Source organism: Chrysoperla carnea, chromosome 5, assembly GCF_905475395.1.
Source record: "Chrysoperla carnea chromosome 5, inChrCarn1.1, whole genome shotgun sequence".
Taxonomy (NCBI): domain Eukaryota; kingdom Metazoa; phylum Arthropoda; class Insecta; order Neuroptera; family Chrysopidae; genus Chrysoperla; species Chrysoperla carnea.
Window position 1 is genome coordinate 9,429,810 of NC_058341.1, and position 134,425 is coordinate 9,564,234.

Consider the following 134,425-nt stretch of genomic DNA (forward strand, 5'->3'; position numbering starts at 1 on the left):
ATGATTTTGGCATATGACTTTTGTTTTTTTTAGTTCTCTGGTTAATAATTTAATAATAATTATGCAGTGAAAGAGTATTAAAATTCAGTTTTAATAATAATTTCTTAAAATTTGTAATTTTTTTTAATGGTTTTTTTGATTTTTGTTTCTTTTTTGTAATTTTTTTGTTTTTACTTAAAGCGTAATTTTATTATGTTGTTGTTATTTGTTTATTTTTTGTATATTTTTTTTCGATGATTTTTTTAAATATATTTTTATATATATATTTATTTTCACCAAAATGTATAGCCGCCATCTGAGCCACCAGTTAAAAATGAATTTTTCTTTTGTCCCAATGCAATTCCATGTCCAGCCATTGCAGCTAACTGTGCTGCAGATGGGGGCACACCTGGTGGATTTGGTGGTAAGACTTGTTGTGCAATTCCATCAAATCGAGCACCAGCATCAAATCCATTCTAAAATAAAAACATATTAAGTCAGATATTGATTCCCCGTATCTATAGTGAGCAGTATTTTGACGATAAATACACATATTTAAATTTATTACAAATAATTACCGGTATCATAATGGTAGGACGAAGATGTGTAGGTTGAACTGGTGGATATGTGTAAGCTAATGATGGATAATATTGCATTGGTGCATATGCAGCTGGATAACTGAGATATCCTGGATAACCAGCAGCATACATGGCAGTTGCAGTTGGTGGATACATCTAGAATATTTAAATATTTATATTAGAATATATCGCTCCGGGTTCTTAATAAAAATGAATCATTTTGTTTTACCTGTTGTCCTAGCATTGCTGGATGTGCTAGGGCTTGTTCATATGGAGGCGGTGGCCCTTGTGTGGCATATAGTTGACCAGCTTGTCCAGGGAACATTCCATAAGCTGCGGCTGCAGCTGCACTCGGCATTACTATTTATTTATATTATGAATTATTGATAATTTTCTAAATTTTATATTCTGAAATTACTTATTATTTTATTGATCAAGTAATAAGTGTTGTTACCAATTTTTAAGTTATTAGTTCTTAGAATCATAAACGGGCGATTAAAATGGAGGAAAAACTACCAATCGAATTTTCTCATAAAAAAAAAAAAACATGGGTACTCTATTTGCTTTGTCAATTTTAAATAGACTGCTATTTTGATGTCCTGTATTTTGATATGTGGCAATAACTTTGACATTCGCCAGGAACGAATAAATAATTAGAAACTGCCAACTAATAACTAAAAAATTGGTTTCTAATTTGTGTGAAAATAATTTACTAGGTTCTGTATTGTCTAATTCAACTCTACTTAGAATGAAATTGACGGAAAACCATTACAGTAATTGAAACATAAAAAATTTATGGAAAATGTTATTTACAATATAATATTAATTGTATTGATTTTCTGCCAAATCTACATTTAACATCTAACGTTAAATAACATTTAGGATATTTTTTACTACAAATTATTTTCTATTTTCTTTTTCACAACATACAGGTTGGACTAAAAATCACCACTCATCGTGTTTTTTAAGAAAACAAGATCAATGGATAACGACTTTAAGTCCACGGTGAATAAAAAATAAAACTAATACTAAAACTTACGATTTCGGAAAACAATCGAATTGTATAGCCGATTAAATAATGTAATTAATCTGATTCAAAATTTTGAAAGGGTTCAATCGAAATGAACAGGTAATTGAAGTTTCCTTTGATTCATTTCGATTGGTTTTCGACCCATTTTCAAAACACCAAAATTTTTCGAACTTTCAAGATTAATATTAGTTTTATTTTTTTTGTTTCAGGGATAATTTAAGGTTTCGTCAGACGATGAACAAACGATATACAGATTGAATACAGGATGGTCGGCAATAACAACTTTCGGAGAACTTTCAGAGATTAAACTTCTCTGCTTACTTTTCCGATTTGGCATACACTGGGTGTGGCTTACTTACATTGATTAAGTCCTAAATCTCAATTTCGGCATATCGGATCGAAAAATTTTCTGCTAATAAATTTTATCTCTGAGTTGCTCAAATGATGTCACTACTGTACACTCTATAAGGGATTTTAATGCTAAGAAAGACTCATTCAATCATTCAATGAAAAAATCAGCTGAGTTTAACAGGTATAGTTTAAACTTTTTTTTACTCGTGGCACTGATATCTTAGCGTTAAAATCCCATAAATTCGAATACTTGTATGCCATCTATCTGACTAAAATTTGGTGAACACATAAATTACAAGAGCATAACGTTAAATCTTATAATATCAATGAAATATTTAAAATACATTGAATAATAAGAATAAATTGTACTTTCTTTTAAACCAACCTCCATATGTAGGCGGTGCACCAGGGTTTGATTGAGCTGGCTGAGGTGGCCCAGGTACAAATGTTGGTGGTTGTGGTGGAGCACCAGGATATGCAGGTCCCACAGCTGTAACATAACATTGCATATTTAGTCAATAAATTTTCTAATTCGAAAACTTTTTTCAAACATTATCTAATTATAAATTTCAGATAATGTTTTCTTTTTTTTTTTTTTTTTTTTATTTAAATTTTTCAAACAAATTCAATAAATATATATAAAATTTTCAAAAAAATTATTAAAAATTAACTAAATTAATTAGTAGTAAAAAAAAAAGAAAAATTGGTTCTGGATAAATATTTTAAATTTTGTTTTAATTAGTTGTTGAGTAAAATCAATTTTAAACGCGATTTTTTATTGACGAAAGTGTTTTTAGCTACTTTTCAAGAAAATCGGTTCAGTTTGGAGAGAGCTAAAATGAAAAAACCGCATTTGACAGTTTTTTTTTTTTTTTCATTTTGTAAATTTAAATAGAAGAGCAAAGTTTTAACTTAGATCTCGGGTTAGTGACTAGCATAAAGGTTACGCCTATCAGTTTCCTTGCACAGCAGTCATTTTGAGATTCTTTTGAAGAGGAAAAAGTTGTTAAACCTTTTTTTTACAGAAACCCCTTAATTTTTTTTTCCTTGTTAAAATAAGTTGCCAAGTTATTTGTCTCAAAATAGACCCTTTTATTTAAATGATGATTTTTTTTGGGCAGATGTCAGAAAACTAAGTAAAGACATATTAATATCTTCTATCTTTGTCAAAAAGCGCTGTTTGATAAAGGAAAAAGATATTTATTTTCTTTACTTGAATAGTTTTTCGACAATTGCATGCCGTAACTTTGTTGGCGAGTATAAAAAACTTTAATGATTCACTTGTTTTAAGAAATATTTATCCAGAATTAAAATTAAAATGAAGAATGGCACTTAAAAAATAAATCAAAAACATAAAATTTTGATTGAAAAATAAAAAGTAAAAATAAAAAATTGTTGAACGAATAAAGGGTATTTTCCCAAATAAAGAGGAGACAAAGCTACTAAATACATTGAAATTTTAAACATGGTTTTATAAACAGGTCTTTTCACTAGTCTGGTTTTGGATGTTAATCTCATTGTAGCAAATTATGGATTACAACACACACGTAGCTATTCAAAATTTTTTTATATTCCAAAATTTCGTTTTATCTGACTTTCAAATTTATTTTATGTCCCGTAAAAGACCCGACAATATTATTAAAGTGAACTTTTCTAGAGACGATTTTCACATAAAACTGAGTTTATTTTATACTTCAAGCGCTAAACTTCCAAAGAATCACCGTAAACATCAACATAGTAAAAAACGCTACTTATTATTCGATAGTTACAAAATTGATATCACTAATAAGTCACGGTCAATCATATTTCCGGATAATTCCCAATTTTTGCGGTTTACGGACATTCTCTTGTCCATCCTAAAGATGATAAGATTGCTTATTTTTAATCCAGTATCAGTATCTAGTACAGATTAAAAACGATCTAATAGCATTGTCGAGAATCGAACCCCAGACCTCCAGCATTTTAACAGATTAAGGTAGTTGTTTGTTGATTTTTTATAAACCTTCGATTTCTGGAGTTACTGAACAAGGATACTCATGAGACCAGTTTTAAATAACTTTAATCCATTTAAGGATAATAGAAAAAATGTGGGATTCAGTTAAAAGTGAGGTTAAATGATTTGGGTAAAAAACTATCTTACAATTAAATTAATCAAATTTACGGCCAAAAGAATTTCGGCTACCTATTCATTCGATATTGAAGCAACTATAAACCTTTGTATTATGTGGAAATGGTCTCTAAGAACGATAAAGTAACTATATGTTTCCGTATCAAAATTGTCAATATTTTGATGACCGAACTGCTACTTCGTGTGCGAAGATTGCTTTTTTTACGTGGTACTGCAAAATGATATGAAACTGGACATGCTGTCCCAGCCCAGGCAATATTCTTTAGTAACAACACATTTCAGGATTACAATGTTACATAAAAATAAATATCAATGAGTATCCTACGTTTTGTGTCAAAACCTGTTTATAAAAACCGCGAAATTTAAAAAAAAATAAAAACAAATGTTTTATTTCTGTGTGCCACCTATAGCAAGTGAAAAAATGTAACAATATATTCTTTTTATTTAAAAAAAAGTTCACAATTTTTATGTTGAAAAAAAATGAAAACAATACAATTTAGAAACGGACATTAAATTAATCCTATTTTTTTTATTAAATATGACGAAATGGCAAGTTTCATTTTAAAATGAAAAATTGTTTTCTAGACTTTTTGATTTCGTATTCAAGGGAGAAGACTTTACTTTTAAACCCCTTGAAATAGGAAAAACCCTAAATTATAAAATAGTAAGAATTAAATTGGGCATTAATGAATTTTGAAAAAATAATAAATTGAAAAATTAAAGAACAAAATGAAAATTAGTAACAATTTTTATAAAAAACGTATTTTTGTATAATTAAAAAATTCGAACAACCACTTTGAAAATGTGACATCCAGAAAACACATTTTTAAATATATTAAAAAATCAGCTTTGAATAATAATAAATATAATAATTATAATTAATAATTAATACATTAGGTTTAAACTGCCATTCGACATTCAAATAGAAATTTCTTAGCACATCTAAAAGACAAGACAAATTGATTCTCATTTTATATTATTCTTATTTTTCTAAAGAGAAAATTTACTTGATTTAAAAATTGATCATAATTGAAAAAAGAAAATTATTTTTGTGAAAATAAGAATCAATTTTTATTTTTCAAACATATAAACAAACTTTAAATATAATATTCATTTTTATACGCAGGAGCAAATGTGTTGATTGATTTTAGACGTGTATTGATTGTATTGGTAATTTCTAAGGGTCCTTGGAGGAAAGAGAAAATTTTGTTATCGATTTCGATGAAACTCAGTTTATAAGCTAATTTTGACCCAAAAAATACGAAAATCGGGTGTACTTGTCGATAAAACAAGTAATTTCAGGCATATCTCAACGGTAACGGATATCACGGAGCGATATTAGGCTATATTACGGAAACTGGCCACCCAACGATTAAATAAACCCGATTTTTGTATTTTTTGGGTCAAAATTACCCTAGAAATATGTTCTGATCCAAATCGAAGACATAAAAAATTTCTCGATTTTTAGCGATTTTCTTAAGGGGTACCCCTTCATAAAAATCGAAAAAATCAGAAAAAAGTTTTTGTTATTGATTTCGCTGAAACTTAGATTATAAGCTAATTTTGACCCAAAAAATACGAAAATCGGGTTTTTTTGTCGATAAAACAAGTAATTTCTGAGATATCTTATCGGTGTATTCTAGAATTTTTTACCATCAACCCTAGAAATTACAGACATACGAATTTTTCATGACTTAAGCAACATTAGAAAAATTAAAATTTGTTACAAAATTTAAAAAATATTGAGCGATATAAAAAAAAAATTAAAAACAACTCCCTAGTCTTGCTCATGCGCATTAGTTTCATCGTATTCATACTTGTTTATTTAAAGTTTGCATTATACTTTTTACTACAATAATATATTCTTATATAGTAATGAAAATATATTAGTTTTTCCAATAATTTTCCGTTCAGAAGAAAAATTAATATATTTTTTGTTGTTGTATACAGATAGATTAATTAATTTAAACTATTAATTGATTAACATGCAAATAAAATAATAAATCAATAAATGGATGAAATCTCATCGATTCGAAATTGGTATCTTGCAAAATTTTGCATTCTATTAAAAAAAAATTGCTTTTCATCGATTTATTGATCTTTTAAAAAATAAAAACATGCATTACGTATTTATTTAATAATAATAATAGCAAGCAGAAAAACAAAACTTGTAAAAAATATTTTGAGTACTGTTTCAAAAATTTTCAAGTAATCAAAATATTTTATTTTTAGAAAACACAAAAAAAAAAACTCTAATTAACTACGAAAAAAAATAAATTTTTTTAATAAAATTTAAATGGCATCAATTCACATTACAAAAAAGGAGCAATTATTGCATTTTTACGATTCGTAAGAGGGAAGTTAAAAATTCATGGTGGCCACAGTTTTACAAAATACAGAATTTCCAGTTCCATAATTTAATTTTTTTAGAATTTTATTACGAAACTACTAAAATTCCCTGATTTGTTTCTCTATTATTGGATTCCTTGACATTTTCAGGTTTTCCAGTAATGTGCCCGCCATGAAACCGTGGATAGCCCATAAGCTAGTAACGCTTTACGAGTTTTCTCTGATTTCTAATCCCCCAGAGAGTGTAGAGGTCTCTAGTCCCCCCTCAAAGTTTGTAGATTAGCTCAAAAAACACACTTTTCCAATTCCCCGAGTGGAACTGAAAGTGAATATCTCCTGATAAAGTTACACGATCTAAGACGTGACCGAATCGAGCAATAGTAAATAGATTAGCCTCTACACTTTTCCTGGGGTGCGGGATTTCGCCATCATTCTACCTCGGGGGTCGTCATCTTCCGCCAAAGTTGCATACTTTTACTGATATGATCTACTGACGAGCTGCCAAAAACCTAAAACCAGTGTGGAGCTTTTTGATTCGCAAAATCTATTTCGTATGGAATTTTGAACAATATTTCAAAAACTATGCGCCCGATTTTTCTAATGAGCCCGATTTTTTTTGGGTTAAAGTTACTATGTGCACCGAGTTTTATCGAAATTGGAGACGATTTCTGTAATTTTAAGCCCCATGCCCAAAAATAGACTCGCTTAGACCAACCCCCATATCTACCAGCCTCCCTTAAAACCGTAAAAAATATAATTGCTCTATAATCTCAAGAAAATTTTTTAAAGAATTTAAATACAGCCATTTAAATTATTCCAAAAATAATTGCGGCAATAGAAATAAAATCCAAACTACTTAAAAAAAATCGAAAAAAAACAAAAAAAAAATATTTACATAACAAAATAAAGCCTAAAAAATGATAAAATAATTTGCTTTTCATCTAATTAGTAAAAATTTGTTAATTCAAAAAAATAAAATTAAAATTAACGAAACCATGCAGATATATTTAATTTTAATTATTTAAGCATGCATTAATAGAATTATAATTCTTTATTAATTCCAATATTTTAAATTATAATTCATTTTTTTTAATTCCGATCTTTTGAATTATAATTCTATTAATTGTAATTAATTAAAAATTAAAAATGAAAAATTAATAAATAAATAAATAAATAAAAAAACAAACAAACTAAACAAATTTTACACTAAACTTAATTTAATTAATAATTATTCAAATTTTGTATCATCAAATATTTAATTAAATGATGAGCAGCAATTCAATCAGCACACTCTCGTGATCAAAAATTGAAACTTCGAAATTTTTTTGAAATTAAAAATTTCATTCAAACATTGAACACAAATAAAAACTTTTTTTTTGTTATTTATTTCCAGAATTGTTTGAACATGTAAATAAATTTTTTTATTTGAAATGTGACTGTTTTTTAATTTAAAAAATTTTTAAGGTTAAACATTTTTTTTTTTAATTCAAGTGAAAATTCGTTAAGAAAAATGGTAAGTGAAAATTTAAATTTCTTTGATATATTCGATAATACATGTTATTTACAATATAAAATTCATTTATAAAATTACCATTTTTTAAGAAAAAAAAAAGTACTTTGAAACCCTACACTGTTTTTTAAAACCATATAAATTAAGATTTCAACTGCGAAAAAATTCTCAGTTAGCTAATTTTTATGAAAACGTCTTTGTTTAGGTGTTTTAATAATCGGGGTAAAAAGTTTCTATCGATATTGTATCGGTGTTGCGAAATATTAACGGTCATATGTCACGAAAAACTGTGTTTTCTGATTATTTTACTTCCTGCGACACGGAGGTCAATTAGGGTCTCTTATAAATCTTGTAGATCATAAAATTATCCACAAAAATAAGGTTTTTTACTTTTTTCTGGTCAAATCAGTAGTTTTTACATTTATCCACAATTTTTTGCAATTTACTCGAAAACTATGCATTTTACAGAAAAAATAGATCAGTCCAAAGTTATCGGGCGTAAAATTTCCAATCGATTTGTATGTATATACTTTTTTATATTTTTCTTATTTTCTGGAAAATTTACATCAATGTATAATTTTCCGTGTATTTGGTAGTTTTTTAAAATTTTCTTAAATACTTTGCATTTTAGGGAAAAAATACTTCTAATCGAGGACTACCATACTTGTGATTTGTACTATTATTCGAGAATATTTTTAAGATCTCAGCGCCGCTGTAGGTGACATTGCTGCCTCCGAAGCTTCAGTAAATTTCATCTTATTTGATCGGATTACACTGTGATAATACAGAGTGTAACAAAATAAGGAGAACTGTAAATAAATTTTTGAATTTTACGACTTAAAAATTGTATACATAGGTTCCTTTATTTTGTTATACTCGGTATTATTACAAGCCTTTAAATTTAGCGTGATAAAATACTGGTCTGGCAGAAAAATAGGTCCAGAACCTTTTTGTAGAGAATTTAATGGTCTCTAATTTTTATAATAACCCCTTCATTAACCTTCAAAAGTCACAGAAAGCGAGATTAACCGGAAAAGTAGTTCTTTTGTGATAATTAATCGTATATATTTCGACACGATATCGATAGCAACTTTTATACCCGTTTTTTATAAAATTTAAGCGTTTTTACAAAAATTTACCAACTGGAAATTACTTCGTATTTTGACTTGTGTTTTATACATTTAAAATGATCAGGCTAAAAAATAAGTTTTGATATTTTGTTTTGGTTTATTGTACCTTGAATAATTAATTTTTAAAAACTATACTTAATCAAAAACAAAACTGTCCCCACAATATTTATAATAATTATGAATATTAATTTTAGAAAATTAACGCCTTATATATGTTTTAAAAAATCGCAACCCATGCATACATTTACACTCACTTTTTTATACAACTTTTGTATATACATTTTTTTTGAAAGTTTTTTAAGTTTTGAATTTAACTCTATAAAAAAAAAGTTAGACATTGACTTGGACTAAAGTCCCGGTACATCAACCTGTTTGAACCAAACACTTTTGATGGTTGTCATTTTTACTGTAATTATTTTGAGAATTAAAAGCAGATAAAAAATGTATGTACAAATTTTGTACTAAACTTTCAAATTCTATTTTGTGTGTAGTGTATTTATAATATAAATAAATATAATATATATTTATTTGAGGCAAGATGTATTCGCATCAAATCTGCAGCTCTAGTACCTTGTGAAATCATTTTACTTCGTTACATATTTTTACAAACGAAATTTTATTTTTAAATCGATCAAGAAGAATTTTTGTAATAGATTTTTCATTTCTAAAAAATTAGTCTATTGGAGAGTAATGTCAAGTTTATTTTGACATCTAACATAATAAAATCGAACTAAATTATGTTGAAATTTAGACAGGGAGTTCTAAGGTGTGACTAACTCACATATTTTTTAATTAATCCTTCTTTCTAATCCAAAGCCTTCTAAAATTCTTAAACTAAGATCACTAAGATCATATTTTTTCCTCGACGCGTCCGTCCGACATGCGGGTAGACAATCGGAAATGGACTTTATGAGCACCCATACCAAAATTTTGTTTGTAACATCAATATTTGTATGCGTTAAAAACTTGGGATTAAATTTAGTATACCTTGATATATATTTCATATATACAGGGTATAAAAAGAATGGGAAAAGAGTTTGCGAAGTTGACACTACCACCCCTTCTTCCCAAAAGGCACTTTCTTGACATTAACTCAACTTATATACAAATTTTCAACCCTCTAACTCAATTTGGAAGTGCGCAAACCCTTAGAAATCGAGAAAAAACCATGATAATTTAACATGAAAGAGAAAAGGCACTTCCTTAACACTTAACTCAAGGAAGATACAAATTTTAAACTCCAAAGAGTGTCTGTAGAGACGTGCAAAACCTAAAAGGGAAATTCTACCTTCCCTTGGGAATCCTTTTCAAATTACAACCAACATACCGAATTTTTGCTCATTTGAATGAACTTAAAGTTAGATTTAATGTCATGTTAAAAAAGTGCCATCCATCTGTTGTTGAATCAAAACTTTAATATTTTAAACTATTGAAAACTTATAAAAAGAAGAAAAGGATTGAAAATTAAATTCGTTGGTCGTGATTAAATGATCGTGAAAGAAAATTTTTCCGAAAAATATGTAACGAAGGAAAAATTTAAATAAAAATAAAATAATAAAAACAGTTGTTAAACCCAACCATATATTAAGTAGTAGAATAAATATATAAATCTAATAAAATTCGGAAATATAGTAATAAAAAAACTCCACAGGTACATATTAAGGTGAGTAAATTTTAGGCAGGGCAGGGATTTATCAACAAGCATTGCAGCCACTGTCAACAAAAGTAAATAAATATTATTGCACAAAATACATATTTCCAAAATTCAAATAGAAATATATATATCTCACAAATATTATATTAAAAAATTTTCCAAAAAAAAATTAAATAAAAAAATAAAAACACTTACAACTTTCTTCCCTTTTTTATAAAAATTTTTGAAAATCACACACATGATGATAAATCCTTACCAACAAAAAAAAAAAAAAAAACACAAAACAAAACGAGAGCGTAAAGGGTTCCGTTGTGTCGTGAAACCCCTCTAAAAAAACAAAAAAAACTCCAAGCATAAAAAATGAAATTGTTTTGATTTTTGAAAATATTATTTTAAAGTGCAATATTATATTTAAGTATACAATAATTATATATATATATATAAACACATTTATATAGTGAATATGTACTGTTTGATAGTTGTAATACGGTTTGTAGGAGGCACCACTTGAACCTTGGAACTCGACAGGCTTAAGCCTCTTTAACAACGCCTTATTCACTGCTGTAAGGAATACAATGTTATGATGATGATGTTTGCTTACGCTCTAAAAATTTATTTTTTTGAACTGTAAAGTGTATTTTTATTAAGTGTTACACACGTTCATTAAAAATTATAATCAATATCTAACCCACAATAATTGCCAATTTGTAAAATGGAATGTTCCCCCACCCCTCTCTTATGAAATTAAGGAGCTATTCGAGCTATCGTGGCATTCAAATATTTCAAAATAATTTCAATACAATTGATTTTGTCGTATGTCAGCCGCGCATGTGCGTACCGACGGGGTGGAAGATCAAAGAAGTTGCACCCCCCTTTAAGTTGGGCGTACCATAGATCGCATAGATTTCTTTTGAGTTAAAATAGTTGAATTAAAAAAAATTTTAGAACAAAAATTTCTGTTTCGCTTTTCTAAGCCAACCCCCCCCCCTTGAGCCAAAATCGAGAGGCCACAATTCATGAAAAATTGCCAGTGTAAATAAATTCGATTTATTACGCATTAAAGACGTTCAGGCAATGTAAGAACGGGTGCTCGAGTTATAATTTGGTACGGGGAAGGCGAACTTTCTTGTGTAATCACGAATCTTTGTATTCTCACAGGCCGAAAGTCTGACAAATTTCAGGTGATGCTAGTCAAATTACAGCTTCATAGACTGTCAGCTCGTGTCAGAAAAAAATACTCAATTTTTTACAGTCTGCCAATGATAGAGGACATACTATGCAGCCACAAGCAACACCAAATGCATAAAATAACATGCATAGCGAGTTAATGCATAGTTAAAACTAATATTTTTGATTGTAAAACAAAGAGAAAAACTTTTTAAAGTCTCCCATTTATTTGAATAAATGGCAAGACTATTCAATACACTAAAAATCAATTGGCAGACGTTTTTACTTGAAAAAAAAAATGTCTGCCAATAGATTTTTAGTGTATTGAACTTTTACCGTTTTATTCAAACGAATGGTAGACTGTAAAAAGTTTTTATCTTTGTGCATTAATTCGTTATACATGTTTGTTTATACATTTTTCTTTTCCTCTGTAGTTGGCAGACTGTAAAAAATTGATTACATTTTTCTGTCACGATTTGATAGTCCACAGACAATGGAAACAAGCTTTACATTTATTTCAAACAACCCAATATGTGCATGAGCGTCAGTTTGATATTTTTATTTCCTTCCATACCAAAAATTTTCCGGTTAACTAACTGCGTACATCATTTCAACCGATTGCTTGTTCGATACGTTTCTTGTATTTGAAAAGATAGAAAATTGACTCTTCCTTATTTACTGTCCAAAAAACCCGTTCATTATGCAATTCCGGTCTCTTTCTCACGGTAATTAAATATTTTAAAATGAAAATATAAGAGGGTGGGGGTTTTAAATTATCCATTTTTCATCCTAATAACCTTTTTTTTTTTTAGCAAATTTGGCAAAAATTGTTGATAAAACACAATAAAAAAAACCCCCCATATTTTCTAATGACCTTTCAAATTCTATTTAAAAAAAAACTGAAAAATCAATACAAAAATTTCCCTGGGAAAAAACTAAATTATTCGAAACAAATAAAATAAATAAATGAGATCGATTAAAAATAATTGGTGTAAAAAATTATAATCTATTTCATTTTTTTTAATTAGTCAATTAATTAATAATTGCATCAATTTTTTAATTAATACATTTGGGTGATGCTCTTTTATTTAATTATTTTAGTTGAAATAATTTTCACGGGAAATTGGACCCGTTCAGACAAAGATAGGTAATACACAATATTTGCAAATTTAATATGAAATAACAATATACGAATATATAGTTAAAAAAAGATGGCTGTTTAAGAGGATGGTTATTGATTTTTCTGAATATCCTAAAATACCATATCAAATTCTATATGATTATTCTTTTGTTTCCAAAAAATTACAAAATTTGCAAATCTCATTTTTTCTGTCATCAATATTAGTCAATTGGGATTGAATTTTATATCTTTTTTTGGTATTAAAATTTTTTTAGCAAAGAATTAATCACTCTTTCAATTGTTTTTTTTATCGTATACTTAAACGAGAATTAATGATTGAATTATTGTAACAAGAATCTTACCTTTCTTATCAGACATTATTAAAATATTTGAAAAAATATCACACACAGAAAATTCAACTAAGTTTTAATAAAATTTAATTTTTCTTTAATAATATAATATTTTAACCAGATCTGTCAAAATGTCACTTTAGTTAGTGGCGCTTTGAGAAATCAACGAGTCACTTGTGCAGATACAATTACATGTAACTGTAATATAATAAATATCCCTAGAATTTGATTTGAGTTCTTTTTTCTTTTGTGTACTTTGGGAGAATCACGTTTTTATTTAAACTTTATATTTAATTTTTGGCTTGGTTTAACTTTAATCACTGCACTAAAATTTGTTAATTTTTAATGTTTTTTAAATTCCTGTTGGATTTTTCCGAGAAAACTGTATTTGTACTAGTATGCTCTTATTTAACCAGTTTACCCGTTTAGTTCAATACTTCGTATATTCCAGGTCATCCATAAAACTCAATATGTGTATATCATGTTAAATTGGACTTGATTTTCGGAATTAGCAAAAAAATTCCTAATTTTACATTCTTCCAATCATGCCAAGAGCTAGGTATGACCATAAATATCACGTTATAGCATTAAAATTGATTTGCAACTTACTTATTTCAAAATAGGGATCATTATGATGATCCCCCTTGTAGGGCTTGTATGTAGGACGATGAAACCTCCATACATATTACTTGCACCTGCAGAAATCTGCAGGTCGTCAGATTCAGAATGTTCGGGTCCAAAATCTTGGATCCATCAACCCTGGGAAATTTTAATAGCAACGAAGACGTCTCGTCTAGGGGTGACAGGTGGTTCTCAAGGAAGCCGAAGGGAACCCCTTTGTCTAGCTAGATGATAGGGACCAACAATTGCGATACCATTCTAATTATATTTTGTTATTATTACTTATTTCAACATAAGGCCGTTACAAGACTCAAACTGGAAAATGAACGTTCAGAATATTTTTGAAAATCAGTCTTTCCGATCTGTTTATTTTCGAAATTACTGATGAAATTTATTTAGAAAATATTTAAACTTTAATTCCATTTTGAAAAAGTTTCAACAATCATTTTAAAATATTTTAAACCGTTACTATAGAAAACAAAAATTCCGAATCATTTCAAATTCAATATGGATAAGGTATGATAAAGTAAATATTTTAAATACATATTTAGAATTTTAATTATGGGATAAATTATTATTATAAAATTATAATTTAGAATTAAATTAAAGAAAATGTTGATTACAAAATTGATTAATTAACAATGGCAGGTAAGCCTGGTAAATGAATATCAAACTTCGCACAACAAAAATAGTATTCTTGTAACTTCGAACAGAAAGTTAATAACGGGATACAACTAAACTGGTGTCATACCAACATTACAGTATCTAAAAAAATTAGTTTTTTTCTTAAGTATAATAAATTATTTTTAATTTGTAAATAGTGTGGAAAAATCAATGGTTTTTTAAAAAAAATTCATGTAAAAAATAGTATTTCAATTGTAAATAATTATGTGGAATAATTAAATGTTTTCATAATAATTCAAATAAGGTGTGAATATTAATATTTTGGTTGTCATTTTTTTGTCTTATCTTACTACCTAGTGTCTCTTTCTGTCATTGGAAAATTGAAGCTATTTGGAACAAAATTTACAATTATATTTTTAACCACATATCAAATGAACAAATTTTCATCTTATTATTTTTATTAAATATTTTGTGTTATCTTTTTTCCTGTTAAAATTATGTTAGTGAAAAAATACGGTAAGTTTTCCAAGTAATTTCGTAATCCTTTTTTTTTGCGTAAGATTTTCAAGAACAAAAGATTTCATTGAAAACCTTTTTTTTATGATTAAAATATATTATTTACGCACTGTCTGGTATTGAAAATTTATTTTCAATATACGTTATAAGTTTTGTAATAATTTCAAAAACTTTCTAATTACGACATATGGGAAAATTTGAGAAAATTTTTGTCATAATAAATAATTATCTTCAAATTTTTGAAATTTTATTATTTTTTCTTGAAAATTGATATTCATATTTTTAATAATTAAGTTATTCATAAATTGAAAGTGAAATTCAATAAAAAAAAACTTTCTCTAAATTTCACGCATTATGATTTGCAATGATGCTGTTTGTATTAAGAAATTTGTGAAATTTCTTAATATTTTTTATTTGTAATCGAAAAATTTGATTAATTGATTTCTATGAAAATTCAAAAACGTTATTAATTAAATATCTTATCATATATATATTTTTTTAAATGACGTGGGTAGCTCATAGCATTTAAAAGTCATTGAAGTTACTTTCACAGTTGCGTGAAAATTTTGTAATTAATCTTGTAATAATCTTTAATGTACTTAGTAATAATTTTTTCCCGAAAAATAAGGATCTGCAGATTTTGATGGTACTTTTATGGAGATTTTGAAATATAAATGGCTATGCTTTTTAAATCATAGAGCATTCAGTAAAAAAACTGAGATAATTCACATCCCCAAATATATACCTGGAGTGCTAAAATTTTGGAAATCACAAAATTTGTTTTTCCGACCGTACTATCGACGAAAATCCCACCTACTGTTTTGCGGACGTCCATTATTTAATAATCAAAACCTAAAAATTCTTTGTTTCCTTTCCACTTAAGAATATGTATAAATGTTCTCATAGAAATCCAAAATTTGAATTATGGGTCTAAAATCTCACAAGCTTTTCGAAGTCAATCTTAACGGATTATATCCGTTTTTCAAAATAATGATAAAACGAAATTTGAATATCAAAATTAATCTTTTTTTAGCCTAAGAAAAAAGGCGGGCGAAATTCAGTCGCACCAGCATTAGAAAAACAATTAAACTTGTCTGCCGAACGATCCGAAGATATTGTACGTGTTACTCGTAGTCAAAGTGGTGTTAGCAGAAGAAATAGTTCGTCAAACGTGTTTGAAGAATATAATACAAATCGACCATCTTCATCAGGATCTCAAAAATCAAATGTAAGGATACACTAATTTTAATGCGACTTTAATTCTAATCGATTGAGATCAGGTCTAGGTGGTTCATTTTTTCTCTTCATTCATACACAGTCGAAATTTTAAGACTTTGTGTCCGTGGAGACATATCTACTCATCAAGAACTATTTAAATTTTGAGGTCATTTGCCGCAGTCCTTAGTTCAATTTTTGTAGGATAAGTACATAAGTCTACAGAGTTGCCTTATCTGGGAAATAAACCAGAAAGTCACGAGGTAGTAAATTAGAAATAAAGATCTGAATATAAAACAATTAATCAAAAAATTCCATTATTTACCTAACTTTGAAGAATTTATATTGATATCGGAAATTGGGAGACGATTTCTGGATTCTCCCGTTCAAATTTGAAGAGGTGGCAACTCGATAAGTCTACCTAGGATTTTTGCACCATTTAAAAGTCATTTAAGAAGAGCTAGAAATTAGAGAGACTGTTGTCATTTTTATAGCAGGAGAGTTTCAGTTTTAATTCCTCCCTGAAGTTGTTCCCAGTTTCCTCTTGCGTAGAGGAAAGGTTCAGCCATTCTGAAATGTCAAGTACTACGTGAGTCTTTAGATTTATTGAAGAAAATTACAATTTTATTTTAATTATCTACAAAGTTCTAATTATTTTTAATATTAATTCTAGAGTGCAATTTCAAAAAAATCAAATAAATATAGAACAATGTCATCAGCGGGTGGGCATAAAGGGCACCACCATGGAGGAGGCAGTGGAGGTGGTGGCAACATGATGAATAATATGAGTGGATCTGGAGGTGCTGGATTAAAACAAATTGATTTGGATGAAATTTGGGGTGATTTAAAAGATGGCATTGAAACAGTTTATATTTTACAATCAATGTCAAAATCTAGATATATGCAATTGTATACGTATCCTTTTTAAATATCATATTCATAAGTTAGAAAGAGATATAATCAAAAATGTCAAGAAAATCGGGAATTATTATCAGTCTTAGTAACCGAGAAAGACTGAACTTTGTTGCTGCTTATACATTTTCTAGTACAGGCGATCTACGATTGAAGAGAGGGGGGACACTATCAAATAAAAATGAAATTATATTTTATGAATAACGCTGCCTCTGTCTTTGAAAATTGATTTGGGAATGTTGGACACAAATAAAAACCTTGGAACCAATGTGTAAACAATCTTTTTAGAGCTTTGAAAAAGACCCAAGTCGAAACGTTGGAAAATTAAAAACCAAGTTCACATTATTTGTGGTCCTACATTCCCAAAAAAACCAAAAATTATATTTTATCTTTAAAAATTTTGTTCATAATTTTTCTTAACTATATATTTTATAGTCACGTATATAATTATTGTACATCGGTTCATCAACAAGTTGTAAATCGATCGGTATGTCATAGCAATAGTTCAATAAGTAATTCATCAAAAACCGGAAGCAAAAATAAAGCGCAAGTAACTGGCGGTGCTCAACTTGTTGGATTAGAATTATACAAAAGACTAAGAGATTTTATAAGAAATTATTTAATAGATTTACTTAAAGTAAGTTACCTATGGTTTTTTTTTTTAACTTTAACATTCCAACGTAGAAATTATTGAAAGAATTATACAGGGTGTCCCCCATAAATATTGTAAGAGGATAAAATTATAATAAAAGATTGCAAAGCAACTTTCTATTTGAAATAGGGAGCTTTGAGGCACCCCATATAATAATTTCAGTGAAATTCATGAGCAATGAGTAATGTATTTAAAAAAATTTCAGGACGGTATCGATTTAATGGATGAAACAGTTTTACAATTTTATACAAGACAATGGGAAGGTTATCAATTTAGTAGCAAAGTATTACATGGTATATGTGCATATTTAAATCGTCATTGGGTACGAAGAGAGTGTGAAGAAGGACGTAAAGGGATTTATGAAGTATATCAATTAGCTCTTGTTACATGGCGTGATAATTTGTTTAAACATTTAAATAAGCAGGTAAGCATCTTTAATCAATATTCAGTATTTCATGTCCACAAATCAGAAATTGGGAATAGGATAGGTCGACCTCCTTCTCTTGGCAAGAGCTGGGCAGTGACAAAGAAGATCGTTTCTACCTCTTCCTCCTCATTGATGCATCTAACAATTTAAACATTTCTTTAACATTTTCTAGGTTACAAATGCCGTTTTAAAATTAATAGAACGTGAACGATCTGGTGAACCAATCAACACACGTCTAGTATCAGGTGTAATAAACTGTTACGTCGAATTAGGTTTAAACGAAGATGATTCAGGACCAGGACCAGCCCGTGGACCAAATCTAGTTGTGTATAAAGATTCATTTGAGAATGTATTCTTAGAAGATACAGAACGTTTTTATACACGTGAAAGTACAGAATTCTTACGACAGAATCCAGTTACTGAATATATGAAAAAAGCTGAACAACGTTTACTCGAAGAATCAAAACGTGTTCAAGTTTATTTACATGAGACAACGCTAGAACGTTTAGCGAAAACATGTGAACGTGTTTTAATTGAAAAACATTTAGAAATGTTCCATTCAGAATTTCAACATTTGTTGGACACAGATAAACATGATGATTTAGGACGAATGTATCAATTGGCTGCACGGATACCAGATGGTCTTGGTGAATTACGTACATTATTAGAATCTCATATTGCTTATCAAGGTTTAGCTGCTATTGATAAATGTGGCGATAGTGCTGCTAATGTAAGTATATTGATCGTACAAGGTATTTCGATAATTTTGAAGGGGAAATGAATCCCATATAATGTTTTTTAAAACCTCTTTCTGTGAATAGAAATTTGAATTCAACCTTCAATGTTTTTAGAAACCTCTTTCTGTGAATATAATCCCAAAAATTCTATTTTTGCTTTGTTTTTAGGATCCAAAAATCTATGTGAACACAATATTGGAAGTTCATAAAAAATATAATGCATTAGTATTAACGGCATTTAATAACGATAGTGGTTTTGTAGCGGCGTTGGATAAAGCATGTGGACGTTTTATAAATAATAATACTGTTACAAGAGTGGCGAATTCGTCTAGTAAGAGTCCCGAATTATTAGCCAAATATTGTGATTTATTATTGAAAAAATCTAGTAAAAACCCTGAAGAAGCTGAATTAGAAGATACGTTAAATCAAGTGGTATGTATTATTTCAAGTTTGTAATGAAACTGTTGAACCCTCAGGAGTACGATCGGAATGTGTGAGTGAATTTTAAACAATATTTGCGACTTTGTTTCAGATGGTTGTTTTTAAATATATCGAAGACAAAGATGTCTTCCAGAAATTCTATAGTAAAATGTTAGCGAAACGGCTAGTTCAACATATGTCGGCTAGTGATGATGCCGAAGCTTCAATGATCTCAAAATTAAAACAAGCTTGTGGTTTTGAATATACATCTAAATTACAACGAATGTTTCAGGTAAATTTTATACTTTTTTTTTTTTAAATACAGGACCCTAGCACTTAGACTAAAGAGTTCTATGTGTCCTTCTGAAGAACTCCGGGTAAGAGATTGTATTTTAAGCACATGAAGCTATAGAACTCTCCGTCTGGCTTTCTCCCATAATTGATGGATCTAAGATTTCGGAACTAAACATTCTAAACCTGACGCTCCGCAGGTTTCTCCAAGTGCAAAGCTGCAGGTGAAAGGGACGTTTGAAACGACTCTTTTCATGCCAACTTAATCCTCTGCTTTATTTCCTTTAACTCTAAAGTGGCCCAGTATCTAGATCAGCCTGATTGTGTTGTTCAGTTCCTCGAATCATTCATAGGTTATCCTCGATTAGAATTTTGACGCCTCAAGGGCCCGAATTTCGACTTGACTATCTGAGAAGATGCTGATATGTGCCCCACTGTAATGACGATGATTTCTAATTGAAAAACTGTCGTATAACGACCAAGAAAAATCGATTCCGTTATTCTAGGTCCATAAACTCCATCTTTTAATATAATTTTTTATTAATTTTAGGATATTGGTGTATCGAAGGATCTCAATGAACAATTTAGAAAACATTTAGTAAATTCAAATGAACTTTTAGATATAGATTTTAGTATTCAAGTTTTATCATCTGGTTCATGGCCATTCCAACAATCATTTGCATTTTCTTTACCATCAGAGGTAAGTGTTTAAATATCTGGTATTAATTTTTGTTTGGGGTTTTTAACTAAATTTTATTTTTTAGTTGGAACGAAGTGTTCATAGATTTGGAACATTTTATTCATCACAACACTCAGGTCGAAAATTAAATTGGCTTTATAATATGAGTAAAGGCGAACTTTTAACAAATTGTTTTAAAAACAGGTAATATTTCAAAATTGTTGTTATTTCGTGTTTTGATACGTTGTTTCAGAGAGTATTTGTCTAATAGTCAAATGAACTGTGGATTTCCGTAACTAGGGCGAAGCCCCAGGATCGAAACCATCAGGACTTGGCATAAAAACGCATGTTTCTTACTGAAAATTATAAATTATAAAAGGGGTAAAATTTCTGATTGAAAAACCGTCACGTAATGACCAAGAGGAATCGATTCCTTTATTCTAGGTCCATAAACCTCTGCACTAGATAGATCTCCGGCCCTTGATTCATCCATATAAGATATAGATTGGGAGGGAGTGAAAAGTTGAGTACATCTCGATCGCATTCTTCATGGGAAGGGACGATTATCCTAAATTTGCAATCAAAACTTTAAATCGGAACTTTAAGTGGAATTACGGAGACTACACAAGAAGCTTTAACTCAAGCCGGAGAATTTGAAAATTTATCAATCAAATGGCAGAAGTTATAACGTCACTAGTGTTCTATTTGCACGAACAATAAATAAATAAATTATTATTTGCACGAACAAATAAATACGAACACATAAGAATGAAATACTACATAAATGCGTCTTATTTTTAAAATTATACTCCTGCCTTACACTCCCGGTATAGTGGACCGATACCGGTGCAAAATAAGCATTACTGACATCTTATTTTTGACAGAAATTTGGTTACATGAAATTAAATACCTACCTCCATGAGTGGAATCCTGCACCATTACCACAAGTGGGATGGTAGTCTCCACCCGTTCATAACACACACCCCCTTACAAAGTAGGCGTGAAAATCTATTTTGATTTCATTTGATGATTTTAATTATTTTAGATATACATTACAAGCGAGTACGTATCAGATGGCAGTTTTATTACAATTTAATGTATCAACTAGTTGGACAGTAGCACAATTACAAGAAAATACACAAATCAAAGCAGATTTTCTTTCACAAGTTTTACAAATATTACTTAAAGCAAAATTATTGACCACGCCACCGACTGCTAACGATACAGACGAACAAGAATTAGAAAAAAATTCGGTGATATCACTTTATACATCTTATAAAAAGTAAGTTAATCATAATTTTTAATATTTAGGATTCCGTAGCACTAATAGAGTTATTTTTAGTAAAAAATTACGAGTAAATATTAATATACCAATGAAGACTGAATTGAAATTAGAACAAGAGACAACACATAAACATATTGAAGAGGATCGTAAGTTATTAATACAGGCCGCTATTGTACGTATTATGAAAATGAGAAAAATGATTAAACATCAGCAACTTGTTGCTGAAGTACTCAATCAATTATCACCACGTTTTAAACCACGTGTTCATGTTATTAAAGTAAGTCGACATTTTTTTTATTATTATTTTCAAATAACCAACATCTCCCCCCCCCCGTACAGTATTTATTTATTTTTGTCAAATGGCCCCCCTATTGTATGGATGGCTTAAGCATTATCCAACCAGTTCATTAAATATTGTGTTAAAAACTATGGCTGAATATCATTCAGGCCGCAAGTAGTTAAACGGTAACAAATCCACTAATCCATGATGAACGATGAATTGTCCTAAATGAAAAGAACAATTTCCCCAATTAATGATATAAATGGGATCGAACAGTACTGCTATTTCTTAAATATTGGGAACTTCATAAGTTCCCTCGTAAAAGCTAACAGCAGAAATGTTTAATACTAACAGAAAAACAAATTTCTAATAAAAATTAATTATGTAAGCAATTTAAATTAATAAAAAATAATTTTCTTTACAGAAATGTATAGACATACTAATCGAAAAAGAATATTTAGAACGAACAGAAGGACAAAAAGATACATATAGTTATTTGGCATGATTAAAAATGTAAAGCGACGCTAAATTGACCGTCCATAAAAATATTTAAATTAAATAAAAACTAAAAATAATTTTTGTTTGTCTCGATCGATAATTCAATTCCCCCCCGATTTACATACATACACCAAAAAACATAATTTTATCTTTTCACTCAAAACACTTAATTAAATTCTTATCCAATCATCTTTAATTATTAAAAAAAAATTAATTTTAAATCATTCATCAACATTCAATCATCACATTTAATTACAAAATAAATACATTAAATAAAAATCAATAAAATAAACGGACAAAGCGCTCGGCTAAAAAAAACAACCAAAACTCAACAAATTTGATAAAAAAAATGGAGGTATAAAATATTTTTGTGGTGGGTGCGAGTAGGAGTAAGTGGTGTCCAAAATATATAAAAAATTTAAAAAAAAAAACAAACATGTGTGCGCGTGTGCTTTACAATTATTAGTAGTGTCTTCAATTTCGATATAAATGTATTTACATGTATATATATTTTTTTTAAGATAAATTCGATAAATATAATTCGATTTATAAATATATATACATGTATATATATTATATAATAAATATAAATAATAAAATAATAATTAACATATTATATATATTGTGATTTCACTTTTCTCCGCTTTAAAGTATAAAGTATATAATTATTATTCTTCATTTATAAAAACAAAATCAAATTTGATAACATAATCGTTTTTATTTGATTAAATAAAATTTATTGTATATTTTTTTTGTTTATTTTTTTTTTTTATAATTATTAACAAAAAAAAAATTTATTCGTTTTTGTTTGGAAAGATAGTTTGTAAATATTCGAAAGTTATCTATCTTGCTTCATGTAAAATCCTTGTTCACGATTGAAGGGTATTCTTTTTCTAACATGAATTAGTTTGTTGCGTACAGTCGAGAAAGGCATAATTTTGGGAGAAATGGAATCAAACTTTTCGTTTATAATTTTTATAAATGTTCTGTAAAGGTGCGTTTATACAGATCCGAAGTTGGGTGACAATAAAAAAAGAGTCGGTAATGTAATGTAATTAGGAAAAAATGAAGTTTTAGAAAAAATATACTTAGAAGATTTTCTATCTAAACCATAGAGCTAATTCCACAGAGATTGACATAGGAAACGCAATAAGTGAATTATTGACCGTAGTGAACGAAATAGTAAGAGACAAGAATTGTAGGCATATAAGAGAGACGAAAAAAGCTATAAGCGCCTACTTTATTTGGCTTTACCTGTCTCTTTACATTTATACGCACATGCTTTATCTATTTCTACTGCGGTCATCCGTTGGGTGCGACTTAGCAGCTCTCGATTTAAAGTGAAAGGGAAGCATAAGTAGGGTTTATAAAGGCGGGATAGTTAACACCCGGTCGATTTGGAAAATGCCAATGGAATTGTCTTTTCATTTCTGTTAGATTTTAACCCCCGATGCAGTAAGAGAAGTGTTATAAGTTTGATCGCTATATGCGTCCGTATGCCTGTGTCACCGTAGCTCCGATTTGAATGCGGTTTTTTTTTTGTTTGAAAGGTTTATTGATCGAAAGTGTTTTTTGGGAAGATTTACACCAGTTGTAGAGAACCAGTAAATAATGTAATAAAAAAATCGTGCGTTTAATTTTCCGAAAATTGGTCAAATTCCTTTCTTTTTTAAGAAATCCAACAAAAACACTGGAAAAGTTTGTTCATTTCTCTTTAAAATGCGCTTGAATGTATTATCATACGAGCTTTTTTAATCGAATTATTCACTATTGATGCATTTGAATATTTATATTTGTTTCTGATATAAATTATTATAATTTTGTTTTGGTACTAATTGAAAAAGGAAATTTTTATCGAAATATTTAATGAGAATAATTCATAACAAAATTTTGAGAATAAAACTTCTTATTAAAAAAAAAAAACATTAATTCAAGAAAACACGCTAATTAGGGAATCTCTTATCGAACACGTAAAAAGTCAGATAAGTTCGAAAATATGCCTAATTCCATATGTTGCCTTAAACGTATCTTGTAGTCAGTCATTCATAACAAATTTTGTAGTAATTTGTCTGGAAAAATGATCAAACCAGTCATCAATTATTCTATCCGCAATGATTTATATGTGGCGAAAAGATTGCCCACTTTGTTTTGAATTTAAAAATTGTTAGGAATTCGGTTTACATAGAACTTAGTTAATGTCTCGCCTTAAAATATGTAAAATCTGTAAGCCATTTATCAATTTTGTTTCAGTTTTACATTATTCATCTACACTATTTATATAAAGAGAAAATTATATTTTCTAGAGTTGAAATTTCCCAGCGAAGCGGGTGGGAAACTGATAGTTGTTAATATAAACAGTCGAAATAAGCAAAGTAAACTCGAATAGTTTTAACACCAATCATTATCGAAGATCCAATTTTTATTTTAATATAAATTTGAAAGGTTTTAGAATTGAAAAGTCTAACCTAAGTAAAATATTTTGAGGTAAAAGTTTTTTGAAATTTAAGAGTTTGATAAGAGTTGCCTAATCGTGGGTCCTTGTATCTGACCATACTCCAAAAAACAATTTTTGGAATAAAACATGTAAATAAATAATAATTGTACAGTGTTTACGTTAAGGAAGATTCGTTTTAATTTGAAAAAATATATATTCACACCAAAAAAAAATTTTAATGAATCGTAAAAAAATTAGTTTTTAAAATTTTCTTTTAACTATTCTAATTCGAATTTTCTTTTATCAGCAAATATTATTATTGAGCCGTAGTATAAAAAAATAAAAATTTACATTGGTAGAATTTAAAAAACTCATTTCTATCATTGCAAATTAGTATTTTTTTGATTTTTTTATTCATTTCTTTTTATTTAAAAGTGTTTATTTACACGCTAACGCGTATATTGTTTAAAAACAATTATTGATACGTAAAAATTATATTAAAATCATGAAGATTAGATGTTTTCCAGATTTTAACGTGCAATTAATTTTTGAAATTTCAAATTAGCGTGTAAATAGACACAGCTCGTTTCTCATATTGCAAATGTATACTCTTCTAGTATGTATTATTATTTAAAAATAAATTTTAAATAATTTATAAGATCTGTAAATCAAATTTTAAAAATAAACTTTTGTTTAAAGATCAGCATGATATGATGGTCTTTTATTAGCATTCCGTAGAATAAGACTTTCAAATTTTAAAAAGTTTTGGTATAGGATATCTATTGGGCTTTTTTAGTTGGAGAAAAAGTTAATAATAAGTTAGTTAATATCGAAAAAAATAAACCAGAGAAATGTTTTTGAATCAGAGATAGCTAACACTTCTTATAGTACCCTTCAAACTTTGGCACTTTTAGAGCTTTTTGTACACAATCACAGTGGCCTGTTCCATCTGTAAGCAATAGGTAATATCTTAGATGCGAAATGGAACTTAAATGATTATTTAGGCTGGGAATCTATCATCGTTGTTGGGATAATCATTTAACACAAAGGGTTGCTGTCCCGCGGACTAAATCAGCTTATTTTGATGAATTTTAAACTGGGATGTATTAAAACGAAAAACCAAATTTAAAGTAATAAATTTCCATGAAATAAACACTTAAGTTTTAGCTAAGACAATCCTTAACTGTTCCATAGATATAAATATGAAAATTTTATTGAAATAATAAACTACGCTAGTGATTTCTTGTGAAAGGTCAATCTAAATGAAAATATAGCGAAGGTTTTTCATATGAATAATTAAATAAAACGTTGACCTACTTTTGATTTTCTTATGATCTATATATGCCAATTTCAAATATCATTTTTGATTAGATTTTCATTATTAATGAGAATTATTCACTGATACATGAAATGATTTTTTTTTTTCGAGAAACGGAAACAAAATAATTACAAAAATTTATGATATCATATAAATTTATGAGAATTATTATTTTTCTGTTTTAATTAATTTCATAATTTATAATTTCGTTAATTAATATTTCTTTTAATTTTCTGGTGTATTTTTTACGTTAAAAAAAGCAATGCCACGCAGTATATGCAAACATGTTGCGTTTGATTATATCGAAATTAATTTATATATACCTTTTGCGAGGTGTTTATTGTGATAGTTTTCCATCGTTATTAGCGTCGAATGCCACTTTAGGTAAGTAACATTTTTTGATACATTTCATCATATTCAAAATTTTATGTGGATCATAATTTGAATTTAAAATCTATGAAATTCGTGTATAAAGATTTTTAAAGTCTTGAAAAATAAATCGGTCAAAATATGGGATGTTTTTGTAATTTTTAAAAAAACTTCTGGAAATTTAAAAAAACCATGTACAACGAAAGATTACAAGTAAATTAAGTACCAATGTGTAAAATTTCATGTAATAAATGCTTGTGTAAAGGCGGTTTATTTAGGAAGCCAAAACACAGTTTTTCTTAAACAATCAAGCAAAATGTTCAGAGAAGCAAATTTTTTTATTCATAGTTGTAGAAAACACAATACGATCGCTTCCACTCAACAGATTCGAGTTTCAAAACACTTCGAAACCTTTTAATGTGCAAAACTCGTCACTCTTAAAAAGATTGCGATTCGTTACAGTTTTATTTTATTCGACCCGAGGTTGTGTTTTATTTTGTTTTGTTTTGTCCGTTTAGTGGAAAACCGGAACAACAGCAAGTTAATATTATTACTTTTATAGCTATTGTAATTGACAGAGAATATACCCTTACCGAATATGATAAACTTCGAGAAACAATTGAAACTTTTATGGTATATGCAAAACGGGAAATTTTAAAACATGGTGGCGTTAATATTCGATATTATTCATGGGCAAATATTAATATTCGAAGGGGTAATTAATAATAATTCCAATTTTAAACGATTTTTCCCTCATTTGGCATTTTATTGTAGAATTTTCTGCTATTTTAAGTATAGCATCATGTGTCGATACTTGGAATTTATTTCGTATGATAAAAGATGAAAATATTTTATTGATGGCGATTACAGGTAATTTCATGAACGATAAATAAAAATTATCGAAAATTTATCCAAAATTGAAATATTTCAGAATCGAATTGTGAACGTTTACCATTAGATGAAGCTATTTCAATACCACTTGTTAAAAATGGCGAGGAATTGCCACAAATACTTTTGGATTTAAGAATTCGAAAAGCTTTTAGTTGGCGCTCAGTGGTTTTAATACACGATGAATCTTTAGGTAAGATACACTAATCAGAAAACTATTCAATTAAAAATAAAATGTTACATTCGGGCAATAGATTAACGTTCGTAAGTAACGTAAAAACTGTTTATATGTTGGAGGGACGGGAAAGTGTTTTTTTTTTCTTTGGGAGCTTCTATCTTACGCAATATTTATCTGACGGGTATTTTTAATTTATTTTTCAAAGGCCATAATATACATGAAGCACTACGTTTAAAAAATTGGCACTTAAAATCTTTAGCTAAATCTCCCTTCAGCTTGATTGTGATTTCTGCTTATAATTTCCAGGCCGAGATCTTGTTACAAGAGTAATTACAGCATTATATGGTGAATTACACGACAAATCAATTTTAGCATCGGCTATATCCGTTTTAAAATTATCAAATCATACGCTAAAAGGCAATCGACGTAATGAGATAATAATGCAAATTCGTGGATTACCATTAAAGCAAGTCGGGCGTAATTTTTTAGTAATTGTACAATTAGATATAATGGCAACTATTTTAGAAATTGCAAAAACATTACAAATGACTACACCAAAAAGTCAATGGTTGTATATTATTTGTGATATGGATAGTAATCAAAATGTTACAACGTACTCGAATTTACTTGGGGAAGGTGAAAATATCGCATTTATATACAATTCAACAATTACGAGTAACGAATGTGTGGTAATTACTTCAAATAAAGGAATCCCTTTTGATCTTTATGGAAATTGACGATCGGAATAATCATTTATTTGTCTAAAATAACATCTTCGTACGTTCTCGAAAGCGCGGAATCATTAGACAAAAAAGCAACGACGAAAGAAGTTGCCTAGATCGGATGATGAATGAGAGTTTCTTCTCATTATAAAAAATATGTTTAAATTAACTGAAATTGAATTTCCATAAATTTTGAAAGGGTTTCTTTAATAATTTGTTGAAAGTACCGTGTACATTCTTTTAGCAAGGAATCGAAAATCAAACTGTGGATGTTTTACGTGGGTTTATGACAGCTTTAGATTCAGCTGTTCGTGAAGAAGAAGAAACTTCATCACAAATACCAGATGAAGAATGGGAAGCTGTTCGTCCAACAAAAGAACAAAGACGTGATTTTTTATTAAAAACTCTAAGAGTAAGGGGAAAAAAAATATTTTTAACCCCCGATGAAAAAAGAGGGATATTATAAGTCCGTCTGTTTGTGGTATCGTAGCTCCTAAACAGATAAACCGATTTTGATTTTTGTTTGATTGAAAGATAATTTAATTGATAGTATTTTTAGCTATATTCCAAGAAAATCGGTTCAGTTTGGAGAGAGCAACAAGAAAAAAAACCGCATTATAATAATTTTCATTTTCACAGCAACATTTGTCTCAATATGGTGTGAACGGGAATTGTACTCGATGGAAATTGCAATCAGGAGAAACTTGGGGGTTACAATATGAACAAAAAAATGAATCGACTGATATACAATTACTGGATGTTGGATATTGGCGTCCAAGCGATGGCTTAAATTTAAATGATGTTTTATTTCCACATGTTGAACACGGATTCCGTGGCCGTACTTTACCATTAGTTTCATTTCATGTAATTTGGTCAACCGCCCGATTTAACAGAATTTAACCTTCACAGATAACATTTTAATTTTAGAATCCACCGTGGCAAGTTTTAAAATTAAATGAAACTGGTTCCGTAGTCGAATATAGTGGTGTTATATTTCATATTATTGAAGAAATATCAAAAAAATTAAATTTTACTTTCACCATTGTATTTCCAGATGGCCATAGAATTGGATTAGCTGCAAATGAAACGTATAACCCATCTACAATTAAGGGTATAAACATAGTTATTGGAATAAATACCACGATACTCGAAATAAAATTGTACAATACAATTTTACTTCGAGTAACGTGTTATTTATTTCAATCACCTCGAAGTCAACAAATATTCATGCTTATAGGTATAAACATTGATAATGCTCGACGTATTGTGAATGAGTCAAATCGAATTATAGAGGTTCTACGTAAAAGATCTGTATTAATGGCTGCTTGTGCGGTTACAGTCAATAATCAACGTAAACATATTATAAATTACACGATGCCAATAAGTACTGAAACATATACTTTTCTAGTATCACGACCAAAAGAATTGAGTAGGGCATTGTTATTTTTGTCACCATTTGCACTTGATGTAAGTGTCATACCAAAATAATTCATTAACTACCTTTTTTGGACATAAAATTTAGATTATTTTATATCCCCTTCCCATTAAATTATAAATCTATGAAGACCTGCAAGATTCGAGTCCGTGTGCAGGAATTATCTAAGGGGGGTTTCATAGTTGCTAGCTCACTCCCCAGGTTATTTAAGATACCAAAATAAATATCATACAGCATTCGAAATACTAAAATTTAACAAATTTATTTACCAAGTAGAATTTTGTGTTTCGTACTTAATAAATGTTCCACAATTCATGATTTTTCGAATGGAATCGAGAGGTCTGTAAAATCACTTTTTCGAGGCCCGATTCACGACTACGGAAATGAATTGTTGTTTAATACACCAAATAAAATTTTTTTAGACTTGGTTATGTTTAGGCATTGCTGTTGCCTCAATGGGACCAATTTTATATTTTATTCACAAATTTAGCCCGGTGTATGAATACACCGGGCTTACTCAAAGCGGTGGATTGTCGACAATTCATAATTGTCTTTGGTATATGTATGGGGCATTAATGCAACAAGGTATTATAATTATGTGCCTTATTTTTTTATTAGAAGTATGATTTTTTTTCCGATTATTCTAGGTGGAATGTATCTGCCTTCCGCTGATAGCGGTAGATTAATTGTGGGAACATGGTGGTTAGTTGTTTTAGTGGTTGTAACTACTTATAGTGGTAATTTAGTGGCATTTTTAACCTTTCCAAAAATTGATAGTCCTATAAATACGATTAACGATTTATTGACTCATCGGGATACTGTCACATGGAGTATTTTACATGGAACTTCTCTTGAAGAGTTTCTAAAAGTAAGCAAAAAGTAATTCTTATCAAATACCAACGAAAGGGTGGCAAGTAACTTGAAAATGTACGGGTTTGACCTTGATAATGATAAGAATTTTAGTCGGGAGACACCGAAAAACCTAAATAATACAAGAAAAAGTTTTAAACGTCCTGGAATTCAACAGGATGTATACCAATCAGATCATATTTATGAAATAGAGTGCAATCTTTACCTTTGTCGCAAGTAGCACAGATCTTCTTTCTATTTCATTTGATTTTTCTTTTAATAGACTACAGATGAACCAAAATTAGAGGCCTTACATAAAGGAGTGCTCTTGAAAGATGAAGTTGACACTAAAATGCTGGATGAAATTACCGCGGGTCGGCATGTTTTCATTGATTGGAAAATTAATCTACAATTTGTCATGAAAAAGGAATTCTTACGAACAAATCGATGCGATCTTACATTAAGTAATAAAATTCTTCGAAGCTTGTTTTTCCATATTGTTACAAGATAATTTAAATTTCTAGGTTCTGATGAATTTTTGGAGGAACAAGTTGCGATGATTGTTTCAAAAGGAAATCCATATCTTCCAATGATCAATGAACAGTAACTGCATACCTAATATACCATAACCTAAATATTGATTTAAAGGAAAAACTATTTATGCTTTTTTTCTCTGGTTTTTAGAATTAAACGTTTACATCAAGTAGGATTAATTGAAAAATGGTTAACAGATTATTTACCGAAAAAAGATCGATGTTCGAATATTGCAACCACCACCGAAGTGAAAAATCACACTGTCAATATGAATGATATGCAAGGATCTTTTTTTGTTTTATTTTTAGGTAAGGTTTATATTAAGGTATGAATTTTTAGGTGAGGTTTATTTTAAGGTATGATACAGGAAAAAATTAAATCAAATTTTTAATAATGTACCCTTTATTCAATGTTTGAGACAGACAATTTTATTTACAATTTACATCATGTAAAATATATCCAAATGTTTAAAAATATGATATCCCAAATGTTTGGTTTAATAAATTATTCAATTATAATTAATAAATCATTTTAATTACGTGTAATTAAAAAAAAAAAAAACTACAGAGATCATACTCCTTCCATATAGGCAATATGCATGATAATAAAATTGCATTATTTTCAAGTGTTTTTTTGAAGATTTAGCATTAGGAGAACATGATAATTACAAAAAATTATAAGAACAAACACATGTTTTGAGCTTCTCCAATTTTATAAGATTGTGTATTAGGAAAACAGAAATAACCAACATTTAAATATGCTCGGTCGGTATATTAGTTATAATTAATATGCTTGTGTTGGTAGCATTGATATTATTTATATATATGTTTCTTTTTATTCAGTGCAATTATATATACACCTCTTTCTCTTACTATTTTATATATTTGTCTCTTTTGAATCAATTATATTACCTATATACCTCACTCTTAGTTATAATATGCGTGTGTTGGTACAATTGTTTTTATTTATATATTCGTTTCTTTTTATTCAATGCAATTACATATATATCTCACTCTCTTACTATTGTTTATATATTTGTCTCTTTCGAATCAATTCAATTAACTATATATCTCACTCTTTTATTGCTTATATTAAAACAGTTATTTTTTTTTATTATTCGACCAATAGGAACGCTTATATTTTAATATAGTTGTCTCTTTTAGTTTAATGCAGTCATGCATATACTTCACTCTCTTGTAAAATAGCCATAATGTCAGCTGTTTATCATATTCTCCTAATACCAAATATTAAAATTTTTAGTTCAAAAATCGAAAAGTAGCTTGTAATATGTTTTGCCTATATGGTAAAAAATTTGTACAAAAAAAGAACATAAAAAAAATCGATTTTAATTTTCAATCAATTTTTAATTAATTTAAACTCGGGTACCCTTTTTTTTAAACAAAATTAAAATTATAGCGTGAGAATTGTAAATATTGACTAATTTTCTTTCGGAAATTGATCAAGCTTGATTGATAGACGAATTTCGCTTCTTGAAAAAATCCTATGGATCCTATAAGATGGTCAAATTGATCTAATGGTGGTATTTTCGTCTGAAATCTCTTAAATTTTGGAAATATTTTCGTCGATTTCTTGAGAATATACTCATTTGATGATCAAAGTAATTGACTTTTTCTGTTTTTTTTTTCTTGCTTACGTAACCCCAAATTTTAGTCTAGAGAAGGCTGATTCCAAAAGACAATTGCTAAAAAGTTGACCACATTGAAAATATTTATTTAAAAAGAATCTAAATTATATTTAAGGATGCTTTATAGATTCAATTTATTATTTTAATATGCAAATAAAAGATTAAAAAATACAGAAATAGAAAAAAATTTTATAATCCGGTTTACAAATGATCAAATATTCATATTTTTAAACAGAGTTGGATTTAGTTAGAAATTTATGCCATTACTATTTGCAGTAATATTATGCAATAATAACAACAAATTTCCTACGAAACCCTCTAGATAATAATAACACACACTTATTTGTTTATAATAATATTTTTGTAAATAAAAATTTTATTTAGTTGAATTCCTTGAAATATGTTTATATATCTTCTCGATGCATTAATTATATAAACAAAAATTTTCCGATTCTAATTTACACTAATTGTGCTTTTTCCCAGGTTTTATTTGCGCAGCTTTTGTGATAATCATTGAAAAGCTTTGGAAGAAAAGGGTAATCTCAAAGGAACAAAAAGTAATACAACCGTTTATGTCATAAAATTTTTAATAAAAAAAAGCAAGTTAGTTAGTACAGCAAATCAAAATTTAAAAAAAGTATTTAAAATAATTGTTTTCTGTTAGGTATCAATATTGTAAACAAAAATAATAAACTATTAACAATAATGCATATTAATGAAATGATCTTTATTTTTAAATGTTGAACCCCAAGCACCATATTTTCTTTTTTCTTCAGCCTTTCTAATTTCTTCCGCTTCGCGTTTTTTCATGGCTTCAAAGCCTGCTTTCCGGGATGAATTGTCATCCATGGCGTTAAGCGATTTGTTAAAAAGACCTGTTTCTCCCTGAACCATGTTGTTGCAGTGTGTTTTTTGATATTGATACCTAAATTTGTTATCGGGAATTGACGATTCGTTTATGGTACGTGTGTTATTTGAGTAAGCACTTGAAGTTCAAGACGGTTTCCGGTGTTTGCTCTTCGACTTCCTTTACGTGTGCATAAATTTTTATCCAATCTGAAAACAATTTAACGTGTTTTAGGATCAAATAACACATATGTATAAAACTCGACCTTTCTGACGTAAATAGAAGTGAAAGGGCAGTTTTAGAAGCGTTTTTCCTATTTTCGGGAGTTGGGATGTAGGTAATGAAACTTTTCGAAGTATTCTGTTAATTTAACTTTAATATCTCTTTTCGTTTTTGAGTTATCGTGCCGACAGACGAGCGGACAAACGGAAATGGACTAATTAGGTGATTTATGAACACTTATTCCAAAATTTTGTTCGTATCGTCAATATTTCTAAGGGTTATATAAACTTGGGACTAAAAAGGAAAATGCCTTGAAGAAAGTATTTCAAATTTCCTGTCTACTTGATGAGAAATTTGATGGATTTTCCATTTTATTTTATAAATCGAGGGTTTTTTTTTAAAAAAATTCATTTCATTTATAAATTTACCTGACGATTGGTAGAAATTTGGAGGTAGCTTGAAATCCTGTAACTCTACTTATCATTGACACATAAATTTGGTCACCAAATATTAAATAAAATCACGTATACGATGAACTATGTGCAGCACTCAGATACACAAAACGATACTGAATCCAAAACAAATATTCTAATATGTAAAGTTATTATTTTATTGAAGTTGTAAGAATATTCATAAGTGGGGATACAAAATTTATTCATAAGTTTTCCAATGGATTTTAATAATTTTAGACTAAAATGAAGTTGTTTTTCTGGTAAAATCACGTACGCTGTTCATGCTGTAAGAAGGATTCAATAAATCTTCTAAACAAATTACTTTGTTTTTTCCTTGCTGTTTTATGAATGAAAAAATTTCGAATTTTATAAATTGTAAAGTAAAAGATTCCTCAAAATATTTTAAAGAAAGATGTTTAATTGTCCGAGGATTTTAAATGATAGAGAAGACCTTATTGTTGAAACAACTTTGATTATCTGCCATAAGCATGATTACAGTAGTTGCTCCCAGAAAGTTTTAAGGGTAGTGCCAAATTGCACCGAGGCACATCGAAAATATTGTCCATATCCAACACTTTGCATATTTCGTTAGACATATTGCCTCCTTAATTATTGAATAAAACAATCAAAAGTAGCCAAAAAAATTTAAAATTGCAAAATTCATTCCGTTTTTGAGCTTTTCTTTTTTCTGTACATATTCCGGTACGATGTAACCAATCGCATCACTCCAGGACGGTCGCTAGAGGCCATGCTATCTAAAAAACCACAAATTTTAGATAATAGTATAGTTTTCTTTGAAAATAGACAGTTTGGTTCAAAGTTTCCGAAAAAATTTGATGATTTTTTAGTTAACCGTTAATCCCGAAGATCCTGATAAGGATAATCGGACAAACTTAATTATTGTATTGTCATCGGTGCTTGGTTTCGAAGAGAATGAAAATCATATTCAAAGATTCCGTTGCATAGCTAATAAAAGCGCGTTAAAAATTGTGAGAAACAGAATTTAAATCCATTTTATTTGTACGGACTGCATATTTTGCGATATCGTGATTTTCTGTCGATTTTTGCGTTAACATTCGATTTTTAATCATCCATAAAACTCGGAGACTTTTGATAATATAAATAATTAATATAATTTAATAATAATAATAATTTTAAATCTTTTCAAAGGTATACGTAATTTCAAAAGAAGTTTTGATATATGAGTAAAATAAAGTTATAAGGAATTTTTAATTTATCGAATTAACCCACTTTAAGCATAAAATTTTTTATGATTACGTTTAATAATAATTTGTATGAAAACAAACGAGCATTTTGTTTGCAAACAAAATAAAGATTCCAAATTATTAATAAATCTTCAGGAATTAATGAATATGTATTTTTATATTAAAAACTTGTTTTTGAATAGAATATATGATGTTATGAATACAACATATTGCATCAGATTTTTCGCCTGTAATATATAGGTATAGAAAGTAAGATAAAGTTTAGAAGAATACACGTAAGATGTAACAATTTCAAAAAGACTGTATTTTTTTAATTTGAGAAAACATTCAGTCATTAATAGGTCGCATACAGTTTACAAGAATGTGATATTTTATTATTACAAGACTTCTTTTATTTATATCCCAAATAGATTTGAATATCGGTAGCGTTTAAATTAGAATAAATAGGAAATTAAAATTATAATAATTTCTTTTATTGGGATAGAAAATTTACCAGCCTTTCTTCTAGGGCGTTCGAACTTTTCTACGAAAAAGAAGTAATCTTATACGACCTTATTGAGCACAATTATTTACGCATGGCTCGTAGTTTTCTTTAGAAGTCAAGCCATAATAAAATTAATAAAAAAGACAACTTACTCCGAACTGCACTCCCTCGGAAAAGCTGCTAATTGCGGAACCCTACTGATAAAATTTCAAATTTCAGTCTTCAGGCAGTTTCATCACTCATCTTTCCCATCTCCAATATAAAATCGATATCTTACAATTGGTCAGCCTTAATGCTACCTAGGCTCCATTTTGGCTCAGTATTTTTTTTTGGTAGTGATATAGTCATTCGTTGAAAGTATACTGCGCCACTATAAATTCTTCAAATTAGTTTTCTCTCAAATTCTTGTTACGTAGCTCCAAAATTTGCGTTAGATCGAAGTAGTAATAAACATTTTGAACATGGAACGTTCAATCGAATTGTTCGATTTAAGAATCAGATCACTTAATCCATACGTCAGATAATACCCAGTAAGGGTTATAGGGCCACAATGACCCACCTCTAGTTTAAATTTTGTATTGCATATTCCCATAAAAATCCTGAAGAGTACTTTATGCAGTTCAATTTTTCAATTCTGGAATCCATCGACTATTTACATCCTAGTGCGTAAATCACATAAAATTGGCTACGCAAACACTGAAAACAGGAAAAGAATTCTTGATATAATAATTTTTAATCTAAAACTTTTGAAACATAGAACTTAAGAATTTTCCGATTTAAGAATCAGACTAATTATACAATTAAGGGGTATAAATAAACCACAATGACGCACCCTTAACGTATAGCATAATTTTGCATAGTATTTTTCCATAAAAATATTTCATGCAGTTTGGCTTGTCAATTCTGAAAATCGCAAAACAGCAAAGAGAACTTTTGATACAACAATTGTTAATCCAAAACTCTTGGAACAATGGAACGTACAATCGAATTTTTTTTTTAAATCCTGAAACATCAATTAATTTCTCTAATTGCTGAATCGAAAACTAAATCTAAAAAAAAATCCACGAGCTATTCTAGGAATATTTTGAATTTTTCTAGTTTTTCATGCTTTTTATGATATGAAACAACACCTTGCTTACTTTTACCTAGTTTGATTTTGCATTTTCTTGAATTGTAAGTTCTCTGTAATGAAAGAAAGTAAAAGAAACCAAATTTTTTGCACAAGACAATTTTTTTTATTAAAAAAAAAAATATTTATAACACATGTATAAACGATGAAAAAAAATGTAGAGTTTTAAGAGCAGTGTAAAAGCAAAAAACCACTTTCATAATTTAAAAAGAACCCTATATATTTTTTAGAGAGTTGACCAGGCTCTCATGATTTTTTTCGGTTATAGTCATAAAACTTGTAACAGTATCATCTTGCATTCATGATAACAACAACCTAACATATCGTTTAAAAAATGGAAACCAGCTATTAAAATTTCAATTAACATCCAAAATGTATTAAAAAACGTTACAGGTGATTCTATGAATGGTATGAGAAATGCACTCATTTGAGTTCACGGTCACGTTCTTGTGGACATGCCATTTGATATAAGAATTGTATAAGTGTTCTTGTTGGTCTGCCAGTCATTCGATGTAATGGATAGTACGGGTACAAGTCATTTACAGAGTTCTTACCAACACCGGATACATCAATATGAGCCCAATCCATACATTCAATAAATTCACTAAGGAAACCAGCGGCCATACATGGTTCACCATCTCCTTTACCCAAGTTGTTCACATCATGAGACTCGAAATCTGTAACCTTATGTCTGAAGTATTCCCATAAAGGTAAACGCCATACACGATCTCCAGTGATTACACTAGCCTTACTCAATTGTTGCCAAATTTGTTCATTGTTTGAGAATACGCCTGCAGCACATGTTCCAAAGCAATCACGAATACCAGTTGAAATTGACGCGATATCAATTATCATTCTTGGTTTGTGGTATAATTGAGTATATACTAGAGTATCAGCTAAAATTAATTGTCCTTCATGGTCGGTATGTTCCACTGCAATGGATTTACCATTTGCAGCAAATACAATGTCTCCAGGTTTCACAGCCATACCGCTGGGCATGTTCTCAGCCATTGGTGCAATTCCAATTATGTTTAGAGGTAAACTAAGAGCTGAAGCTGCTCGTATAACAGCAACAACAGTTGCAGCGCCAGTCATATCGGCCCTGTATTTTTTAAGATCTTCAGCAGTTTTGATACAGATACCACCAGAGTCAAACGTAACACCTTTACCAACTAAACAAATTGGTTTTTGATCAGAAGGTCCTCCACAATATGTCATTTCAATGAATACTGGAGGCTCACATGAACCTCTTGCTGCTGTTAAGAGGGCATTCAATTTTTTAGATTCAATCCAGTCCTTGTCATGAACTTCGACCTTAATACCACACGGACATAACACATTGACCGCTTGTTGTGCAAATGCTGTAGGTGTCATTTGGTTAGCTGGTGTATCACTGAGCCGACGTGCAAGATTTTGTGCCTCAGCTTTGAAGAGTCCACGTTGCCATGCATCATGATCAGTATCGTCGTGTAATTCCAAAGTTGGTACAATTATCCATTTTTGACGTGCTTTATTTTCTTGGTATTTCCATACAGCTAGAGCACTACCTTCGGCAGCATGTTCAGGCGCACCGAATCCTTCAACTAAAATGTGTCCAATGCCTTGTTCTTGTAGTTTTCTGGCACCCATTGCTGCTCCAGCTCTTACTGCTTCTCTTGCTTCGTCTATCGCTTCAACATCGTTGTAACCCAAAGTCTTTGGTCCAAGTCCAACGACTGCCACTCCCCAGAACTCGTTGGCCAAATTATTGAATACACGACATTGTCCCCGTTCAAATAGACTGCCATGTACAGCGATTAAGTCTCCTAGTTTTCCATTTAATTTATCATTGAATTTACTGCAAGCTGGTGAAAGTACAGGGTCCCGATTACATCCTTCATAAACTCCTAATATAATTCCTTTCTGTAAAATAAAGAGAAAAAACGACGGTATTAGTAAAACGTAAATTTTGGATATAGAAAATTTTGATTACCTTTTCTGGTGTTTTTAATGTCGGACATTTGTCTGCTCCCGCATCACAGAGTTTTCTTATTATTTTCTTGTAGACTGCATGTCCATTAATTTTTTTAAAGTTTGAAATAGGTCGAAAATATGACATGATGGTAATTTAGATTAACATTTCCGTGATATCAAATGAATGATTCTGAATTTGTAATTTTGGCTATAAGTAAATAAACTAAACCCATGGTTTCCACATTTTAACAAAAAAATTTTGTTTTTATTTTGATTTATAAACCACTTAGATTTATACAAAATGTTTTTTAGGGATCTGTACCTAAAGTATGAAAATCGAAACTTTTACCGTTTTATCTGTATGACAAAAATTTGATTTTATCTAAATCAAATTGAATAACTTAAAATGAATCCATATACATACGAGAGCAAAATAATTTTCAATGAATATATCCAGAAGATAGGATAGGCTTTCAAATTTTTGTAATGATATTAAGAAAAAAATTTATTATTATACGAGATTTGAAACAAATTCTATTTTTAAATTTATCATTTTATTTTTTACGAAATATTTTACATGAGTCTCCTTTTTTGTTTAGGGCTCGGTTCAACTGTATCCGTTGTATCCTCTTGTCTCCGGGCCAGTGCCGTGTTACATTTTGGTAGATAACTCGAGGCAATCGGAAACGGTTCCTTTCAGTTATTTTTTCAGTAATTAAAATAAAAGATGAAATCTACTCTCAATTACGATTACTTGTTTTCATATTTTCTTTGTTTACCGAACCGGGGCATGACAGTTTCTTAAAAAAATGAACACTTTCACGTATCGATCTAAGGGCTGCTAAAGTTTTATTAATTAGTGTTTTTCAATAATTTTAATTTGACATTCACTATAACATTTACATGTAAAGAATTTCAAATTAATCATAACAGCCTCTTTTAACGCCAAAATTTTTCACTGGAAGCACTGGCATCGATTTTATTGTCCCTACTATAACTACGCACACAACGAATACAAAAATGCTCTGAATTTTCTAGACGACTTTTTCTCTTTGTAGTTTATTTCTGGTTAACGAGAAAAACTTCTACAATTCAAGTTTTCACGAGTAATTGATACGAAACTGGTCATTTAATACAACAATCTTTTTTTGAATCATGCAGAATTTTTCCCAGAATTTGTTGAAACCAACCAAAGTTAATTTTCATGCTTAAAATCTTAAAGACTATTACTCACCTAATATATTATTGACGTTAAATACGTGATAATAGAAAGATAATCATATATCTAACAAAAAAATATGTTTCTTTTTTATTAATCAAAGTTTATTACAAATATTGAAATTAAATTAAATTATTCTAATGATTAATGAATTATTTTTTTTCAGTCGACGATTGAAATTGTCCTTTTTGCGTTAGAGTATTATCTTCATACGTTTCTAATACATCAGCCAAATGTTCATTATCTCTTGGTTTCTTGAATTGTTTCTTACGATTACTTGCTTTCTTTCGTTTAATTGGTGCCATTGGTTTCTTAAGACCGTGATCTTGCATTGATCGGATACCTGAGCATAATTAAATTCTAAATTATTGTACTGTTTTTATAAAAAAAAACTACGATTTTGTAGAATTCGGAAGAGTGAGACACGAATTGAATTAATTTACAAACATTTTCATAATAATTGAATGAATATTCAATAATAGTGTGATTCCAAGGAAACAGAAAATACAGGTTGGACAATAATAAGGTTTTGCTCTAGAATTATCGAGAAATTTGGTTTTAGTCAAAAAAACTTAACGCCTGGAGAACTCAAGAAATCAATTTCGTGTGCTAGGTAACTAAATAGAACACGCATATGACACGAATTTCAGTTACTGAGCAACGAACGCCTATCAGATGATGCTGTTAATGATCTGGGTGGAGCAAAATAAGGTTTTATTAAAATGGAATTAGGGATCGAATGATAATAGTTTTCAATAAGAATACAACGGATTTTGAAATAATTCGCTACGACTTTTTTTCGAAATTTGAAGATGAATTAAAAGCAGTTTTTTGGCATTAATCGTTCCTTATTGAATTTGAAGGTTACCAAACAGTTTCCCAACACCGTATGAGGATATTCGTACAATATCGTGTGTCTAGCGTTTATTTGGCGTGAGTCCCACGTTAAGAAAATTTGGAGTAGACAATAAGCGTGATCAGAATATTATTTAAGATTTTCTGAGGATCAGTTAATGAACGCCATCACAGGGTTAACCAAAAAGCACAAAAAAATGCAGATCCGTGCTAACTCGATTCCATTAAACGAATGACCAACTCGTGGATCAATAAATGAACGCAATCACAGAGAACAACTATTAATTTTTCACCAGCTACGACAACGGATTCGTAATCTACATTAAAAAAAATGCTCTAATTTTATTTTTTACCCCACGTTTTAGCTTTTTTAAGAAAAGTAGCTAGAAATATCTACTTCGAATCATCTTAATTTTTCGATATTTTTATAAAAATAATTTTATTTAAAGTATTAGTATTTAAAAGTAACGTAAAAAAAAAAAAAGAAGATTATACCTTGTTTTTCTAAATACTCATCGATCTTTTCATCATCAACCACATCAACACCAACAGTCCTCCATAATTTTTGGAATTCTTCATCGATTGGTAACGATGCCGTTCGATCATTATAAAATAATATTTTCTTTTTGTCAATTGGTCGTGTTATAAATAAAATTTCATTTTGGAGATGTTTTAGAGCTTTATCACAATGAGGTAATGATTCTTGAATATCTTCAAGTAGAATTCCACCCAAACCTTTTAAATCATGTTGTTTTAACAATCGTAACAACGATTTTCTATCACGAATTTTATACGTTGCTTTAAACGTAAATTTATTATCTGGTGATACTTCAATTTTTGGATTATTTACTAAAGCTTCATTTAATAACCACTGAAAATAAAAAATATCTACTTAGAAAACTCATTTTTGATACATTAAGACAATTCAGGAGGAGAGTACGATAGCTGTGGCGCCACGATTTGACGATGGAATATAGTTAAACAAAGTAAAACAAATCGAAAATGAAGAGTGCTAATTTTCGAGTAATTGACTCCTAAAGGCTACATTTGAAATTACACATATGGCCATTATTTTTATGTTGAATCATTTGAATTTGACAAGTTCATTTGGATCACAAGTTCCTTTGCGTTTACCCTGTGATTGCGTTCATTCACTGATCTACAGGTGGGCCATACCTTTAATGGGGTCGTGTTAGCACAGGTCTGCGGGTTTTTAGCCCTTGCGTTTACAATGTGATTGCGTTCATTCACTGATCTACAGGTTGGCCAGTACTTTAATGGGGTCGTGTTAGCACAGGACTGCGGGTTTTTAGCCCTTGCGTTTACAATGTGATTGCGTTCATTTACTGATATACAGGTTGGCCATGCCTTTAATGGGGTCGTGTTAGCACAGGACTGCGGGTTTTTAGCCCTTGCGTTTACAATGTGATTGCGTTCATTCACTGATATACAGGTTGGCCATGCCTTTAATGGGGTCGTGTTAGCACAGGACTGTGGGTTTTTAGCCCTTGCGTTTACAATGTGATTGCGTTCATTCACTAATGTACAGGTTGGTCATGCCTTTAATGGGGTCGTGTTAGCACAGGTCTGCGGGTTTTTAGCCCTTGCGTTACAAAAATGGCGAATTTAATGACATAAAAATTTCAGTTTTTAGACTTCATTATCTCGAAAACTCGAAAATTGGTATTCTTCATTTTTGCTTTATTAAAGCGTGTTTTATAATATTCTGTTGTCAAATCGTGGCGCCACAGTTATCGTACTCGAGCCCAATTCAGGAGCTAAATTAGAAACTTACTTGTTTCACTTTACTTCCAACATCTAATTGATTAGTTTCATCTAAAATTTCTTCTAATGATAATGGATGATCTTCACCCTCCTGGTGACGAGTTTTCATATGTTTAACAATTTTCGCTAAGACTCCAAATCGATATTGTGAACTACCAGTCATAGTTTTGTAGCTAAAATTTGAAAATTATGAATTATATTTAGAATTAAACGCGTTTACATACGAATATTGTGGCTCATACTTTGAAATATCAATTTTCGGTCCACTACTGGACGATACAGGTTTTGATTTCTTTTTGGGTGGTTCTTCACGGCTCTCATATTTGGTCTCTTTAATTTTTCTTTCGACACTGTAAATTTTTCAATACATTAAAATATGTTACCATTTTTTTTGATAAAACATTTTCTTCTTCGATACTTACGTTGGATTGGATAAAGCTCGTTTTTTAAAGAGTTCTCGTTCTCTTAATAATGCTGGATCCATTTTAAATCTAATATTTATTTCTGTTTATTTCTATCTGAAAATTTTGTCTTTACAATAACTTGACGTTTAACAATCTGTTAATATTCTTGTATGTCTATGGTTAATAAGATTGTCAAATTAACGATACTACCAACTTAAATACTAAAAACTGAAATAAATGGCTACCAACTAAATATTGACAATTTGGGCAAACAGGCACCAAGGGGAATCTGGATCTTAGCCAGGGGCTTGGGTATATAGCACCCAATAGCACCAAGGGTCTGGATCTTTCAAGGGGGGGGGGGGTAGTTGCAATGAGGAAACTATTCTGAATTTGATTTTAATCTTCAGGGTCCAACTAAAAATCGAGTTCGTTACTGAATATTGTAATGGGTTGGTTGACAAATTATCCAGTCAAATTAGTCCATAAAATATAAGAGTTTTTGAGATGTTAGCTGAAAAATAATTGTCTGCCCAAATGAAAAAAAAAAGCTTTAATTTCGTATTACTTTTATTTAAAAAATGTAGGGGTTTAATTACAATTTACAACTACAAATTATTCTTACGAATACCGTTTTATCATAAGATGCGATAAGCTAAAAAAGAAATAAGTGTAGAATGGTAGAAACCGAATATTTTTATTATGCATTACAAAAACAGTTGTATTGAGCATGTGAAATCTTTCGGCTTGCAAAACTTTCCAAACTACCGAAAACGGAAGTTTTGTCCAACAACCAAAATGAATCAAGGTAGAATTCTGTAAATGCATAAAACGAAAATATTGCGTTGAAAAAGAAATTCAATATTTCGTGTTACAAATTTTTACTTTAATTTTTTTGGGTACAAATAAATCCTTAAAAAAAATTTCTTTACAAAACGAAAGATTTTACAAGTCAAACCAAAACAATTTTTTAACTTCAAAAAAAAAAAATTACAAATCTAAATGGAGAACATAGTCGGGTTAACGTTTTCAATATGGTCGATCACATTCATTCGGACAGGCTAATTGATACAATAATTGTATGACTGTTCGGACTGGTCGTCCCATCATGTAGTCTTTGGTTAGGTATGGATAAATTCTGTTTTGTGCGATTAAACCAATTCCTGTGGTATCCAAATGAAGCCAATCAACACAATCGATGAAGTATGAGAGGTAAGCTGCAGCTAAGCAAGGCGTACCTTGACCATGTCCACGATTGTTGAGATCTACATAAGTATATTTGCTGGTCTTCTTTTTGTAAAATTTCCATAAGGGTAAACGCCAACATCTATCTCCAGTGATGACACCAGCTTTACGGATTTGTTTCCACATATATTCGCTGTTACTGAAAGTACCAACAGCAGCTGATCCCAACAAATGTCTTATACCTCGTGTCATTGTCGTCATATCGATAACCAATCGGGGTTTATGGTTGTTGATTGTGTATAACAAACTGTCAGCTAAGATTAAATGCCCCTCTTGGTCAGTTCTTTGAATTTCAACGGTTAAACCATTATTGTATTTGACGATATCACCAACTCTCATAGCCATACCGCTTGGCATATTCTCCGATAAAGCAATGGTTCCAACAAGATTTATGGGTAAACTTAACATAGCAGCTGCACGCATAACGGCTACTACTGCTGCACCTCCAGACATGTCTGCACGATATTTGGACATTTGGTAACATGGTTTCAAGCACAAGCCGCCACTGTCGAATGTGGTGGATTTACCAACTAAAGCTATTGGTTTTTCTTCAACGGGACCGCCACAATAGTGTATTTCCATAAAGACAGGTGGTTCACATGAACCTCGTGCCGCTGTTAAGAAACCAACCAATCTTTGACTTTCCATCCAATCCTTATCGTGCACATCAACTTTGATACCACATGGACACAAAGATGATATCGCTTCATGAGAGAATGCTGTAGGCGTCATATGATTAGCTGGTGCATCGCATAATCTTCGAGCTAAATTCTGTGCTTCTGCTTGGTATAAACCACGTTGCCATGATTCATGATCTGGATCATCGTATAATTCGAGAGTGGGTACGGCCATGCGATGCTTTTTGTTTTTGAATTCTTGGTATCGCCATACACCTAATGCAGTACCTTCAGCAGCCTGTTCAGGGCGGCCTAGTCCTTCGACAAATATGTGTGCAACACCTTGAGCGTGTAAACATTGTGCGCCAGAACCTGCAGCTTCTCGTACTGATTCTCTTGATTCATCAATAGCTTCTAAAATATTGTATCCTAAGTTTTTTTGGCCTAAGCATACACAAGCCACTGACCAAAATTCATCTTCAATATTATTAAAACATCGACATTGTCCTCGTTTCCATTTACCGGATTTTACTATTAATTCCAATAACCTCCCTTGCATTTTCTCATTGAATTTACAACATGCTGGTGTAAGAACAGGTTCTCCATTTTCGTTTAGATAATGTCCTAGTATAATTCCTTTCTGTAAAGATAGAAAATAAATTAGTAAAAATAGAAAATATAGCCACTCAAATTTTAATGGAGTGTTATTTACCTTATATCCTTCACTTGCACACGAGACTGCATCAGCTGAATAAAATCGATTTTGTTCCCGATCATAGCGAATATATAGGAGTTTTGCGTTTGCATTGATTTGTTTTAATATTCTTGCATGGCGTGTAATATTCAAAACTTGTTTTGATAGAGAAAACATGTTGGGTACCAGAAATTTTGAATTTAGTTTATGAAAATTATCTTAATTTATTTCCAATCGAATTAATGAGAGTGTTTTCTAGTTACATTTTTTTGTGTAACCCAAAAACTAAACTCATCCTTTAACGAAAGGAAAATTTGTTTATACTTTGTGGTTGGTTACAAGACCTAATGACTACTTTGATATTAGATATTTTGATAGCAACCAACTGAATTTTTTCATCATTTTGTTTTCAATGCATTTTTTTTTTTTTGTTTTAAATTTTGTCAAACCAAAGAGTTCTTTATTTCTAAATATTATTGTTTAATAAATAGTATGGGATTTAGGGTAGTACGAGCGCCGAGGCAAGTTTAGACTTGCCTTTGAAATTATTTGTAAAAATGCCTACATTTGAAGCCATTTATTTATTTAAATAAACGGGCAAAAATCAAGCCTTTTATCCAAAATTTCCCTGGCGCTCGAGCTCGTACATCCTGAACTGTCAAATATACATTTTTAATAAATAGTACGGGGTCCATATTACTTTTCTACTGTTTTCTTCTTTTTTGCATCTTTATTAGTTTTTTTGAGTCAATTTGCTACATGTTTCGGAGATGTCTCCATCATGTCTACACCTTTGTGCCAGGGGATCTCTATGTGTCTACCATATAGATAAAATATGATGTCATACCGGGCTAAAACAGTACCTTTTGGAAACTATTTGTTAAAGAGAATTAACAATAAAAACTTTTTGAGTTATTAGGCTGTAGAAAATTATCTTTTGTATACAATAGTTTGAATATATATATCGAAATGGGCGATTCCAAAAAAAGGATCCCTTGAAAGGAAAAAAACACTGTTTTTGATGATAAAAATACTTGGTGCCGAGTCCCATCGCCCCCAAATCAAGGTAGAGCGAGATCGTCTTTCGGAACTTTTTTTTTTTTTCAAAAATTAACTTGTATTTCAATAACCAACACTTAAAATGCGAAACTATTTTCGCTCTTAGCATTTAGGCAACCTGGGCCCTAGCGAAGCTTTAAAACAGTCATGAAGCTTTAGGAAAATCCCTTTCGGAGGGATTTATTCATTTTTAAGTAAATAATTTTTAAATGATATTAAAATATGTAATAAAATTAATAAATTAAATGATAAAATAATATAATTTTAAATTTGAGACAGTGAATTCATGTTTACTTTTGACATGCTTGTCATTATTTTTTTATTATTTAATCATTAGAAGTATCTTAATTAATATACTAAAATAAAAACTTACTTGATTAAAAATTAATAACTTAATTTTATTAGAATTTAGAATTATTATTTATTATGTACAAAATTAAACGTATTTTATGTCGTAAAATTAAACGAATTTAATAATTTTTATTCTGTTGATCAAGTTGGTGAAAATAATTAATTATAATCCAGGGGCTTCAAAATTTTGTTCAAAAGTTTTTGTTCTTAACTGGGCAATCAAAATCACTTGTATCTTTTATTTGCTTGTACCATATACATGCTTATATTCTCTCTCCCGAAGAAATCTGGTTGGTAATTTGGTATCCTTGTATATTTGGTTTATCCATCTTATATATTTTTTTAAGTCGGTTTTTTACTGTCGATGCAAAAAAATCTTTCTGTTTCAGAATTCGATAAAACTCAGTTTATAAGGTAATTTTGACCCAAAAAATTCAAAAATCGAGTTTATTTGACGATTGGGCTAGTAGATTTTGAAAAGAAAGGAGTCCTTTGATCAATTTTTGCCGATATCTCAAAAATTACCCACCCAATCGTTAAATGAATCCGATTTTTGAATTTTTTGGGTCAAAATTACCTTATAAACTGAGTTTTATGAAATTCCGAAACAAAAAAAAATTTTCGATTTTTTGCAATTTTTTGAAGGGGTACCCCTTGAAAAAATCGAAAAAATCCAAAAAATTTTTCTGTTCCAGAATTCGATGAAACTCAGTTTATAAGGTAATTTTGACCCAAAAAATCCATAAATCGAGTTTATTTGACGATTGGGCCAGTAGATTTTGAAAAAAACGAGTCCTTTGATCAATTTTTGCCGATATCTCAAAAATTACCCACCCAATCGTTAAATGAACCCGATTTTTGAATTTTTTGGGTCAAAATTACCTTATAAACTGAGTTTTATGAAATTCCGAAACAAAAAAAAATTTTCGATTTTTTGCAATTTTTTGAAGGGGTACCCCTTGAAAAAAATCGAAAAAATCCAAAAAATTTTTCTGTTCCAGAATTCGATGAAACTCAGTTTATAAGGTAATTTTGACCCAAAAAATCCATAAATCGAGTTTATTTGACGATTGGGCCAGTAGATTTTGAAAAAAACGAGTCCTTTGATCAATTTTTGCCGGTATCTCAAAAATTACCCACCCAATCGTTAAATGAACCCGATTTTTGAATTTTTTGGGTCAAAATTACCTTATAAACTGAGTTTCATCGAATTCTGAAACAGAAAATTTTTTTTTATTTTTTCGATTTTTTTGATTTTTGAAAAATTGCAAAAAATCGAAAACTTTTTTTTGATTGGGCTAGTAGATTTTGAATAAAAACCAGTCCTTGAGAAAAAAACGAGACAACAGGCCTCAATTATAAAATTACAGAAATTGTTTAAAATTAAATTCAAAATATCCGCCGAGGTGCGAAATGTAGTGGCTTAGCACAGGTTATATTCAATGCTTAGTCAGTTACTCATAGCACAATTTGGCACAATCTAGAATAGCAAGATTTGTCCGATACAGCATAATGCTCCATGTATACAGTTCCTGTAATATAACTTGTAACTCTGTAGATACGACCGCATGCTTGACAAATATAACAACAGCGGACACAACCAAGTCATCACCTCGAAAAAATAATGAAGTTTATTGCGTCTGGAGGTTTTAAATTATTTGGGTCCTCTGTGTTTCGTTGTAAAATATTTGCCTTATGAGTGGGGTCCCCCCTCCACTTTAATATTTAATGAAAAAAACATGAATATTGAATACCAAATTTTATTGTTACCATTCTTTACATAACATTGTTTTAAAATTAGGGTTTGTATACGTGACCCCAAATGCTTTTTATTTTCGTACAATGAATTGTTGGTAAAATGATTTACCATTAGACAATAACTGACTAAAAATGATGTACAATTACATAATAAGTTTTAACGATTTACATTTGATGATAAACTAGACAGTAACACAGTCAATACAGCACAGTAAAACTATATGGTTTATCAACTTGAGGACAAAACACAACGATCCCTTGAATATTCCCAATTCCCATATTTGTATTAATGTAAACTAATTTAATATGGATGATCGCAGTCATTCGGACACGCTAACTGATACAACAATTGTATAACGGTACGTACGGGTCGTCCAGTCATACGATCATATGCATAATATGGATATATTTCCTCATGTTCCTTGCTGGATAATCTTCCAGTACCATCGCAATCTAAATGTATCCAGTCAACGCAATCAATGAAGTTTGTTAAAAATGCAGCGCCCAAACATGGCTCTGCAACAACGCCACCATGACCTACGTTATTAACATCACAATATCTGTAATTTTCAACTTTACGTTTGTAAAATTTCCATAATGGAAGTCGCCACAAACGATCACCGGTAATAATACCAGCTTTATGGATCTGTTTCCACATATTTTCACTGTTAGAAAAGCATGCTGTGGATGATGAACCAAGTAAATGTCTATGACCCGTTGTCATTGGTGTTAAGTCAATTATTAACTTTGGATTATATTCGTTACATGCGTAGCATAGTGCGTCTGCCAATATTATCCGTCCTTCGTTTGCTGTACTTTCAATCTCAATTACTTTGCCATTTAACATCTGTACTAAATCGCCAGGTTTCATTGCCATTCCACTTGGCATATTCTCGCATACTGGAATCAAACCTATAATATTCATGGGTAAACTCAACAAGGCAGCTGCTCGTATTGTTGAGATCACCGCAGCTGCGCCGGTCATATCTGCTCGATATTTGGGCATACCTTTGGCATCGTATAAACATAAACCACCACTATCATATGTTGTTGATTTACCGACTAAAACTACAGGTTTTTCTTCTACAGGTGCACCACAGTAGTGAATTTCTATAAAAACTGGCGGTTCGCACGAACCTTTTGCTGTTAACAAAAGGGCATGCATTCTCTTGTTGTAAATCCATTCTTTGTCATGGATTTCAACTTTAACACCACAAGGGCAAAGTAATTTAACTGCTTCTTGCGCAAACGCTGTTGGTGTCAAGTGATTGGCTGGTGTATCTGATAAACGTCGAGTCAGATTTTGAGCTTCTGCTTTAAACAGACCGCGTTGCCAGGATTCATGATCAACGTTATCATATAATTCTAGAGTTGGTACCGGTAAACGATTAATTTTATTCTTGAATTCTTGATAACGCCACACTGCTAAAGCAGCTCCTTCAGCAGCTTGTTCTGGTCGCCCCAACCCTTCAATAAATATATGACCGCAGCGTTGTTTTAATAAATGCTGGCAACCTAAACCAGCTGCGAGCCGCACATTTTCACGACCTTCGTCAATGGCTTCAAGCATATTAAAACCATCTTTATTATTGCCCAAGCCAACTATAACTATCGACCAAAATTCATCCTCGATGTTACAAAAAGCAAAGCCCTGTCGACTTTTCCAAATTGATTTGCCTGAACTAAAATTATCTGATTAATATTTTATCAAAAAATAAAAATACAAGCAAGGACGTTGCCAACCAGTGGCCTAGGGGGAGCAGAATGCGGTTAACGGATAAAATTTATAACTTCCGAAATTCATTTCGGGCAAGAATTATAAAAAAATAAAGGGATCTGATTTCGAAGTTTCCGACAATCGAAAATATGGAAGGCGATATCGTGAGTCTCAAAAAATTATGGTCTGCGGATGGCTAAGTAAAAATTTAGTCGTAAAAATTAAGTGCCTGCAAAATGATGATCAACAAATTCAGACAACCCAGGTTCCGAGATTATCAAAATTATTAGTTAAGAAACTTTTAGAGCACATTTAAATGCTTAAATTTCGATAAATACGTACCCTACAATTAATTCCAGTAATCTCCCTCGCATTTTCTCATTAAATTTACAGGAAGCTGGAGTTAATACAGGTTCACCACTGTCATTTTCATAACACCCAAGGACTAGGCCCTTCTAAAAGGTAAAAAAACACAAAATTTATTAAAATGTAAATAAATATTGATCAAGAATATTTACCTTCGAAGGTAGGGATATGCATTTTGTATCACAAAAATTTTTAGGCTGAAGAATGAATTTGGTTACATTAGTTATTCCATGCTCTGGTATCGACAGCCTGCCGATGTCAGTAAAAATTGTCTTTCGGAAAAACATGTTCTGCTCAAAATTTAGATTAATATCCAAAAAAATTTATTCAAAATTTTAATGTTCAAAAACCCTTCATTTAATTTACTAAAATGCTTAAAATAAAAAAAGAAAATTATTTAACAGTAACCATGTTACATAATATGACTGTTTATTTCAAAATTTCATGAACCTCTATTTTCTCTCATAGGCAAATAAATTTGTTCAAATAAAATCATCCAAAAAAAACTGAAAAGGAAAGTGAGGCCAGTTGATCATTCTCCATGTGTCTATGCTACAAACCTACGGAAAAAGGCAGATATTGGACGAACAGACGTTCCAGCCGCATAGTAGCTTTTTCTCTTTCTAGTTAATGAAAATTTCATGAGAGTCTTGCTTAGTTCATTCTCTATGTCTGTGGTAGAAATAGATCGAGGGATTTCCCCAAGAGAAAATCGTAATAATTTCAATACAAAAATAGCTTCTCAAATTTACGTTAGATTTATTAAGTTATTGGTGGATTCTAAAAACTTCACTTGGGTTTCTAATTAAATTGAAAATGCCCCGAAAAATATCGAAAGTTATATTTTTAGCCTATGATATTCTACCAACTAATTAAATAAAATTTGTACTGAGTATCCGATGTCTTCTGTTCAAAAGTTGATCAAAAGGAACTCAAAAAGTTTGAAGTAATTTAGGAACTTTTAGACCATGCATTAAATTAGTATAAACATGATTTTTGAATCCTTAATTCATCATTTCATCGAAATATAAGAAAGATAAACGAACGTACAAAGTTAAACCATCGTATCCGTATCGGCGTCGGACTAAGGGTGGAACAAGTGGGGCGTACGCTCCAGGCCTCAGGTTGCAAGAGGTGCCAAAAGTGCCACAGTTATCGTACTCTCCCCGATTTAATAAATAAATTTCTTTTTAAATAGAATATTATAGTTATGTAAATTGTAAAAAAAATAATACATGATTATTGTTAAATTTTCAACTAGTATTTTTCTCATTTTTGACAGCTGTGTATTTTACAGTGTTGCCAATAAATAAACAACATGACATCAACTTGAGTTTTTTTGGCGATTTCAGCTGCGCCATTATATTCTCTCGAAAAATTATAATAATTCTTAAATGTAAACAAAAGTGATTCATTTAAATCAAAATGACTGAAGAAATTAGCATTAAGTCTTCTGGACTTACATTAGCGTCATTAATGAGTGAATGCGAACAAGCAGACTTTGACAAGGTATACGATACCGAATTTTTATTAGTAAATTCCAATATTAATAATTATCATTATTTCTAGATTGGTTTTCTTTTGGGCTATTATTCCGAAGAAATCATCAAATCCGTAACAGATGCTGAAATTGAAACAATAAAAATAAAGAAAATGTTAAATATAACTGGTATATTTCCAATATCTGATGTATTTTACAATCATATCGGTGAAGTTAATCATAAAAATAAGAATATCGAATATATTCGAAATGAAAAGAATGTAATTGGATGGTATCGATCTCGAAAACATACAAACTTAAAGATGACGGTACGTGAGAAATTAATTCATAAAGAATTGTGTAGTATTTCCGATAAACCTGATATGTTTACATTTTGTGCGTTAACATCATCGTATACGAAGAATAGTGCAACACACACGTATTCACAGATATTCTATCGTTACGATTATACACAATTTATCGAAATACCATTAATCATAACAAATCTAGGTGATGCCGATAAGTTATATAAAACGACTAGTCAAAAAACGGGTACAATCGATAAAATTATTCGTAATATACGATCAGATGTTAACGTTAATTCGGATTTATGTTTAAATAAAATTGAAAATAGTGTTCAACAGCATATTTATTCGTTAATTAATCAAGTAAGTAAATTATATGAAGAGAAAAAACATTTAGAATTAGAAATACAACGATTTAACGAACAAGAAACGCACGAAAGTGATGATTCTTCTCCGTTAAAAGAGATTTTTACAAAAACATCCGAAGAATTAAAAGATAAATTAAATTATGCGAATGTGTTAAAAAATAATTCACCGATTGTTAATAAAGAAACGAAGAAAGCATTAAATGCTCAATTAAAAATGGTACCAGATTCTCCGAATACAAAAGAGAAATCATCAAAAGCTAGGAATTCATTACCATCACCTTCAACACATATTACACTTCGAAATCGATCATCACGAGCAAATCGAAGTTTATTAAATAACTCAAAGGAATTGAATACTAGCGGTTTGTTGCAGGAGAAAGATGAATAAAAAGAAAAAAAACCTCGTTGTGCCTTATCATATATTTTTTAAGAGTTTTGTATTAAATTTGAAAAAAAAAACATATTTTATTTTGTTAATAAGAATTTGCGTTATTTATAAAAGAAAAATAATAATTGTTTCTTAATAATAATAAATTATTTTATTTGTAATTAAGTTTAAAATAATAATTTATTTTTTGCTTAAAAACGATGTCGTTGTTTTTTTATTACTTAATATTGAATGCGAGAGCCTAAATGGCAGAGCGGTCTAAGGAGTTTGTCTTCGACTGTTTGTCCATTTAGAAATAGGTTGCGGGTTCGAATCCAGGCAGCGGCAGTGTGAACTCGTCAGATTGAGGGCTAAATTAGCACAGATAGTTAAGCAGCGAACAAATCCTTCAGCTCGGTCCTACAGACCTCGAAGATAGCACAAGACTACCGAACGCCCTTACATGAGCTGGCGGAACAAATGAATGTAAACCTGGTATGAGTACTGGGACACAGGAACATTCCAGAAAACTGTGAAATCAAGGAGCTTGTTCCGGACGTTTCGTTTGCGAACTGTAAGTTGCTCTTTAAAGAGGATATTAAAAAAGGCTATTCTTAGATGGATAGGATATAATTAAGGCACTTCAAGACAAATATGGTCTGAGTACTTTATTAGCAAAATTGTTGCGTCTATTATAAGATACTGATTAGGCGGCAAGCACGCTGAACGCTTGGACCTGACAGTGTATCACGACTTTGCAGGAGTTGTCACAGTAGAGAGGAAGAAAGAACGCTGTCTCATCGTCTGTGTCACTGTCCAGCTCTTGCTATGAGGAAATAAACTCGCTTGAGTCAATCTATCTATGACGACCTCTCCGACCGGAAGCTCGTTGATGTTAATACACTGATGCTGTTCTTACACAGCTCCAAAAGGTTCATGGAATAGTGGACGGATATGGGTCATCCCCATTTCGGTCACAACGGTTCTTTTCTTTAAACTGGGGAGTGGCGTCCCAGTTCCTCCTTCAATTTGATATATTTATTTATATAATTTATATAATGATATATAATGGGTTTTATAACAGGTAATCGGTCATTTTTGCATTGTATTTATTCGATTCCTGTGAAAAATATGTGAAAAAAGAACCATTTTTATTGAAAATTTTACAATTTTTAAAATTAGTTATCAAAATTTTTTTATATCTCAGAAGGATACTTGTAAATAACAATTTTCTAGTCAGAACAGCCTAAAATTCTATGTAACGGCTACTTTACGGGTGATATCGTTTTCCATTGATATCTGGTTTCAGTTTCAATCAAATATAATGCCAAAACACGAACCAACTAATAAATACATTAAAATTGGACATCATAACATCGAGTTATTCGTCAGTTTTAGCATTTTCGATAGCCATTTCCATTATATTATCGATATATTCCTGGTTTTCATTGTGTGCAGTGTTTTTTTGTTTGTCCTTGGAGGTTCCATTGTGTCCTCTACAGGTGTAATTTGATTGGGTTCACTAGTTGCTTGTTTTGTTCTATGTTGTTCAGTATGTGATTACATAACTGGTTTTATAAAACATGAATGAAAAATAAATATATACTGTCTCCCCAATCATCACCACCGCAGCTCATTCAAATTAGTACAATATTTTCCATCTAATACTAACTATACATGTGCTACAATGTTGCAGCCAGTTGACCTTGCACACACGCACTGTGGATCAAGCCCCTGGCAGCTGCAACTAGGTGCCGGCCGATCAGCCTTGTGTGTGCAAGGTCAACTGGCTGTAACAATGTAACACACGTGTAGTTACATAATCTAATACGTGTAGTATTAGATGGATTCCTTGTATTCTGCTCATGTGAAATCATAGTCACCAGTGGCGACTCGCCACATCTTTCTTTTGTGTTTTTTGAAAGGTTTTTTATTGTGTTTGATCTTTAATTTGTACCCTCTTCAACCTAGAATTGCAATGCCACCTATAGTTTCGCGAATGGGGTCGCAAATACAGTGATTTTAAAAATTTAGACATATGTGTAAGAAAAAATTTATTCAAAGAAAAACATTTCACAAAATATAAAAAACATTCTTTCATTTTAAATAATAATTCATAATATAAAAATTTGTTATTCACTAACCCTTACACTTGATTAAAAACAAAATCGAAAAAAAAAATTAAATTAAAATCGTGATATAAAAAAACAATAATAAAATACCCCTTTTATTGTTATTAGAGAGTAATAAAATATATTTTTACATTGCACTGCTGTACGGCTCATTATTTTAATAAAAATATTCCTTTCGTTATTTTTGGCATCTTTTGTTAGTAAATAAATTCGAAAAATATAATAAAACCATGAACACAAACTTTAAACTTAACAATTCTTTAAAATAATTGATTAATGTAAGATAAATAATTCGAGGATAAACATTTTAAGTGGGCACCTAACGATTTATTACAAACATCAAATATTTTGGCATTAAATACCTAATTAAAATGAAAAAAAGAGAAATTGTATGTGGAAAATGATTTTGGTAAAATTTTTATATAACTTTAATGAAGTATTCTTGAATTTTTTTTGAGCAAGCAAAATATTGATTTACATTGGTTGTACTTCCAGTGGTTTAACTCTCAGGTATTTAAGAGCAGAGGCGTAGTTAGTATCAAATAGTATCAAATTACTTTCAGCAATTGGGTGATCATATTATCTGAGTCACTATCAACAGAAATATAAGGACCAAAACTGCTTGTAGAAGGTTGACTAATTGGGTAATTTTTGTTTACCATATTCTCTTTCTTGTCATTGTTTGCGCAAGTAATAAAGTTTTAATTTATGTAATGGTTTCTTTTTAAAAACAGTTTTCTTATTACCTTTATCCGCTGAATTTCACGGCAAATCTTTCAAGTTGGCAAAGTAATACTGCACAAAAAAAAAAGAGTACAGGGGAATTTCCCACAAGTTTCGAAAAGAAGTTGAAACCTTTTGGGAAGGAGAATTCGAAACTATTCTGCTGTATTGGAACTGAGAAGTCGAAACTCTCATGTATTCTTTTTAATGAGTTACTATGGTTAAAGTCGTATTGTATCCTAGTTTATTTACATTCCGAATGTGAGGAAATTTTTAGCTAGTTCAATACGAGGTTGGCTGGTCAGGATCCGAGGGCCACCTGAGCTTCGAGGCTCCGGTGTACGGCACCGTTTAGTCTTCGGTAGCTACGCCACTGTTAAAGAGTCTAGAGAATGAACAATAACTTCTCACAAAGTCACAACCTTGGTTAAAATTCTTGAATGACCACAAAATTTAAAGAATATAAAACTCGAACTTGTAATTATGTGCATAATTTTTGAAGAATATCTTAACAAAGATTTATAAAAATTAACCAAAAGTTACGTTATTATATAACAGCGAGGTCGTTCATACAAAACAAGTTCCATACACTTTTTATTAAAAAGAAGTATAATCATACATTTTTTTTTTAAATGGAATTTTTTTTAAATTTTCTGCGTCAAAAAATGGCAATTGTGTTGGCAAAAGACTAGATTTTAAAATACATAGTAAAATTAATTTAATGATTCTAAATTTTTGAAACTAAAACCTAGTTAAAGAAGAGAGAATTTTTGTCAAATACTAAATTTGAGTAAAGTATTCAAAATTTGAATCTAGCACATGAGAAATGATGAATGAAATTGAATATAATAAGTAAAATTGGCACATTTCTATTATAATTTAAGTGCACCTCAAAATTAAAACATATATTTCTATTTTTTTTATATTGGATACCTTTGCCGGACTATATATCTAAAAAACGATTATGGCAAATTTAATAATACGAATGGTAATAATTAATAATAATATTTTAACGGAAAAAAAAAGTTTATAACAAATCAATTGGATTATTTGGCACACCGGTAACATCCCAAATCGTTGCTGCTAAACGTCTTGAGTGTTCCAAAACACAGGATGAAGTTGCTAAACCTAAATGTATACAAAATAATTCGTAACATTTAATTTTTGTGTTTGATTGTTTTGGAAAGCATACTTCAATTAATTTTCTGAAAATAAAAATGTTAATTAGTTTAAGAATCTTTAAATCAAAATAAACGATTTTCACAGTGTCTTGTATGTCTTTTCGAAAATATACTTACTTATAAAAGTCTGTAACTAAAATACCAGGCGTTGGTAATACTTTTCCAACATTAGCAGGATACACTTTAGGTTTTAAGGGTCCACCAGCAGAATCTTCAAACCATAAGAAATAAGCGTAATTAAAAATAGTATCTTTCCACATAAATGATAGATGACCTTGTTGTAAATGACTATGGGCAAAATCCACCATTGACCAAATCTAAAAAAAATTTAAGATAAAATCTTTCAAAAAATGAGGCGATGATACAAAGTACAAAGTATCAAAATATTTGACCTATGTACTTGCGAATCACGATTTGGAAAAAAAAATTTACGCCAAACCTTTTGTTTTGTTAAATTGACTGTTTCCTCTGATGTAAAATCTAAACTTGGTGCTGTAATACGATGATTTGCACGATCAATATATAAAAAATGTACAAGACCTGGAAATTCTTCCAAATACTTGTTGATGGTTAGGGAAGATCTTGTGTTTTAGAATTAAGGATAAAAAACAAAGCGAAATTATTAACAACCAACATTTAAATACAACAATCTTTATAATTTGTGCAAAAAATTCAAATTTCTAGATATAAGGAGTCTCATTCACAAAGTACAATTTAAAAAAAATTGTATTCGTAAAATGGTAATTCTACCTAAAATGAGTGAAATCTGCCTACTAAAATTACATCCAAATTTGTAAGTCTTAATATCTATGACTTAGTGTTTCGCAATAGTCTAGGATCGTGATATTATAGACTAGGATCGCGTCAAGTATATCTATCTTGTAGTACCACAAGTACGTTCTTTCCTCCATCTAAGATTGGCCTTGATATTGAGAATTACATCCAGAAAAAATCGAATATGCTAACAAATTTGTTTCAGCGGAAAGTTTTAAATTAATTTAAAAAAACAATTATTTAATGAATAACAAGAAATTGACTTTCGGTTTTTTTTTTAAAACCAAAATTTGATATAAACAATTTAATCAAATATCCTCGGACGTCCTCATTATCTAGTAATCGAAATGTATAAGTGTTGGTTATAGCTTAAAACAAAAAAAGCAACAAAAACACAAACTCATGCATCAACAAAAAATTGTAAATAAAAGGATATGATCCAAGTGTAAAATTTCGTATCGCCTTCACTTTTAAAAAATCACTAAACGTCGATAAACGTTTATTAACATTTTTCGCTGCCTCAATAATACATTCATTAACATTTACATTCCCACATGTTGTATTAAACACCGCTAACTCTAATAGCTCACGTAACGTTTCAATAAAAACCATTGTGTTGGATTCGATCCGTAGCACACATTCAGCATCACATGTTTTTAAAAATTCTTTATATTTTTTATGAATTGTATCCCATTTATTTGCTAATTTCTTTTGACAATTATCCAATTCATCATTTAGATTTTTTGTCTTTTTAAATGCGTCTAATACTTTTTTTATTGCATTATCTAAATTCTCTAAAGCGGGTCGTATTGATGTTGAATCCTTTTGCATTTGTACTGTTTGCATGATATTAAAATTGTGGAAGATCTCATAGATGCCCGATGATATTGTATTGTTACCATTTTCGATTAAGATTAGCATTCGTACTTCGTCTGTGATCGGTATAATGTGAATTAAATGTGGTATACATTGGGGTAAGGTTCCGTTACCCATTAATAATGCTAAGTATGTCGTTAATTTTCTTTCAGATGTTGAACTATCTGTATCGTCGGAGCTGTCTGTGTTGTTAAGTATATCAGAATTTTGTTGTGATGATAATATTGTCAATAGACTTACAAATATGATATCAGATGGTGATAAGTCGTTGGCGTTACGACTAAAATTTACAAAAAAAAATTTGTTACTAATTATAGTTTTAAAGAACGATTAATGTTTAAGAGTCGATTTGGAAAAATAAGTAGGTATCTGCTTAAAATAGCTTCTCTCACCCGGAGGCGTATCGCTTTCGGTTGACAGAATGTTCTGAAGGAGGGCACAGAGGACTCCTTAGTCTAGGTGCTAAAGACTCATAAACATGATGTCTATAAACTTGAAGTTATTCCGCGAAGCAGATAAGTAATGGCTAGTGTAACTATATAAGATTAATAAATAAGTTACCTTGAATATAAAGACATGAATTTATTTTGTACTAAAATCATTGCATGCGTTCGTGATAAATCCAATTGTGTTTTCAATTTTTCGGTAACTTCTTGTAATGATTTTAATGTGGCTGAACCTAAATCAGCGTTAACCATAAGCTGTTCAACAGCTTCCACAAGTATTGCTTGATCATTCTCACGTAGATTCTCCCATATTGATAATAAACTTGATAACAATGTACGTCGGGAATCATTGTTCTTTAATCTGAAATTTAAATAATTGTTATTATATACGATTTTTAAGACTATTATTTTACAGTCAGACAAATATTTGTAAGAAATCGATTCGAAAAATCGCTATTTATATCGATTTTGGGGCGGTATTTCAAAGAGTATGCATCCAATCGTTATATGAACCCGATTTTTGTAATTATTGGGTCAAAATTATCTTATGTGGTGAGTTTTATCGAAATTGGAGACAAAAAATATTTCTCGAATTTTTCCAAATTTTTTAAGGGGTACCCCTTTGAAGAAATCGAAAAAACCACAAAAAATTTTTTTTTTCGGAATCGGGTATAATTCGATATATAGAGTAATTTTGACCTAAAAAATACAAAAATCACGTTTATTTGACGTTAGGACGCTTAGTTTTTGACATATCGTTCAAAATTCCATATAAAAACGAATCTCCCAAATCGATTGTTGTCGTCCTAAATCCCATACGAAGAGCGATTCCTCGGATCGATTCTTTTTGTGAAAAATGTGGCAGCACTCGCAGTCTAGTTATAGGGTGTAGCCACTTTTTTCAAAAGGAATTCTATGCGAATATGTGGCTTAAGTATGTTATATGCAAATTAATGCATATATGGACGTCTTTAAAACTTTGTTTTTATGACAATCTTGAGATTCTTGACATAAATATGTAAAAAGTTTCATAGTTTGACAACAGGTTGCAATTACTTATTAGTTTTTAAGTTTTAAATTCAAATTAATTAATTATAATCTGTTAATTTATTTACACAAATATTTATCCAAAATTTATAAATAAAAAATATCACTTGATATGACGTAACCTTTAAATTTGTCGATTAAAATGATTAAAATCTTTACTTAAGAACACAACAATATTTATATTCATTTACTATTTAAACACAAATAATTTAAATATTAAAGGCAAAGTTCATTTAATTATGACGGAAAAATTTGATAATAAATAGATAATAGTTAGTTAAGTCATATAAGTATCATCAAAATTCATACAATTAGTGCTTAAAATAAGTAAAATTACTTTTTAAAAGTGTTAAGAATAACAAATTAACAAAATGGCAAATTTATTTTTACGAAATTCACAAAAATTATTAGAAAATTGTATAAAATTAACATCGACGCGTAGTGCTTCCACAAAAGTATCGTTTAACTATCAAGATCCATTTAATTTAGAATCACAATTAACCGACGAAGAGAAAATTATACGCGATTCGGTACGAACATATTGTCAGGAGAAATTATATCCAAGAGTATTATTAGCACATCGTAATGAAGTATTCGATAATAAATTAATACCGGAATTAGGTGAATTAGGTGCACTGGGATGTACAATCAAAGGGTATGGATGTTCAGGTGTTTCTTCGGTGGCGTATGGTTTAATTGCACATGAAATTGAGAGGATTGATAGCAGTTATCGATCTACGTATAGTGTACAATCGTCATTGGTTATGGGTGGTATACATGATTTTGGATCAAATGAACAAAAAGAGAAATTTTTACCTTTACTTGGAAAAGGTAATTTTTTTTGTAATCCACAAACTTCTATAATAAACTTAGATAGATGACTTTTTAACTGTTAAAATTTAAATTTTCGCGATTGAGGTAGAAAAACCGTAAGTTATTTTAAGATCCAATTTTGGAAGGTAAAAGTTATAAATTTGCGAAAAAGTATTCAGAGAAAAACCGATGGACGGTAATTCAATATGTTTTTAATCATTGGATTGTGCGTCTAAAGTAAGAATATGTCTGCAAAGAAGAATAAATATTGCCCAAAAAACAGTCATTTTATTACCTACCAAATTTTAAAATTAAAAGAATGTTTTGTTTTGGATGTTGCGTAAATACGGTTGATTTTCAAGTGTTATAAGTCAATGATCTCTTTATAATGTCATAAAAGTCGAGAAATTTGAAAATCCGAATTTTGAAACGTACCCAATCGATTTCGCAAGTAATTTACAGACCACGTTCAAAAGCATTACAAGATCCGAACTATGCTCGACCTTCACCTTTCTGTTTACCGAATGAAAGTTATTTTTTATAAAATGTAAAATATTAACAAATATTACTGTAATGGGTTGCCTAAAAAAAATATGGTCAAGACCATTTTTAATATAAATATCAAAACTTGGAAAGCTTGTAAACTTTATTTTTGATCAATGTTTCGTGGCCAATCATATGCCACAGTATTTGTAACAAAATTATCTTTATTTAGATATGCGAGTCAATGAATTAACAGATGCACGCTGCATATTTCTTATGGCTTTTACTTTCGAGTAGACCAAAATTCTGAATGAATAAAATTACTTCTTTTCTCACGGGCGTAGATAAAATATTTTTATTTATTTAACATTGATTCTCTATTAGCAATGCTTTTATATTTGCATATGTATTTTATGACTAATAACTTCATTGAAAATCAAATTGATGTATTCAAGAAATATCTGATAAAAAATCAGGTATTTTATGACTAAATACTTCATTGAAAAGAAAACTGAATTTATTCAAGAAATATCTGATAAAAAATCAGGTAGTAGACCTTATTTATCTGTTGTTCTCTACTATGTCATGTAACATTTTTCGCAATAAAAAGTGAAGGTCACCCGCTTTTTTTTAAACATATCATTATTTAATGCATTTTAGTTTAAAGATTTGTAACCTAGTTTTGCAATATTTGCAAATTTAATAGTATTTTCAAAATTGACAAAAAAAAAATTTTATTGAAGCTCAATAACCCCTTACAATTTTTAAATGCAGTAACAAGCTACCACGAGCGTAGAATGGCCCTCAATTATGGGATAAAAAAGATACATGAGAATTTTTTTTTTATTTCGCAGGTAAACTTGTGGGCGCCTATGGATTAACAGAACCAAATCATGGTAGTGACGCAGGTGGAATGGAAACACGAGCAAAATATTCCCCAGATAAAAAAACCTACATACTAAACGGTAGTAAAACATGGATAAGTCATGCTCCCGTAGCCGATGTCTTCCTAATTTGGGCGAAATGTGAAGATGATAAAGTACGTGGTTTTCTAGTCGAACGTAACAAACATAAAGGCACCTTAAATACACCAAAAATTGAAGGAAAATTTTCGTTACGTGCCTCATGTACCGGTATGATACAAATGGATAATGTTGAAATACCTGAAGAAAATTTATTACCCAATGTAGTGGGAATGCGAGGACCGTTTTCATGTTTAAACAATGCACGATTTGGTATTGCATGGGGTACAATGGGAGCGGCTACAAGTTGTTTAGAAATTGCACGACAATATGCTTTGGATCGATATCAATTTAAAAAACCGCTTGCATCGTATCAATTAATACAAAAGAAATTAGCTGATATGTGTAGTGAAATTGCGTTGGGATTGAATGCTTGCTTGACCGTGAGTCGATTGAAAGATAAAGATATGGTCGCACCGGAGATGATATCAATTTTGAAACGGAATAATGCTGGCAAAGCGTTAGATATTGCACGTACTGCTCGTGATATGTTAGGTGGTAATGGAATTTCCGATGAGTATCATGTTATTCGACATGTTCTGAACTTAGAAGCTGTTAACACGTATGAAGGAACACATGATATTCATGCTTTAATTTTAGGTAAAGCTATTACTGGTATTCCTGCATTTACAGGTTGATTAATTAAGATTTTTTTGTTAATTTTTGTAAATTGCTTTGTTCATATTGAATAAAATTTGTTTTTTAAATTTGTCTAAGTTATTATTTTTAAATTATGATAACCTGGGATTACAAGGGCTAATCGAAAAGATTTATTCAATCTAAACAAGATTCAAAGCCACAATTTGTTGCGTACATCTTTTATGGTTTTTAAAGCCATTTTTCAATTTAATATACTTGCCAATTCAAGGGTATTTATTTTAAGAGTGTAACTGTTGTATGATTTGGGGCAACATTTAATTCTATTCTTAACGATAAATGGACAAAAGGTCGTTTTTTTTTAGTAATAATAATTGTTTAGTTTATTCAAAATTGTCTGAAATCAATCCAAAAAATCGGTTTTTGTATGGAATTTTTGGCGATTTTTCAAAAATTATACATTCAATGAACAAATTAAGTCGATTTTTGTATTCTTCGAGTCGAAATTACCTTGCATTCTGAGTTTTATCAAGATTAAGAATCAAACTCTTTCTCGATTTCTTGTAATTTCTTTAAAAGGTAAGAAATCGGTTTTCGTATGGAATTTTTGGCGATATTTAAAAAATCATCCATCTAATCAACAAATTAAGCCGATTTTTGTATTTGTTTTTAGTGGAAATCACCGTCTGTACTGTGTTATCAACTTTTTGTTTCGAATTTTGATGCAACTCACTTTTTAGATTAATTTTGACCCGAAAAATTAAAAAATCAGGTTCATTTGACGATTAAAAGCATGATTTCTAAGTTATCGTCCAAAATCCTACAGAAAGGACGATTTCTCGGATCCATTTTAAACAATTTCTTCGAAAACATTTATTTATCGGTAAAAAAATGGGAGCTTAATATTTAAAAACTTCAAAAAATATATAATTTACTTACAGGTATACATCAGGTCCGCATAAATGTCTCACAAACGATACACATATTCCCAACGATCGTTTTATAAAGGGCACAGTTTGATTTCCAATTTGCACATACAAATACCCCATATACTATAAAAAACATTTTAATTACGAATAATTCTTCAATATTATTGAATTATTGGTACCTACCTCGATAAAAACAACATTTAAACCATCTTGGCATTGTATTGATGTATACGAATTACCAAATTGACAATTCATAATCCTTTGAGATGTAACAATCGGTGAAAATACTTGCATTATGATATTTGCATTAATTTGATCTTCATTTTCAATCTATTAGAAATAATTTATGTGTAAAATTTCATTAAAAAAAAAGGGATAATTATTAAATAAATACCTCAGATTTTTCAATAAGATTTTGTGAAATTGCAACATTTGTAATATGTTCACGAAATTTTTCATTATATCTTGAGTAGATAACATCGTTTAAATGATTAAATATTAGTATACACTTCATTTTGTGGGAACCTTTCTTGGGGGGTATCACATTTAAAATTGTCTAAAAGTTCTTTCAGATTGTAGAATTTATATAAACATATTTCAAGGAGAATTAATTTACATATTTTGATTTATATTTTCCTATTTATTTTTCACTATCATAAACAAATAGCCCTACCAATTTTTGATTGATAAGTCCATAGACTTATTGACATTTGATACACTTTTAAAGATGGTACTTAATTTAATTTTTTATACCATGTATATATGAAATATATCATAGTATATTAAGTTTAGTCCCAAGTTTGTAATGCTTAAAAATATTGATGCTACAAAAAAAATTTTGGTATAGGTGTTCATAGAATGACCTAGTTAGTTCATTTCCGCTTGTCTGTCCGACTGTCCGTCTGTCTGTCAACACGATAACTCAAAAACAAAAAGAGATATCAAGATAACACTTTCTTTAGCGACTTTTCTTTTTTACGTAGATTACGTAGATTACAATAAATCCATTGTCGGAGTTGGTGAAAAATCAATAGTTTTTCCCTGTGATTGCGTTCATTCACTGATCCACGTGTTGGCCGCGCCCTCAATGAAGCCGAGAGCATGGATCATGCGGGTTTTTTGGCTTTTTGGTTAACCCTGTGATTGCATTCATTCACTGATCCTCAAAAAATTTGATAAAACTTCAAAAAACTTAGATAATATTCTGTTCACGCTAATTATATACTCTAAATTATCTTAACATATACGATAAAGTCCGAAAATTTTGCCCTTTATACGCATTTTTTAAATAAATAAGGGCTAAAATCTTTTAAATTCGAGCTTTCTAAGCAAAATGTAACTAAAATTTTCAACTTTACATTCTTCCGACCCGTAAGCATGGGTGGGTCAACACGTGTTAAATCAACCCAACTAATGTAGGTTGAAGTCTACCTTCTAAATGTGGCTCACTTTGGAAAAGTGATATTCGTATAAATTTGATTATTTCAACCATTAATATTTAACGAGAAGTTACCGGCGGGTAATCGGTAATTAAAAATATTTTTTTTTATGAAAAGTTATAAAATGACCATAGACTTATTAAAATTTTCAAAGAACGATACATCGAATTGTCACTGTCAAAGTGTCAAATACAAAATTTGATTTTTCACATTTTAAAATAACTTCAAAGAAAATGAGTAACCGATTTAATCCCGTACCACGAGGGCCAAGTACCTTCCAATTACTACGTTTTCCAATTGTTTTTGGAAGTTTATTAATTTCTTTTGGAGTAATGTTTATGTACAGGTATGCGCCATAACCAACAAAACTTTTGCATAACTTTTTTGGAAACTTTTTTATTACAAATTATTAATTTTTTAGGGAAAAGATACTGACAGGAATTGTTGAAGAACGTGAAAAAATGTATAAAGAACATCCAGAGAGTCAATTATTATTACAAAAAAGTAAGGAACAAATGAGAAGGATTCATGGGACTGCAGATTAATTATTTATTTTTAATAGTTATTAAAATGAAGCTTATTTGTAAATGTTTTTAATATTTTAGTGAATTATTAAAGTTTGTATTTGGTTAGTTATTGAAGATTTTTTTTTTTGGTCCCAGATATTACGCACAATTTTATCAAACATAAAATTTCAATATATTTGATCGAATAGAAACTTCAACCTTCTACAGAACAAGTAGCAGTGTTAATTGTTTAAATATTTATATATAATGCATTGCCTGTAATAGGCCTGCGGCTCACCCCCAAAAAGTACTTTAGAAAATGAGTTAATGAGAAAATTGACCCAGACTATTCAGAACGCTCAAAATTACGTTTTTCTGTTCTGTGCATGCTAGAAAGATGGGGTTATCAACAAACCATTAGAAATAAAGTCAAATTAACAGAATTGTTTAAAAAATTTCATTACCCACATCGCAATCCCTCGGAAAAACTTGCCAAATCGTGGTTACCGATTTTTCGGAGGGTTGAAAAGAAAAAATTGAAGTTTATCGATTTTCCCCGCAGGTTTCAAGCAATTCCACGTCGAATGATAATAACTGCATTTCTCTAGCATATATAGAATTGAAAAATGTAATTTTGACAAGTTTTTCCGATTTTCTGGAGGGTTACGATGTGGATGATGAAATTTTTCGAGATATTGTGTTAATTTAACTTTATATTGTGACGATTGTTGAAAATCGCATCTTTCTAGCACGTAGAGAACTGAAAAACGTCATTTTGGGGGGTTTGTCCGAGGGTTTGCGATGTGGGTGATGAAATTTTTCGAACTATTCTGTGAACTTGACATTATTTAGACTCGCCATTATTATTGTTGAAAATACTATCTTTCTAGCATGTATAGAACTGAAAAATGTGATTCGGGGGAAGGGGGCAGAGTTTGGTCAATTTTGTAGGAAGGTACCAACATATGTTATCAAGTGGAATTGGTTTTGTGCGGTAGCCAAAATTTCGAAGGTTCGGGGATTCAAAAGTAAGATCAAGTAGTTAAATTTACATAAATTTTATTTGAAAAATAACTTAAAAATTGAAACATAACTTAAATTTTATTCAAAAATCATCTCCCATGGCCATCGTATTATCCATAAATTTCTTATACATCGACATAAATTTCGCAACAAATGCCTCTAAATGGAAAATATGTTTGTTGCCTTGTTGCATTCGATATTCATATTGTGCAGCTGTACTTGCAAGCTCAGCTTTCAACGTTAAATCACAGCCAGCTGCTAAATTCTGATACAATCCTTTAAAAATAATATCAGCTGGAATACCATGCGTTAATAATTCGTATAAATTCGATCGAACTTCAAACAACATTTTCGGTGATTGTTCTAACAGTATCATATCGGTTGTTGATTTGATAAAAGATTGCCAATCGGGTGGCGATAATTTTTGATCGGGATTAAATGGATATTGTTGAACTTTGGCTGCTTCACATAAAAGTATTGCTCGACGTAAATTTCTTTCTGATAACGTTGCCATATTTTCGGCTAATTTTTGAGGAATAGTTAAACCTTCTTTTTTGCATATATTCTGGAAAGATTAAAAAATAAATCATTTAATTAAGAATATTCTTGAACAAAATCGAGGAATTTAAACTGGGAGTTTAAATAAATACCTGTAAAATGGTAACGATTTCTTCCGTGGAAGGTGATGGAACTCGTATACCTAAACAACGACTCTTGATAGCTGGAATCACTCGTGATGTTGAATTTCCAATTAAAATCAAGCGACAATTCGCAATATACTTTTCCATAGTTCGACGTAACGCATGTTGAGCATCTTTGCTCAACGAATCAACTTCTGTTAATACCACCACTTTAAATTCACGCTGACCAGATGAATCTAGTTGTTGTGTTTGAGCAACATTCTTAATAAGATCCATAATAACAACTCGATCGTAGATTCCAACATCCGAAGGATTCACTTCGATATGATAATTACTGCTGATTGTAGCTATCGATAATTTTTTATTCGATGGTGTTGTAAAATTCATATTTTCCATTCGAAGACGTTCAACACCCGTACCATATAATTCTCGTAACAAACACATAACACGAGTTTTTTTACCAGCACCTGATGGACCGTAAACTAATAAATGTGGAAAATCACCTTTATGCACTAAGTTTTTTAAATTTGTTGATATTTGTTTGTGAATTTCAAGTTTCATTAGGTCCTTTGGACGATGTTTGTCTACCCATAAACTCATTTTTATTTATTTTATGTAACTTCGTCGAAAATGCTTTCTATTTGTTTTGCCGCCAAATGTTTGACAGAAGAATCAAAGAAAAAAAATCCCATAGACTATTAAATAAAATAGACTTACAAAATATAAATGACAGTAGTAGAGTTCAATCATAAATGACATTTCGTAAATATTTTGATTGGTAAAAAAATTTATAACAACAAAATTTATTTATGCCTGAAAATGGCTGAGTTTCTATCCGAAAATAATTTATGCGGACAAAATATTCTTCGTTTAGTATCACGGGGTAATGCTATCATTGCAGAATTATTGAGATTAAAGAATTATATACCACCGGTGTTTAAGTATGTTTAGCATAAAACTCTTTTCATAAAATGAGTTCTAACTGAGTTTAATACTCTTTTTCTAGATTACAGACAAAATTCGAACAACAAAAATATGGAGATATCATTTTAGATTTTAAATACCTGAAATCATCTGATTATTATGATAAAAAGATTGAAGAAGATCCGGTTTGTTGATATCTTTTAAATAAATAACTTTCTCCCCGTGTCCAGTTAATAAGCCGGGAAACAGCCAACTTAACCTAGTCATAAGGAGGCATAAGGCCCCAATGAGGGATATATGTAGCAAACAAATTTTCTGGAATGCTTATTTTGTCTTAAAATTGTCATGTGGTTGGTATTTTTGGTCGTTGAATACGAATTTGATGTCAAATAACACGGATTCTGTCACGTCTTCCGAAAATCGTGCCATTTTTTTAAATTATTGGCCAAAAATGGCACGATTTTCGGAAGGCGCACCAGAATCCGTGTAATCTGGCATGGGATTCGTATTCAGTGATCAAAAATACCCAGGTACTAGATGGAAATTTTAAGCCAAAATAAACATTTCAAAAAAAATTTTGGGCTACATATGCCTCCCTCTGAGGCCCTATGACTAGGTTAATTTGGTAGTATTTTCCTTGGGGTCCTATAAACATGTTACAAAAAAAAATTCATTCCAATCGGTGCTGTTTCCCGACTTTTCCACACTTTTTTCCGACTTTCATTCCAATCGGTGCTGTTTCCCGACTTTTCTCCATTTTTTTCCGGCTTATTCACTGTATTATTATTTTCAAGTACAAATAACATAATTTATGACTCTTTCTAGGTTTTACAAGAATTGGATGAACAATTTAGAGAAAATTACTTGCCAACAGTTAGACGATTTTATCTTGTATTTGAAAATATACACACTTATGTTTGTGATTTGAATCATTTCTTAGAAGAATTAGAAGATGGTTTTTATATGCAGCAATCTCTTGAGACCGTTTTATTGGATTTTGAAGGAAAACAATTATTGGTAATACTTATTTTACTTGTAACATTCCTACCACTCTTACACAAGTTATTTACGTTATAGTGCGAAGTTCTATACTTATATGGAGTTATGCTACTGATCGTTGATTTACATATCGAGGGAATCGTTCGAGAACGTTTGCTAATATCATATTTACGATACAGTGGACAACGAAATAATTCTAGTAGTAATGTTGATGATGTTTGCAAATTATTACGTTCTACAGGATTTGTTAGTAATCCTACGAGTGGGAAAAGACCAGCAAATTATCCTGAAAATTATTTCAGGTACGTTTCAATTTCAAAAATCAATGTAGAAATGGATTTTTATTCGAATCGGCTTCAAAATACATAAGAAGGCTACCTCAAATGGGTCCCTAGGACCTAATCCAAGAGTTCTTCTGTGCCCTCCTTGAAAACAAACTGTTAGCCGAAGATGCTATTTTAAGCAGCATGAAGGTATAAGGATTTTTAAGGAATTTCTTCAAGGATTGATGAATAAAAGCTTTCGGGCTCAATCATTCTAAACCTGACGTCCTGAAGGTTTCTGCAGGGGTAAATATTTTGTATGGAGGTTTCATCATCCTTCATACAGGCTCTAAAAGTAGAATCATCACAGATCTCCATATTATGAGAGTGATAATTCAATCCACAGTGCCCTGTCTAGTTTCGAGTTTCGCTGAGAGTCGAGTTTCATTCAAACACAGCTGAATGACCTAGCTGTGGTTATACATAGTTTGGCCCGTTAGCATGCCTTGCGTAAAGTCCCAGATGGTCTTGTCATAGCCATTCCTTGATTCGGTAAAATATTAATCATTTTGCTACGGGAATGACAATCAGGTGAAAGAGGCGTTTAAAACGGCTCCTCTCGTGCTAATGACAATACAAATTTCTTTAAATCTTCCTGAAATTACGTAACAAATATATATTTTGATATTTTTTAAATTTTTTTTTTTGTATATACAGTCGAATAAAAATCGATCCCGTATTTATAGACATCGTAATTGGTCGTTTACGAAACGATGATATATACGGTCAAATCGCAACATATCAATTACCCGAGCATCGAAACACTGCCTTAGCAAATCAAGCAGCCATGTTATATGTTTGCCTATTTTTTGCACCAAATATTCTACATAGTCATACAACAAAAATGCGAGAAATTGTTGATAAATTTTTCCCTGATAATTGGATTATTTCCATTTATATGGGTATCACCGTAAATTTAATTGACTCGTGGGAATGTTATAAAGCAGCAAAAAATGCATTATCAAATACGTTGGATTCATCAAATGTGAAAGAGCATGCTAGCAGATATGGAGAGAAATTGAATAAATTAATAATTGAAACAAAAAATGTGTTAAAAGAAGGTTAGTCACAAATAAATAAAATCAAACAGGACCCAAGTGAAACAAAACCAATTATTTTCCATTATAATGACGTCTTAAAGTTCAAAAAATTGATTTTTTTGGTAAAATGGCCAAAAATCCGATTTGAATGAAATTTTTTTTGAAAAAATTAAGTTTTCTAGCATGTATAGCAAAGAAACACTTAATTTTGGGAGCTTTTCTGTAAAGTAGCGATAATACAAGTTAATTAGTCTTGTTTCACTCTTGCCTCTTTGATCGATTTTTAAAACGTATATTTTCCTAACTAGGTGCACTAACCGAAGAAATATTAATTCACAACGTTCATAAAATAATAAATTTAGTACGAGAATGTAACGTAACAATTCGATGGTTAATGCTTCATACGTCGAATACATCCTTACAATTCGAATTCAGTAAAAAATCGAAACAAACTTCGGATCAAATATGTAGTGATTCAAATTACGAACCATTAAAATTATTCGAATTACTATTAAACACTAGTCAATTCGAATTGAAAATTAAAGAAATGTTTAAGAATTTGTTACTCTTAAAAGATGAAAAATGGGAGAATTGTAAAAAAGAGAGTATTGATCGTATATTAGAATTAGCGGATGTATTTAGTGGTTCGAAACCATTAACACGAATCGAAAAAAATACAAATTTACAAACTTGGTTCACGGATATTGCAAAACATATTGAAAATTTAGAGAATCATGATGTACGGAAAATTGTACAATTAATACAAGCTTTGGAAGAAGTCCAAGAGTTTCATCAATTGGATACAAATTTACAAGTTAAACAATTTTTAGCTGATACCAGAAAATTTTTACATCAAATGTATCGTACGGTTAATATTAAGGAGGATGTATTAATTAAATTACAAATAATTAGTGATTTAAGTTATGCATGGAATATTATTGATAATTATACTATTATTATGCAAAAAGGTGAGTTTATTAACTCTTCGATATTTCCTAGGTATTATCTGTGTGAAAAAAGAAGATCAAATGGCTTAGTTGGTTCAGCATTTAACTGCCACGCGGAAAACCCGCGTTCGATTCTAAACGCAGTTAGTTACAGTTTTTTTTTAATGAACAATAGTTTTATAATTTAAAAAAAATCAAGTTTATATATTCATTATGTGATTCCCAAGGGTGAATGTAGTGCAAGCTGGGATCCGCCTTTATGGGCAGGATTGTAACGCCCACAACCCTAACAGAAAAATAGGCCGTTTAACTGACTAATTGATGTTTATATTCTCACCATCATAAACAGTTTCTTTTCCTTTTTTGAACAGATCTTCCAAATGGCAAAACAGTTGGTTGGCGATTGCCTTTTCAACTCATATGAACTAATCATAATTAGTAACAAATCAAATTTAAAATAAAAAATTTCCTGCGCCTTGAGTGCCGGGCCCCAAGGCAAATACTACTTGTATGGATATAAAGCTACTTTTATCTTTTTTGAATTTAGTAGCGTTTAATCTCTTGCAGGTATCAAAAATGATCCATCATTGGTGATAAAACTACGTGCTTTATTCATGAAACTAGCATCCGCTTTAGAAATACCACTATTACGTATCAATCAAGCGCATAGCGAGGACATGGTCTCTGTATCACAATATTACAGCAATGATTTAGTGTTATATGTAAAAACTGTTTTACAAATCATACCAGAAACAATGTTTGGTATAATGGCGCGTATTATTAATTTACAAACGAATGAAATAAAAGAGCTACCCACACGATTGGATAAAGATAAAATGAAAGATTACGCACAATACGATGAACGTTTTGAAGTTGCTAAATTAACACATTCAATATTTGTATTTACTGAAGGTATGCTAATGATGGATACTACTTTGGTGGGTGTTATCAGTATTGAACCACGTCGATTACTAGAAGATGGTATACGACGTGAACTTATTAAAAATGTATCACAAGCATTTCATAATAATTTAATGTTTAATCCAAAATCAAAAGGAACAGAATTAGAAACAAAATTAGCTACGTTAGCGGAAATTATTGATGGATATCGAAGATCGTTTGAATATATTCAGGTAATATAATCATAAAAATTATTTTCCTATAAAATTTCATCCGCCTGTGTCAACCCTTTAGTGGGAGTGGAGGGACTTTTAATAGTTATACTTCTATTCGGTGCGTTAACGAATCCAACATATCATAGATCATGAAAAATGGTTCAGCCGTCTCCACTTTTGTTCAAAATTTTATAGGTTTTTATATATTGCTATTCGAGACGGAAATGAATCCAAAAAAACTAACTGACACGACTTTGTTTTAGATATTAAGATATCGAATTTTTCCTATGAAACTACCTGAAATTGATCTGAGTAATCACCCTTCTTACAAAATTTCGAACGTTTTCGAACGAATTTCAGTAATGTAATCAATTATGAACAATTTTTATAATAATTTAAGGATTATGTGAATATAAATGGTTTAAAAATTTGGCACGAAGAAATATCAAGATTGATGTCGTATGCAGTCGAACAGGAATGCTTATTAATTACTCAAGGATGTTATTTTCAAGATTGGGTAATGAATTTTGGTGATTTTACCAACGAATATAATATTGTATTATCTCCAAGCACAGATACAAATTCAGCAAATTTTATGGGTTCTTTAGCTAGAGAAATAGAAAAATTTGTTAATCCAAGGTAACTCATTGCGATAATTTTATTTTAAGTTACGAATTGTAATTTGTTGTTAAATTTTTCTTAAAGGAATACCATTTATTTGAATTCAACTGTATCGTGGTACGATTATAAGACACGAAAAGAAATAGTTAATTTAAAATTTTTTTCGAACTTATTAAAGTCGATGGCGCCTTGTGGTTTAGCCGGTTTAAGCCGAATATATTCATTTTTAATATATATTGAACTTCAAAAGTGTATGGGTAAGTGATTTTCAAACACTTCTTATCTGTTCAATTTTTGGCCTTGTTTTTTCAAGTTACCTTAAATAAAGCACAAGGTTCTTGCTAGCTAATGGATATTTTTAAAGTTCAAATTTTTTCCAGGTTTATTCCAAAATTTAATCTTAAAGGATAAAGTATTGGTTGGACTACTAGAAAATGTGAAAAATGATTTGGAAAATAAATTAAATCCAGCTAAATTTATTACTAACTATTCGATAATCGTATCAAAAATTGGTGTACAATTACATAATCATATTTTACGGATTGGCAGTTTACAATTGTTACGTAAACATATTGCGTATGAATTGCATACGTCAAGTAAATTTGACTCAAAAGATTTGGAATTAACATTTTCCGCATTAAATGAGTAAATATCATTTTTCTAAAGTTGTTTTGTATGTTTTACAGAAGCTACTTTTCATTTTATTAAATATTATCTACTAGGCTACACCAGGGCTGTAGCTAGACTGTGTATTCACGGCCAGCTCAGGAACAATCAGGGCAGACTTATACGTAAAAATGAAAATTTTTGACCAGGAAATTTTAAATTTTCGCACAGGCTTTAGTTTTTCTGGTGTACCCCTGGCTATGGGCCTAAGCTACATAAAACTACCGCCTTACATATAATATTACTCCCTAATTCCAACCAGGAGGAGATGTATTATGTGCTTTTATCTTACTCCCAGATTGAAGCAAGAAATGAAATCTTGATAAAAAAGGGATATAACTCCGATGCAGTCATTTCGAGATTTTATTTTCAGTACACCTTTTGAGCTATCTGTAAAGCAAATGAATTTTAATAAGTTATTTTAAGATAAATATGTCTGAATATCTTTTTTTAATTTTAGCTCATTATTAGCTGATATTAAGGCACATTTTGAGGATCCTGATAAAAACAAATATCCGAATGAAGATTTTCTATTCGAAATAGCAAATTTATTAGAAGGAATTGGTCTACATAATCCATTAGAAAAAATTTATTTAACAACAAAAAATATTGAACATATTTCAACAATTTTATTCTTGTTTGTAATTTCACAATTGCCAAAATTAACGTATGTTAAAAATATTGGTGAGTGTAATTCTTTTCCTCGACATTAACGATATTAAAAATCGACTGAGAATCATATTTCTTACAAAAAATCAATTTGATATCCCATGGAATTTTCAGATATAGAGATTTAATTTTTGTTTTCTTTTAGATGGCATAGTGGCTAAAAAAATAGATCAAACAGATGGAATTCCATTTTTAATTGGAACCCAAACTATATTAAAACAATTTCGATTTTCCATAACAGAACAATTCATCGAATATATTTCAAAGTACTATTTAATTAATATTGAAAACTTTTTAAAGTAAGTTCGAATGAATTTTTATTAAGAAAAGTGTAAATACTTATAAAAAATTGTCTTTTTAAGGATAAAAACAGGAGAAATGAATCCAGACACCGTGGTTTTACATAGCTTTATAGAAAATTATTTTTATTATGCATCTGATGCAAAAGAAATTTCCAAGAAATTCATTCCACAACCTATTTTAGATCAATTTAATTTCTTGGTTACAAAAGTGGCCTAGAATAATTGAATATTGTATTTTTTATACGAAGAAAATTATCTAATTATAAAATATTATTATTTGTTTATAAAAAAAAGTTTGAATTTTTAAGTAAATGTTATATTACAAGTTCCAGTATAATGTTTGGGGTTTATGGACCTAGAATAAAGGAATCAATTTCTTTTGGTCAATATGTAACGATTTTCAAGCAAAAATCTTGCTTCTCAGATAGTCAGGTCGCTCTTCGAGCCCTTGAGACGTCAATATTCCAATCGAGGATAGTCTGAGGAACTGAATCGCTAGGCACTAAATAACACAGTCAGACTGATTTGGGTACCGGGCCACTCTGACGTTAAAAGGAATGGAACCTATGGAATGAAGGGAACCACAGCTAGACTATTCGATTGTGCTCGTTCAAAAATCACTAGAACACAGTTGAGAAGGGTGGCGAGACTCTTGAAAGGACACTATCGATTAAACTATCACCATCATAACATGGGGATCTCATATTATCCCACTTGTAGGACCTGTATGGAGGACCATGAAACCTCCGTACATGTTGAAGAAGCTGTGGCTTTCTGCGCGGTGTCGACAAAGGGCCTCAGGTTTAGAAAGATTGGTTCCGAAACCTTGGATTTAAGAACCATGGGAGAAAACCCGGCGGAGAAGCTATGGGTTTTCTGCGTGGAACCTGATCTCGACAGAATCTTATAGATTCATCTACTTAAAATAGCATCTCTTATCCGAAGACGTCTCGTTAGTCTAGCTTGGTAGCGACCCATTTACGGTACCTCGTTTGGGGTATACTGATTTATATCCAATTAATGCTATAATAGAATAAACTAGGGCTATAGAAACGTATAGCGGTAAAAAAATTACTTTTTTATGAAATATTGAGATGGAAATACCTCCTAGAAAAAAATTCTGAATACGCTTTTAACAGGATGTAAAAATAAAGAAGCAAAATTGTTATAAAATATTTATTAACTAAATAAGCTTTTTACAATTAAGTTTAAAATTCAATTTCCCCCATATAAATTTGTTTATCGCTCGAGCATGACACAATTATTGGTTCATTTCTATGAAAATCGACATCATTCACGCTACCATTATGTCCTGGTAATTTATATAAAATACGTCGTGACGTTGTATCCCAAATATACATGAAACGATCTGCTGAGCCAGCGCTCACTTTTGACCCATCTGGTGACCATGCACATCTTAATAAATTCTTCTCAAAATTATGTTGATGTCCCGCAAATACTTTAACGCATCGTTCTTGTGGTGCATACGGTCTAATATCCCATATTCTTAACGTATTATCGAGGGCATTTGATAAAAGGTACGATCCATCAGGACTTAGTGAGATACCTGTAATTGTATCTGTATGCCCTTTTAATCGATATAATATTTCATTTTTACGTAAATCCCAAACTTTGATATCGTTATCGATGCCCCCTGAAATTATCTGTTCAGCTGTATCGTTAAATGTAACCGATGTAACTTGATATGTTGTGTTTAAGGTTGATGTACAATGTCGTTTACGTGAATCCCAAAGACGAATTGTTGAATCGTCACCACCTGATACAATTATTTGTGGTCCTCGTCTTGCACCTTGCACACTTGATACATAATTAGAATGTCCCTTGAATTTTTTCACTCTTTGTCCGGTAGGAACATCCCAAATTGCTACTGTATGATCGGTACTACATGTGTAGATTTGTGAACCATCCGGGGAGAAATGTAATTCCATAACAGCACCGGTATGGCCAGACATTACCGATACATTTTCACATTCACCATAAACTGACCACATAACTAAAAAAAAAAAAAAAAAAAACTAAAAAAATTAAATAATTTCTTTATGGTATAAAATTGAAGCCACTTACAGATCTTTCGATCAAATCCAGATGATGCTAAGTATTTTCCATCGGGATGAAATTCAACAGTAAAAATATCTCCCTCGTGACCCTCGAGTAACATAATAGGTGCAAATAAATTTGAAGTTCTTGGAGTAGCCTGAAAAGAAATGCTTTAAGTAACTTCAAAAACTCAAAAAAATACATTTAAACTTACATTTGAAATTAATTGTTTATCGCGTCCACTTAGCATTAATTCATTTCTGGATTTCTTTTGAACATGCACCATAGCATATTCATCCGCTTTTCTTTTATATTCATTTACCGGCATCTTTTGAAAATTAATGTTGCTTTTTATTTTAAATCAAACAAGTAAAAGAAATTAAAAATTTCACTTTTTTTAGGTTATATTTTTTCGATAATGCTGTCAAATTTGATTATAGAGAATCATAGAAAATTATTGAAAGTAAATATTTATAGAGAAATCAATAATAAGGGAACGTACTTAAATATTTTTGTGCCATAAGGCAAGATAAAAAGACCCTAAAGAAAACTTTTCAGCAAATTTTGTATTTATTTTAAAACAAAACTTTACTTCCCTTACTTAATGTTTGATTAATTTCATAATATACTGCCAGACAGAAAAAAAATAACTTTTTACAGTCTGCCAATGTAAGGGGACGTATTTACAGCCACAAACAACAGGAAAATGTATAAAAATAACATTCATAACGAATATATGCATAGTTTAACAGTACAACCTTTTACAGTAACAGTCTGCCATTCATTTCAATTAAAAGGCAAAACTGTTCAGAAGATTTTTACACTTGTGGCTGTAAATATGTCCCCTATCATTGGCAGACTGTGAAAAATTGTCACTATCTGACAGTCTACTATTCAATACAAAGAAAACTATATGCAGCTACATACTATATTTGTACATCCTGTATATTAAAAAGTATCTCTCTTCAATACCAACTACTAAAGAAGACCAACCAGTGCTAACTCAACCCATATACACGAGTATAACAACTATACCTTTGGGTCATGCATGTGAATTTAGCTATGTTTTGCTGATCAGTACCGGGCTTTTATTAATTTGAAAAAAATTAATTTTTTATATTTATGGAAACCAATTTAGGTTATATTGGCCATCCACAAAGGATACACTTAGGTTATAGAGCCCATTGTGATATCATATATGTGTTTTACCAGCTTTTTCGATGATAATTTTATTTATCAGCTCCTAAATTTTTTTGAGAAGCTGAGTTCACTTCGTTTATCAGCCTATCATATATAACTGTTAAATTAATTTTCGTTGTGTCGGCGGGAATCGAACCCACTACCCTAAGCATATGCGAACCGAATCATGGTTACGGTTTAACCAACTGAGATACTAGGGTTGACTCTGACACGCCTCACCTTAATACATTTTTATAGTTAAATCGAAAAAAAAATATCAAATTTTATATGATTTATAAAATAACTTATTGTTATCGAATCCTTGAATCAAAACATTATACACAATTGCTCATAACTATCAAAACAATGGATGGTATTCGATGATTTATTTAAAAAGTGATTAAAATTCAAGAGAAAAGGTATTCAAATTTTTAAAAATCAGTGGCTAAAAGTAGTTAAAAACATTCTTTAGTGACAAATAGTTTTAGTAACATTTCTTTTTCTTTGCTTTCAGAGTACGTAGAACACGTACGTACGGTTTGTTCAAAAAAAAAAGAAGTTATCTATGGAATGATTTAGTAACTGTGCAACCGGTGAAGTGCGACGTGTAAAAACACAGGTGTCAGATATGTTAAAATATAAAAAATTGTATTTATGACTAAAAATATCATACATTTTTCAAATTTATTATTTAATGTAAGTAATCATTTTATTATACGATCATAATATTTTTATTAAAAAAATTTTTTTAATAATTTTTATCATATGTCAAAATTGTATATATTTTTGTGTGTATTTGTGTAAAGACACGTTGGAAGATGCATTTATAATACCAAGTAATCAAAGACATTCGCGACGTGTTTATTTTTTCAATTTTTAATCAAAATTATTTTAAATAATAAAAAATAAACAAATTAATTTTTTAATTAGTTTGAGAGAATATTAATTTTTATTGATTTGTATGTAATATGATAAAAAATATTATTAAAGATTATATTACAAATATTTATATTTCTATATAGAAATAATTTTCTTAATTAATATTTTCCATGGGTAATTTCTGAAAAATGTTTGTAATTTAATAGTTTTTGTATTTCAAAATATTTGTAATTAATACTTGTTTAAATTAATAGTTGTTTGTTTACTTTTATTACGTTGATTAGATATGAGAGAAAATGAGCGTTTGATTAGTTTCGGTATTTTTTTAAAATGAAATTGGATCATTTAAAATGTCCAAATCTTTTTTAAAGGGTTTTGCATGATTTAATTTAAAAATAAAAAGATCTGAGATCATTTTGTTGTTTGATCTTTCATATTTGAAAGGCAAGTTCGAGGACATATGAAACTTTGAATGCATATGTTATGATCTACATAAGAAATCTGGGAAAATAATGATATTCCCTATTTAATTTCAGGATAAATTAATCTTTTTGAACTGAAAATCGAATGTTTTCGATAAAGCTAACAGGGGACAAAATTGTACAATATGTTATGAAGGATAATCGACAGAAAAGATAAAATTTGAAGTTTCTTGGGTAATATTAGTAAAATGGAAATGTTTATTAAATCAAAATTATAGAAAGTAAATTTTGCTAAGATTTATCAGTTGACCAAATTTTCTGGAAGCGATTTTAATATAACGGTTTTTAATATAATTTTAAGTCAACTCTCTGCTTGTTTTATTCAAGAATCGCCGATTTTCTGTGTACTAATGATATTATTTTCATTGTCTTAATTGCAAATATTAATCTGAAAGTATCTTGGGGTAGTTTTTCATGTCTTAATTGCGAATATTAATCTTAAAATTGTTCCTGTTTTTGAACCACAGTATTATGCCTTTTTTTCATGGCTGTTTGGGTAGAGGAAAAATACTTTCTGCCTCACCCATACAAGTATGGGTGAATAACATTTTATTTTTTAAATAAAAACTGGTTTTGATGACACATGCAAAATCTTTTGACTATATTTATTACCGGCGGCTCAGTAGATATTCATATAGATCTGTTTTTATTGCTTATTGGCTTTTAAAGTTACGATCTCAGCGTCACAGTGGCGAAAATGTAAACTAAAATTGTCAAAAAGAGTGTGCTTTTTATCAAGAAAACATTTTCTGTCAAATTAAATTATTTTGCGTGTCTTTTTATCGACTTATTACTGCCATGGAATGCTTTTTGTCAAGAAATCTACTAATATTAGTTCTAAGTTTAACCGTTAGGGCTTGATAGAGTTTCTTAGCTGGATTGATCAAATAAAATCTTACCCCGAAAGAAACTGAAAGATATATGTTTTGACTAGAAGGATAATTTCTAACGTTTCTGCGAGTCTAGTATATCGAAAAATTCGAATATTATTAATTTTTCGACGGGTTTCAGTCCTGATTTTGCATTTACTACACGTGGGTGTTAAAAAAATATCAAATATTCCTTTTAAATAATTGTTATTGGAGATTTCAATTTCAATTTTGCATAGAAGTTAATTTAAAAACAATCATTGATCAATAAATTTTTGTAAATGAAACAAGGTCAAGGGTTTGTTTTAAAAAATGTTATCATTTTTCAAACAGAACGATTCTACGGTTTGTGATATTTATGTAAAGCATTTTTGTAATAATAATTATTTTTATAATTTCCTGTGCAAACCACTAATAATAATCGTTCTAATTATTATCAACAGAAAAACTACTCGTTGAAAAATTATTTTTATTCAAAATGGGTGAAAAGCATAGAAAATCAAAATTTTATATATATAAGTTATTGTAGTAGGTCCGAAAATTCAAATCGAAATTTTCAACATACCTTCTCGTTTCATAGTCAGAATTAGAGGTGATAATATAGAGATAATACCGTAGAGCTGCAAATTCTCAGCCAAACGGTTGATCGCAGTCGAGAGAGGCAGGCAGAGAAACAGACAAAGACAGGCAGAGAAACAGACAGAGTAGGCGCTAACTTCGACTCTCATATACGCTTACAATTTCACCTCTCTAACTACTGTCAAGAATTCACTTGTTGCTTTTACTGTGTCTATACAGCTCTATGATATTATCTATAGACCCAAGATCTTGACCTATGTTGCTCATTTACGAACTTAAACTAATTTTTTACCTCTTGAGCACGCTATAAATTTAAGTTTGATATATCTTTTCGTTTTTGAGTTATCATAACTACAGGCGAACAGACAGACAGACGGACAACCAGAAATGGACTAATTAGGTGATTTTATACTTATATCAAACACTTATACCAAAATTATATTTGTAGCATCAATATTTTTAAGCGTTACAAACTTGAGACTAAATTTAGTATACTTTGTTATATATATTTCATATATACAGGGTATTTAAATAATCATACAATTTTCGCGTCATTATGGGATTCAACTGATTGCCGTTTTACACTTAATGGCTAGTCTAGGCTTAGATATCGCAATTTTCACCCGTTCTTAAACAAACAGCAAAATACTTAGCTTGGTCCTAGACTATATAAAACCATAAAATGACATAAAAATTCCATGGAAACTTTTTCAAAAAAAAATATTACTTTTTATAAAATTTCCATAAAAAACTCCAAAAATAAAAACTAAAATTCAAAAAATAACTCCTAAAATTACAAAATAAGTATTACTTCAAAATTATTGTGACAATTTGTTAAATAAAAATGTCATTAAGAAATTAAGAATGTCACAGTTTTGTGGTTGGAAATAGTTTTTATCAAAAATTCGTCTAGCATGTAACAATTTTAATTATTTTTTAATTGTTTACTTATTCAACATTATGTGTAAGAAACTGATCTAATTGGACAAATATTTAGTGTTCTTATCACTTTTAAAACATGTCAGCGAAAGCGATAAGGGAAGTAACTGCAAAAGGTATACTAAATCGACATTTAGAAAGTAAAGGTGCCCCGAAAAATACACAAAAATGTCAGTTTATCCAAGTCGACGTAACTACCCGATTAAATGACTTAGAAAGAGAACATGAGTGGCTTAAAACAACGAAATTAGTTGTTAAACCAGATGAGTTAATTAAACGTCGTGGTAAACTAGGCTTAATCGGTCTCGATTTATGGATCCCAAATGCAATTAAATGGATTAACGATCGACAGGGTACATATCAAACGGTTGGAAAAGCAAAAGGTAAATTACGCCATTTTATAATCGAAAAATTTGTCCCGCATAAATCTGAGGAAGATGCGTATGTTTGTATATACAGCGAACGTGATCAAGATGTGATATTATTCTCCCACGAAGGTGGTGTTGATATTGGAAATGTTGAAGATAAAGCAGAACGTTTAGATGTACCGGTTACCAACGAAAGTTCCGTAACCCCCGATGCAATTAAATCGAAATTATTAACAAAAATATCGAACAGTAAGCAACAATTCGTTGCGGAATTCATAAATGCTCTTTATAAATTATATGTTGAATTATATTTTACTTATTTGGAAATAAATCCGTTGGTTATTACGGATACGGAAATATCGATATTAGATGTAGCTGCAAAATTAGATGCAACTGCTGAATTTACATGTCGTAAATTATGGGGTAAATTTGAATATCCACCACCATTTGGACGTGAATTATTACCTGAAGAAGCATTTATTGCTGACTTAGATGCAAAAAGTGGTTCGTCCCTAAAATTAACGGTTTTGAACCGAAATGGTCGTATATGGACAATGGTAGCTGGTGGGGGTGCTTCAGTTATTTACAGTGATACAATTTGTGATTTAGGTGGGGCATCTGAACTTGCTAACTATGGGGAATATAGTGGGGCTCCAACCGAAGGACAAACATACGAGTATGCAAAAACTATTTTAACGCTAATGACCAAATCACAAAAACATCCTAAAGGTAAAGTTTTGATTATCGGTGGAGGTATCGCTAATTTTACGAATGTTGCATCTACATTTAGCGGTATTATTCGAGCATTAAACGAATTTCAAGATAAATTAATCGAGCATAATGTTAGTATTTTTGTAAGACGTGCTGGACCAAATTATCAAGAAGGATTACGTCGTATGCGCGAGCTTAGTAAAACTCTTGGAGTACTCATGCATGTTTATGGACCGGAATTGCATATGACGGCAGTTTGTGGTATGGCTTTGGGTACACGACATATTGAAAAAGAACAAACGGATCAAGCGAATGCTTCATTTTTGTTACCATCTACACAAGTTCCACCATTTCAAACTAGACAAAAAAATTTACCAGCAAAACAAACTGAACCCTCTCCAACCACTTCATCAAATCAACATTCTGGATTAACAAATCCACCTGAAGAAACTGGACCACCAGTAACACCTGGAGGAACCGACATTGTACTAATTTGTGGTTCCAAAACATGTGGATCTCCCACTCAGAATGAACATAATGATCGAACAGCATCTCCTACAGGTGATGAAACATCCTGTCTTGATAACACAAAACGAATGGCAGCTGGTAGGACATCTAATTCCTCATTATTTTCGAATACAACCAAATCAATTGTTCTAGGAATTCAAGCACGAGCTGTACAATCAATGATTGATTTTGATTATATTTGTCGTCGGGATAGTCCAAGTGTGGTTGCTATGTCGTCCCCGCTTACAAATGATCATAAACAAAAATTCTATTGGGGTCACAAAGAAATATTAATTCCTGTTTATAGGAAATTTGAGGAAGCTGTAAGTAAACATAATGATGCTGATGTATTAGTAAACTTTTCCTCCTTGCGTAGCGCATATGAAAGTACCCTTGAAGCATTAGAATATCCACAAATTCGTACAATTGCAATAATCGCTGAAGGAATACCAGAAAATCTAACACGTCAATTAATTGTATACTCAAAAGCAAAAAATGTGACAATTATTGGCCCCGCCACTGTTGGTGGACTTAAAGCGGGTTGCTTTAAAATTGGCAACACTGGTGGTATGATGGACAATATACTTTATTCACAATTACATCGTCCTGGTTCGGTTGCATACGTTACTCGTTCGGGTGGTATGAGTAATGAGATGAATAACATCATATCTCATCACACCGATGGGGTTTATGAAGGTATTGCTATCGGTGGGGATCGTTATCCAGGAACAACCTTTTTGAATCATTTAAAACGATTTGAGGATGATCCAGAAGTTAAGTTGTTAGTAATGCTTGGAGAAGTTGGAGGTCGTGAAGAGTATGACGTTTGCGCTGCAATTAAGAGTGGAAGACTTACCAAACCCTTAGTTGCATGGTGTATTGGAACTTGCGCAACGGAATTTGAGACTGACGTCCAATTTGGGCATGCTGGTTCATCTGCGCACAATGAATCTGAAACTGCTCAAGCTAAAAATAAAGCGTTACAGGAATCTGGAGCTCGTGTACCCGAATCATTTGATAGTTTAGGTGATTTCATTGGTGAAGTGTATGATGAATTGGTGAAAGCTGGTAAATTAGACCCAAAACCATATGTGAAACCACCTACAATGCCCATGGATTACAGTTGGGCTAAAGAATTGGGTTTAATTCGTAAACCTACTGCATTTATGTCGAGTATCTGCGATGATCGTGGCCAAGAATTAATATACGCTAACATGAAAATCACAGAAGTTTTATCGAATAATATCGGAATTGGTGGTGTTATTTCATTGTTATGGTTCCAACGAACTTTACCACCATATGTCCTTAAATTCTTTGAAATGTGTTTAATAGTCTGCGCAGATCATGGTCCAGCTGTATCCGGTGCACATAATACAATTGTATGCGCTCGTGCCGGGAAAGATTTAGTTTCTTCGTTGGTCTCGGGTTTATTAACAATTGGTGATCGTTTTGGTGGAGCCTTGGATGGTGCTGCGAAACAGTTTAGTGAAGCGTATGATGCTGGTTGGGAGCCAATCGATTTTGTGAATCAAACACGTAAACAAGGACGATTAATTATGGGTATTGGACATCGGATTAAATCTGTCAATAATCCTGATATGCGGGTGAAAATTATCAAAGATTTTGTTATGGAGAATTTTCCCGCTAAGCCTTTGTTAGAGTATGCGTTAGAAGTTGAGAAAATTACCACGTCCAAGAAACCAAATTTGATTTTAAATGTGGATGGAGTTATTGCAACGGCTTTTGTGGATATGTTACGCCATTGTGGAGCATTTACTAGCGAGGAAGCTCAAGAATATATTGATATTGGTACAATTAATTCATTGTTTGTTCTGGGACGAACCACTGGATTTATTGGGCATTATTTAGATCAAAAGAGATTGCGTCAAGGTCTTTACAGACATCCATGGGATGATATAACATATCTTCTGCCTGAGAAAAAATCGTAGCATTTTTTTTAAAACTTTTATAAAAATTGTAAACGCTGTTATTCGCACATTATCGATTTTTTATTTGTCGATAGCTAAATCGTTATCGGATTTTTCTTTCAACTTTGAAAAGAGAATAATTATTTCCAAATTGATTATACATTTGTGCTATTATAATCACAAAATGAAACTTTGAAATATTTCGGATATATCGATAATAATGATGATTTCCAATGTATCGATTTTTGTAAATTGATAACTTCTTTCCAATTCCCAATTCGACTAAGCTATCATCAAGTAAAAAATCTTCGATGTGCAGTTGCTCTAATTTTACTAAGTCTCGAGAATAATCGAATTAGGAAAAACATAATTTTAATAATAAAACGTAAAATTAATGAAAATATTTTGATTTTCTTTAATGCGATATTTGAGTGTTTTACCCAAATATAAGAAAAGGTGAAATCTGAGTATTTGAAATAAAAGTCAATTACCCTCTAATGTCAAGTCCGTATCGCATTTTGCTGTCCACGAATTTGATAATTTGGTGAAATTTCCACATGTGGCTATTTTTAGTGAAAGTGTAACTAAATTAGCGACTATTAATGTGCCTCTCTGTAGAAAACTTAAAAAATTGAAATTTAAAAAAAAATGACGGTAAAATATTGAAATTTTTACAGCGTACTCAGGACGTAAAAAGTGAGGTCGAGTTCGTAAATGAGCAACATAGGTCAATTGGGTCTTGGGTCCGTAGGACCTATCTTGTAAACCGTTAGAGATAGAACAAAAGTATAAATGTAAAAAATGTTCCTTATAAAATAATAAACAACTTTTGTTTCCAACATTTTTCGTAAACACCACTGTTTACCCGCGAGGGCGCAAATTTTATAGTATGTATTATACGGGGGAATATCAGTTATGTGTGTGTGTGACAAGTATATATAATTGCGTAATCAACCTTTCCTAATCAACTATGTGTAATCAACCTTGTCTACTATTTCAACAAATAACTCAGTCAATTGTTTTTTTTTTTCACTTGTTTTTGACTCCATTAACTTTTTAGCTCATTCAAAATTTACTTTCTCTAACCCATTGTGTTCAATAAATAAAAGCTTGCCTTTTTTAAAATTTATTTTTATTTCAATTTTTTGATTGTAAATTCATTTGGATTTTTTTTGTAAAAATCAATTTTTTCCCCCATTTTTATATTAATTGTATTAAAATTATCGATCCATAACAGAAATTACTTAAAAAAAACAATTGAACAATTCATTATGCAAAAAAGATGTACAAGAAATGTTTATAAACAAGATAACCCCTTCTTAATGACCCCATTCTGATCAATTATTGCATTTAATTCTTTCGACTATAAATTTACAGAAAACAAAATCTGGTATAAACGCGACACATCCTCTATATACAGATTAATCGAATATGGGGAGGTTGTATGACGAAAGTAGCTCAATACCTCATTTGAAAATATGTACTTTCTAGTTTTAGAATCTATTGTCAAAAAATTTTTATCATCCCTGCAGCTTACTGAGGGTTGAAAGAGTGAAAAATTTTATCCCTAAATTTTATATAAAGTTTAGAAGCGTACAAAAATTTTAAAAATGATTTTACAACAAATCTGCTAAGACCACTTGAAAGTTTATCTATTTTTCATGAAAATAAGCTATAAATAGTTTCTGTACAAGCTTTTTGGATCAAGATATTTGCTTTCCAAAAAATTGATACTTTTCGATTTAAAAACTAAAAATGATTTTTGAACATTCTAAATGATAAAATTCCACTTAATAATAGATGAATGGCTAACCTTAATGGTAACAGTCTGTATATTTATACATGGAGGTTACATATGTTTGTAAATATAGGTAAAAAAACATACATTTTCCTTTAGTATGTTTAATAAACCGTTTAAAAACATGATATGAGCTATTGCGCTCGTAATTATTAGTTTAATCGGTAAGTTACTCATCGATTAAGATATATATTGAACCTCCACCAAAATAATATACTTTTTCCTGTTTTTTACCCGACTATAACAAAGTAAAACTTATAAGTTGGTTTTGACATTTTCTTGATAAAAAACACTCCCAGAATAATAAAATATAACATGTGTTTGATTAATAATATTGATATGTACAAAGTGGTGCATAATTTACGCACCACTTTTTAAATTAATACAAGTGAAAACAAACAATTGACTGAGTTAATTGTTGAAATACCATGTAAAGGCAGTGCTCATTACTCAATCGTTTGTTTTTTTTACGTCATGTAAGTTAAGAAAGATAGCCACTCTTAGATAGCAAGCAAACATACATGTCACACACACATAACTGATATTCCCATATAATACATAGTATATAATTTCCACTCTCAAAAGTAAACTGTGATGTTTACGATAAAATGTTTCAAACAAAAGTTGTTTATTTTTTTCTAAAGAACATTTTTATACCCTGTATATATTATATATATTTTAAGGTATACTTAGTTTAATCGTAAGTTTGTAACGCTTAGAAATATTGATACAACGAACAAAATTTTACTATAGATGTTCATAAAATCTTTTAATTAGCCCATTTCCGGTTGTCCGTCTGTGAGCACGATAACTCAAAAACGAAAACAGATACCAAGCTGAAATATTATGGCATGCTAAGGACGTAAAAAGTGAGGTTAAGTTCGTAAATGACCAACGTAGTCAATGTTTCTTAAAAAAAATAAATAGTTTTTGTTTGAAACATTTTTTATAAACATCACTGTTTACCCGTGAGGGTGCAAATTAGGCCAAAACTTTTCTGTCCATTTTCTTCAAAACAATAAAAGAAAAACACTTTCTATACAGGGTATTTCAACAATTAACTCAGTCATTTATTTTTTTTCACTTGTTATCTATATATTTAATGTCTGATGCCTTAATGTTCGATCAACCTTAAATGTGATAAAGAAAATTGTAAAATGAATAAAACAATAAATTTTAAATATATTGGAGATATAAAAAACCGATTTTTCCGCATATATAAAATTTTATGATTGTAGATAAGGAAAATGATTATTTTTTATTTAGCAATAATATTTTGTATTATAATTTTAGTATAAACAATTACTTGTATCCAATAAATTAATAAATATATTTTTATTTGTTATTAATTGTCTTTAATGACCAATTAATGGTTGTTATATTAATAACGCACGATTTTCTTTTGAAAGGATATTAATAATACAAATAATTGGGTAATATTTTTATTTCAAAAACACATACTTCGCGTTAATGTTAAAAGATTTTCTTCATTTATTGTCCTTTATTTTTCTTTAAAATAATAATTGGTTTTTTTTTATCTAAATGAAGTTTATTCGTTACGTAAATCCATCCATTGTGTTTAAATTATTTGGTTTCCAAAAACGATTCATCTTATCAAAAAATTATTTAGATTTTTCACTTTTTTGGGTCAAAATTACTCTAAAAACCGAGTTTTATCAAAATGTGAAAAATCGGTATAATTTTTTGGTTTATTATTTCGATAAAACTTCGTATATAAGGTATTTTTGACCCAAAAATCACAAAAATCGTATTCATTTGACGATTAGACGAATGGCTTCGGAGATAGAGCTATAAATATACCGATTTCGGTTCATATCTTGAAAACGATCAATCTTATCGCCAAATTAACTAAATTTTTGAATTTTTTGGGTCAAAATTAGTTTATAAATCGAGTTTTATCAAATTCTGGAAGAAAATAAATTTTTCGGTTTTTTCGATTTTTTTCAAAGGGGTACCCCTTAACAAAAATTGTGAAAAATCGAGAAAATTATATGGTTTCCAAATTCGGTAAAACTCAGTATATAAAGTAATTTTGACCCAAAAATTACAAAAATCGTATTCATTTGACGATTAGAAGAATGGCTACGGAGATAGAGCCATAATTAAAGCGATTTCGGTTCATATCTTGGAAACGATCCATCTTATCGTCAAACTAACTAGATTTTTGAATTTTTTGGGTCAAAATTACTCTATAAACCGAGTTTTATCAAATTCTGGAAGAAAATAAATTTTTCGGTTTTTTCGATTTTTTTCAAAGGGGTACCCCTTAAAAAAATTGTGAAAAATCGAGAAAATTTTATGGTTTCCAATTTCGATAAAACTCAGTAAATAAGGTAATTTTGACCCAAAAATTACAAAAATCGGGTACAACTAATGATTAGAAGCATAGTTTCGGAGAAATCGTCAAAAACGCATATGAATAGCGATTTATTGAACCGATTTCAGACAATTTCTTAAAAACTTTTTGTCTGATTGTTAAACGAACTGGTTTTTCGTGATTTTTGGATCCTAATTAGCCTTGGAAAATCAAAAAATGATACCATAATTTCTTTTGGAATTGTTCAACAATTCGTTTTAGTATATCAAAATTTCATCACAAAAAATTCGGACCAAATAATAACGTAGAAAAATTTTAGGCCTACCACTCTTAGACCAATTTTCCTCTAAAATGCACCCTTTCCTCATTCCTCATTCCTAGCATGGTTCAAAGTAATGTAATAGGGTTCAGAGTATGAATTAGTTCAAATAAATTCGATTTTCATAATTTTTGTGTCACTTACAAAATGAATTTAACATTTATGATGGAATGATAGTGTATGATTCATAGACTGAAGTTGCTTGATGAGATACAAAAAACAAATTAAATAAATAAATAAATGGAAATATTTCACATGACCTTCGTATGATTGAAAAAAAAAATACTTTCACCGATAATCTTTAGAAAATAAATTAAATTCTCTTCAATTTGTGAAACGTAGTGAAGGGTACGGGCTCTTATTATGTTTATACTTTAAATAATTTACAAGGGTTAAATATTTACTAATAAATGTTTAAAACATTTAGTACAGATACAGTTTATAAAGGTTTTTAACCTCAAAAACTTCGCATTAGAAATTCGGAATACATTTTAACTTGCAGCAATCAATTCCATCATACTCAAATTAGTTTACTAAATTATTTTTAATTAAAGCCGAAAGCTTTCACGAAAGCAATATTTTCGAAAGAAAGGTTTTTAAACAAAAATTGTTATTTTTTTTATCAGGAACAACTTTCTAATTAAAAGTTTTATTCTATCTCTTACCTTTTAGGATCCAAATTTATTATTAAGGTAATCCGGAGGACTTGGTCCAAACTGATGTCAGAATATGATGTCCCCCATCAAACTCAGCAATTTTTGTTTAAGTAGTTTTTTGATAGACTAATTACAAAACGAGCTATTAGACATAATATATTAAAATGGCTTTCTGTGAAACTTTTTCTAATCCACCTTCAAATATTAAAATATTCTTTGAATCATTCTGATCAAAAGCTCTCACGACCACAAAACTTTTTATCGAGTAGTTTTTGAACTAACAGCAATCAAAGTTACACATACATTATAATTATATAGCCCGTAATACGAAAACTACCCTTTAAAAAATTTTTTTACCGTAAGAGCTTTTGATCAAAACAATATAACATTTTGGGGGCGGTATGAAAAACTTTCACAGAAAACAATTTTCCTAGTCATGTACTAAAACTAGAATATATTCGTAGAATATATCACCCGTATCTCGAAAACTACTCGTTAAAAAGTTTTGTGGCCGTGAGAGCTTATCAGTGATCAAAACGGTCCGAAAAACACTTTGGGGGCGGTTTGAAAAAGTTTAACAGAAAGCCATTTTCCTAGTCATATAGGTACTATAAATATATGTGTATCTTTGATCGACCGTAGCTCGAAAACTACTCGTTAAACAGGATTTCGTAGCTCGAAAATTGCTCGTTAAAAATTTTTGTGGCCGTGTTCGCTTTTGATAAGCATGATCCAAAGAACATTTTAGGATGGGTTAGAAAAAGTTTCACAGAAAGCCATTTTCCTAATCTAATCTTGCGGGATCCTTTAATGAAAATCTGTAACGTTGACATGGATTATCACGAACACGTTGACATTGAGAAATTTTGTTGAAAATGACAATAAGAGTATTTTCTCAAATTCTATCGAGACCAAAAATCATTTTCCATATACAGTGATCCGGAATCCTTTAACCCACAAATTACATAACATCCTGTATTGATTAATTGACATAATTTAAGAAAATATTCGGAAAATAATAAATTTTCCACCCAAAGTAGTCCACCCAAAGAGTATATTAATAGTTTTTAAGTGTGAAGTGATTCTCATCTTTAAAATGAAAGTATATCTTCTGTTTTTTATTTTTTGCAGCATCAACATAAAAAACCATCATCGTCACATTCATCCTCCACCGTATGTTACACAGTGAACTCTTAAAAAAAAAAAGAAAATCAATATTTACAATGAAAAAATGAAGAAAATTCTATATTAATAGAAAATTAAATATATGTATATGAAGAAGAAATAACTTTTAATATAATGTTAATTAATTTATTAATTAGTCCATATAGAGTTTAATTTAAAAAAAAAAAAGTAACATAAACATAGTATACGACAAGGAAAAGTGACGTACGAAGTCTTTTTCTTTCATTTTCTTTTATGTTTTTAAAATTATTTTTATACCAAAATGTTTTTGCGAAGTAAAATGCGACAACACACATGTCGAATAATATTATTGACATCAATCGTATGGGTTTTAATTGACTTAGTTTTGATAACATTTTATGCGGATTGTTTGGGTAATTGTAAATCGGATCGGTATGAAGATTCAAACGCGCTCGGTTTTAAAGTAATCAGTAATCATGACGATTATGAGAATAATATTGAAGAGAGTCAAGATGACGGGGCTATCGATGAGCATCATGGTTTTAGTGGGAAATTAACGTATAAACCGTCGGAGTTGCGGAGATGGAAACCGCTACCACCAGTGCCTAAGAATCCAGGTTGGCCGGGGGAAAATGGTGAAGCTGTAAATATACCACCGGAACAGGAGGAATTGATGAAGGAGAAGTTTAAGTTAAATCAATTTAATTTATTGGCTAGTGATATGATTGCGTTGAATCGATCGTTAGCGGATGTTCGATTACCGGGGTGAGTAATTCAATTTATTGTATTTTTTAAATTTATAAGTACAAAATGTTCCAATCAATAGATATTACGCAGATGCTTTAATTACAATCAATTTCTTTTGTTACTTCACTCTTTATCATCAATAATGTGACATGTTTCGATCTTTACGATCATTATCAAACTGTTTGATTGAATTCCAATCATCGAGAGGTTCTGCAAATTTTTTATTAGGTTGCGAAAAATAATTCTAAACAATTAATTTCTATTTTTATTCCACTTTTTATAATCAATGATGTGACATGTTTCAATCATTGCGATCATTATCAAACTGCTTGATAATAATAATCGATCAAAGTTTCAATGTAAAGCATTCCAATCACCGGAAGATTCCGCAAATTTTTATTAGGTTACTTTTATGAACTTGGAGGATATTTGAAAAATAATTTAAAAAAATTAATTTCTTTTGTCATTTCACTCTTTATCATCAATGATGTGATATGTTTCGATTTTTGCGATCATTATCAAACTGATTGATAATGATCGATCACAGTATCAATGTAAAGTATTTCAATCACCGGGAGATAGCAAAATTTTTTGTCCAAAACAATGGTTCAGGATACTCGAAATTTGTGACGGCACTAGCTACGAAAGGGACTGAGTCGTCCATGTCTCTAAGGACTTTTTGTAGTAAAGTGACGGATACTTCGTTTGCATACGAATCCTGTTTACAGTGAAAGAGAATGCATAGCCTACGGTTTCTAAAAAAGATTTTCTAATTGAAATTGAAACGAAAACAGGCCCTTATAAATCGTTACACAACCGGTAAATAAATTAACAATAGCATTATATTAGCATTATATGTACTTTCATTTTATAAATCTAGAAATTTGGGAATTAAAATATTTTAAATATTTAATGATTCTGTCACTTCAAAATAAATAAAACTAATTGAAAGTATTTAAAAATTATAAAGTTTATTCTAATTTACAATATTTTAATTATTATTTATTTTTAACAAAGTAAAAATTTATTTAAAAAAAATCTATCAATCTTTTTTAACAATAGTGCAAAAATATTAGAGCAGAACGTATTTTTTTTTATACGTTGTCATGTCGTTGGGTGGTTTGAAATGAAATTTAGTTTCATTTGTTTTATGTTGTAAAATGTAGCAAAGTGTGGTTGTATCAATTATGTATTGAGATAACATAGGATACCTAGTGGTTAATCGAACTTGTACATAGAATTTCATTTTATAAGCATAGATTGTTTCTCCACAATAAACTGGGCAAATGACTCTCTTTTCAATTGTTGGGGGGCTCAGCCTGCCTTCAAAAAATCATTCTATGCAGCTGTCGTTCCCTTCTACATATTAAGTACACGATTTAATGACAAAATATTAGATTTGTAATGCGATTTTCGAAGTTGCTAACTCAAAACTTATGAAGTATTAGTATTATGTTTTTTTATTGGTTTTTGGTCCATTCATCTTAGGGTTTCACCTCGGAATAAGCTGAATACTTGCACAAACCTTGCAAGGTTTACTTTGCTAGTACAAATGTTGTCTCAAAAGTCATATTCAAGGTCAAAGGTCGTAAAAATCAGTTTTTCGAATTATTAAATCCCACTAGCAGAGGTATTCAGTGCCAAAGTGTTGGGACCTTGGCATGAGTTCCAATTATGGAAGTTACTCAATTATCCAGGTCCCATTTAACCAAGTTTCACTGTAAAAGCTTGTAAAACAGTGAATTTTCCCAAGAATGTCGTTTAAGAATTTGGTTTAAAAATTGTTGCATTTGTTATGTCTAGTTTCTGCTATAAACCGGACCCCAAAGAAACGAATTTTTCTTCTCGGGGGATGTTCATTGGGGATACTTCTTTCATCATGACTCGTATTCCCAGGAAGTCTTGATAAAACGTATGATAAAAAAATTGATATAAACCCACCGTAGCCCTGGCTTCTAAGAGGAGTGGGGGTGGGGAAGTATAATCGGGAAATTTTGAAAAATTACCAACGTTAATTAACGAAGATTCGACGTTAATAGTATACAGGACGATATAAGTTTAGAAAAAAGGAAGTTATCGGAAAATCTTACTGTTATGACTTCGATCCTTGTATATCGCTCTACTATTATGCGATAGTTTTGGGAACCCTGTATTATTTAAGAAGAAGATAGTAAAGAGTGTCCTAAAATTAACGCTGAATTTGAATGTTAACCCATTTGCGTGGGAAAGTGTTAACAAAAAATGGTAGCAACAGCTGTAAGTTTAGGGTTTTTCAAAATGGAGGACGAAAAAAGTACGCGTTTTCACTGCTGGGTAAAGTGTTTAAAAATAATAAAGTTTAAGCAACCATTGCGCACGATTTTCGTATAAACAATTTTTAATAGGGCTTTTCATTTACAAAATGATTCTTTTTTGTTTCGGACTGTTTTCAATCAAGTAAAGACATATCTTATATCTTCTATCCTTGTCAAAAACCGCTGCTTGAAAAAGATAAAATATATTTAACTTTCTTAGCTTGAATAGTTTTTTGACAACTGTCCGAAACAAAAGCAAATCGATGAAAAGGTCTATTAAAAACAGTGTTTTCTATCAAAATTACTTCTTGCGTTAATTTTGAGACACCCCTTAATATTTCAAGTTCAATTTTATGAACGACTTTTTATTAATTTCCTGTTACGCCTCTTTAGAACTGTACCAAATAACCTTAAAAATCTGTAAGATCTATGAAATAAAAGTAAGTGATTCCGTAATAGTTAAGATCTATAACCTTCATTCTTTTTACATACCACTTATTAATTATTTTTGTAAATTTTATGCAATTATAATTACTCATTTAATAAAATTATAATTTTTCATGGATCATTGTTTAATAGTATTTTAAATGCATTGTTTTAAAAGTTCACTATTTGAAAATTTCGGCCTACATCGAAAAAAACAAAACAATATAAAACGTACTAAAAAAAAAGGAAAATAGTAAATAAGAAATACGTTTTGCAACAAAAACAATATTGTTCTCTGATTAGGTTATGTTTTGTTGCATGCACGCACATAACGTGTTTATTGTATAGAACACGATTCCGTATAAAAACAGTTGAAATAAACGAGATTTATAGTATTCATTTGTTTATTTTTTTTTTTACTATTAAATGCAAATTTTATTAAAAATAGAAAACAATATTTAGTTTTTTTTGTATATATTTAGAATATAAAATGATTTCATTTGATTAATAAAATGAACATTTATTTTTTATTAAACTGACTGAAAAGGGAAACTCGTTGAAAATTCAATTCAACAATATCTATTCTCATTATTAGACAATTTCAGCTTCTGAAAATGAAAAATGGTATTAGCTTGCTGTTTTGAAAATGTCATGTATTAGTTTTTACTAGAATAACAGATATCGAAAATTTCCTTGTCAATTTTTTAGAACAGCTAAAATTTTTTCACGTTAGAATGTCAGAATAACTCGTATTTGTTCGACCAAAGGAAATTATCAATTCGATTATATTTTTATACCCTGTAAATATGAAATATATATCAAAGTATACTAATTTTAGTCCCAAGTTAGTAACGCTTAGAAATGTTAATGATATAATCAAAATTTTTGATATAGGTGTTCATAAAATCACCTAATTAGTCAATTTCTATTTATCAGCTCGTCTGTCCGTCTGCCTGTCGGACAGAAATGAAAAGAGATATCAAGCTGAAATTTTTATAGCGTACTCAGAACGTAATGAATTTGAATTCTTAAATGAGCAAAATAAGTTAAACTGAGTCTTGGGTCCGTACGATCCCATCTTGTAAACCGTTAAAGATAGAACAAAAGTTTAAATGTAAAAAATGTTCCTTAAAAAAAAATCAACAACTTTTGTTTGAAACATTTTTTCGTAAACATCCTGTTTACCCGTGAGAGTGCAAATTAAGACAAAACTTTGGTGTCCATTTTTTTCAAAGCTATAAAAAATTTGCAGTTGAAAATTTGCTGGTAGTTTTTACTAGTAATCTTGTGAAATATTCTCGAAAGACGAAACAAAAATTCTAGGAAACAATTTCGAAGTTTTCGAAAACCAAAACAAATGGCGGGACAATTGTGTTGGTATTTTTAACAATTATCTCAATCAATTGTTTATTTTCACTTAAAAACTGGATCCAAAAAGTTAAAAATATTTAAGAAATGAATATTCTCATCAATAATCCTTTTGGACAATTACAATTTGAAGTCGATGCTCACCTTATCTTTAACTGGAAATCGATTCATTGGCGTCAACCTTTAAACATAAATACTCACAAGGGAATATTGGAGGAAGAACAGTATAATCTCACTAATCCACTATTAAAAAAGAGGATATTGGATTATCGAAATATTCGGATTTCTGGATTGTATAGAAAAATTCATAATCATCACTGGCAGGAAAATCATCTTTTTTAGTAATTTTTTAAATAAAATTCGATTGTTGGATGATGCCGGATTTTGAACATTTTTTAAAAATCGGTTTTATTTCTTGTAAAAATGCTTTTTTTTTGCACATCATACAAAGGATATTGGATGTTCAAGACAATTAAGTATACTATTATAGTGTTGATTGAAAGTGAGACGAAATTTTAAATAATTGTATTCAGAGTGAGAATCAGACCATTTATAATGTATTACGTCCCTGTGTTTAAAAACGATTGTCAATTATTCATATTTTATTTATGTATTGAAATTTTAGGTTGGATAAATTTGATCGGGTGCTCTATTATTTATTCATTTATAATTAGTAATAGTATGGTAACAATGTATTGATGAGCTTACTATTTCCGGTTGTTTTAATTAAGAATTTACTGTTACTTTACTAAAATTACACGGTGACAGGTACTTCATTATTAATATAACTTCTATATTTAGATTACTGGGAGATTGAAATTTAGTATATTGGTTTTGTTGCGGAAATAGTTCCTGGTAGAATTGATTATCGACGATTCATAACAGGAGTGGGGGATCATATTATCATGGTTTTTTTGAGGGTTTTATGTTCGCATTTGATAAAACACTATAACAAAGGTATTTTTAAATCAAATCGGCTTCGTTTGACTAATAACACTAAAAATAACATCTTCAAAAAAGGCGTGTTCTAAGATTTATTTAAAGTGCAAGCTTAGACTTACGTACCCGAAAAATTTGTTGGGGTTTTTTTAAATTTTCGTAAATTTCACTTGTTTTAGAGTATTAGTTTGAAAACTTCTACTTTATTTACCAAAACATTCTGTTAGTAAAAGTTAGAAATTACTTAAGCATTTCAAAGTTAATTACATTTGGTTCAAAGTAAATAGGAAAAAAATTTAAATTCATTAATCAAGAAAAAAAAATGTACCGGCTGCTAATAACACTATGTTTTCAATGTCTTACATTAGTGCATTTAGTTATTATAAATAGGTAATAGGTAATAATTTCCCAACTATCAAGCTTACAAATTAATAAAGCAAATGAAATTTTCAAAATTTAAAAAATTTCTCGACAAATGCGGTTTTTCTTGGAATCTCTCCAAACAGAAATAATTTTTTAAAACATAGCACCCCCGATCAAGTCACTTTTCAAGCAAAAAACTAAATCAAATCGATTCATCCGTTTGTCAGCTACGATTCCACAGGTAGACACGTTAAACTTATAGCACCTCTCTTGTTTCGCCGGGAGTTAATAACCGGAAATCTCTGGTTTTTGTTGTAATATGCTTGGACTATATACCTTTAAACAAAAACACGATAACCGGCTTAAACTGAATAGGAACAAGCGTTGAATAAATAGATAAATATGACTAGAACATAGTAATTTACAACAATACTGTACAAATCTAAAGAATGAACAGTCCAATAAAAAAACAGCCCACTCTTTTATGGCCTAGCAATGGTTTGTGAAATGGCTAGAACACAAGCTTAATTACTAATGAATCTTATCGTTTTTTAAGATTCAAGCCTGTTTATGACTGCCATATTGACTGCTTGTCGTCATCAGTGATTGTCCCAATATCAATGATAGACATTAGTTTATATAAAACAATTGCAAGTATTGTTGTTAGCTACCGGTCTAAAATAAAAATTACTCTTTTTTTAATTTATTTTTCATACTGTTAATTATAATTGTGTTTGCGTCATTAATGTCCTGTCAATACAAAAATGAGATTACGTTGTTTTTACTTCCTTGTTCAAAGTACGGAAGTATTTGAAATAAATCATGCAAAAGAAATAAAATTTTTTAAGAATCGTCTGGCCTGAACATTCCAAATTACAAATTCTAGATCTCATTCTATTTTTCAATTGAAATAACTTTACGTTGTAAGTGCATAGTCATATACTGTTTGTAAACCATATCGTTAGCCATTTATATTAGATGGACGTTGTTATGTATAAAACAAAGAGGAATTGTATAAACACAGCCGATCGGGCATTGATCCCAGGACTTTTTGCAAAAACAGCACTTGTTTTAAATAATTTTTTACTTCATATCATTATTTAAAACGGTTGTTAGTTAAAATTAAAAACATTGGATAAAGCATGTAAAAACGAGGTTATAACAACTATAAAAATTTTAATCCTAAGAGACTTGGAACGAATTTGTAATTAAAAGTGTTTTTGTATTATGAACAGTTCCTGAAATGTAAACTACATCTCAAAAATAGCATACATTCCTTAAATTATTACTAGTAATACAATACTGTCTGCCTTGTGTGTGAGTGTTACATACAGGGTGTCACAAAAGTCACGCACACAATTTAAACTGAAATAACTTTCTTTAAGGTTGATCGGGATTTTGCAAGAATTTCTGACGAAAGTTTTTCATGTATTTTAATTAATCATTAAAAATTAGAATTTTAACATGCGATTAAAAACGACTTATTTTTACAGACCAAGTGAACATGACGGCTGTAAGATTCCAATTTTAAAATGAATACCGGCGCCAACATATTTTTAACCCCCGATTTAAAAACAATGACGTTATAAGTTTGACGTGTATATCTGTCTGTGACATCGTAACTCCTAAACAAAAGAATCGATTTTGATTTGGTTATTTGTTGGTGACTTGTTCGATAGAGCTTTTAGCTATGTTTTTTGAGTTATAAGGAAAAAACCGCATTTGTCGGGGGCTTTGTAAATTTCACTTGTAGGGTATTGGGCTTGTAAACAAAAGTCTATCAATACCTCAATAAATGAAATCCATCTTGCCGTTTGGATGGTATGAAATAATTTATTACGGGCGTACTTTTTTTTTGTTCAGCTAGGCTTGTTTAAATATGTACCACCCAATAACCAATACGCAGAATTCGCATTCTTTTGTGTGTACAATAATACACGAGGACGGCCTTGATTTTAGTTCAATGTACGCCAGTGACGAAGTCATACAGAAAAAACTAAACCCTTCCTTTGTAGTTGGATAAAAAAGTTCATTCAGCACGAACTACAATCTTCCAGATGTATAGGCTAAGAAAGTTTTTTAAAATTAAATGTATTGAGGATGTGTGACTTATGTGACACCCGGTATTAAATAATTATTAGTGTAAATTAAAATATAATTTTTTCAAATTAAAACTTTCACTGGTATGTGCTATGTAATGTGTTCATCAGGTAGAATACATGTAGATGTTAATAAGTAATTAGATGAATACTGTTATTATTAAGGAAATGAAAAATTCATTAACATTGGTACATTTTGTACCATATGATGATGTGTATGTGTGTGGTATGAACAGGAATCCATAGTATTTAATTGTGTAGCATGTTTTGTATTCGTAGGATAATCATTTAGGAGGTATTAAGGTAATTTTTACCCACAAATTATGAAAATGGAATCATGGAATCACAAAATATCCTTAATAGTTCCTTTTCCTGGTTGGAAGACCGTCAAGTCTATGTCAGCGTCTTAGGACGAAATGTTTTGTTTCGAAAATGTATTGCTCCACATAAACTTAATTGCTTTCCTGTGAATTAATCTTGAAAAAAGTAAACATGATATATATTAATCTCAAACTCGTCTTCTTACAGAAAATTGCATGTATGGATTCGCTAGTTTATAAATATTAACTCTTTATACAAAAACAATCTCAATAACATCAGCCAGGGGCAGATCTTGAATTTATAAGGCCTTGGGCGAATACTACTTGGGAAAGAGGGCTTGCCTAATTACTCTTTGTACATTTATTTCTTTCTTTTTCTTGATCGTACTGTAATTTTCGTTTTTCAGCTCCACTTTTAGTTCTTTTATAAGGAACTTGGTAGTTTTCTTTCAATTTGTCACTTTGATGGCGAGAAGTGCGATTGATCTCAGGTTTACTAACCTCATGATCGGTTTTTTTTACCGATCCTGACATCAGATACCCTATGTTTGCTCACCTTTCACAACTAAATTTTAGATTTCCATCCAGGAAATAACAAAAATAATAGTAAATTTTGTTACGATGAACTCCTGATCTATGTTTATTTTAATAATAATAAACTTGATTATATGACCACGTTATAAATTTTTGTGTAAAATTTATTTATGTTAGTAAAATTGATAGAGTTTGCAAAAAAAAATTAATAAACATAGGTAAACATTTAAAAACATTTAGCTGATTCATTAATTTCCACATTTTCAACACTTCGGAGGTGAATGACATAATTATTTGTGATTGCTTCAACAAAAATTTTTTTTTTATAATCCGAATTTTTATATTTATAAATAAAAGAAGTTTTGTAAATTTTAACCTTGATGTATGCACGATTTTGATTGTGTCTATTTTTCAAGGGAATATTTAATAGAAATAAACAAAATGCAATATTTAAATTTTCAAAATTGCATTATATTTTTCCAAATAAGAAAGTTTCACAATTTTATTCATTTAAGCTATGAAAAGTTTATAGCATACTCAAATCTTTGAATATTGTTTACAAAATTGACACGAAATGAAGAAGACGAAAAATGATGACATCGTAGCCACACATTAACGGAATTATGAGGAATTTTTAAATACTAAAGTATCAAGGAACTCCGTGAAAAAAAAGTCATTATCTTATACATTACTAGCTAAAAGTATAACTTTGTAATGGCTCGCGAATGTTATCATATAAAATAGATATTTCTAAAATAAAATTATACTTCAATTATTGACAAATATTTTTTATTTAATTGTTCTTCAACAAACGTTAATTTCTTTAAAACATCAGGTTGTAAACCAGGATCCATGTTATTATCCGCTGTGAAAATATTCAATTCAATTTTGATTTTAAATTTATGACAAATACAACAAAACCCATCTTTATTAATTTGTAAATCAAACCAACGACGATGACATACATTACATACTTCAAAATTCAAATTTTTTTGAGCAATCTCAAAATTTTCTGCATACATTTTAACACATCTAGACATAAATATGGAACTACAACATTTCATTTCATGTCTAAATCTTTTGTATTTTTTTTTTTGTAAGGTTTACCACCAAAAAGTTACATTTTAACCTAGTGGAGGCTTGCTTTGCTCGCCTAATTACTTATCAGTATTGTGTGTTGTTATAACAATATTATATTTTATCAAATAATTAAAAATTACCAATTTATATTCCAACGTACGCCCCTCGTTATTAAATTTAAAAAAGTAATTTTATGACCACTAAAATGAATTTTTGTTTAGTTGATTATGAAAGATTGGTGATAAATGTATATTTTATGGCTAATTTTAAACAGATACGGTGTATAATTATTTAATAAAAAATAAATTTAACACATCTTTCAAACTTTTCAAATCCGTTACTCATGATAATTCACATCTGGTTGATTTTAAAATTTTTAGCATTGTGATAGACAGCTATCATTTTCATCCTGAAAATCAAACAATAGAAACTACAGAATAATACACAAAAAGGGGAGGGGATGGGTAATAGGCCTTTGTTCTGATGTCGATTTCAATGTATCTTTCGTTGTAATTTGGAAATGTGCGAGAATAGATGAAAAAGGTCTGAAATAAATGTTAAAATCGATTGATTAACATGGCAGATATAAGCAATTAAATAATTTTATCTTTATTAGAACATGCTCTTAAAAGTTTATCTCGATTCCTTTTCCTTTTGGAACTATCCATTTAATTTCGAAGAGATTTAGGAAAAAATAAACAAAAAAAAATTTCTATATTAGTGTCCTATTTTTGAATGCAAGGGCTAAAAACTTCAGAATCCAACCAATTTTTCGACAAGTCGACAAATACCAATTTCGAAGTGATACAATCAAAGAACTAGTGGTCTGACGTTTAAAGGTCGTATACAGCATGGTTAGTTTAGATTTTTTTTACCAATGGGTTGCTAAATGGTACACATTCTTTGAAGGTCGTTTATTTCACACCGGTGTAGTGTTTTTTTTTTCTTCTAAAATATTATGAAAGAAATTCATCAATTTCATAATTTGATTATTATCTTACAAACAAACAACAAAAACACAAGAATTTTTCATAATGAGTTTTAATTGGTGGCATTTATTGTACTCTTATAGAGTTAATGTACATTTATTTCTCAATTATTATGATTCTATTATCTAGGTATAATTTGTTACTCCAAGCAGATTAGACCAAGCATGGGCGAGTTATTTTAAATCGAAGTCACCATTGTTATAACTTTATTGTGTGCCATAAACTTTATTGTGTGTTTCTTTATCCAAGCCCGCATTGCTCATAGAGGAGGAAGCGAGACGGGTAAACGACTCTTCTACCTATCTCTGTTTCTCTAATAGTAATGAGATAGGTAGAAAAAATATTGTCTCCCTGTTTTGCTCGTTCACGAAGTTCTAGTATAGGTCTCGAAAATTCGTTTTATAAATTAAAAATCTATACCTTTTCGTTGAGAAATTGCTCGTTTTAGAATTTAAAAAAAATGCAAAAAACCAATTGTCAACTTGCTTGGACTATTATTTTATCGCATTATAATACGATATAGTCAAGTTGGTAAGATACATCGTGTTACAATATCCAGTGTTAAACACTCTCTTAACCTCTATATATAGTTCTCGCTTTCGAGAACTTATTTTAAAACGATTGAATTCCGGATATTTTTTCCTTGTTGAACTTGGGGAAGAATTAATACGTCTTGCTTCTGAGAGCAGCATTTTTGTCTGGGAAATTAAACCTCTCAGATGGGCTTGGTTCATCCCTACCTTATTTGAAAAAGAAAAGAAATATTCGAAACACAGTCGTCTTAAAATTAACTTTTTGAGACGTTGCAATTCTTATTCGAAACCTATCTTTCTAAATAAAGAATGGTGACTTGGAAGGGATGTTGAAGTATACATTCTGCGACGGAATCTTGGTCTGGAATACTTCATTCATTCATGTTTAATTTTTTGAGGAAAGAAATATTCTGTAAATGAGTTATTAATAAGTGATTGATGAGACTATATTTGTCTATCTTTCTCTCACACAAATTGATCCGTTTTTTGAATTTTTTAGGTCAAAATTACTGTGTCTACCGAGTTTATCAAATTGCAAACCAAAATTGGAATAATGGCTCCGGAAATAAAACTATAATTAGACCGATTTTTGTTCATATCTTGAAAACGATTCATCTAATCGTCAAGTAAACTATATTTTTGAAATTTTTGGGTCACAATTACCCTTTATAATAAGTTTTATCAAATTCCGAAACAAAAAATTATTTACGATTTTTTCGATTTTTTCTAAGAGGTACCCCTTAAAAAAATTCCAAAAAAACGAGAAAAAAAATATTTCCCCGATTTTGTTAAAACTCTGTAGCTAAGGTAATTTTGACCCAAAAATTACAAAAATCGGGTTTATTTGACGATTGGAATAATGGCTTCGAAAATAAAACTATAATTAGACCAATTTCAGTTCATATCTTGAAAACGATTCATCTAATCGTCAAATAAATAGAATTTTTGAAATTTTTGGGTCAAAATTATCCTTTAAACAGAGTTTTATCAAATTCTGAAACAAATAAAAATTTTATGATTTTTTCATTTTTTTCAAAGGGGTACCCCTTAAGATAATTTCGAAAAATCGAAACAAATTTTTGGACTCCAAAAACGATAAAACTCATTACATAAGGTAATCTTGACCCAAAAGAATCAAAAATCGCGTTTATTTGATGATTGGATGCATAGTTTCGAAGATATCGCCCAAAATACCATAGAAAGATCGATTTTGTTGATCGATTTCAGATAATTAAAAAAAAACCAATTGTGTAGTAGTGAAATTAATTGGATTATCGCGACTTTTGACCCCTAATTAATGTAGAAAATCTTAAATCCAAACAATTTCCCACATCATGTGCCTCCTTTTATTAGTAATAATCTGCGTATAGAGGTTAAATGTATTGTTAAACAAATTAAATGAATGAAATAAATAAAAAAAACTTTCTCATACTTATACTAATAAAAACACAAGTAAATATTATCTCAAATGTTATTTTAGACGAATCACTTTAGATCATAAAAGGCTAAAATAAAGAATTTTTATGTACCTCAACCTATCGGGTAAGTTTTTTTTTTAAATGTTCAGGTCCATATATCAGAATCTACATCTAACTTCTTGCCGCTAGAAAGTTTGGCCATTGCTATGGGCCAAAAAAGCACATTATTATCATACGTGATTTTTGAAAATTACAAAACCTTGCAACTTTAAAACTTTCAAAAATAACCTTATAAATTTAGCCTCTAATGTTTAGCCTATTGGGCCCATAGCAAAAACCAAAACTTTCTAGCGGCAAAAAGTTAGATGTAGATTCCGATATATGGACCTTCATTTAAAAAAAAACTGGCTCAATAGGTTGAGGTACAAAAAAATTCTCTATGAAATGCTAAATTGACACGACTATTTATAATTTAAATGATGAAGGTCTGTAAAAATTAATAAAATGAAATAAATAATTTATGGAGTTCTATCCCGGGAGATACACAGAAAAAAATCCATGTGACACGATGGCGTCAAAATTTTATCCAAAGTTGTGAGAATGCTTTATTCTGTTACCGGTGTTTTTTAGAGTTTCACAATTAACATTTTACTTAAAATTAAAATAAAACAAAAAAATATTTTTAATATCAATGAAACTGTTGAGCAGCTGTCTTTTAACACCCTCACTTATAACTAAACCTCATCTGATCACTTAAGAACAGCTTCTCGCACACCAAGGAGGCCTTTGGTAACGCCAATATCGTCAATACACCGCTTTAGTAACGCCACTGTACAGAGAAGTGATAAAATAACATACAGAATGATAAATGGTTTGTCTCTCAGGTTGCTTTCACATTATTATGACACATTAATATAATTTTCTATATAACTATTTTTTATTAATAATTAAGTAATAAAAAAATGGAATTATAAATTATAAAAAATTACTTAAATATACTTTCAAACTCTCGAACATTTTAGTCTCCCAAAATTCTAAGCTATTCACGAAAAATTTTATGTCAGTTCCTATAAACTTAACGATTAAAATATTAGTTTTGATTTGTAATTTATGGAAAAAGTTCTACATTCGAAAAAAAATTTGTTATCGCGAGCTTTTTGTTCATTACGTTTCAAACAAAACTTATGAATTGTGAATTAAAAATTAATTTGTTTTCATTTTTTGTTTCAGTTGTAAGAAAGTTAAATATCCATCACAGCTACCTCCAACAAGTATAGTAATTGTATTTCACAATGAGGCATGGTCGACGTTATTAAGAACCGTTTGGAGTGCAATCAATCGATCACCGAAACCTCTTCTAAAAGAGATTATATTAGTTGATGATTCCAGTGATAGAGGTATGTTTTTATTATGTTATTTCCAATTTAGATCACCTGGTCACTTACCATGGATAATATTGCATATCTGACAGTTTTTTTTAAATTAAAATCAAATTTTCGTAATAAAGATTGTCGATATTGTACAAAATATGTTACGACAATTTAAAAAATAAAAGAAAGCATTTTCTTCGTTAAGAGTGCCCAAATTCTTTAAAGTCAATTTTTTTTTTCTTAAAAACTACTATTTTTCTCTTATTTTTCAGAACATTTGGGTCATAAATTAGAAGAATATGTTAAAACATTACCGGTACCAACATACGTGTATCGAACAGAAAAACGATCGGGTTTAATTCGTGCTCGATTACTTGGTGCCAAACATGTGACTGGAAAAGTAATTACATTCTTGGATGCACATTGTGAATGTACCGAAGGATGGTTGGAACCATTATTGGCACGTATTGCAATCAATCGTAAGACTGTTGTTTGTCCTATCATTGATGTTATCTCGGATGAAACGTTTCAATATATCACAGCATCAGATATGACATGGGGTGGTTTCAATTGGAAACTAAACTTTAGATGGTTTGTATAACTTTTTTTTACAAGAATTAGACCGTACGAATGGTAATACCAAGTCAATGGTGCTCCCATTTGCCCGCTTCTGAATCGGGGGTACGAGAAAATAAGGAATTCAAATCTATCACCTTCTTGCGGTCTAATATATTAACTAATACATGTAGAAATTAAATTTAATAAAAATTTTAAGGTATCGAGTACCACAACGTGAATTAGATCGTCGAGGTGGCGATAGAACAGTACCGTTACGATCACCAACGATGGCTGGTGGTTTATTCTCAATTGATCGTGATTATTTCTATGAAATTGGTTCATACGATGAAGGAATGGATATCTGGGGTAGTGAAAATCTGGAAATGAGTTTTAGGGTAATGAATATGTGACAATTTATTTTGAATATAATTTTTTCGTGAGTTTTTCTTTTGAAAATTCATGCAGATTTTAATTATGTGTTCTGTTTCTGTGATAAGGCAGGGAACTGAATGTAATTTGAGAAACAATCGTGGGAAATGCTAAGCTTTTTCCGTTAAATAATTTGTAGGAAATTAAACGTACGTCGTACCACCAATAAACTGATGTATAAAGGGGGAATTACTTCGACAATCGGTTATCAAATGTGATTTTGAATTTTATTTTTATTTTTCTACAATACAATGGAAATTTTTTTTTTATTAGTTATTGTCTTCTTTTATGCCAATGAATCACTTTTTTAATATTTCTATATTTGCAAATTTTTTAGTAGCTATGTTGTCTTTATTCTTAATAGTATTAATAGTCACTAAACGTTCATATAAAATGTTCAAGGTAGAAATATTTACTACAGACCTTAAATTATGAATCTGGCCAACATTGGTCGTTATTCACTTACCGTAGCAAGCCCACTCTCCGAGATAGCACTAACGTCCAATTTTTCAAATAGATTTTATTTTTGCTTAGGCTTAAAGATAAGGGGCGGAAAGAAAAAAAGCCTTCTATAAGTTTGACTGCTATGTGTGTGTGTATGTCTATCTGTGGCACCGTAGCTCTCAAACGGATGATCCAATTTTGATTTAGTTTTTTTTGTTTTTGTTTGAAAGGTGACTTGATCGAGAGTTTTCTTATATTTATAAATTTATATTTATAAAGCGTAATAATTCCTGTGCCTCTTTAAAATATACCGACGTTTGTAACACGTTCAAAAAACTTGATGAGCTTGAATGTTATTAAAGAGGGTGGGTTGACGTAGGTAAAATAAACAAATTGGTGGTCCTACTAATTAAAAAACATTTACAAATCTTTTAATTAATAATTTAGAACAATTTATATTATAATTTTAAAAAATGTCTAGAATATTATTTTGATAATATTATATGTTCCGTTTACAACCAATTCTCTTCTCCGCAACCAAAAAAAAAAAAACAACTCAACGAAAATAGATTTGGCAGTGTGGTGGTATACTTGAAATAATTCCATGTTCTCATGTTGGCCATGTATTTCGTGATAAATCACCATACACGTTCCCAGGAGGCGTTACAAAAATTGTTCTACACAATGCAGCAAGAGTTGTTGAAGTATGGCTCGACGAATGGAAAGAATTCTACTATGCAATGAATCCAGGTCCCATATTTTTTTTATTTTTATTTTTTTCAAATTCTTTATTTCAAAAAACACCAAATTAATTAATTTTTACTAACTAATTTTTATTAATTAAAATTAACATGCTTATTAATTATAATAACAACTAATCTAATTAACATTATTGATTATATTTATTAATTTTAAATAGTTGTTTTCAAAATTGCAAAATTCTTTTTTAATTTGTATTTTATACACTTTGCATTCATCATTTTTATTCCACTGTTGTAGTGGGGCAGTTTGGCTGTGAAGTTTAAATGTGGACGAGATTATAATATTTTCGATTTTTAATGAGAACTTTCTTCTTTGGACACTTCTGTTTGCTTAGGAATTGTGGATAAACACGAATTAAAGTAGCATAAGAAGTCTGGAAACTTGTATAGTCACTTAGGAATTTAAGATCTTCGGAACGCCTAAGATTGTATTTACATCATATGTAAAGCGTTGTTAAAATTTTTTCAATTTTGTGCTAAATTATTTAGGTTTTTATGGCAAACAGGGGGAATTTTATTTAATTCCACTCTACTAGCAAATTTTTGCGCATACTTTCATCGTAATCAGCTCGCGGTTTTCCCTTAAAATGATTATTTTGAGCAAAACCTAGTACAGGAAGTTCTTATTAAATATTTAAATATATTGTTTAAATGCATATATGATGTGCAAATTTTGAACTTTATTCTTGGTCCTCCACATATTTAATGTCCTAACTGTCCTACTATTTTTACAATTTTGGTGAATCACCGTATCATTCATTATAACACATCAATTTAAAATTCCAGTAATAGCTTTTAGAACAAATCTATTGGCTTTTTTTTATTATATCCTAACAAAATATTACAATAATCAACATTGGGGCCATTATGACCTTAAACAGGAGAGGTACATCATTTAAAATAGGTTTTAATGGTTTGGGCTTGGATCGCAGAAAAGAAAATCGTTTCAGGGCTTGTAGAATATAACAAAAAGTCATCAGGACCAGTTACTGCTTAAAAAAGGATAATATTTTAGCATTTTAATAATAATAATAAACGTATTGAATACGTCACACAAAAAAAGATCCAAAAATAATTATAACTCTTTTAAAAATCGTCTAAAAATAAATAGGCTTGGAAATACTAACATAAAATTGCAAACCATTTTTTACAATATGACTAAGAAAGGAAAATTGCCACAGTCTCAAACAAATTGTTATAGGCGTTAGTTTATATGCTACAGGCTAATCATTTTTTGAATCATCGATTCTTTGAATCATCCTCCGATTACCCTTTAACGACTGTAATAAGTAGTATGCAATTTTTTGTCAGTGTCTCCAAGAAGTCCTAAATGTTACGTAATATTTTTTTTTGCTATTAATAATTTTCACATTAATAATTTGTAATACATTGCTCAATTTTATTCCATTGTATTGTAGACATAATACAGTAGTTTGATATTTTAACATTTTTTTTCAAAAACAATTTGCTTTGGTTTTCATTGCTAACACATAATTTTATACTGACACTATTTTCAATTGAAAGTTACTTTTTTTTTTAATATGTGATCATAATTTAAAAAAATAATATAATAAAAAAATAATGCTTGCTAACTAAAAATATATTTATTGCTAGTTGGGTTTGTAACAACCATAAAAATTATTTTACCGTCTCTTTGAAATTATTCGCTTGTTATATTTCTAATTTATGAAATTGAATTGATTTACCCACGAAAATATTTAAATTTAGTATAATAATAATAAAACATGAGGGGTACCGCAAATGGGTCTCTAGTACCTGGGCCAATGAGTCTTCTGTACCCTCCTTGAGAACAACCTGTCACTCAAAGACGAGACGTTTCCGGGCAAGAACTAAATATATTTTTTTAATTATAATATTATTTTAATGATTATATCACGATCATTAAAATTATCAAATTAATTGCAATAGTTAAAATTACCTATTATTTTTTTAAAATTTTGGCCATGAATATATTTTTAGTAAAGTAAATGCTTCATTTAATAAGAATTAAAACAAATGAAAACTAACTGAACTAATCATTAATCAGAAGTAATTATTATTTTTAAATATACAGGGGAGGAATCATTTTATCCAAATATTCCAAATGTTATGAGTCATAAAAAAACACTGCAGGTCTGTCTGATATTAAACGGAGATAACTGATATTAAATAAGATATATAGTGTTTCTGCGTCTATCTAAGATTGGGCTTTTTTAAGATATTCTCATTCAGGAGAAGCTTTCAATTCTCAGACACAATTCTCTGGAATGTCTCTATGTCTCGGTACCCATATCAGGTTTACATTCATTTATTCCGACAGCTAATTTTAGGATGTTAGGCAATTCTGTGATACCTTTGAGGTTAGATAGACCGAGCTGAAGGATTTTAGCACTGTCAAGCTCTCGGTGAGGATAGTAGATTTTATCTCAGTATTACTCTTTCTTCTAGAAATCACTCTTTTGTTCGAAATCATATTTAGATAAGCACTAAAATATTTTCGCGAACTAATCAACCTAATCCACAATTTTCGATATTAATTTGCACAATTTGCAAGTATTATTGTTCGTTTTCGAATCTTTTCATGATGAATTGGTCAGCTGTCAAATTTTCAAAAAATCTATACTTATAGTCAAAGAACACTTGTTTTTTTTATTTTATGCCCTTTTTCCTATCAGATGGATCTTATTCGAAAAAGTTTTTTTTATAATTCATAATTAGGAAAAAAATTGATTTGGATAAAATAAAATATTACCCTGTATAATAAAGTAGATAACAATAAAAGGTAGTATTATAAGATATGGCTACTTCTAACAAATATCAGGTTTGGATGTGTGGTGGTATTTTGGAGATAGCAACTTGTTCACATGTAGGACATGTATTCAGGAAAAACACACCGTACACATTTCCGGGTGGTATCAGTCGTATCGTGAATCATAACAGTGCACGTCTTGTCGAGGTGTGGCTTGATGATTGGAAAGAATTCTACTATAGCCTTAATCCAGGTTAATTCACTCTTCAAAATAAAATAATCGACAATATTGTTGTAATGTCTTAATTATTTTGTCCTCCCCCATCTAAATACTGTTTTTTTTTTTAGCATGCATGTGTTTCGTTTTTATCCTTCCGATTATTAAAATTTTATACAATCGTGTATATTTTAAAAATATATTCTCGTAATATGTTTTTTATTCGATGAACCCATAAATTTACGATATTTTCCTTGGTTTGAGAATAAAAAGATATAATCCAAACATATAGAAAAATAGCCTTCTCATTTTTTTCTTAGTTTCCAAAATTTTTCTTTCATAGACATATCGAAAATTTTTTGTAAGCTTATTGAATGATTCAATTTACGCTTCTAAATATTTTTCTAAGCTGTTCATCGAAATAAAACAACGTTCGTAAATATATTTTTCAAATATATAAGGTATCCGTTAAGCAGAGACTATCTCAACAACAACAAAATTTTTGATAATTTTTCATTTAGAAAGAAAAACTTAATACGAAATTTAGACACATTTTATAATCAATCCTACATTGCTATTCAAAATTCCTAATATTCCTGATTACAATCTTACTTGTTTAACTTAAAATGCTTTTCATTTGCTTGCTTTATTTTTAATATTTGCGCTTTAATTAAATCATTAAAAAAAAAAAGAATATGCTAGACTATTATGCGTATTTACTATTTGGAAATTAATTTGACACTTGCTTAAAGGCTAACAAAATTTGTAGAACATTGGCTAAAACAATCTAACACATATTACATAACATGGAAGTCTTGCAAATTCTTTATATATCTTTTGAAATCTTAAAAATTGACAAGAGGATATTAATCAATTTAGTGTTTCAACATATGGAGGTACAAATTGCTAAGTTATTTATATTACAGAGTATTTTTGAAATAAATAATTTAAAAATGACAAAAAACCATAAAAATTCAGCTTATTTAACGACTAGCTAGTAGTTCTCGAGTTACTACCAGAAATGTTTTTATAATATGTAGGATTTTGAGCGTTTTCATAGAAAATATTCGACAAATCAGCAAATGAACTCGGTTTTTATATTTTTTGAATCAGAATTACCCTAAATATCGAATTTTATCTTAAATTTTGATAAAATTCAATACATACGGTAATTTTGGTCAAAGAAAAATACAAAAATCGTATTTATTCGATAACCTCATACGCATAGGGATATTTGTACCCACAATAAGTGATCACTATACTGATTATGTCACGTCATTAAAAATCAAAGACTATTACAGCTTGTTGGGAATGAAAATGTTCATAAGCACAACTAATTAGATAATAAAATCTGAGTGAAATTGTACCCTGCGATAAAACTGGTTTTAAAAATAGTCACAAAGTATGTCAAAAGATGTTAGTCTGCGGGATAACACACTTAAATGATTAATACATACTTGAAACTTCATGAGTGGCTTCCTTTTTGAGTTTTTTCAGACCGATAGCTTAAGTATGAGATACCTTCTCATTTAAAAACGCAGTACATTCGAAAAAAGTCGGTCAAAGGGAAGAAGTTTTGTAGGCTCGCCAAAGGCCAGGCACCCTCGAATTTTCAAGTATGTATTGATTGACTATCTCGGATGATGTAACATCGATTACTTATTGTGCTAGCCTCGTGTATTTCGGACATAGTTTCCTTTCTCAATCAGATTGTAATATTCTTTGCTGAAAATGTGTAAAATTATAAATATTTCAAATTAATAGACATATTCAGCTTCGAAGTTGTGGTCTTTTAATTTGAAATGTTTTAAAATAGAGAAAATTTTCAATTTTAATTTTCAATTACGAATTAATTTTTAGCTGCTCGCAATGTTGACGTTGGTGATGTGTCCGAACGTAAGGCATTACGAGAACGTTTGAAATGTAAAAGCTTTAGATGGTATCTGGAAAATATTTATCCTGAATCACAAATGCCACTCGATTATTACTACTTGGGTGATGTGAGTTATTTCTTACCTCCAATAAATTTTGTTTTTTTTAAATCACACATTTTTAATCAATTTTTATTTACAGATTCGAAACTTATTAACCGGCCATTGTTTAGATACATTAGGTCATAAAGCTGGTGAAACGTTGGGATCATCATATTGCCATAATATGGGTGGTAATCAAATATTTGCATATACTAAACGTAAACAAATTATGACGGATGATAACTGTTTGGATGCTGCTAAACTAGAAGGTCCTGTTAAATTGGTACGATGTCATGGAATGGGAGGTAACCAAGAATGGGTATATGATGATGAAGTAAGTATTAAAGAATATCGTCGTATGATTATTTAATAGAGTATTGTGTGTATGAAACAGTCTCAACTCTTACCGCGCCTATAATCTAAAAAATTTTGACAATATTGTATCACGTTAATAATTTCGCGCTTTTAGTCTTGCGCAACTTACTCGAATCAAAAATTCCGTTTAAATTTTTGATTGGGAAGCAAATGTAGACAAATGTCGAACATCTTTTGACCGATACTATACAATTGTTTTTTTTTTTTAAGGATAAAACAATTAAGCACGTGAACACAGGAAGCTGTTTACAAAAACCAGATGCAAAGAACCCCAGTGAAATATTACTACGACGATGTTTACCAAACGATCCGGGTCAACAATGGGTGATGAAATCAAAATTCAAATGGCAAGCTAACAGATAGAACTGGTTCCAAAATAATACAGGATATTATTTTAAAAAATCAGTAGTATCGCGCAAACTTAAACAATTAATGAACAATTAACACAAATTATGAAGAAAATATGGCTGGAAGAGCTGAGAGAAAGAAGCAAGTGAACAATAAAATTTCATGTAAAAAAAAAAGAAAAATCTATTGTTACGTTTGTTAATATTTAATAAAATAAGTGAAAATCTAATATAAAATGTTGGAAAACGGTGAAGTTTAATTATTTATCGAAGTATTAACATTTATTTAAATTAAACAAAAGAATATTTAAAAGAAGGAAAAGCTGCCATGATAATAAAAAAAATTGTTATTTTGTATATAGTAAAATAAAAAAATAGTGTGATACACTTAAAACAGAAAAAAAAACATTATATTAATACTTGAAAATGTTTAAAAAAAAAAACTATTGAAAAAAAGAACACTTACAATTTAGTGCGGCGGGGAAGAAAAGCCACTCACTAATTTTGTAAAAGCATATCAACGGATTAGTGCAATTTTTGAATTTTGTTTTTATAGGGACCAGATTTAAAAAAAAAAAAAAGAAATAATGTTTTGTATTTTTGATTAGAAAAAAAAAATTAATAATAATGTATCTTACTATTTTACTTTTTATATAAAAAATATATTCTGTATGATTTTTTTTCCTTTTCTCAAAATTTTCAACTTTTTCTTCACGTTGTATAAATGAAAAAACACATATGCATTTAACATATGGTCAAAATCTGCTATAACGACATTGAATGAACGTACAATTATGGTGGTTATATCCGATAGTCGTTTAAAGCGATATGCAAATTTTATCTCTTTTGAAGAATCATTTTCTGAAAGAAATATCATTAAAAATCACCCTTCTCCGAAGAGAAATAAAAGCTCGGTCGTCAAAAGACAAGCTGGAATACCAAATGATAGGGTTTGTTCGTGACAACCAATCTTTTGATATTCCAACTAGTTTTATTTTATCCTAGAGAAAGATCGTTTTAATGAAGTAGTGACGAAATGAGCCCTAGTACTGTAAAGTGAACACCTGTCAAAAATTAAAATTTTTCACCTTGACCGATATGCTGTTTTATTCGATGTTGTTATAGGCGGTATTGAGTTAGAATCTGCCAATTGGTCGTTATAAGCCGATTTTGACTGTATTAACTTTTTGATTTTTTGAAATCATCATAATGTGTCTTAATGAAAAATAATAATCAATAATCAAGACTATACGCTTAGAGAGATGATTTTTATCGTGTGTGTAAATAAAGTATGTGTAACAATAATGGGACTTAGAAGGTAAATAATTGAACTGGATGCACGTTACAATTTATAATTTTAATTTTCATTTTAAATTACCATTCATTTTCTTTTTCGAACAAAAAGTGGAAATATTATATTTGTCAAACTTATGAGTTCTGTTCCCGGCAAACCGTATTTTGACTAGAATGTTGTTCATCATCAGAACGAATTAACTACTCGTCAAAGAGTATAGGATAGAGGCTCTCTAATGATCCCACTTGTAGAGCCTGTATGGAAGATGACGAAACCCCCATACATGTTATTTGCACCTGCAGAAATCTAGTTAGTCATTGTGTAGTTAAAAAATGTGTCAAAAATGGTTAAATATGGCCTTAGCTACTAATATTTACAAATTTCCTTGTTAGAATTAAATTCGAAATAAAATTATTTATTTTATTAAGATAATTATTTTCTATTCAAAATTAAAAGAAATAATCACTTCGAATTTCTGTGAAATAGTGCAATTATTTACCACAAGAGCGTTAACAATATAAAAATTTAACGATCGTGTTTCTTCGTAAAAAAAGGATTTGTCCAAATGATTACTACATTAGGAGCTATACATAAAATACGTTTCTGTAAATTTAGAACGGATAAACATTTTTAGATTGTGATAGAAATAATTGGTTCATGAATGAAGGGTACAGAAACAATTTTTTTAATCTACCAAGCGGTTTCTGTGATCCAAGGAAACATTCCTTTGAGTTTTGAAACTTTAAAATTATTATAAAAATTCTTGAAACTAATAGAAAATTTGAATCGTGGCTGAAGCAATATCTCTTAGGGTCTCAAAAATTGGAATGAATTATAGTTAACGGTGATTCATTGTTTCAAAAAATAAGCTAGATAAAAGGTCGATGTAACGAATGTTAGGGATACAAAGCAATAATGTAAATAGAGGGAAGGGTTTGAAGATTTTATGAGACGTATTTTATATTTAGCTACCCGGCTGAGAGTATGTATATGTCTCAGCCAATTAGCTTAATTATCCGTTCAGTTAACAGCCTAACCTTTTTACTAAACGGCGCCTAGGCAAGTAGTTAAACGTTAACGATCCAAGTCATTTGACTAGCTGTTTAATGGTTGATATTGTTCAGACTGTTAATTGAACAAGCAATTAAGCTGGTTGGCTGCAGCATATTCATTGGTAAGATTTTCTATTAAAACTGAAGTGTTTGTAATATATCTTTTAAATAGTAAATGGGAGTAAAAATAAAATATAATATCCATGTAATAAAATCATTAAATATTTCTTAATAAAAAAAATTTTCAATTATTTTTATAAATATAATACATAGTTTCCATTTTGTATATATTTCCATTCGTGTCTGTAGACACGACTGATTTACCTTTTTTCAAACATTAAACTATAATTTCAGTGTTTTTAGATTTTTTTGAAAAAAAAAAGAACACCCCGAAAACCGGAGAGATGGCCCTAACATTCAAAAACTGTAACTTGAAATTAGTTTCTACTTTGACAACCAGGTGTCATGCCTGCTTTTGTCAGATCCCAATAATGTCAATGATATCTACGCTTAGCCCACCCTCCATAGTTGTCAGTGTCAAAATAAAAAAAAGAGTCGTTTCACGATTCAGGTTTATTAATTTTCGTTCAAAATTTTTTTTGATTAAGAATAAAAAATTATTAGTGAAAGTTAATAAGTGCGGAAAAATGGATTTTAACAATATTAAAGTAAAAAATCCGGGTGAAAGTTACAAATATTGTTTTGTACCTTCGTGTCTCAACACTACTTATTCTACTCCAGAAAAACATTTTATTTGCGTTCCCAGAAATGATGAAGTGAGAAAACAATGGTGTATTGCCGCTAATTGTCCTGGTAAACGTCTCCGAACAACTTCTTATTGTTGCGAAGATCATTTTGATGTATGTAAATAAATTTATTGAAAAAATCATTCGTCATTTTTAATATATTATTTGTTTTATTTTATTGCAGTTAAAGGAAGATTTGGAAAATTATTTTTATGTAAAGATGGTACCTAATGCTCGGAAAATTTTAAAGAAAGGTGTTGTGCCACGATTTTTCAATACAACCAATACTACAATTACTTCAAAAAATTTTACAGAATTAATAGTTAAAATTGAAACATTAGGTGACAATGTTACAATAGAAGTTGGACCGATTAGGAATGAAATGCCAGAAAACGACAGTGTTGATAATGATAGTGTTGTGAGTGTAAAACATGAACCTGTTGATGAAGATAATAAAGTGTACGAAATCAATTTTGATAATATTAAACTTGAAAACGAATTACAAACAGAATTAATTAATAAAAGTGAAACATTAGATGACAATAATGTTGTGATGGAAGGTGGACACATTGAAGCCGGCAATGATGTTGATAGTGATAGTGTTGTGAGTGTAAAACATGAACCTGTTGATGAAAATAATAAACTTGAAAACGAATTACAAACAGATTTAATTAATAAAAGTGAAACATTAAATGACAATAATGTTGTGATGGAAGGTGGACACATTGAAGCCGGCAATAATGTTGATAGTGATAGTGTTGTGAGTGTAAAACATGAACCTGTCGATGAAGATAATAAACTGTACGAGATTAATTTTGAAAATATTAAACTTGAAAGAGAATTACAAACAGAATTAATTAATAAAAGTGAAACATTAAATGACAATAATGTTGTGATGGAAGGTGAACCAATTAAAAATGAAGAAGGCAGCAATGATAGTGATAGTGATAAACATTTGTACACAGAAAAAATTAAAGTTGAAAAAGAATTACATACAGAACTGATTATTAAAAGTGAAATATGCGAAGAAAATACTATTTTAGCATCACAACGGATACATCAATCATTTTTGTGTGATATTTGTAATAAAAGATTTAATAATAAAAGTAATTTAAGTCAACATAAACGGATTCACAGTGGAGAAAAACCATTTTTATGTGATATTTGTAATAAACGATTCAATCAGCAATGTCATTTAGTTCGACATATACGAATTCATACCGGAGAAAAACCATTTGCATGTGATATTTGTAATAAGGCATTTACTGAGAAAGGTAATTTAGTTGAACATAAACGGATTCATAATGGAGGAAAACCATTTTTATGTGATATTTGTGATAAAACATTTAGTAATCAACATCTTTTAGTTGTACATAAACAGATTCATAGTCGAAGAAAAGTATTTTCATGTGCAATTTGTAATAAAATATTTACCAAGAGATGTAATTTAGTTAGACATAGACAAATACATAGTGGGAAAAAACCATTTTCATGTGATATTTGTAATAAAACATTTACTGAGAAAGGTAATTTAGTTACTCATCAACGAATTCATAGTGGAGAAAAACTATTTTCATGTGATATTTGTAATAAGAGATTTACTCAACAAGCTCATTTAACTAGACATAAACGGATTCATACACGGATATTTGAAATAAAACAAGTTTCTTACTAACTAATTCATCTTTTTGCAACAGATTTTGAAACAATTAGCTATAACATTTTTCACAGACTTACGATGAAAAAAATTTGATAAATCACGTTCAAAAACGATTTCTTCTAAAATTCCAGAGAGATTTTATAAATCTACCGAGCAATGTTTATCAAAAGGTCTTATTCGTGCAGTCAACGACTATAAATGCGATTTTAATTATCAATTACATGTTGGCCTGGATTTTAAACCGAAGATTCATTTAGACAGTGATGAAACTCAAGAGGACAAACAAGAACGTTTAAGGAAATTGGATGCAAAAGTTGAGAAAATATATCAACGTTATATGGAACGAAAACGTAAGAAAAGTCTTGAAAAATGTACTTCACATGAAGATAATCATGATATGACGTCCTCGATAGCTAATGGCAATATTGATAATGGTTTATCGTCATATAATGACGAGGATGCTGATATAAAACGGGCGTTAGCTGAAAGCTTAATTAATTCAGTAATCTTGTCTGAAAGAACGGGATAGTCTGCATCAAATCCGGCATTTCTGATTTTTTGCAGACTTGTTTATAATGTTGGTCTAATGAATAATTTAAGTTTTGGATTTTGGCGTTTATACCCTAAAGAATCAATTTTTTTATAGAATCTTTTCAGGACTTTTTTCAAGTAGATAAAATTTGCTACAACATGAGACTAGAATGGACTCTGTTGATCCAATAATTTCTGAGATAAAGCGTTTCAAAGTTTATAATAAACTAAACTATTGTATAATTAAATTACTTTATTATTTTATAAATAAAATTGTATTAAATTATTTTATTTTCATTCAAATTTATCCTCAAATTCAAATCCAATTCCTATCAGACTTCTAAAAATTTACGAGTTTGGATCTTACATAACTGCTCATTAACTTTTTTTTCCCTATAATCATAATTATGTACACACTTCCACAATATTTAGACTGTTTCGATTGACGGAAGTTCTGCATCCTCAAATTACTTCCAAATAGTCCAAGATAAAGAGCTAAAATATTTATGAGATCAAGAGAATTATAAATTGGAGTGTTTAACGCAGTCCCCTTATAGGGGAGAGAGGCCAAATAACTTAAATCAAATAATTTAAAATGGACGGGCGTCAAATGATGGGTCATTTGAAAGGGTTTTTCAAGACGAATGCAACAGGTTTTGAAATAATTAGCTATAACATTTTTCACAGACTTGCAATGAAAAAAAAATTTGATAAATCACGTTCAAAAACGATTTCTTCTAAAATTCCAGACGCCGGTAATCACTTTTGAAATATGAAGGGTAAAATTTAAGTGAAGTGTTCTAGTATTTAATATTTAAATGAAATTAATATATCAGTTACAAATTTAATATAATTATATATTATTTAAAACTATTTAAATTGGTTTCTTGACAAAAACAAAACACGGTTTGCGAACATTACACACTTTCTTAAATTATCAAAAAATATCATATAGGCAATGTACGTTACAAGTTATTTTTAGGTTTTTGAAATAAAAATTTTAAAATTTGGTATTAGGAGAATATGTTAAACAGGTGATACATAGACGAAGAAGATTTTGCATGTCTATGGGTATTAAAGTATAAAAAAACTTATAATAATAGGAGGTGTGTCTTAAATATTAAATTATAAATGAGTAAGATATATAGGATATTGTATTGAACCAAAAGAGACAAAGTATATTAGTAATATCAGTGCTGACAATCCAACGGCATTGGAACCAAACAATACCAACCTAACATAATTAATTTTTTTTTTCATATTCTCTTGTTACAAATTATTATAAAATTTTATGTGAGATAAAGTAGATTGTGATAAAAATATCATATACAAACCACGTTATTTTTAGGTTTCGAAGTAAAAATTTTAAAATTTGGTATTAGGAGAATATGTTAAACAGGTGATATATAGACGTAGCAGATTTTGCATGTCTATGGATATTAAAGTATAAAAAAAAATAATAGGAGGTGTGTCTTTAATATAAAATTATAAATGAGTAAGATATATAGGTATTGTATTGAACCAAAAGAGACAAAGTATTAGTAACATCAAGGCTGCCAATCCAACGGCATTAGAACCAAACAATACCAACCTAACATAATTAAATTTTATTCTTCATATTCTCCAAATTCAAATTCTTATAAAAATAAAGAATATTGTGGTATATATTTTATAAAATGTGTAAATTGTGCAAATATTAGGGCTAGGCACGTTACAAGTACACGAAATTTCGTGATTTCTTCGAAATTTCTTGACAAAAACAAAACACGGTCTGCCAACATTAGTTGATTTGTAAGCAATAGTTGAGCCACTACTATTAGTACTATTTTATCATCAAGAAATGTCAATTGATGTCAATTGTTAGTGATAAGGTTATGAAATACTTTTAAAAAAAATGTCAAATTCAAGTATTAATCGATTTAAAACAATATCGAAAGATGAAATTAATGAATATGAAGAAAGTTTTAAGCAAAAACAAAAAATTGAAAATGAATATCATCAAATAAAAGAAAAATACGATCAAGTTATGAAAAAATTACAAAATTTTGAAAAAGTTGATGACAATCTACTCACCGAAAGTTGTAAATTTCGATACATCGACGAATATTATAAAGTTAGTAATCTAATATTCTATTTTACAAGTTTCAAATAACTCTCTAAATTCTTTTTAGAATCCAGAATATCTTCCAATTGATGAAGTTATAATTTACTTAGAAAATGGAGATACTATGTTAGAAATTGGTGCGATTGTAAGTTTATATATATATTTAAGGTAATTTTAATTATTAATTTAATTCATCTTAATTGTGTAGGCTTCATATTGGACAGAAAGTTGGACATATGGATATTATGAAGATTCTATATCACTTCTAAATTTGATCAAACTTTCTGAAGGATTTACATGGTTAGCAAATTTACCATTTTATAAATTTTGGTCACAGGTAAATTTTATGATAGTACAGGTTAAACCTATTTATTGTTTTTATTGATTCAATTCGATATGATATTTTATTTTCTAGATAATTCTTGTAAAAAATACTACAAAAGCAATTAAATCATTTATTTGCCAAAATAATTTATATTTTCATAGTCTGATTGCGGACGCAAATGAATATAATAAGTACTACAGTGAAATGTTAAATGCTAATTACAAAATAATATTAAGACTTATACAAGCTGAAGAATCACCAGTAAGTATAAAACTGTCGAACAGCCACAAAATATTAGGATCCAAATTCAATGAAGTAGTTCTCGAGATAGCCCCGACATTATTTTAAACTGCTGAAATTCGCATGTCATGAATAACTCGACATTTAATAAATCTGTTTAAAACAACTCGAGTTAACGCTGCAACTGTGTTCACTTACTGATACACACAGTTGTTTTTTGTCTCTTCCGGTAACCCTTTGATTGCGTTCATCATTGATAAACGGTTTGGGGTCATACCTTTAATGGGGTCGAGTTAGCACGCGACTTCGGATTTTTTGGCCCTTGCTGAAACGCTGTTATTTCACCTACTCATCTATCCATGGATTGGCCATGCCTTTAATAAAGTTGAGGTGGCTAGGGACTGCGGATATTTTGGTCCTTGCGGGAACCCTGTGGTTTCTTTCACTCACTGATCCACGGATGGTCATGCTTTTAGTGAGGTCGGAGAAGCATGGGCTTGGTGTTTTTAGATCCTTGCAATGATCCTGTAATTGGGCTCACTCAAATGATTTTCTCAATGCCCGTATCCAAATACAGAAACACTTACCGGAGTTGTTTTGGCACTGAGCTGTTTTTGTACCGAGTTGTTTTATCCGGAGTTGTTAGTATTAGAGCTGTTTTGACCGATTTATTTTTGTATAGAGCCTCAAATTGTCATATTTGTGTGTCTTGTGCACATAAATGCACAAAGTTGTGACTTTTGATGTGCTGTATTTGTGATTTTCATCGTTTTTGTGTGACTAGCGGAGATATTTTTCCCTCAAAAAGTCTCTTGTTGTGATCATTATAGTCAAAATAATCGATTTGAACCATACGAAAGTTATCTTAAAATCTTTGTGTAAAATAACTTTACACAAAGTATTTATTACTTTGAAAATTGTTGATTAAAAGATCGAAAATACGGGATCTTGTCGGGCAGGGCGGAGTTCATCGCCGGCACAATCATAAAATTACGTGAACTAAAACACACACATAACAATTGCAATCTACTTCCTGTTTGCGTGACTAAATGAGATATTTTTTCTTTGATGAAATTATTTAATCCGAAAATTATCGATTTGAATTATTATATTCTTAAACTATCGATATTAAACTCGTAAGAAAAGCCAAAAGTGGGATTTTATGAGATTTTGGGATTTAATGAATTAATTTTATGAGCTCGTGAGTTTTTCTTCATCAATTATGATTTATGTATTTACATTTTTATTTTAGATGGAAAAACTATCCAGCAGTTTACATACAAGTATATTGATGAATATATTTTCATACGATATGATTTTCCCAATTTGTAAACTATACAAATATAATTCACAAACACCAAAATTACTACGATTTTTATTTGAAATTAATGGTGATTTAAGAATAAATGGCTTGGCTCTTATAGGTATTGAATGTAAAAATGTAAGTAAAAATCGAAGTTAAAATATTCTTTTGATAAATATACTCAACCAAAATATTTAACAAACACTTTTTTTTTTGAACACAAAAGTTTAAATAGCCCCATCTCTGCGAAAAATCATCGAACTTGAAACCGCAATAGCTCGTTTGAAAATTTGTACTTTCTAGTTTTGGAATCTATTGGTCAAATATTTGTATCGCTCATTGCTACTTAGAAAATGGCCTATAAAACATTTTCGTGCAAGCTGTTTGGACTAAGATATTTGCTTTCCAAGCAAAATTGACACTACTGGATTTAAAATACTGTATCTTTTGAAATAATTTTCCGTTAACCTTTGAAATCTTAAAAAGCCTTCTTATAAACTCTGACATATAGTTTTGTAAAAACTTTTCCAAATCTTTCCCCTACTTTTCGTTTTTAAAACATGCCAAAAAAAAGAATTTTTCCATATTTTGTGCGTTTCTGAAAGAAAAATCTCCAGCTATGTAAATTTTTGTAGAGAAAAAAAGTTAAAAACTATGCCTGGCCTTACATCTATTTAAACAATTTTTAAATTCTATTTTTTAGGCATTACCATTTTTATCAGATTCATTGAGTAAATTACCAACGATTTTTAAAAATAATCCAAAACATATACATTTACTTATTTTATTGTTATTAAATTTTATTGAAGAGTTATGTGCTATAGAATGTTTACTAAAAGTTTATCCTCCATTCCGTTTTGTTGTCCAATATCTACAACTTGAACAGCAGTAAGTATTTTATTCACTTTCCATAGCGAAGTTCTTATAATGGATCCAAAAATCCAAATTGAAATTTACTCGAGTTATTCTGTATATTAAAATAAAAGCGATTAAAATTTGTATTAAATTTTTCAGAATAATTGATTATATAGGATCACATTTAATGGTTGTTGGACAAATTTTAAAGAAACTGACAGAATTTCATGAACCACATATCAATCATAATTATTTATGGGATAAATATAATAATGTTATTATAAATATTCTAAAAATTTATCGAATATTTGTGAATGAAACAATTGATGATGTTGAAAAAGCACAATATTATGGTGATGTACAATTATCAAAAATACGTTTACAAAAATCCACAAAACGTTATATACAATTAATTAAGAATTTATTTCAATATAATTTTCTTTCGAAACGGTATATTTACATGTACAATATACAACAGGATAATGGACGCTTGATTAAAGCTTTTTATGAAATGTATCCTTTTTTATGCTGTTTGCTGTTTATTATGTTGGTAAAAGACTACTTTATTGACGAAATCTTTTCAGAACGTATTTAAAGTAGACTAAATTTGCTACAATATCAGACGAACGAGAATGGACTCTGTAGATCCAATACTTTCCGAGATAAAGCCTTCCAAAATTCATCGACGTAACTTTATACATCAGGGCTAACGTCAAATCCGGTAGTTCTGATTTTTAATAGTCTTGTTTATGATGGTGTCCCAATAAAGGGACAAAAAGGGTAGAAATTGGTATTTTTATCTTTTAACCTTTCCCCAGGACAGTTGCCCAATACGCCCAATAGTTACTGAACAAATGCCTACACTTTGAATACCATCTGTCTTCATTTAAAAATGGCTTATCGCTGTAAAGATACTTTAACATACAAATATTTATTCCTTAATAATATATTCAGATCAGAAACAGATAGAAAACTTCTCAACGACTTTCTAAAAAATGCAGAAATTCTGCAAAAAAATTATGCCGATGGTGAAAAGTTTCATGAAATAAATGTGGAAAATTTTAATTTAACACCCAAAGATATGATCGATTCTTATGGGCCAAATTATAAATTAGATTTAACAAAAGCCATCACAAAACAAATGAAAATTGATGAAATGAAAAACGAATCCTTAGCGTCAAACGGAGAAGATGAACCTAACGAAGAAGATTTTAATAAATCTACCGAGCAATGTTTATCAAAAGGTCTTATTCGTGCAGTCAACGACTATAAATGCGATTTTAATTATCAATTACATGTTGGCCTGGATTTTAAACCGAAAATTCATTTAGACAGTGATGAAACTCAAGAGGACAAACAAGAACGTTTAAGAAAATTGGATGCAAAAGTTGAGAAAATATATCAACGTTATATGGAACGAAAACGTAAGAAAAGTCTTGAAAAAAGTACTTCACATGAAGATAATCATGATACGACGTCCTCGATAGCTAATGGCAATATTGATAATGGTTTATCGTCATATAATGACGAGGATGCTGATATGAAACGGGCGCTAGCTGAAAGCTTGAAAGAAACAGCTACTGTCAAAGATGACTTACCAGACACTGACGATGTTGTTTTCCAATCGCTTATTTCTCAAGTTAAAGATATTTTACCTCATTTAGGAGAAGGTAATTTGAAATTTTTATTCAATTTAGCTTAAATTATTTAGGGTAAAGGTAAGGAGGACAATCTTAAATAACAGTTCTAAAATTGATCAGAATGGCGTTTATGTAGCAATATCCTTCTAAAAACAATTTGTTTTTAGATCCTTATCTTACTTTTATTGCTTTGTGTTTGAATGTGAGTTTGTTTTAAAACTTACACTTTTCCTACAGTAACGCCATCAATTTTCTGCTTTTCGTGGATACTTTATATACAGAAATGATTCCTCCTAGCTCTACCCTCCATAGCACAAATTATCCTCTACACAAGCTATAATTCTAATATCATTATTTTTTTAGGTTATATCAAAGAATGTTTAAAACATTTCAACAATAATTCTGAAGAAACAATTAGTGCAATTTTAGAACAAAGATTACCGCCAGAATTAACGTCCATAGATGAAAATTTACCAATTATACCTGCAGATACAGAAAAACCAAAACGAAATGTATTCGAGGGTGATGAATTTGATCGAATGACAAAGTCAGATTTTGATCCAACTAGAATATTTCGGAAAAAGAATAAAGTGGGCTACAGAAATGCAATGGATATGTTAAACGATAAAACACATATAAAGAAAGAAGTTTACGAACAATACAGGTAATTTTTTAGGTTTTAAGATGGGATCACGAAAATCCTCGGCTCAGCAATTCGATAATATGGATTTACAATCAAGGAGGCTACATTATACATGACTAGCTTCTTAATTTTAAAATTAGTTTCGATTTTTGCCAACCATTTCCTAGATCAATTTCTGTGATGTCACAGGGTAGATCATTTTAATCTAGGCATTTGATTAACTTCTAGGCCAATGATATTCGAATATTTTTATACCATGTATATGAAATATACAAATAACATACGCTGGGCAAATTTGTGGGCAACAAATAACATACGCTGTTTATAAGAGTAATTACGATTAGCTAATTCATACTGATGATCACTACTAAGAAGTCAAAATACGTATTTATATAACATAAAAATTAATCTAGAAAATCGGGGGAAAATTGAAACTTATTTCGAAAAAGTTCTCATTTATTATCTCTTTGATAATATTCATTTAAATCACTGTTTTTATGGTATTTTCTGTTTCAGCTTGGATTATTACGATGACGATTATGATGATGACGTAAAAGAAATTGACTTAGGAGAAAGAGAAGTTGAAGAAGTCGACGATATTGAACAAATTCGTTGCCCTATAAATCAACCTATTGAAGAAGATGAAGATTCATCTGAAGAAGACGATGAAACGCCTAAACCGCCTTCAAATGCATTTTGTGAAGATCCAGCGGTACTTCGAGCACGAGCTGAAGAACGACGTAGACAAAAATATCAAAAGAAAGGTTTTCAAAAGCCTACGCAGGAATCGAGGTAATTATATTATAGCTAGTTGCAAATATATGTTTTGTTGATGTAATTATTAATTGTGGATAATTTGCAGGGGTGATGTGGTTGGAAATCCAAAAGGACAAGGCCAAGAAAAAAATGTTGTAATTAGTAGAGCAAAGAAAGATCAAAACAAATCACAAAGAGCAAATCATAATCGACGATCTGGTGCTCAATGGAAACGAAGTCGTGGTATGATTCCATCTTAATATGGAAGTTTATTTAAAAACAATTAATTATTTATTTTGTTAAAGGATAATTATAATTATTTTTAAACCAAAACTTTTTGTTTTATTTTGTTTTTCGCTATAATCCCAATGTGTCCTGAAAAATATCATTCTTCTAATAAAAATTAAAGGGGATAGTCTTTAATAAATTAATTTTAGAAACAATACAAATATTTGTCTCGAAGTTTCATAGAATCTTTGTTTGTTCTAAGTTAATTTGGAATAACTGAAAATGCCGTTAGATTACTGCGGCCAGTTTAATCTATTGAACCTCCTTTGCGTCAAAAATACTCTAAAATTCCTACAACAATAATAAACTTGAGGATATTTTTAGGCGAGGGCTATTGTAGTTGTATTGATGCACTAAATTTGTGAACGATACAACGCATACTCGTTGACGAATTTAGTCCATCAATACAACCAAATAGCCCTCGCCTAGAAATATCTTCAAGTTTATTAATGTTGTAGAAATTTTGGAGTACCTTAGACGCCAAAGAGGAACAATAGATTAAACTGGCCGCAGTACGAAAAATCTTCTAAGACTTACTCCTAGCTTAAATCTAATCTAATCTAACGGCATCGTTTTCAGTTATTCCAAATTAATTTAGCATACACAAAGTTTCTATGAAACTTTGAGGATAATATTTGTATTGTATTTATAATTAATTTATTAAAGACTAATGTTTATTTTATATTCATCCATATTTATTTAAGGTGAAATATGTACAAATATATATAATAAAATATCGTTTTTATCAATTTTTCTGGTTTAATTATTATTGATTGCTATTCAATATTATACCTACCTTAAAAAATCATATAGGCAATGCACGTTACAAGTTATTTTTAGGTTTCTGAAGTAAAAATTTTAAAATTTGGTATTAGGAGAATATGTTAAACAGGTGATATATAGACGAAGAAGATTTTACATGTCTATGGATATTAAAGTATATATAAAAAAAAAAATAATAGGAGGTGTGTCTTAAATATAAAATTATAAATGAGTAAGACATATAGGATATTGTATTGAACCAAAAGAGACAAAGTATATTAGTAATATCAGTGCTGGCAATCCAACGGCATTAGAACTAAACAATACCAACCTAACATAATTAAATTTATTTTTTCCTATTCTCCTGTTACCAATTCTTATAAAATTTCGTTATTTTAACCAAATAAACGTCTTAATTATGCAAAAATATCATATAGGCAAGGCATGTTACAAGTTATTTTTAGGTTTTTGAAGTAAAAATTTTAAAATTTGGTATCAGGAGAATATGTTAAACAGGTGATATAGAGACGTAGCAGATTTTGCATGTCTATGGATATTAAAGTATAAAAAAAAATAATAATAGGAGGTGTGTCTTTAATAAAAAATTATAAATGAGTAAGACATATAGGATATTGTATTGAACCAAAAGAGACAAAGTATATTAGTAATATCAGTGCTGGCAATAAAACGACATTAGAACCAAACAATACCAACCTTAGATAATTAAATTTATTTTTTTTCATATTCTCCTGTTACAAATTATTATAAAATTTTATGTGAGAAAAGAAATTCTGCCTACGTCTATATATCACCTGTTTAATATATTCTCCTAATACCAAATTTTAAAATTTTTACTTCAGAAACCTAAAAATAGCTTGTAACGTGCCTTGCCTATATGGTAGTTGATCTATATGAAAATGATTGTGCAAACCATATCATATACTTCATTTTAGTGTAACCTACAACATTTTTTATTTACGAAAAGTTTGGTGATTGGGGCCTAAGCATAATAAAACATAGTCGTGAAACTGACATGTTTAAGGCGTATGTTTGAGAAAACGGATCCTGAAATTTGTAAACCAGTATGTACTACATTAATTTTTTTATGAATATAATAAGAGAGAATAATAGTGGCCTGCAAAAATATTGGGCCGTTTGGTGTGACCTCCATCCCCAACATATCGAAAAAAAAGGGGGTATTACATTTATAAACAACCGGCTAAGTTTTACAGTTGTTTAAAAATTATAACTAAAATGAAATTTACATCCTGGCCTACATATTTCATGAGCCGTTTTCTCAGACCTACGCCTTAAACATGTCAGTTTAACGACATTTATCACTCACGTTATTTATAACAAGAGGGCGGGTTATATAAATAATTTAAACTATAAAAAGAGTGGAAAATTTTTAACATAAGGAAAAATTCCATAATTTAATTATTTCGATTATAAATATTTGTACATATATTTTACCTAAATTAATAAAAATTAATATAAATAAATAAAAATCGTTATATATTTTTTGTTTGATATTTTTCTATCCCATTTTTCCTTTCAGAACAAAATTATCAACTAATTAATTATTTAGTAAAGGTAAGTAATAATTAAGTTAATTTTACCATTATATGTAAGCCGGCTAGCTATGTGGATATAGCACTTGTCTATGACGCCAAGGTACGCTGATTCGTATCCTGGTGGTGTTAACATTTTTACTTTTAGATTAATAATTAATAAAAATGTACAAATATATACAATAAAATATCGTTTCTATTATTTTTTTGGTTTAATAATTATTATTCAATATTATACCTACCTTTATCTTTTATCCTTTACATCGATTTCAGGATTATCAAACGGAACCTACATTTTTAACAAAATCTTACCACAATTATTCATTTATAGGTAAGTTTATTGAAAAGATGAGTAAAAACAAATGCAATGGGTAAGTTTAATGAAAAAAAATCAGTAAAAGAAAAATAAATACTAAGTTTAAGAAAACAAATTTATTGAAAAGAGGTAAGTAAAAGGTATTTATTTTACATTATTGATACATGTAATATGTCAAAGGTGGAGTGGTGGCTAGCACATCCGCCTCTGGTTGCAGAACAACTCGGTTCGTATCCAGCATTGTCCAGATTAATTTTTTATTAAATACGTTATTATGCCGAGATAATGTCACTTTTTTGTTATGAAAACCAAAAGCAATAAATAATAACAGAGAGCGGTATATTTTGACATTTTAATTTCCACATCCTGAAAGATTGATTTATGACATAAGTGTCTGATTGATTTATGACATAATTTATTTTTTATTTTTTAGAAATAACATGTTCTCCTATTACAAAATCTTATAAAATATCCATTTTACAATAAATTTTAGCATGTACAACAAAAAAGCAAGTAAAATAAGTATTTTTTTAATATTTTGTAATAGGCGAATATGTTATAAAAAAAAATAGGATAAAATATATTACATATTCTCCTATTACCAAATTTCAAATTTTAGTCTTAACGAGCGATTAATTTATAAATAAATACAAATTTTAATATTTGGTAATAGGAGAATATGAGTGAGATAAACTATATGACATGTTCTCCTATTAAAAAGTTTCAAATTTTTAGCAGTACCAAGCCATTTTGTTCAAATTTTTTATTATTTTGTAATAGGAGAATATGATTTAAAAGAGTGAGAAATTGAGAGAAATAAAGAGTGAGGGTAAAAACAGTGAAAAATTTAAACAACAGGAAAAAAACCTGTAAAAATATTAACCAGGCTAGGATGATACGAACCAGTGATCCTTGGTTTCATAAGCAAGTGCTTTACCCACACAGCCACCCGACTTATGTATATCAATATAATTAACTTCAATACTTACTTACTTACCTTTACTAAATATTTAATATGATTTTAAAGAGTGAGACATATTTATGATTATTATTTAAATTCCCACCCCCAGACAGAATAGTGATTTATGACATATGTATAACTGACGGTATTAATACTAAGAGGGCGGGTTATATAGATAGATCATTTTAATTATAAAAAGAGTGGAAAATTTTTAACATCAGGAAATATTCATTTAATCTAAAAGTAAAAATATTAACCCCACCAGGATACGAACCATCGTATTTTGGTTTCGTAGGCAAGTGCTATACCCACATAGCCATCCCTGCTTATACATAACCATATAATTAACTTAATACCTTTACTAAATAATTCACTAATTGTTAAATTTTGTTTTGGAAGGAAAAATGAGATAGAAAAATAAAACAAAATTTACTAAACAACAAAAAAATATCTCCCTAAACTATTTCTTTGGTTCTCCTCTTAAATTCTAGAAGTATTTTTTAATAATTTTAGCAGTATTTATCCAGGAAATGGATTGGAGGGTTAAATAGGGATAAATAAGAAATAATTATATTTTAAAATTTTTATTAACAGGTAAATATAACACATAAAAACAAAAATACTCTGCTGTTACCAAATAAGCGGAACATTTCAATTGAGAAAAATAAATGTTTCATATTTATAAAAAAAAATCATTTTCTCTCTAAACGTTTATAATATTTTGTGTATTTTATATAAATTGAATGAATAATATAATTGATTTCTATTGAGCATATATTTTATAATATAATATGAAATATTTTTGTTCAATCATTGAAAGACTATATAAATCCATAAATCTTTACAATCATCGAACATTGGAGCACTTTATCAATTAACAATCATTAAAATTATATTTAACTTCTATTTTTATTCATCAACAATTTTCCAACTTTATGACGTCCAAGTTTTTCTTAATACATGAATGAAAGTATATTTACAACAATCTCATAATTAAATTTACGAAATAAAATAGTCTAATTAATAATTATGAAATTAATGTTCAAATCATAGAATTTATACAAGTGAAAACAAAAAATTGACTGAGTTAATTGTTGAAATACCATGTATAGACAGTTTTGATGACGCAATCGTTTATTTTTTGACGTCACGTAATTAAAGAAAGATTTCCACTCTTAAATAGCTACACACACATAACTGATATTCCTATATTAATACATACTACAAAATTTTCATCTAATTAGCGCCCTCGTGGGTAAACAGTGATGTTTACAAGAAAATAAAATGTTTCAAACAAAAGTTGTTTATTTTTTTAATAGGAACATTTTTTACATTTAAACATTTGTTCTATCTCTAACGGTTTACAAGATGGGTCCTACAGACCCAAGACCCAATTGACCTATGTTGCTCTTTTACGAACTCGACCTCACTTTTTACGTCTTAAGCACACTATAAAAATTTCAGCTTGATATCAGCGACCAAAAGTACCTCCTAAATAACAGTTTGGATAATAAATACTAAGTTTTCTGTTTTTTGTACCAAAAATGACACAATTTTTGAAGTACGTGACAGCTTTTTCAAAATTTAGCCAATCTTTCAGAGATCTCGGGTCTTTTCTCTTCAAGATTTTATAAATTCTATGATTCAAAAAGAGATAAGAAGCTTATTAAAAAGCTTCGTCTTATATAAAAGAAAGCTTGCCTACAAAATTGAATCGGTATTTTTTTCTATTTTTATTTCTCCAAGTTAAGAACAATTATTAAAATTGAAATAGTAAAAGTATAAAAAAGCTTCACCTGGCATTTTCAAAAATATACCTATTTATATAAAAAAATCTATTGATTATATTAATTATTCATAAAATAATTAATTTTACGGTAATTATTAATTAATTAGTACAGTATTTTAATTTATATACATAATTTTTTCAATTAAATATCTACATTTAATTACTAGGTGTTTTTTTTTATGGAAAATAAATTCAATATACTAATTTTTCTATTTTAGAATACAATTTAAATAATCACATTAAATTTATTGCTTAAAATCTAATATTTCTAGCACAATTTTCATTCTACAATTGACCTATAAATAGAATTATGGTACGCTTTTAAGTAACTCGGATTTTCTTTTCCGTCACATTCTTTTCCATCACAATTAGCGGAAACATGAGAGTTAAGAATTAATTTCCATTGTGAGACGGAAAACTCTTACGTCAATACTTCTTATACATAAAGTAAAAAGCCACCTCGTATTTTATTTTGTAAACAGTA

At 29.8% G+C, this 134,425-nt stretch overlaps 17 protein-coding genes across 20 annotated transcripts; 9 read left to right on the plus strand and 8 right to left on the minus strand.

Annotated features, from left to right (window-relative positions):
- Positions 1-239: 239 nt before the first annotated feature.
- On the minus strand, positions 240-13,503 carry LOC123299642 (DAZ-associated protein 2). Its single transcript, XM_044881913.1, has 5 exons — positions 13,359-13,503; positions 2,312-2,428; positions 787-917; positions 558-713; positions 240-455 (listed from the first exon to the last, which is right to left on the minus strand). Exons 1-5 carry the CDS (start codon positions 13,372-13,374, stop codon positions 273-275), a joined length of 603 nt encoding a protein of 200 aa, XP_044737848.1. The 5' UTR covers positions 13,375-13,503; the 3' UTR covers positions 240-272.
- LOC123299641 (cullin-1) lies at positions 7,822-22,680 on the plus strand. 2 transcript variants are annotated; one of them, XM_044881910.1, is made up of 13 exons: positions 7,822-7,928; positions 16,141-16,335; positions 16,996-17,237; positions 17,670-17,871; positions 18,092-18,310; positions 18,486-19,043; positions 19,219-19,482; positions 19,583-19,762; positions 20,312-20,461; positions 20,526-20,644; positions 21,486-21,722; positions 21,783-22,002; positions 22,430-22,680. In XM_044881910.1, exons 1-13 carry the CDS (start codon positions 7,926-7,928, stop codon positions 22,508-22,510), a joined length of 2,670 nt encoding a protein of 889 aa, XP_044737845.1. In that variant the 5' UTR covers positions 7,822-7,925; the 3' UTR covers positions 22,511-22,680. The 2 variants fall into 2 exon arrangements, with proteins under 2 accessions (XP_044737845.1, XP_044737847.1); XM_044881912.1 differs by lacking the exon at positions 7,822-7,928 and adding an exon at positions 15,077-15,107 and having other exon boundaries at positions 22,430-22,679.
- Positions 22,681-27,700: 5,020 nt separating this feature from the next.
- LOC123301813 (ionotropic receptor 93a) lies at positions 27,701-33,456 on the plus strand. The gene is made up of 12 exons (XM_044884718.1): positions 27,701-27,705; positions 27,997-28,379; positions 28,657-28,824; positions 29,052-29,276; positions 29,340-29,523; positions 29,650-29,879; positions 30,270-30,432; positions 30,495-30,715; positions 30,980-31,160; positions 31,221-31,299; positions 31,381-31,538; positions 33,359-33,456. The coding sequence occupies exons 2-12, from the start codon at positions 28,131-28,133 to the stop codon at positions 33,454-33,456; spliced, it is 1,956 nt and encodes a 651-aa protein (XP_044740653.1). The 5' UTR covers positions 27,701-27,705; positions 27,997-28,130.
- Positions 33,457-37,583: 4,127 nt separating this feature from the next.
- LOC123300037 (cytosol aminopeptidase-like) lies at positions 37,584-39,382 on the minus strand. Its single transcript, XM_044882496.1, has 2 exons — positions 39,208-39,382; positions 37,584-39,137 (listed from the first exon to the last, which is right to left on the minus strand). The coding sequence occupies exons 1-2, from the start codon at positions 39,331-39,333 to the stop codon at positions 37,659-37,661; spliced, it is 1,605 nt and encodes a 534-aa protein (XP_044738431.1). The 5' UTR covers positions 39,334-39,382; the 3' UTR covers positions 37,584-37,658.
- Positions 39,383-40,556: 1,174 nt separating this feature from the next.
- LOC123300358 (transcription initiation factor IIE subunit beta) lies at positions 40,557-43,641 on the minus strand. The gene is made up of 5 exons (XM_044882925.1): positions 43,470-43,641; positions 43,290-43,397; positions 43,058-43,220; positions 41,758-42,133; positions 40,557-40,750 (listed from the first exon to the last, which is right to left on the minus strand). The coding sequence occupies exons 1-5, from the start codon at positions 43,529-43,531 to the stop codon at positions 40,560-40,562; spliced, it is 900 nt and encodes a 299-aa protein (XP_044738860.1). The 5' UTR covers positions 43,532-43,641; the 3' UTR covers positions 40,557-40,559.
- A 399-nt stretch (positions 43,642-44,040) lies between these two features.
- On the minus strand, positions 44,041-46,312 carry LOC123299876 (cytosol aminopeptidase-like). Its single transcript, XM_044882274.1, has 2 exons — positions 46,026-46,312; positions 44,041-45,953 (listed from the first exon to the last, which is right to left on the minus strand). Exons 1-2 carry the CDS (start codon positions 46,182-46,184, stop codon positions 44,481-44,483), a joined length of 1,632 nt encoding a protein of 543 aa, XP_044738209.1. The 5' UTR covers positions 46,185-46,312; the 3' UTR covers positions 44,041-44,480.
- A 2,927-nt stretch (positions 46,313-49,239) lies between these two features.
- LOC123300051 (cytosol aminopeptidase-like) lies at positions 49,240-51,614 on the minus strand. Its single transcript, XM_044882520.1, has 3 exons — positions 51,411-51,614; positions 51,235-51,347; positions 49,240-50,857 (listed from the first exon to the last, which is right to left on the minus strand). Exons 1-3 carry the CDS (start codon positions 51,543-51,545, stop codon positions 49,477-49,479), a joined length of 1,629 nt encoding a protein of 542 aa, XP_044738455.1. The 5' UTR covers positions 51,546-51,614; the 3' UTR covers positions 49,240-49,476.
- A 974-nt stretch (positions 51,615-52,588) lies between these two features.
- LOC123300663 (BRCA1-A complex subunit Abraxas 1-like) lies at positions 52,589-53,821 on the plus strand. The gene is made up of 2 exons (XM_044883270.1): positions 52,589-52,767; positions 52,828-53,821. The coding sequence occupies exons 1-2, from the start codon at positions 52,684-52,686 to the stop codon at positions 53,797-53,799; spliced, it is 1,056 nt and encodes a 351-aa protein (XP_044739205.1). The 5' UTR covers positions 52,589-52,683; the 3' UTR covers positions 53,800-53,821.
- Positions 53,822-57,622: 3,801 nt separating this feature from the next.
- LOC123299801 (Hermansky-Pudlak syndrome 1 protein homolog) lies at positions 57,623-65,396 on the minus strand. The gene is made up of 8 exons (XM_044882163.1): positions 65,196-65,396; positions 64,985-65,131; positions 64,812-64,924; positions 60,026-60,271; positions 59,025-59,744; positions 58,254-58,398; positions 57,932-58,131; positions 57,623-57,838 (listed from the first exon to the last, which is right to left on the minus strand). Exons 1-8 carry the CDS (start codon positions 65,313-65,315, stop codon positions 57,661-57,663), a joined length of 1,869 nt encoding a protein of 622 aa, XP_044738098.1. The 5' UTR covers positions 65,316-65,396; the 3' UTR covers positions 57,623-57,660.
- LOC123299802 (glutaryl-CoA dehydrogenase, mitochondrial) lies at positions 61,311-63,946 on the plus strand. Its single transcript, XM_044882164.1, has 2 exons — positions 61,311-61,788; positions 63,108-63,946. The coding sequence occupies exons 1-2, from the start codon at positions 61,329-61,331 to the stop codon at positions 63,911-63,913; spliced, it is 1,266 nt and encodes a 421-aa protein (XP_044738099.1). The 5' UTR covers positions 61,311-61,328; the 3' UTR covers positions 63,914-63,946.
- A 2,455-nt stretch (positions 65,397-67,851) lies between the features above and the next one.
- Positions 67,852-69,067, minus strand: LOC123300280 (replication factor C subunit 3). Its single transcript, XM_044882825.1, has 2 exons — positions 68,420-69,067; positions 67,852-68,334 (listed from the first exon to the last, which is right to left on the minus strand). Exons 1-2 carry the CDS (start codon positions 69,008-69,010, stop codon positions 67,852-67,854), a joined length of 1,074 nt encoding a protein of 357 aa, XP_044738760.1. The 5' UTR covers positions 69,011-69,067.
- Positions 69,068-76,252, plus strand: LOC123300279 (WASH complex subunit 5). Its single transcript, XM_044882824.1, has 13 exons — positions 69,068-69,351; positions 69,417-69,519; positions 70,160-70,351; positions 70,412-70,635; positions 71,314-71,717; positions 72,005-72,664; positions 73,211-73,776; positions 74,159-74,397; positions 74,464-74,636; positions 74,760-75,024; positions 75,506-75,729; positions 75,860-76,013; positions 76,077-76,252. Exons 1-13 carry the CDS (start codon positions 69,230-69,232, stop codon positions 76,231-76,233), a joined length of 3,483 nt encoding a protein of 1,160 aa, XP_044738759.1. The 5' UTR covers positions 69,068-69,229; the 3' UTR covers positions 76,234-76,252.
- Positions 76,253-77,213: 961 nt separating this feature from the next.
- On the minus strand, positions 77,214-78,499 carry LOC123300283 (U5 small nuclear ribonucleoprotein 40 kDa protein). The gene is made up of 3 exons (XM_044882831.1): positions 78,289-78,499; positions 78,102-78,231; positions 77,214-78,030 (listed from the first exon to the last, which is right to left on the minus strand). The coding sequence occupies exons 1-3, from the start codon at positions 78,400-78,402 to the stop codon at positions 77,225-77,227; spliced, it is 1,050 nt and encodes a 349-aa protein (XP_044738766.1). The 5' UTR covers positions 78,403-78,499; the 3' UTR covers positions 77,214-77,224.
- A 4,581-nt stretch (positions 78,500-83,080) lies between these two features.
- On the plus strand, positions 83,081-86,562 carry LOC123301848 (ATP-citrate synthase-like). 2 transcript variants are annotated; one of them, XM_044884775.1, is made up of 2 exons: positions 83,081-84,590; positions 84,684-86,562. In XM_044884775.1, exons 1-2 carry the CDS (start codon positions 83,081-83,083, stop codon positions 86,534-86,536), a joined length of 3,363 nt encoding a protein of 1,120 aa, XP_044740710.1. In that variant the 3' UTR covers positions 86,537-86,562. The 2 variants fall into 2 exon arrangements, with proteins under 2 accessions (XP_044740710.1, XP_044740711.1); XM_044884776.1 differs by having other exon boundaries at positions 83,081-84,421; positions 84,608-86,562.
- Positions 86,563-92,940: 6,378 nt separating this feature from the next.
- On the plus strand, positions 92,941-115,315 carry LOC123301849 (polypeptide N-acetylgalactosaminyltransferase 5). 2 transcript variants are annotated; one of them, XM_044884778.1, is made up of 8 exons: positions 92,941-93,537; positions 107,113-107,279; positions 107,525-107,843; positions 108,028-108,205; positions 112,266-112,446; positions 114,271-114,410; positions 114,484-114,717; positions 114,969-115,315. In XM_044884778.1, exons 1-8 carry the CDS (start codon positions 93,074-93,076, stop codon positions 115,119-115,121), a joined length of 1,836 nt encoding a protein of 611 aa, XP_044740713.1. In that variant the 5' UTR covers positions 92,941-93,073; the 3' UTR covers positions 115,122-115,315. The 2 variants fall into 2 exon arrangements, with proteins under 2 accessions (XP_044740713.1, XP_044740712.1); XM_044884777.1 differs by lacking the exon at positions 112,266-112,446 and adding an exon at positions 109,253-109,433 and having other exon boundaries at positions 92,942-93,537.
- Positions 115,316-118,098: 2,783 nt separating this feature from the next.
- On the plus strand, positions 118,099-125,379 carry LOC123300487 (zinc finger protein 354C-like). Its single transcript, XM_044883069.1, has 7 exons — positions 118,099-118,311; positions 118,382-119,723; positions 119,989-120,359; positions 122,560-122,637; positions 122,701-122,829; positions 125,064-125,091; positions 125,375-125,379. Exons 1-7 carry the CDS (start codon positions 118,099-118,101, stop codon positions 125,377-125,379), a joined length of 2,166 nt encoding a protein of 721 aa, XP_044739004.1.
- A 121-nt stretch (positions 125,380-125,500) lies between these two features.
- On the plus strand, positions 125,501-128,550 carry LOC123300236 (activating signal cointegrator 1 complex subunit 2). The gene is made up of 5 exons (XM_044882769.1): positions 125,501-125,728; positions 126,170-126,885; positions 127,219-127,519; positions 128,015-128,290; positions 128,361-128,550. Exons 1-5 carry the CDS (start codon positions 125,676-125,678, stop codon positions 128,512-128,514), a joined length of 1,500 nt encoding a protein of 499 aa, XP_044738704.1. The 5' UTR covers positions 125,501-125,675; the 3' UTR covers positions 128,515-128,550.
- Positions 128,551-134,425: the final 5,875 nt, after the last annotated feature.

Bases quoted from the DNA above. Each gene is read 5' to 3' on its own strand.
- LOC123299641 (XM_044881910.1), top strand. The intron at 17,238-17,669 runs GTATCCTTTTTA...TATATTTTATAG, and splicing joins AGATATATGCAATTGTATAC to TCACGTATATAATTATTGTA. The intron at 21,723-21,782 runs GTAAGTTAATCA...AGTTATTTTTAG, and splicing joins CTTTATACATCTTATAAAAA to TAAAAAATTACGAGTAAATA.
- LOC123299642 (XM_044881913.1), bottom strand. The intron at 918-2,311 runs GAAAGTACAATT...ATAAATAAATAG, and splicing joins ATATGGAGGTTGGTTTAAAA to TAATGCCGAGTGCAGCTGCA. The intron at 714-786 runs GTAAAACAAAAT...TAAATATTCTAG, and splicing joins CAGCAATGCTAGGACAACAG to ATGTATCCACCAACTGCAAC.
- LOC123301813 (XM_044884718.1), top strand. From the start codon at position 28,131: ATGCAAATTCGTGGATTACCATTAAAGCAAGTCGGGCGTAATTTTTTA. The intron at 28,825-29,051 runs GTAAGGGGAAAA...TCATTTTCACAG, and splicing joins TTTTATTAAAAACTCTAAGA to CAACATTTGTCTCAATATGG. The intron at 29,277-29,339 runs GTAATTTGGTCA...TTTTAATTTTAG, and splicing joins TACCATTAGTTTCATTTCAT to AATCCACCGTGGCAAGTTTT.
- LOC123300037 (XM_044882496.1), bottom strand. From the start codon at position 39,333: ATGTCATATTTTCGACCTATTTCAAACTTTAAAAAAATTAATGGACAT. The intron at 39,138-39,207 runs GTAATCAAAATT...TTTATTTTACAG, and splicing joins CATTAAAAACACCAGAAAAG to AAAGGAATTATATTAGGAGT.
- LOC123300358 (XM_044882925.1), bottom strand. From the start codon at position 43,531: ATGGATCCAGCATTATTAAGAGAACGAGAACTCTTTAAAAAACGAGCT. The intron at 43,221-43,289 runs GTATGAGCCACA...TTCAAATTTTAG, and splicing joins CCGAAAATTGATATTTCAAA to CTACAAAACTATGACTGGTA. The intron at 42,134-43,057 runs GTAAGTTTCTAA...TTTTATTTTCAG, and splicing joins TTGGAAGTAAAGTGAAACAA to TGGTTATTAAATGAAGCTTT.
- LOC123299876 (XM_044882274.1), bottom strand. From the start codon at position 46,184: ATGTTTTCTCTATCAAAACAAGTTTTGAATATTACACGCCATGCAAGA. The intron at 45,954-46,025 runs GTAAATAACACT...CTATCTTTACAG, and splicing joins GTGCAAGTGAAGGATATAAG to AAAGGAATTATACTAGGACA.
- LOC123300051 (XM_044882520.1), bottom strand. From the start codon at position 51,545: ATGTTTTTCCGAAAGACAATTTTTACTGACATCGGCAGGCTGTCGATA. The intron at 51,348-51,410 runs GTAAATATTCTT...TTTACCTTTTAG, and splicing joins GCATATCCCTACCTTCGAAG to AAGGGCCTAGTCCTTGGGTG. The intron at 50,858-51,234 runs GTACGTATTTAT...AGATAATTTTAG, and splicing joins TTACTGGAATTAATTGTAGG to TTCAGGCAAATCAATTTGGA.
- LOC123300663 (XM_044883270.1), top strand. From the start codon at position 52,684: ATGACTGAAGAAATTAGCATTAAGTCTTCTGGACTTACATTAGCGTCA. The intron at 52,768-52,827 runs GTATACGATACC...CATTATTTCTAG, and splicing joins AACAAGCAGACTTTGACAAG to ATTGGTTTTCTTTTGGGCTA.
- LOC123299802 (XM_044882164.1), top strand. From the start codon at position 61,329: ATGGCAAATTTATTTTTACGAAATTCACAAAAATTATTAGAAAATTGT. The intron at 61,789-63,107 runs GTAATTTTTTTT...TTTATTTCGCAG, and splicing joins TTTACCTTTACTTGGAAAAG to GTAAACTTGTGGGCGCCTAT.
- LOC123299801 (XM_044882163.1), bottom strand. From the start codon at position 65,315: ATGAAGTGTATACTAATATTTAATCATTTAAACGATGTTATCTACTCA. The intron at 65,132-65,195 runs GTATTTATTTAA...TATTTCTAATAG, and splicing joins ATCTTATTGAAAAATCTGAG to ATTGAAAATGAAGATCAAAT. The intron at 58,399-59,024 runs ATATCCTTTTAT...ATTCTAAAACAC, and splicing joins CGAAATTTTACACTTGGATC to AAGATCTTCCCTAACCATCA.
- LOC123300280 (XM_044882825.1), bottom strand. From the start codon at position 69,010: ATGAGTTTATGGGTAGACAAACATCGTCCAAAGGACCTAATGAAACTT. The intron at 68,335-68,419 runs GTATTTATTTAA...TAATCTTTCCAG, and splicing joins AAATCGTTACCATTTTACAG to AATATATGCAAAAAAGAAGG.
- LOC123300279 (XM_044882824.1), top strand. From the start codon at position 69,230: ATGGCTGAGTTTCTATCCGAAAATAATTTATGCGGACAAAATATTCTT. The intron at 72,665-73,210 runs GTGAGTTTATTA...AATCTCTTGCAG, and splicing joins TACTATTATTATGCAAAAAG to GTATCAAAAATGATCCATCA. The intron at 75,730-75,859 runs GTGAGTGTAATT...GTTTTCTTTTAG, and splicing joins AACGTATGTTAAAAATATTG to ATGGCATAGTGGCTAAAAAA.
- LOC123300283 (XM_044882831.1), bottom strand. From the start codon at position 78,402: ATGCCGGTAAATGAATATAAAAGAAAAGCGGATGAATATGCTATGGTG. The intron at 78,232-78,288 runs GTAAGTTTAAAT...ATTTCTTTTCAG, and splicing joins ATAAACAATTAATTTCAAAT to GCTACTCCAAGAACTTCAAA. The intron at 78,031-78,101 runs GTAAGTGGCTTC...TTTTTTTTTTAG, and splicing joins TGGATTTGATCGAAAGATCT to TTATGTGGTCAGTTTATGGT.
- LOC123301848 (XM_044884775.1), top strand. From the start codon at position 83,081: ATGTCAGCGAAAGCGATAAGGGAAGTAACTGCAAAAGGTATACTAAAT. The intron at 84,591-84,683 runs GTGGATCTCCCA...AACGAATGGCAG, and splicing joins AATTTGTGGTTCCAAAACAT to CTGGTAGGACATCTAATTCC.
- LOC123301849 (XM_044884778.1), top strand. From the start codon at position 93,074: ATGTTTTTGCGAAGTAAAATGCGACAACACACATGTCGAATAATATTA. The intron at 107,844-108,027 runs GTTTGTATAACT...AAAAATTTTAAG, and splicing joins TGGAAACTAAACTTTAGATG to GTATCGAGTACCACAACGTG. The intron at 114,411-114,483 runs GTGAGTTATTTC...TTTTATTTACAG, and splicing joins ATTATTACTACTTGGGTGAT to ATTCGAAACTTATTAACCGG.
- LOC123300487 (XM_044883069.1), top strand. From the start codon at position 118,099: ATGGATTTTAACAATATTAAAGTAAAAAATCCGGGTGAAAGTTACAAA. The intron at 120,360-122,559 runs GTAATCTTGTCT...AATTCTTTTTAG, and splicing joins CTGAAAGCTTAATTAATTCA to AATCCAGAATATCTTCCAAT. The intron at 122,830-125,063 runs GTAAATTTTATG...TCTATTTTTTAG, and splicing joins TTTATAAATTTTGGTCACAG to GCATTACCATTTTTATCAGA.
- LOC123300236 (XM_044882769.1), top strand. From the start codon at position 125,676: ATGTACAATATACAACAGGATAATGGACGCTTGATTAAAGCTTTTTAT. The intron at 125,729-126,169 runs GTATCCTTTTTT...TAATATATTCAG, and splicing joins ATTAAAGCTTTTTATGAAAT to ATCAGAAACAGATAGAAAAC. The intron at 126,886-127,218 runs GTAATTTGAAAT...TTATTTTTTTAG, and splicing joins TTTACCTCATTTAGGAGAAG to GTTATATCAAAGAATGTTTA.